The sequence below is a fragment of the Aythya fuligula genome, chromosome 1 (assembly GCF_009819795.1).
Source record: "Aythya fuligula isolate bAytFul2 chromosome 1, bAytFul2.pri, whole genome shotgun sequence".
Lineage (NCBI taxonomy): Eukaryota > Metazoa > Chordata > Aves > Anseriformes > Anatidae > Aythya > Aythya fuligula.
In genome coordinates, this window is record NC_045559.1 from 71234809 (window position 1) to 71378987 (window position 144179).

General features: G+C 44.1%; 4 protein-coding genes across 5 annotated transcripts in view; 2 read left to right on the forward strand and 2 right to left on the reverse strand.

The window, feature by feature from the left end:
- ETV6 (ETS variant transcription factor 6) overlaps positions 1–10612 on the reverse strand; it is a 140141-nt gene extending 129529 nt beyond the window's left edge. The window contains exon 1 of the mRNA XM_032203526.1: positions 10501–10612. Within this exon, the coding sequence (XP_032059417.1) occupies positions 10501–10533 (33 nt within the window). The 5' untranslated portion in view covers positions 10534–10612. The remainder of the gene's footprint in view (positions 1–10500) is intronic.
- A 36363-nt stretch (positions 10613–46975) lies between these two features.
- LOC116501262 (zinc finger CCCH-type antiviral protein 1-like) lies at positions 46976–72488 on the forward strand. 2 transcript variants are annotated; one of them, XM_032206785.1, is made up of 14 exons: positions 46976–47305; positions 49582–49714; positions 52272–52524; positions 52604–52756; positions 53102–53170; positions 53741–53842; positions 56088–56211; positions 57350–57515; positions 60113–60233; positions 60761–60857; positions 61265–61346; positions 65031–65161; positions 69625–69776; positions 70442–72488. In XM_032206785.1, exons 1-14 carry the CDS (start codon positions 47016–47018, stop codon positions 70723–70725), a joined length of 2157 nt encoding a protein of 718 aa, XP_032062676.1. In that variant the 5' UTR covers positions 46976–47015; the 3' UTR covers positions 70726–72488. The 2 variants fall into 2 exon arrangements, with proteins under 2 accessions (XP_032062676.1, XP_032062682.1); XM_032206791.1 differs by lacking the exons at positions 65031–65161; positions 69625–69776; positions 70442–72488 and adding an exon at positions 62683–63568.
- Positions 72489–76767: 4279 nt separating this feature from the next.
- On the reverse strand, positions 76768–96439 carry TTC38 (tetratricopeptide repeat domain 38). Its single transcript, XM_032185470.1, is given in 16 exon segments — positions 76768–77177; positions 77987–78064; positions 78360–78387; positions 78390–78499; positions 82758–82923; positions 84489–84521; positions 84524–84569; positions 85434–85472; positions 86592–86651; positions 89277–89396; positions 90489–90564; positions 92882–93055; positions 94050–94221; positions 94582–94663; positions 95276–95353; positions 96365–96439. Coding segments are annotated over 16 exon segments (1380 nt in total). The 5' UTR covers positions 96389–96439; the 3' UTR covers positions 76768–77083.
- A 5936-nt stretch (positions 96440–102375) lies between these two features.
- PKDREJ (polycystin family receptor for egg jelly) lies at positions 102376–109258 on the forward strand. Its single transcript, XM_032185603.1, is given in 6 exon segments — positions 102376–103236; positions 103238–103462; positions 103464–103899; positions 103902–104987; positions 104990–107022; positions 107025–109258. Coding segments are annotated over 6 exon segments (6858 nt in total). The 3' UTR covers positions 109242–109258.
- Positions 109259–144179: the final 34921 nt, after the last annotated feature.

Here is a 144179-nt window from a genome sequence, read left to right on the forward strand (position 1 = left end):
ACGTCCGCTGATCTTCTACTGCTTCAGACCTACATTGCTCATGATTGGTCTTACCACTAAAGCATTAGATGAAAAATCACAATAGAAGATAATTTACAGAGGCCAGAAGGACCTTCTGACTAATGCTGTTTTCAAAATCCACCAAGGCATTATGGCTAAACACATATAATTTTTCTAAGGCCCTTCATTTATACGTGAAACTAAAGAAGTCTATTGAGACCCAGTCACAACTGTAATAAAGAAAATAACTTCAAAGTAAATCTGAAGTACGGATCTATCCCAAAGAACAGAAGTCACGCCACTTGAACTAGTGGGACCCATTGCCATCCACCTAGAGCCTAGGCCTGCCAAAGAGACAAGCTACCTTTTAGCAACGGGTACAGAGAAAATATTTCCTTCTTTCAATTTAGTCAATTATTTCATCCCAATGACTGGTTCACCCAAACCCGGAAAATGCAGAAATTGAAAGCTTGCTTTCTTCCTCCAGTCAACAAATAAACATGAAGGGTGAGGGAGCAAAATCTACTAATATTCAATCAGCATGACAAAAAACAATCAGTGTAATTAAAAAAAAAAAAAAAGACGATATTTCATTTGCTTAATAAGAAAATCTTGTTTTTTAATCAATTAGATATATTACCTCAAAATGTACCAGATAATTATACATGAAAAGGAAGTAGCAATTTATTTATTTTATTTTTTAAAATATTTACTTTTAACGCCCAGGGGTGTTTAGGGGAAGGTTGCACTTGTAACTACATTTCACTGCAAAGCCATGTGCAGTCTATCATATCTAGCATTTTAAAAAATAAAAATTGATCGTTCATCAAATAAAGTCATTCATTATTTTCCAAAATCAAAACATTTAATAAAAAGGTAAGTCTTAGTTAAGTCTGTATAAGGCTATCTAATTACTTAAACAGATGCTTATGGACACCATATAGATTAGCAGAAAGGAGAACAAAATTTAGGTTACAGGCCATTTTTAGCTGCACATCAATACATTTTAATGGCTCTTCACAAACGTGGATCAGCTTCTCTTTAGGAAAAAGAACTAAGAAGTACACATGTAAAATGGATCAAAATCAAAAATTATGTTGGAAATTAATTTTTCTCCTTGCAGCACAAGCCTGATGCAAGGACTGTACATATGACAGCACTTTGCAAATGAGACAGTTCAGCCACTGCTCACAACATTTGGTCAGGTAGTGAAAGCAGCTACTCTTATGCCAATCCCTGCAGGCTGCAGTGGGGACACCATTTGATTTGTCACATACATGGAAAAGAGTTAATGCTTCAGGAACACATTTCACATGGGTGATAATGGGAACTGGGAGACCTTTGGAAAAGTACAGTTCAACCCACATTTGGCTCCTAGAAGTAAACAGTATCCCTCCCTCAAAAACAGAAAACTTCCATTTTTAATGCTGATCTGTAATTCCCCTTCCATGTATTCCCTGAAGGTTTTCCCCTCCTTCATTTGAATAATTAAAGCAACAAAACCAATCTCTTGCTACTCCTAGCAATCTAGACTTCACAAACCCTTCAAAGTCACAGACAAAATCTTCCTCAGCTCTCTTCCCAAATCAGAAGTGCTCTTGAAATGAAGAGCTGGGGGCTGAGATGGAGACTTTGGAAACAATTCAGAGGAGACAAATAACTACTTGAGACCAGTCTTACAGCAAACTAAATTTTACATCGGAGCATCTACGTGCCTATGTACCATCAGAGTACATCTATCTCGCCTGGGATCTCGTCTCTAAGAGACACAAAGTCTGTTTCAGAAAGGCTTAACAGACTGAAAAAAAAATCGATCTTTCTCCAGTGTAGTGACAGGTATTTTTGTTCCCCTTAGAGGCTGTCAGACTTGGTATCTTTCTCATGTGTGTTCATCTACCCTGCTTTTCAAATCCAGTTATACTTTTAGCCTCCACAGCATCCCGCAGCAGTGAGTTCCATAATTTACACAGAGGGAAAAAGGACTCGTTTCAAACTTGCTGGCTGGTAATTTCATTACCTACTCTAGTTGTGTACTATCAGAAGTAATTGTTCCCCATACACTACTACTGTGTGATTTTATAGACCTCTGTTATACCTCCCTCAGCAGTCTCCTTCCCAAACTGAGTTGTTTGGCAAGTCGTACGCAATGTAGCTTTGCCCACTATGGAAGGTTTCCCTGGGCTTTCCTGCAACTTCACTACTCATTCCTGTTTTTTTTTTGGTGCCACTACAAGCCCTCTTAATAACCAAGAAACACAATGCTGTACAAGAACTGATACGCAGCATGGATTTAAAAACGTAATAGCAGGATCGTTTCTATTGCTCTCAGTTCTTTTCCTACTACAGTTTAATTGAGTGTTGGCCCCCAGTTGAAAACCTGAGCTATTTTCCTCTCCTCGCTTGTCCACAAAACTGTTTTCCTAAAATCAGGTTCCAGGTGCAAGACCAGTTTCTGGAAGGCTTATCAGAAGACAGTCCTAAACTAAAACTACCAAGAGGAAAAGGAAATAAACAGGAATACTTCCCTCTGTCCACTTCTCTGACCCTGCAGAACCCAGCTACTGCCCATCAGCATGGTTCAGCTGGCTGTGTGTGCTATTAGTTCACTCTCTTCTTGCTTTGAGGTTTAAGGGAAGTTGTAATTTGTCCCAGTTAGGAGGTAATAACAGCCAGCACATGGTCAGTCATGGACTGCTCTGATGACTCAGCTGGTGCGTAAGATGACCCCAGCTTACTAAAGCACTACCTCCGTGGTGCCTGAGCCCACTGTTTACTGTGCAACTTGAAACACACATATCTCAGGCGACATGCCATGAAATATTTTACAGCCCATAACCTTCTTCCCCTGGAAGCTGCTCCCACACTCTTCCCCAAATTCTCTTCCAGAGATCGCATTTGCTTGAGTCATTTCACAGTGACACAACCACTTGGACTGTCAACTGAGAAAAATGTTTTACATCTACCAGTGCTCCTGCTCCTATAAACTGGTGCCCTTCCTCGCACCCAAGGACTTGACAAGATCCTTGTCCCTCAGTGAAAACAGTTCAGCCCTTCATTTCCTCAGCTCCCCAGCCCCAGCTGCACCCCTCAACCTGGCACCCACACATGCCTAAGCCAGGCTGTCCGACCAAGCACGGCAGTGCTCCAACCTGGAGGGTGCTGGTCCTCTGGGGCTGGGGTGAGGCTGCTGGGATCAGAGCCTCCGCGGTGAGAAGGCAGTGAAACAGATGATGATGACCTGCCAGTGCTACCCTAGTGGCTCTGCGGGTTTCAAGCGGCACCTCAGTGGTGCCCACTGGAAACACCCAAGGCCATTCCTCACTGGCACAGCAAGGAGAGAGGACCCACCTTGCCAGTGGCCTCCACTGAGAACGGGAGCCTCACCACGGAGCCTCTGGTTGCTCACATTCCGAACACACCTGTAACCTCAGGCCCAGACGGCTGGAGGAGGCTTGTTTCTGCATGTGCTTTTAATTTTAAGAGCACAGGATAGCTATGAAGGTAGAACACACCATTCAAGGGGCAATGTACAGTGAAAAAAGTTGTCCTGGTCTACGCCACCAGAAGAAAGCAGAATTATATCAGTCATAGGGAGGAATCCCAACACAGACTCAGATGAATTCCTAGATTGCAGGAGGAGCTCCATTCACAGTGCTGTAATATGGGTTTGCTCCATTTGACCTCCAAGCCATCAGTAGTTTCACTGTGCCCCACCAACAATGGAAACTTCCTTTTACTGGAAGTCCCTTTAGGTGGGGGAAAAAAAGGAGTAAAATAAAAGAAAAGGTGGTTTGCAGATGCTGAATGCCTCACTGTGGCCCTACAAGTGGATAAATATGTCTCTGAATTCTAGCAGTACTATCTCTGGCGTTTCTATTAAACATTTCATTTATCTGGTAGAACTCCAAGCCCCTGGATTTCCACAAGATCGCATACAATTTAGAAAACACTCCTGCTTTCCTGTTAATAGATGTTTGGAGGAACCCACTGAAAGCATATGGAAAAACTCACTTCATCCATAGTGTGTTGAATACAAAACTATATAAATAATCCCACTCTCTACTACATCCCATCAGTTTTTAAGGATACTCCTTACTGGTGCCAGTTGGCTTCTTCCAGGCTTAAACTCTCAAGAATTTTACAAAATAAATATTTCCAAGCTTGATCAGATCCTACCCGGGCTAGCTGGGGAAAAAAAGAAATCCACACAGCAAGAAAACACTCATAGCACCTATTTATAAGAGCATTTATTATAGAATTAAAAATCCAAACTCTGGATTTAATATTAGCCAGACTGTTAATATTTTATACATGTAAAGCATGGTTGTCACATTCGAAGTATTTTTGCGGGGGTTGTACTAACATTTAACTCTCTCGGTCACGCCCAGTGTTACTCTTGGCATTATACACATTCATAAAACGTTTACAATGCCATTTATTTCCATGTGCAAACATTCCACAGAACACCAACATAAATACCCACTGTGAGTGTCCGCTCTCTTTCACACCCATCCTCTCTCCAGACCGTCTTTAATGGTAACACTATTAGCAACACTATACAAGGACAACATTGAAGCAAAGAAAACTGCATGCAGTTTAACAAGGAATAACCTTTGGAAAATCTTTAGATGAAGAATCATTTATAGCTTTCCTAATTGCTAAGCCCAGTTCACTTTGGAGCTCAGTGCTATTACAGTGGAGAAGCAATACCATCTATCAGTGAAAAGCTTAACTCCATTCAAAATCCTTTATTTACTGCAGTTCCAAGTATTCCATAAACAAGTTCAACTTCAGCTAAAGTTTTCTACATTTATTTTCTAGCCAGCAGCGGAATTTTTGAAGTGGAAAAAAAAAAAAAAAAAGAAACACAACGGTATAACCTAGTTTTGAGTTCCATATGCTACTAAAGAAATAGGTAAAACAAATAGCTGTCCTCTGTGCTCCAATAAAGCACTGCCTAAAGACAGCTCAGCAACACCAGAACCACCATCACCTACATTTGGCTGGTGTTGTAGACCTAAAAAACAACCCAATAGTAGAATCAATTGCCATAACTCTGCTGTCAGAAGCACAAGAAGCTTTGGTAGCCTGCTTGGTTTCTGTTTCAGGCCGAACCTCAGCACACCCTGAGATCAACAAGCACCACTTTACAGCTTCACAGCCATGTGCAGAAGTGCAGTCCTAGGACAGCAAACCCTATGGTCCCCAACTTCTTCAAGAGCAGCATCTGCACATGAGCTGCTGCTGAATTTAACAGAGAGCTACATCCTTCTTCCTCCAGGAAAAACATCACCTGGGACAGCCATGTGCACAGCCCACTTTGCATGTGACTTTAGGGAGTCCTGGGAGAGATGGTGGAAGGTAGCAGAGATGCTCTGGCTGCGGTAGGATGCCTGTGCCCGCTCTGTGCTGCCAGCTCTCCCCAAGCAATGCCTGAGGTGCCTACAGATGCGACTGAGCTGCAATGCTGTGCCCCCACTGCTCAGCGGTAGTGGGGGGACCCAGCCAGAAGAACCAACAGCCAGAAAACAACCACCGCTGCTGCCCCCCAAAACCCACCATTGCTCCCTGCACACTGTGCAACCTAAAAAGCCAGGAGCAAATGGGATCTGCCCACCACTGGCGTCTGTGATGAACACCATTTGTTTCCCAACGTTCAGCCTCACCCTGTGGAGGTGAGCTCATTACTATTTTATGCCTGTTTCACAGATAGGGAAAGCAAAGGCCAAAGCAAACAGTTTCAGAAGCACTTGCGTATGATTTGCTGTCGCTCTGGGGATTCCCAGCTGATGGAACTGAATCACTAAAACTCCAAAGCAAACGCATACAATTAAAAGAAAAAAAAAAAAAAAAAGAAAAAAAAAAAAAGCAGTCAATTTTTGGAGCATAGGTCAGAACCATACTGCTGTCCAAAACCACAGGTTGACCTTGCTCTCCCTTCTCACAGATTACATGGAAGCCTTTTGTCAGAAGACCTCAGGATGCAAGCTGCCATTGGGAAGCGCTCGAGGACCCAGATAACTCTTCTAAAAGGCAGAACAATTACTTCTGTGTAACCGTATGAGGCTTCACCTCCTGATTATCACCATTTCTATCAGCAGAGCGTTGCTTAGCCACCTCCCTTCAAAAGGCACTTTGAGATGCAAGGTGTAATATACATGTAAATTATCATTAAAGTATCCTCTGTTTAATTGGGGCATTTCAGATTGGGGCTGCTGCTTTAATGGGTTGCCTCCCAGGAAACTGACTTTGCCTATAATGACACAGTGAATAGTAATGACCAGTGTTTAATTGGGACTGTGTTAGTAAAATTTGGCTTCAGAGGGATTAAATTTAACCGGTGCCAAGGAGTTAAGTGATTAATCAGACGTTAAATACGTACGTACTTCTAAACTGGTCTTCTCCCATTCAGTCCTACACCCTCTGAAATTAATGGGAGTTTTGTCATTGACACTAACACAAGAAGGATCAGCCTCCTGGTACACACGTTCACTAATAAACATTAAGAAGCGTACTCCCTGCTAACAGATACTCATCCATGGTTAAGGGTAACAGGATTCTGTCTGCCTGGTGCTCAAAAGTCCCTGCTTAGCATGGGAAGCTTTCGGTGGGAGAGAATTATCCACAAAAACATCATGGTATTAATGAAATATTAGGAAACATAAAGCACTACTTAAAATTAAAAAAAAAAAAAAAAAATCTGGGGAAGCCAGTTAAGGTTGAAAGCTCAACCACCGTGCTGATTCTTTGCCCTTCGGCTTACATGAGCAGTCTTTTTTTCCCCCTATTCCTTTTTTTTTTTTTTTTTTTAAACAATTACAAAGTACATCCTTGAATCTGAAATGAGCACTGGTGAGACGAATCCTCAAGCTACAGGGTTGTGCCAACTCCTGCAGGGTCTGTGCAATCACAGGGGCTCACTGCAAGGGAGAGCGCTCACATCCACCAGCACACAGCTTCACAAAGGCAACGCGACACGGGAGCCAGTTGTGAAACCTGACTCACAGGAAAGCTCCACACATTCAGTGCTGCCCACAGAAAGCACACAGCTCAAACGTCTGCTAGACACATGCAGGGGAGTTTGGGCTTGGAGAAGCCCTGGTCTCTGGGATCTGAAGCAGCCAATCCCCTGCATATTCCTGGTTTTAGTTCTCCCACAACTCCGCGCTTGTGCCAACACACTTGTTTGTATGGTCACATGGTAAATCAGGCTAAGGAAATGAAAGTGCCAGGTTTATTTTATAGATATAGTAACTATGTGTCTTTATACATATATTATGGGACATTTCTATTGGCTTTCAGGACCCTTCTATTTGCCTGCTGAGTTCTGAGCCCCCATATGATAGCACAGTGATATTCTTAAGGTATTACTATTTCAATGGAAGAAAAAAAAAAAAAAAAAAAAAAAAAAAAAAAAAAAAAAAAAAAGAGAGACCCTTACAATCAGAAAGCTCCAGGTAGGGTTTTAGACAGACCTCATTACCACGTGGATCCTAACTGATCACAAAAATCACCATCAGTGTCCAGGCACCAAGCTTGTAGCCCTAGCTCCTGTGTGCCTTTGCTCTGGTGTAATAAGCCTTTGTCAAGATGTTTGTGCTCTCCCCATGCCTCGTTTCTCTTGGCTGGAGGACAAGAGGCAAAGCCGTAAGGGTCACTTGCTCATATGGTAGGGAGAGCTGGGGGAACATAGTGACAGTATATATGATAATGTATCTGTTAACTACTAAGGCTCAGGAGCAGAGAACAGGTTTGCTACCGGTGTAACATCCCAACAGCAGGGTCAAAAAAGGCATCCAATAATGACAACCAGACTACATTTCCCTTCTCAGCCCACTTTGGAGTCACAGCCCTTGGGCTGTCCCAGGCTGGAGTATGCCACAAGCCCAAAGCCTACCAGTTCCCAGCAGCGAGCTTGCCAGTGCCTGAAGTTGTAGCCAACACCAAGGGCTCTGCCTCCACGCCAATCTCTGAGCCCCAAAATGCTATTTCCAGAATGCCAGCAGAGACTGCTCCCTCAGCTGCACACCCTTCACGAAGACACTCTGCTGCCTGCCACACCAGGCCAGCAGGGCTCCCAGGGCTGCCTGCCATCAGGAAGGCACACACACACCAAAGCGCTGGCAAGAGTGGGATGTCAGCCCTGTGCTTCTCCTGGAGAAAGAGCTAGTGCAAGTAAACACACACACTTGCCGCAAAGCAAACACGTATCAATATACAATTGCACATACACACTGATAAGTACTTGACATGAACCGAGATATTACTGCAAGTTTATACTGATTGCAAGCAGCTAAATACATACCAAAATTTCACCTCCTCAAACTTTTCCTAAATCTTATTAGAGTGCCTCTCTAATAAGGTAGATAGGGAGACCACGCATGGAGCATCCCGGCATAAACGGAGCTCTAGCCTTTACTCCCTTCGTCGAAGCTTTCCATGGTTCATCACCCCAGCTGCTGTGGAATCTACTGCACACAGTCTTGCCCCATGTCAGGGGAGGGGAAAAAGAAAAGAAAAAAAAAACAAAACAAAACACAAAATACATCCACCAGCACCACCGCTTCCAGTGCTCGGGCTCCTAACGAAGCACTGCAACACTCTCCCAGCACACTTGGCTACTCCTCAGGGCAGCACGGCCACACCACAGCATGGCTCCTGCTCACTCCTCCGCCTCTGCCCCGCGCTGCGCAATCTGGACTGGCGCGCTGGGAAATAACACATCCTACTTGTACAGTCACACCGTGGCTTCAACAACTCCCCTCCAGTCCAGCTGCTGATCGCAACCAGCTTCCGCATGGGCTGGCTGAAACAAGCGCCCCAAAAAACAGGGGTGAGTGAAAAACTGAAGGGAAAGTTATCCAGAACAGCTCGGTAAAGAAATGTTACCATCTGAAATACGCATTTCTGTCCGAAAGCTTGTACTTCCCATATTTGAAACTATTAAAATCATCACCAGGAAAGAAGCCAAAGAAAACTTCTCCCCGCTTTCTCCTCTGTCCCCCTTTCAACTTTTTCCTCCATTCCAATTACTCTCCTTTTCCTGGCCCTCAGGACACCCTCTGAAGTACTTCACCTGGACGGTAGTTCCTGTCTCTCTACACAGACAGCTGCAAGAGTCAGCACATAAAGAAAACGCACGCTACAAAGTAAGTTCAGACTGCACTAAGTTCAGCACAACACTTGAAATAGGCAGCAGGACATGTAAACATGAAGTCACGGAAGGTTTGAGGTTGGAGGGGACCTCTGGAGATCACCTGGTCCAACCCCTGGCAAGCACGGTCACCTACAGCATATTGCACAGGGTCGCATCCAGGTGGGTTTGGAGAACCTCCAGAGAAAAGCCTAATTAAACGTTAAGAAAAATTGGCATATAAACGTTTCAGGGCTCCAAAAGATGTATTTGTCCTGCTAGGTAGCTAATCACCTTTGATAAGACTCTATTATGTACCTTAGGGTTAGGGAAGGAGCAGCGTTACTAGTAAGAGCAGAAGTAAGCCTCCTATTTTCAAAACGCCCCATTTCTAAAATAAGGAAACACAACTCATCTGCCGCTACTTTTTTTGTGTGTGACATTCGCTTTCTCGTGCCTACAAATCCATGTTCCCACAGGATCCACCAAGGAGAAAGAAAATTAAAAATAAACAAGCAACCAAGCAGCTACGTTTCACTTTGTATTTACCGGGATTTGCTTAGCCTGTGGGACACAGAGGGTGCTCCACGGCCCCACGCCGCCCCAAACCTGGGTGCCTCTCTAGTGCAAGCTGCCGCCACCCGCCGTGACCCCCAAAATAGAGCCAGGCACGCAAGCACCGTGCAGCGAAGCCGGCCGGGTGCTCGCCCCCCGCTGGAGGCTCTGGCGGCCACGGGCAGGACGGGGAGCGCACGGCCGGGGGAAGGAGAGGGGAAAGGGCTGCCACCAGCGGGCTCCTGGGCACACATGGAAAAGAAAAGGAAAAAAAAAAAAAAAAAAAAGGCAGCCGGGTTTTGTTCCCATTGTCTCCGCTCCTGACACCGGGAACCGCAGCCAGAGCTGGGCACAGCCACCGGCAGGGAATAAAGCGAGGGGAAAGAGGGGGAGGAAGCAGGGGGAAAGGGAAAAATATTTTTAAATGAAATAAAATAGAAGCCCCAGCCCCCCCGCGGCAGCGCCGCCGAGCGCATCCCATCCCCGTCCCCGGGCAGCAAAACTTTGCGCGAAGTTGGCGGCGGGGGGAAAGGAGCACGCAGGGCGCCCGCTGCCGCCTCCCGCCGCCGCGGGGGGAAAAACAGCAGAAAAGGGGAAAATATTGTTATTATTATTATTAAGAATAATGATAATGAAAGGAACACGCGCGGGGCAGGGCCCTCCGTGCGTAAACACAGCGGGGGGGGGTAGCACGGGGGGAGCCCCCCACTGACCGCAAATAATAAAAATGATTTAAATAAAGAAAAAAAATAAAAATAATAATAAAAAAAAAAAAAAAAAACAGAAGGTTTGTTTTTTATTATTATTTTTACCTTGATGCAACACTGGGCAGCGGCCTCAGACATCTTTCAGCCGGAGTGCGGCGCAGCGCGGCGTAGGGGGAAGTTCTCTCGGTTCTTTTTTTGTGTGTGTGTGTGTGTTTTTTTTGCCTTCCCCCCCCCCCCCAAATTTCCGCTTCTCCGCCGGCCCCTCAGCGGGAAGTTGCTGCCGCCGCCGCCACCATCGCCCGGCGGCGGGCGCGGCCCGGGGGTGGCGCCGCCACCGGAGCCCCGGCCCCGTCCCTCGTCGGGGGGCGCCCGATCGCTGCCCGCCCCCTGCCCGCTGCCCCCGGGCTCTGCGTGCGTGTGCGGGCCCGGGCGGGGAGGGCGGGGCCGGGCGGCGAGGGGGCGGGGCCGGGCGGGACGCCCGGCCCCGCCCCCTCGCCGCCCGGCCCCGCCCCCCTCACCGCCCCCTCGCCGCTGCCCTGTTCCGCATCCCCGCAATCGACGTCGGTTCCCGGCAGCCGGCCCCGCCCCTTAAAGGGGCCCGGCGGCGCGCGGCGCGCGGTGGACAACAACAGCCTTTGTTCTGCCGCCGCCGACAAGGCCCCTTTAAGGGCCCGCATCAGGAAGTGCGGCGGCGGGCACGGGAAGGGCGGGGCGGGGCGGGGCGCGGCGCAGGCCCGGGCCCCCCCCCCGGTTCGGGGACGCCGCGGTGCCTGCCCCGTGCCGGGCGCGCCGCCCCCTCCCCGCGGGGCTTCCCCTCTTCCGCCTTTTCCCCTTTCACTGCTTTTTTTTTCCCCCTTTTCCCACTTGTTTCCCGGTGTCCCCTTTTTCCCCCGTTTCCCCCCCGCGGGCGCTGAGTCACCCGTTACCGTGCGTCTCCTGTAGAGAGCAAGTAATCGTAACAAATAAGCATAAAGGCTGGGAAGGGCCCCCGAGATCATCTGGTCCGGCCATCACCCACCCTTCAACCAATGTCACCCACTAAATCGTGTCCCTAAGCACCACGTCCAGCCTCTCCTCGCACGCCCGCACGGAGCTCAATCCTCATGTCAATGCTCACTTACAGACCCGAGCGGCAACCTCAAAGTATTCATCAGAATGGAACGTGCAATTCGAATGCAACACAGATCAGCGGGAGATGTTTATAGCCCTTGCACTCCTTTCCCCATTGCTCTGCTGAAGGTGAGCGCGATGGCTGGGGGGGCAAACGTCTGGAGGAAGCACAGGCCACGCCGCCCGCTGGTCCTGCAGAAGCAGCTATGCCTCAACCATTCTAGCCAGACACTCGCTACAATGACTCAAGAACATCCTTGACTCCTTTGAATGAGGAGGGCCAAAATCCTTCTCAGCCTGGTTCTACCCGTTTTCCTGACCCAATTTCCTGCAGTTCCTTCCATTAGTTACATCTCTTGAGACCTCAGACTACATGGTCCTGGATGGTACGCCGTAGGGAGATGGAAGATGCTGCAAAGGCTCCTGGTGAGCAGGATGGCTTGTGGTTGCAGAACAGTTGCTCTGGAAATGTGAGGAGAAAGCTGCTTCTGCTGTCAGCTCCCCTTTAGATTCGTTCATGTGGACATTGCACAGCACAGAAAGGAAGTGCATTAGCTTATATTAAACCTCCAACAGGCTCCTAGCTAGTTTCCTTCCCTCTCACCAAGAGGCTACTGCTTAGCTTATCTCCAGGGAGGATCCTTTAGCAGGATTTATGATCCCACAGAGACACCTTTCATACACGCCCTAGCCAGAAATTCCCTAACTTTTTGCTTGCGTTGATGGCAGCAATACTAATTCAGGCAAAAGGTAACCACATTCTGGCCTGTAAGATGACACAAGTTCCTGCCTTTCTCAGAGCTCTCCCAGGAAAGGGAGATGGATGAGGTGTTGTGGGGCAGAGCAAGAAGAGAAAACCATAAAACAAAGTATGTTCTTCCTCCTCATAGTGGCCTGGAAATCTGGGTTTGGGAGCTCATACTTTCCAGTCTAGAGTTTGTCCCTGAAAATAGAGCAAGCCCTGCAGAAAAGAAAGCAAAACAACCTTTCTGTGGGACTTGTAATTTTCAGTCCACAGCATTGTATCTGCAGACCAGCTTCCACCTGATTCTGTCACCTGGGCCTCTTTTACAGCCCTGAGACTCCAAATGTCATCCTACATCCACTTTCTCATCAGCTGGGCTAATTCTCTCAAATGTCCTCTCAATGATGTTGGAACCTGTTTCCCAAAGGAGGACTAGACACTTGGGAACCTACATCCAGCTGAAAGCCAAGGTTTTCATTTCTCCTTTTGTGTACTGTTTTTTCCAGTTTCAGCAGCGTAGAACAGTACCTCAGACATATGCACAATCACTGATTTCACCTCATTTCTTAATAAGGGAACATTGTTCACTTTTTTTTTCCTCTTTATATTTGCAAAGGCACCCATTAGTTGCTGGTGCCCGTAGTTATCATTAACTTATTGTACTGTGTCTCTGCTGTTATCTTTTTCTTGCTTTTATCTTTGTCCAGTGAACCTTAACTGACTCACTTATTTGGTGGTTGCTTCTTTGCTCCTGTTTTATTAGCAGTTTTATTTTCACCTTCCAAAGACTGAGCATACACAAAGAGCCACTTGATGTTTTTTTCTCATTTAAGTTATCTTGGATGGAAAAAAGTGTGCTGTGCCTTCAGTACTCCCTCTGCTAAGGCCTTGCCCATATTCAGGTTTCCTTCTGCCACTCACCTCTGCAGATCCTGACCTTGCAGCTGGGTCTGCTGACGTTTATGTGACTCAACAGAGATTACTCTTAGAGGTTTAGGCACAGGATCAGGCTCTTAAGGAACAAAACACAGTTAGAGACGGTAGTAAATTCCAAGAATGTGAAATCAATTGAGGCATACATTGATGTTAGCGTGCAACAGAGTTTTTGATCCTCAGGAAAAAACAGGAAATCCATGAGAGTTGGTGCACAGATGTGCTCTGGTAAGGGATCGCCGTTGCACATTTAGCACTAAGATTCTTTTGTCCTTCCCAAATTGGTTTCTGAAACTGAATTGCATTTTATGACCCTAGTGTGCATCAGTCACACTGCTTCTCATCATTTGCAGTAAGATTAGCTTTTGCTTCGTATTCCCAGGCAAGTCCTTTTTCCAAGATTCAGCTAGGCTAATGTTTCCTGTGGTAGAAGTCTCTAATCCTTGGCTTTTTAGGAATATACATGAAATTCAGTCTGAGGTGTTAGAGTGAGAAACGCTGTATCCATCAGAGGTATTCATATAGCTTTCCCATTTGGAAACCCATGACAGTTAAAATTGAAATACAAAAATCCTGGTGTGACACCTATTCGTCCATCAACCAATACATGTAAAAAATAACCCTAAACATGCTTGATGCTCTAAGGCATGCCATCCTCACACATTGTCACATACTGGATTATTTTGAATCACCCAGTATGTTGTGCCTGTAAATAAGAGAAACAGTTTTCTGCTGCTGTGAAAATGAACATTCTGGTACAAAAAAAAGGGGAAAAGGGACTGCAGATTGTACTCATTTAACTCCTCTTCAATATTCAAACCAGTGCAACTTCTTCTGAGAGACGAGCTTATGGTTACATTTGGGGAACAGATTTCTTTGCACAAGTCACAGCGTAGACTCATGTTGACAGTGCTGCCTCTGGAATGTACTTGGATGTTGCAGCACTTATGACACTGACAGGCAGTGAGTGGCCCTGACAGAGCTCCCAAGACAACTCAACTCCAGTAACAACAGCCCAGCAATAGCTAACCTGAAATATCAGATTGGGTTAAACTGAGTGCAACCACGGGACCATCTCACTGTGGAGCAAGGCTGTGGCACCACTAGGTGGTTATAAGCCAAGCCCTCAGCTACCTCTTCTGGGGTACTGGTGAGAGCATAATGCCACAAAACAAAGCTTGCAGGACTAGCACCCCATAGCAGTGCCTCATCCCATGCTGCAGGTCGTAGCACACCCTCCTTTGGCCACACCATCAATTCCCTTTAGCAGTGTGAGAAGGTGCAAGGAATATATCATATGTGTGTGTGTCTGTGTGCCTGTCTGTCCTTGTATGCATGCATGAGTGTGTTTACACCTAGCTCAGTTCCCCGAACTGCTCACTGTGGTGCAAGCAGGTGGGGACTGGCAGGGGTACTGTGAACTTGTGGCCTTGCTGGGTTGTTCACACAAACCCAAGGGCAAAGGGAAGTCCTTTGCCAAGAACGGCTGGCATGTAGACCATCAGGGCCTCCTCTTCTCCTTCCCAAGCCACAGGAGGAGGGGAAGCCATAAAGAAGGATCAGCCAGCCCAGCAGAGCCTGATCCTTTCTGGGAGCTGGAGGAGGGAGCCTGGGAATCAGACAGCTAAAAGCCCCTGAGCTGTGGCTGCCACTGCAGTGTCAGGACAAGAAGGGGAAGCAGCTGAGAGGAACCGGGGAAAGACTGCAGAGGGAAAATCAGTAGCACGCAGCAGCAGAGGAACCAGGGTAGGTGAAAACCTCCCTGTTTGAACCTACTTTGGCAGGGGTGGTTATTTAAATGGAATTTAAATCTCTGCAGATATGTGGATATCTGCAGATATGTGCAGATATGTGGATATATGCAGATACGTGCAGATATATGATCTGACATCACCTGAAGATGTGCAGTGGTAGGACTACACAGGTCACATACCCACACGTGCACAGACAAAACCATGTCCAAGGCCCTCAATGCCACAGAAAGATTTCCACATGTACAGGCTCATTTCTTGAGCAGACAAGGCTCCACAGGGGACATAAAAACACTGGTAAATGAGGTAAAGCACAAAGGGGTACCAAAAACAGGAAGACAGTTTTGCAGTGCACTAGGTCTCCAGCTAAAAAATTTCAGACATAAACTGTACCTGCTTTGTTTTCACGTAGTCTGAACCTGTGAAGTGTATGTCAGTATTGCCAACTTCAGGAATTTGAAATAAGTTAGTTGCCTCCCACCTCAATATCACAAGATTTTGAAGGGAAAGATTGTTTTGAAAAAATTGTAAATTGTATATGTCTTCATTTTCTTATCTCACATCTGGATTTTGTCTCGTAAAGTGCATTTTCAAACTTATTCCCCAAATTTTGAATGCTAGAAAACTTTTTGGTCTTTCTTCTCTTCTCTTCTCTTCTCTTCTCTTCTCTTCTCTTCTCTTCTCTTCTCTTCTCTTCTCTTCTCTTCTCTTCTCTTCTCTTCTCTTCCTCCTCTTTCTCTTCTCTTCTCTTCTCTTTCTCTCTTCTCTTCTCTTCTCCTCTCTTTCTCTTCTCTTCTCTTCTCTTCTCTTCTCTCTCTTCTCTTTCTCTTCTCTCTCTTCTCTTCTCTTCTCTTCTCTTCTCTTCTCTTCTCTTCTCTTCTCTTCTCTTCTTTTCTCTTCTCTTCTCTTCTCCTCTCTTCTCCTCTCTTCTCCTCTCTTCTCCTTCTCTTCTCTTCTCTTCTCTTCTTCTCTCTTCTCTTCTCTTCTCTTCTCTTCTCTTCTCTCTCTTCTCTTTCTCTTCTCTTTCTCTTCTCTTCTCTTCTCTTCTCTTCTCTTCTCTTCTCTTTCTCTTCCTCTTCTCTTCTCTTCTCTTCTCTTCTCCTTTCTTCCCTCTTCTCCTTTCTCCCCTTTTCTCTTCCTTCCTCCTTTCCTCTTACTTATTCTTCCCTCACTCTCTTCTTCTCTGCCTGACCCTTTCACATGTAATTACATGAATCATACCAGGAGAATTCAGGACAATAAAATAGATGACAAAACTCAAGGTTAAAGTAGAAAAGCCATCAAGCTGTATGCTGTTACTGCAAAGCATTCTAAAAATAAATAAATATATATATATATATAAAATAAAAAACAAAAAGAAGAAGCTGAAGGTATAGAGTTCATTCTGTGTCAGATAAGCCCAAACTGATTTACATTTTACAGGTACTGTGGCTGATTTTTCTTTCTCCAGTTCACTTAGCTCAGCTGAAGAGGTGAACAAAACTCTTCAAAGCCTAATCCCCCCTATTAGTAATATTTTCACAGGCTGGTTCCCCTCCTCCTGCCCTTTTTCTACATCTTTTTCTCCACAGGGTGTCAGGATTACAGTGCTCGTACCCATTCTGAATTGTGGTGTATACTCTGTAATCCATGTCATTGTAACTCTATATCTTGCTAGCAGTAGAAGTAAAGTAAAACATAAATTGTTTTGCTGCCAGATTAACATTGTCTAGTAGATTTTATGCTCATAATCTAATGTGAGGAATAACATTATATTAGCAAGTCAATCTACTTACAACAATCGCTCAGCTTTGCTGAAAAATAAATAAATAAATAAATTATCCCTGTGTTTTCATCTATGTGGAAACAGAGCCGAGCCCAGCCCTGCACCCTCTGAGGCAGTGGAGCTCAGTGAGCTCAGGAGAAGGTGAAGGAGAAGGAGAAGGGAAAGGAGAAGGGGAAGGAGAAGGGGAAGGAGAAGGAGAAGGAGAAGGAGAAGGAGAAGGAGAAGGAGAAGGAGAAGGAGAAGGAGAAGGAGAAGGAGAAGGAAAAGGAAAAGGAAAAGGAAAAGGAAAAGGAAAAGGAAAAAGGAAAAAAGGAAAAGGAAAAGGAAAAGGAAATTCAAGGTTGATAAAGAGTAGTGTGTGTGTTCAGCAAAGTAGAGAAAGAAACCATGGCAAATGGAAAAAACAAAACAAACAAAAAAAAAAACAACAAAACAAACAACAACAACAAAAAACACAGAGTGAGTACAGCTTGTTGCACTGAATTGTGATTTATCTGCTTTTATTTTCAGTAGTTCCAGTGGCATCATAATGTAGGATTTTATAGCCTATTAAATCATGTCTGACATACATGTATATAGTTTAGAGTGCATGCATTATGGATAGGCAGTAGCTTCTCCATAGCTGCACAGCAAACAGTTTCCACCCGGAGATCTTTTTCCATCTTCATGCTCATTTATAACTTTAGCTTGGAAACTGCCAAATATACACCAAAGATAAAGACTTTGGCCAAGAATACAAAAAAATAAACCCTTTTGAATTCCCTTTGAACTGCAGGTCATTCAGATTGCCCTGATCAGAGGTGGCCTTAATTTACATAGTTGTCTTCCATTTCTAAAAGCAAATCTTCATCCAGAAGGGTTAACTGTAACCCTAACAGGGTCTCTGCATGTTCTTCAATCTCCATCAGAGCAAATAGGTCACCCTTTTACGGGAAAGAGGTGGTAATCAGCTTAAGCCACTCACCAATTTTCTTTGGTATGTGTAGGGAGTGGCATAATTAAGACCGGAAATTTGAGCTGACCCCAATATTAGGTTGGGAGATGACTGAGAAGAGGCACAGAGGTGGGTGAAACTGAGTGCCAAGGTCATGTCCTTATCAGGCCCAACACATAAGATGTGCACACATCTCTGGTGTCTATGGAGGGCCCCAGCCCTTTTCTCTTGATGTTGGCCTGGACGTTGCTCTTGGAAACATCCATCTCTGCAGCATTGCCCTTTTTGTGTGCCATTTACTTGCATGGAAAGAAGCCTTGGTCCTACTGTCATGGGGAGCACTGCTGGAAGGTAGCAGTGCATGTTTGGCTACTGGTGCGGGAGGACCAGTCACTGTCTGCACAGACCACAGGGGCTCTGTATGAATGTGTGAGAGGACAGAGGCCTCAGACACTGGGCTTGTTGCCCCCACACAACCCACAGTTCATCAGGGGTGGCAGCAGCACCAGCACGTGACCTGCACTTGGTCCACTTGCCCCTTCCTGTACCTCATGGGCAGGCAGGCCCTTGCTGGACAGCCCCATCCTGTGTGGCAACTGCCTCAAGAAAGCTGAAGCCAAGTCTTGAGTTGTGCTGGTTGAGACAGGCTGAGAGGACAATCAGGAAGTACTGCAACAGGGAGCGTGGCATGGACAAGCCCTGCAAGTGGCAGCAAAAGCAAAAGGGAAGAGGGAGGACAATGGATGAGGATAGGAAAGGTCGTGGAGAGGAGATGAGGGCCAGGGTCCTAGCTAGGAGATGCTGGACCAGATGGAAAGAGAGATGGAAAGAGTAAGTGAAGGAGCAATTGGAGTGGTAACCTTGACCAGAGAGACCTTCAGCCTACCTGTGTGGCATCCAGGAGGGAATGGGCTGGAGCAAAGGGAACTTGTCCTTGTCAGAGGTGCAGGGACTTTTGTAACCAGAAGCAGGGGAGGCTTCAGCTACACAGGGAAATGAATTTTATATGCCAGAGCCTGAACTAAGTGCAGATTTCAGTGGTCACAATTACTGTGTGAGAGATAAAGACATATTTCACTCTTAGATAGCATCTTACAAGTGGTAATTAAATTTTACAACACCCATGTGAGGTAACTGAATAATTATCACTCCTATTTTAAAGCTATGAAAGGAGAGAGGTTAAGTGGCTTGCCAAGGGCTATGCGATGAGTCAGTGGCAGTGCCTCCATCAGAAGTCAGGAGCTCCTGGTTCTGAGGCTGGTCTGCAACCCACAGCAGTGTTGCAGCCTCCCCGCCGAGAGATGAAGCAAGCTGATTTCCCAAGCACTTTGATGAGAGAAGGAAAGTTAGAAATAGCCCGCGGCTGTTTCTAGAGAAAGTGTCACGATGGAGAGGGAATTTTCTAAGGAGGGGAGTGGAAAAGTGCCAGGCTCAGGAAAGGGAACGGTGATAAAGTAACTATAGATATGGGTGGTTATGAAAGGAATGGAGCTGACAAACCAGAACCAAACGATGGGGAAGAAAAATAGGTCAGGTGGTGAAGGTAGATTTCTCAGAGAGTTTTATGACATTTGAGAGGCCTGAGGGGAGAAGGTGGGAAGGAACGAGAGTGGAAAAAAGATGGGAAGGGGAGAAATTCTGTGAGAATGTGTACAGCGGCATTTAAAAGCTGCAGCACTAGGAGACGGGGGAAGAAAAGCCACGAAGTGTGGATCCTTGCAGTGCCTGCCCAATTATACTCATGTGATGGTCCTTCTCTTGCACAGCAGCTGCAGATCTGAGTGCTCTGCTGAGTGAGGTAACTGTCAGCACCGTCACTTCGCTTATGGGAGAACCAGGGCTCAGAGCAGTGACAAATTTGCCTATGATCACCCAGCAAGGCCAACAAATTATTCTGGTGTAAACTATTACAATAAATGCAATGTGAAATAGAGGACAGGCAGGGACACGCAGTTATTACAGAATAAGAGAGTAAAAGAAAAAAAGACAACCAAAGTCAACAGCCCAAATCTCTTTTTCATAGCTCTAGAATACATAATGCCAAGTAAGTTGACAGGTAGAGGCTGTGAGATTTGGATTATTTGTGCTGCAAACTACAGGCTAAGGAATACCAACAGGCAGATGTTCCAATATAAGCACACACACACAAATGCGTGTGTACACAACACAATTGCCCTGACACTGGCTTTGGTGTGGTATATGCTCTTAAGCAAGTTATTTCTGCAGTTCCTCATCTTTCCTCCTTTCAGCAAAATTATGGTAACAATTTTTACCTACAAAATGGAGACACACCTACAGCCCAGAAGACTTTTAAAATGCAAAGTGTGCTTAGGTTCCCCAAGTTCTCTGTGATCCTTAGCTGAAAGCTGCAGTTGACCACTGTCCCAGTGGGATCGTTTGTTTGTGGTCATTTTGTGCCACAGAGTACATCCACATGTCTGACAGCTTGTGGCTGCCACACCAGGAGAAGGGTCATCTGAAAACATGGAACTCCAGAAAATAGCTGCCAGCATTGCTGGGTGACTCCACCATCTGAAGTAACACGGTGTTTTCAGGGCCTGAGAAAGTGAGATGCTTCAGAACAACAGTTCCCCTTAGTTTCAAAAGCCACCCTTCCTCACCTCTGCTTCCTCCTTTTCCTCACAAGAAATGAAAGAAGCCACAGATATTTTGTCTTAATTTGAAAAGGGCAAAGAAGTATTTTCCAGTATAAAGTAAGAGAGAGAAAGAAACCCATTCAGCATCTGTTGAAAGAATCAGGAAAGAGCAGTATAAGAGAGAAAGCCTTTTATTAGTAACCCTCATTTGGTATTGAAGCTTCCACCATTTATTCCAACTTCATTACCTCTTCTTCCTCAGCTTTACAGGAGAATCAAGAGGCTTCCTCACCCCACCTCTCCCTCCTCCTGGTGTAGAGGGCCGTGGTATTTCGGCTGTGCAGTGCTACCACCATCTGGCCACCTTCAAAAACACAGCCCTCCGTCTGCGGGAGTGCCCTGAACTCGATCACCTGCCTCGTACATCTCCGTGAAACGAATGCTGCTTTTCAGTATACTCAGTGAGATAGAGAGAGAGGTGGTGATTTAAGCCTTCTGATGTGGCTCTACACAACGCCTGTTTTGGTTGCTTCTTTTTATAGAGGAATTGCATCTGGCTGTAGGATGCAAAGGTTGACATAACTGAATGTGTTCTTCCTCTGCCGGGGCAACACGTGGCAGGGGGCGCCTTCTAAGAAGACACCATACACATTAGAGTTGCAGCTGATTCCTGCTTGAAGGATGTTTTCTGGGGAATGAGATGCTCCTGGGTCATTTTGAGATCGAAATAGCATTTCTCCTGGTACCTTGACCAAGAGATTTTATCCTTCAGCACCTCAGCCACACAGCTGTAAAACAGAGATCATACACCTTACCTCTTACATATGGTATTGCCAGCATGAGCTTATTAATGGTTTTGATTGCACGGATTTGAAATTATAAAAATGGCAAGTTACGCAGCAGTCCAGCCAGGTCACTCTGTACTGATACTACCAACACTGAGACTGCTGCAGATATATTTGTCAGTGGGGGGAGCTTCTGCCCATCTGAAATTGCACTGAGACCACTAGCTCATTTCCCAAAGCACAGCAAGAAGTTATGGGGTGGGAAGAACTGGAGAAGTAAAAAAAGAATTTGTGAGCAAAGCCCAAAGTACTTGGAATCTGAGAGCCATTTCACATACTGGTGCTGAGTCAGAACATTGAGCTTATTTTGCCAAAAAATTCCCAACTTTTCATATTTTATGCGAGAAAGAATGCAATGAAAGCAAGCATAGAGATAAAAACAGGCTCAAAAGCAAAAAGGTTGCTTCAAAGTTCAAAGAGCATGTTCTAGCATGATGTTCTTTTGTGGCAAGCAAATGATTTTTTCAGCCTTTATGGGACAAGGAAGTGTGAAGAACATAGGTAACAAAGTGTTTTCTTGCAGAATCTTGCTAGCTTTGTAAGTGTTCAGGAGTGATGGAGGATCATTCTGTCCACGTTGTGTTTCAAGTAGTGAAAATATCCATTGTTCTTTATTATTTCCTTGTCACAGCCTCTCCTTACAGGTGACAGGTTGGCACACCCTTTCCTAGAAGTGTTATGGGTAAAGAGGGCTTAAACTGTGTAGCACTCACTGGTACTTCACTCAAATTCCTCACCTGATCTCCAAAATCTGTTTGAAGATGCTATTAGGTTTGTGATGGAAGCATATAGGAGGGAGCCAAGAGACAGCATGCTGACATGTCCCTGTGACCCCATAAGGAACCTGGTTCGATAAGATGTCAGAAATGGCCATTTCAATCAGGTAAGAATTTAGCTGCCCCAATAAGCCATTCACATCTGTATGTAGAACTTTCTATTGGTAGAGCAATTCATGCTGGAAGTGTTTTTTGTTTTGAGTGTTTTTAATTGTTTGTTTGTAGTTTATTGGGTTTTATTTGTTTGGGGAAGGGAAGGGAAGGGGAAGGGGAAAGGGGAAGGCGAAGGGGAAAGGGGAAGGGAAAGGGGGAAAGGGGAAGGGGAAGGCAAAGGCAAAGGGGAAGGGGAAGGCAAAGGGGAAGGGGAAGGTGAAAGGAAAGGGGAAGGGGAAGAGAGAATCCAGTGACATCTCTACATTTCTCAAAAAGAAACCACTCCTTTTACTCTCTTCCACCTTTCTGCCATAACCAAGTGAGCCAAGTGCTCATTTTCTTTAAAGAACAAAAACAGAAGACAAAGAAACAAAACCTATAAACTCGGGTGGGGAGGAACACATCTACTGGGCCCTTCTTTTTGCTATGGAAATGTGCTTCACAAAATTAAAAACAAACAACTTTCAAAGCTGCAGCTTTTGACACATCAGAACTCATTTTTCCCTTTTTCATGTCCACCCACAAAAGAGATCCTGGCTACCTGCCTAGAAGAAGACAAAGCCATGGCAAAATGAGACATCTTGCATCGTGCCTTTCCATGCTCAAAACTGGCTTGTGGCAGGCTGTGAAAAGGAATACATTTCAAAGGTGAAGGAACATTTTATATAGACTGTGCTTTACCTTTCATTCCTCTCTGGGGACCAACAGAAAATCTGTCTTCCGTTGATGATATTTGAGGCAATTAAAGGTATTGTCTCTTTACACTATAGCTTGACTTTGGGAAGACTGGTTCTTAAGCCATTTTCTAATGTTGGTAATATGATGTCCTAAATAAATAATAATAATAAATTATTAATAAATCACAACTTAACCATCCAGTGAAGAAGATTAAGTTTATCAGTAAAACTTCTGATAAAAGGGAAATTTTCCATGCTGTGATTATTTTCTCAGCTGATGTGGATACCTTCTGAGAGACAGATGTTAGGCTACAGTTGTTATATTTGGTGGAAATTACACCACCTAGTTATAACCAAGATAAGGGATAGGATTCTCTTGCTCTATGACTCTAAATCTCACATTAGCTGAGTGGGTAAAACCATGTACAAGGCTGAACAACACAGCCTTCTGCTTCACAGATGGATGTCTCTTCCATTATAACCTACTCAGACACCAGGAGTGAAGAGGGCATGTCCTAGATGTCCCTCCTTGATATGCCTTCCCACAGATGAAGGCATATATCCCACAGACATAGAGAATCCTTTCCCAAGTTTCCTTACAAGCTGGAAAGCTTCCAGCAACTGTCTTTGCAATAGAAATAACACTTTTTTTCCCCCAGCAGCTTGTGTGGTTTCTATGACATTTTTGTCTCGAAAGATCCCAAATCAATAGGCTAGCTCCTAAACGGTTTATTAGGCCCCAAATTCTTCTAGCTGCCCACCAGCCAGCAAGTCTGACCAACACCACATAGGGGAAAGAGTGGGAAAAACTGTTATGCTTTGCAGTTTGAAGACACCAAATCCATAATGTGGAAAGTGAGGAAATTCACAAGTCCAGGCTTCCTCCCTGGAAACACTTGTCACCAGCTGGTTCTATTTCAAATGTCTTCTTTGATGCCAAATGTCATATTATGATACAGAAATAAAATAAAATAAAATAAAATAAAATAAAATAAAATAAAATAAAATAAAATAAAATAAAATAAAATAAAATAAAATAAAAATGCTGATTGAAAGGTTGCTTCGTAGTTTGTGAGAGACAGAACTCAAATCATCTAGAACTATGACGGTCAATGCCATGAGTGTTTGACAAGTGACAAGATATTCAGTTTGCTTCAGAAATGCTATTTTGAAGGATGTGTGTATGCTCAAGTGGGAATTAAAAAAAAAAAAGTTTCACTCCGATTGAAAATAAAAATTAGAGGCTGGCTTTTGTGAGATGTTCACCTCTTTTCCCTGTCAAAAAAGATGAAAGGAAAGAAGTAGGTGGAAAAATCCCTATACTTAAAAATACTTATTGATTTCATTTTAATTAAAAACATTTAATGATCTAAATTGGTTGTGAAGAATTTTGAAAAAAAAAAAAAAAAAGAACATCAAAAGAATATTTAGCTGCCATTTTTTAATATATTTTTTTTTTTAATGAAAAAATGCTTCTTCTTCTTCCAGAGGCTAAATGGCTGGCACCAAGACCAGCAAAGTCCTATTGTATTCCTACGGTGAAATACTGTTTAACTACGCATACAGGTTGGTGCAGCAATGAATCTCTTTGGCAATATAGCAATACAGAACAAGCTTGTTTCATAATTTAGCATTTTAAAATCCAGACTGTCTATAAATCCTCAGTTTATAGATGCTTCAGTGATAGCAAATGGAAAAGGTTACCTCAAGCTGTTTGTAAAAGAGTAGGTTACATGGATTTGTGAAGACTCTCTCAAGGTGTACAAGAGGTGATTTTTCTGAGCACTAGGACTAATATGAATTAAATTCATCTTTGGGAACAAGATAACAAGATACAAGGGAAAATGCCATAATCTTATGTCATTTTTCTAGAGGAGGACAATTGAAACAGCTGATCTAGTCAAGGTATTTTAATCTATTTTGTGCAGGAGAAGATCTAATTCAATGGACCTCTGTTAATAAATTTAATGTTATTAATCAGTCATTTAAATCACAGGCCTGTCTACCTACACTCCCTCCTCCCTCCCCCATGGATGTGATATTGGTTTTGCTGAGGCAAAGGTAAGGAGACAAATGGGAATAAATGTACAAGCAAGTCATGGGTATGCTGGCCCCAGAGGTGGGCCATCCGATCTCTTGAGCCTGTGATTACCCAGGCCATGCTCCTAGCCACCTGACAGGACAAGAGCCAAATCCCTCCACAGTAGGTTACTTTGGAGGGGAAGAGGTGTCAAGGAAGGTTTCTCATTTTCCTGCCCCCTGTGGGCTGCTGCAACTGCCTTGCACAGACTCCAGAGCCCACAGACCTTGCATGGCTAGTCAGCAGGTCTGCAGTTGCTAGCTCACAGCTGAAAAAAATAAATAAATAAATAAAATAAAAAAAGCAGAAAAGTGGCAGCCCTTGCACCTCAAAGGCTGCAAGAGAGGCTGATAAAACAGGAGCATGATTTTCTCTCTCACCTTATGAGATTTGACAGGTCTCTTGTCCTTGAACCTGGTCAGAGCTTTAGATTAATTGTTATTGTTGTCCCAGCAGTAACTTTGCTGTTTACTGAGGCCCTAACTGGATTACAACATGATGGATGTACCCGTACCCTGATTCTGTAGATAAAGTAATTAAGAGATTGATAAGGCACGTGCATATTTCATGTTCCAGCAATGCTTATGCTGAAACATTCCTATCTGTGGGGGAGGACCTTGTTGGCCTCTTTGCACCATGTGGAAAGCACAAGTCTTTGATCTGAGCTCCAGGAGCTGAAGCAATTTGGATGCCTGTGTAGAATATGCACTTATGTGGCACAGTGAAGGTTGACAGTTACCTGAGGTCTGAAAAATCGATTGTTTTTTTTTTTTTTTTTTAAGTCATTATTATATGGATGCAGTGAGCCACAGTGGGTAAAATGCCCAGTTGGGCAATTGTCCTCCAAATGGTGCTGGTTGATTGATTACAAAAAAGATGTTAATGGCTCCTCAGTATTTTTAACTAGGTGCCTGGTTTCAAATCACAGTTGCCATTTCGTCCATTGCTGATCATAAATTTGTTCAATGTGCGTGGAGGTGTTGGTCAATGCTGGAGATGGTCAGACCGTACAGCTGAGAATTACCACATTGTTATCAGCAGTGTGCTGAGAACTACTGTGTGAGAATTACCACGTTGTTAACAGCAGTGTGCCTTCCTTACTTCCAGAGTCTCAGAGAACACAAAATCTTGGGGTATGATACCTTGCTGGGAGATTTTGCACATGTGAGTTCACCTCTCTGTAACAGCTATTAGAGTTAAACCTAAATGAGAATAACAGCAAAGCAGCTGAGCACATACTGTGGAAAAAACAAACAAACAAACAAACAAAAAAAAAAAAAAAAAAAAAAAAAAAAAAACAGCACGTGAGCTGGGTATTATCGTTGCCTTGGAGAAAAGGTTTATATTGTCACTTAATTTACCACCCTCAGAGACACAAATTCAGAACCTACATAAGCTATAATGCAACCAGGTCATGTGATTTGAAAGGTGAATGTGTTTATATGGATCTGACAGGTGTTAATGATGGTTTTCTATAGAAAAAAGAAATCCTGGAAGATAAATTGCTCGTTAAACAAGTCCAACAGCATTAATGTTTTCTAACAGCATTGGTTTCTGGATCCAGGTGTTGCAAAATAAAGCGTCCTGCTACTTTTATTTAGGAGAAGATCCTTATGAATGTGATTATCTTTTAAGGTCCAATTGTATCATGTAATGTGTTTCAATTCATGTTTCCTATGTAAGGTCCATAATGAGATTAGTGGGGTGTAAATCTTAATACAATTTAAATAAATAGTCTCTTGAGTGTCTGGCATTAGAAATATATTGTTCTGTATTTCCCTACGGGCACTGATGTTGCATCCTGTAATTGTGAAGTATTTATCTGTGTCATATTACAAGGTATTTGATTTAATTTTAAATGAGAGTTTCATCTCTTCTTTCTCTTGACCGTCACGTAATTTGGTTAATTAAAATTTGTTGGATATTTCTTTCCACTTGCCACAAAAAGGCCAAAGTGTGTCATTTGGTGTTTCCAAAGTAGCCACATGGAGTGTCATTGGGTCAGTGCAAGGAACAGCCCAGTACAGATATCATTGCTGTAATATAAAATTTACCCCATTGATCTCATCCTTCTAGATTTTTATTTATATAATTTTAAATTCACACAAACTAAATGGTTGATTCCCTTATTAATATTCTTAAGTGTTTGTTCTGATACCTGGATGATTCCTAAACCTATAGACACATCTAGTATTGATCAGTTCTTCATTACGGCCAAACATAATTCAACCTACATAAAAAACATACCAAATTCAGATGTCCCATCCTTCCTCAAACTGGGTTTAATTCTGCTGTCAATTTTACTGATGAACACCCAGAAAATAAAAATAAAATAATAATTTTAAAAAAAGATAAATAAATAAAAAATCATTGCAATCAATAGAGCTGGCAGGTGCAAATCTGTTGTTCCCCTATGATTTTGTGGCATTGAGAGGGAAGATCTTGCATTAGCAACTGGAAGTTCATCTCATCCTACCGCAGACAGCTGAAACAGGTCAGGGGAATAGGTGAAGTTCCTTTTTCTCTCCACTTACTACAGAAGGAGTTTAAACAGTTAGTCAATGTCATGCAGACTCATATTCCAAGCTGTCCTATTTGTGTTCACAGTGTATTTGCCTTTGTTCTACATTGCTGTGGCAGATGAGATGGACCACACTCTTCCAAGACTAAAAATATATCCAGCAGGAGAAGCAGTGCTGTCTGGCTCCCCCTGAGGTGTGAACAGTTACAGGACCACGACATCTGTTGCAATAAGGCCAGTGGCTTAGCATAGAAGGATTTATATCAGCATAAAACTACAGTAAACTCCAATGACTTCATCATCTCCTACCTCTGTTGTGATCATCTCATACACCCTCATGCATTTCACAGGATGTAAGGATTTCATTTAATTCCGGCACCAAGCTCCAATAGTTTGAGGCTCAAAAGGACCAAATTCTTCAGAAAATTAATATCCTTTCTTGGTTCAAACCCCACCCCACAACATGAGTTAGCTCATCTACATCCTCAGTGGGAGTTTCCTATAGCTCATTGCCCCTGCATTAGAAACCATAACAGTATCATATTTGTTCCCAGTAATATTCTGCTGGGGAAAGAGTTTTTCTAGAATTTGTTGTTAATTTTGTAATTATTCCAAGGAAACAAAAGCTGCAAGGGCATTGTCTCACAATACAGGACATAGTTTTTTCTAAGGCACTGTCATGGTCGGTTCAACAGTGTTAACAATCCCTGTGATTATCAATCACAATAACGGCTGATCAACGATAAAGCCTTTGCTCCCCATGTAGATGCTTGCTTAAAAACAGCCAGCTCTACAGCACCACCAGCAAGATTTACTTCATAGCATTGCTTTGCCAAATGAGGGATCTGCAATTAACCCACCATTCCCTGTCTCCCGTTCCCCTCTGCAAGTGTTCATAATTCACTGGTTCATAACTTACTGCCTGTGCAGGAGCCAGGAGAAGCAATGGACCTAAGCCCATGGCCATGGGAGAGGGGAGGAGGAAGGGACCTTCCTCCCTGGGTGGCTCAGCCTCCAGTGTATGGCCCAGTGGAGGGGACAGTGCTTCCCCTCCTCCTCACGTCACCAGGTCTGCCATGGGTCCTCACCGCATGGATCGGTACTGAGGTGTTCCTCCTCGGGTGACCTGGTGCAGGGACATGCCACCCAGGATGTGGCCCAGTTAGCCATTATTCATCCTTCTCCATACCCATTCAATTAATCTGCCTCCTCTTCTACCCTCCCCCTCTTTTTTTTTTTCCCCATTAATTTTCTTGTTTTGCGTGTTAGAATATTTCCAGGTCTCTATCCACTCTATCCACAGCTGTTATTTTTAATTATTTTAATTTATTTTAAAACAAAAGCTGTGTTTCTCGAGTAATTACCAGGCTCTAGGACCCAAGAAAAGAAGAAAAAGAAAAAGGCTTTAAGAAAAAATAAATAACCATGGCCACTGATTGACAACAGATCCACAGCTTCTTTTACATCATTAGAGAAATGTAACTAAAGTCTTAGAGGATTTATTTTTTGTTTATTTGTTTTCTGACTCCTCATCTAAATTTATTTCACATTCTCTGAATCAATGCCATGAAGGGGCTGAGCAAGCAAGCATAGTTCCCCTGTGAAAACACTTAGGGCTGTACGCCTGGGAGGAACAGCTGGGGCTGGCACAAGTGGCAATGGAGGACGTGTGCCCAAACACAAGCAGATAGCCAGGGCTGGAAAGCTTCTCTGCAGGCAGCTCCTCCTCAGCTGGAAAAGGCAGATGCTAAGGAGACTTTGCTAATTTCCCCTGCCTGGAAACCTGTAATGAGCTCAGAGCAGGAGAACAGCAAAAGGGCACATCTGTTAGTTTCTCCTAAGCTGGAAAGGGCTGAAAGCCAAGAGAGATGTCTAGGGGCTAATTTGCTGGCCTGTCTATGGCACAGGAAAAAGTTTCAGCCCAGGAGAAAGCCTAGTGTGTTCTGCCTGAGAGCAGGGAAAGCTGGCAAGTGTCACAGGGAGCTCAGGGGCAGTACAGTTCATGGGATGGGAGAAAGGTTTATTCTCTTCCTTTGTGTTCACTCAGGACTCCAGACATTCATATTATACATATCCAGCGGATTCTACCTGGTCTCTCCTAGTAAGGTTAATTAGCTAGTGCATCTAAATTTTACCTGGTACTCTCAGGTAACACGTATACCAGTAAATTTAGTGTCCCTGAGACAGATCTTTTGTCCCATTATAAATGACATGGGGCAGCCAACAGTCCCATGCCTGTCCAAGTGATGACCAGATCTGAAGGAAAATTGTGGGAAAGATAAAAAATAAAAATAAGAAAAAAATAAAAATTAAACATTGATTCCTACTTCATGCCACAACCTTATCTGCCCTAGACTGCATTGGCTTTCCCATATGCCTGAAAAACATCAATGCTTTTTTAATCCAGAGTGAATGTTACCCTAATCTATTTTTTTCCTCCTTCCTTTCAGCATTTTGCCTGTTTTAACACACATTCCTACACAAGTTTGTCGTCACCCTAATGTAGACACATCATGGCTGACCAGCTGAATCACCGTCTGGGGTCCTGCAGCTATATCATCAAGAACTGTACCTGCTATGGAGACCAGGGAGCATGGCCACCCTGCACACTTCTTCTGACTCAGTCCTGTGTGCAGAGCTTTGTCACTGGACCTACTCCGGTCAGACAGAGCTTTACAATGTGTAAGAGGCCTGTGTCAGCTAGTATTGTGGATTTTGACTCATATCACAACCAAAGGCTGAAAAATAAAAACACTTTTGTTGTTGTTGTTGGAATCACCAGAACTAAACCATCCCACCCCTGTTTCTTGCATCTTGCTTCTGATGCCAACACTCATCATCTTTTCACTTGGTGGGGGTTCAGAGCCAGAGCTAGTAGCATCTTGATGCTGGTGAGATCCCACAGTTGCAGTATGTAACCCCCACGAAATTTCCAATTCCTTCCCAAGCCTAAGAGGACAGACCATGTGAAGAAACACATGCTAACACACCTCATTTTTAAATCTGTTGTTGTTTGTTAAACTATTATTTGGAAATGTAGTATCAGTTAGCTGCTCTTTCCTAAAGACAGAACAATTTCAGAATAATTGGGATGGGATTAAAGTAAATGTAAAGACTTAATCACTTGTGAATGTTGCACAGCAGTAACAGGCTTTCTTAATAGGGACTTGTGTCCTCCAACAAACAGATGCCTGCAGATCACAGAAAATAATCAAGCCCAAAGTCTAGGAAAACTGGCTCCAGCAATGACCACAGGGATTTTATAATTAAGCACAAGCTGTGAATGCATGTCAGTAGTCTCAGTCTGGAAGATAGTATTTCTGTGGTCACTCTAAAACACAGTTTTATGACTGTGAAGAAAGAGCTGAATGAGCATTTATTATTTACTCTCTTAGGAAGATCAGAAATTAGTTGATAAAATGTTACTTGTTGTTTTAAAGCTATGTCACTTTTTATCAGATTAATAAAATGTACCATTACTCCTTACAGCCACAGTCTCTTTTAGATGTTGAGACTTTTAGACATTAGACTATTACAACAACCCTACTATTTTTCACAATTCATTTGCTCTCTTCATTTCATTTACGTCCTTATTTCCAAGAATACTGCAGAAAGTGTCTGAGACAAACTGCTTTTTTTTTTTTTTTTTTTTTTTTTTTTTCCAAAAGCTGGAGCATGGAGTTGTCCATTTGTTAGCATTTGTGAAACTGGGGGTGAACAGCACAGACTAAAGCCAGAAAATTCAGAATTCATGTGCAGAACAAGCTTCTATACAACAAATAAATACTAATACCACCCTTCACCCCCCCCCCAAAAAAAAAAAAAAAAAAATTGTTAAACCTATTCTCAATCTGAGCACCTCATTTGACTGTTTTCCTCTAATTGCTATCACTGCAAAGCACAAGTTTTGTGTATTGCTTTAAAAACGTTACACCGGTGGGAAGAAATGCCAACACTGGGAAATGCAATGGTCTTAGATTGGTCTGTTAATCAGGATTGGCTTTCTGGTGGCATGGCACTCATCCTGTTTCTTTTTCCATACCTTTTTTTTTTTTTTTTTTTTTCTTTTTGCGTGTTTGTGTGTGTGAATGGTACTAATTCACCCTTGTAATGTTTTATTTCAAATTTTACTGTCCCAGCTGAACCCCTCCAAAGGAAATGTCACTGGCTTCAGCTTAGGTTCTATAAGCTATTCATGTTAAGCGCACAATCTGATTTTGGAAGTCTGAAAGACTAAACAGTCTAAAAACTTTAAAATTACAATTTATGACTGTTCCATTATTAATCCACATATTTCATTTAAGCTGTCTAACTTCACTGCTTTCCCTGCATGCACTCTGCAGTTGGTTATATGTACTTGTTAAGATGGTTGGCTTTTATTTCTCTAAAGGACAATATACCAGAAGGATCACCAATCTCCTACAGCAGACTTTCCTGCTCTATTCTCAGTGTTTCATTGAATTTCACCAATTTCTTGGCATGTCTTTTGTTTGTATATGCAAATTGTTTTGTTTGTTTGTTTTAAATCTTCTGCTCAATACCTCATAAACATTTCTCAGATTAGTCAGTGGTTATACCCATTTTTTTATTTGGAAGGTAAAGTTGAAAAATATTTTGGGACACTCCAGCTCCCATGTGTTTTGAGAAAACAAATATCTCCATATTGTTCTGTGTTACATGGCTGCTATTAGTATAGTCACAATATCACCCCGATGCAGTTAATGAAAAAATAATCTTTATTGTCTTTTGTAGGCTGCTAATTCATCTGGAGCAATACATTCAGTTCATACCTAACTCAACTGATGAAAGAATAGACAGCAATATATCACTCTGTATTCAGTGAGAAAACACAGCATTTAATGATCAAACATTGCTTAGAATATGCATTTATTTTTAAAAGTTGCCTAAGCAAGTTTTAAATAGCAATTTTTAATAGCAAGACTTTTACATTCCTTCCATCTTTCCTTTAAAACCATGACCGATAGCTTTTTACTGAACTAGGCTTTCTTCCAGGTATGTACGCCTATACGAAATCCCAGCTAGGTTCGTACAAGCCACATACAATGATGTTCTGGCTGAGTCCTTGAGGACCACAGTCTGAGATGAGCAAGCTGATCTTCCAAGAGCTGGCCAGTGGGAAAGCAAGCACATGAAAAGAGAAGCCCTGTGATGAGGCTTCTGAGGATCTGGTTCAACTCCAGGCTAGACTTTGAATATGATGTTAAGAAAGACGCCTCGCCTACTTTAGGCATATTCTTGGCTGCTATAACTCACAACATCAATGGTGCTGTGTCAGCTTTACACCAGATCTACTCTTTTCCCTTTATGTTCCCTTATGTAAAATGATGGCTTGTTTGCTTTTAGGAGGGCATTGCTTGCTTTCTTTGTCCCCAGGCACATTTTGTCTATGAAGACTGTAATCTGCTTAAGGGAAGGAATTCCTCTTACTCTGCATTTGTACAAGATATGGTACAACAGAGACCTGATCTTACCTGGGGCCTCTCTAATACTGGTTGTTATTTAATAACAATTAAACTGTATCTGCCTTTTAAAAATGAGAGGTAACTCTTATTTAGCTTGTTTATATGGGGGGCTGTAGGGAAGTAAGCCTGGAGTCTCGTCTTCCTCCTGCCCAGAAACCTAGAGGATGGCAGAACACAGGATTTGTGGCCGAGTAGCAGTTTCTAGACAACCACAGTTCTGTCTGCCACTGCAGATGAGCAGGATGTACCCTTCCCAAGGATATTAAATCATCTCAGGAATAACACACTTGACACCCAGCACACTTTGACACAGAGGGTTTCAAAATTCACTTTAGCGGTGGTGGAACCAAGCCACAGGCATGTTAAATGACTTACCCCAAAATTGTGCTGGTGTCCTCCTTCATAGAGGATATGCACCCCAGAGCTCTTTGTCAAATCACTGGCGTTTTTAGTGTCATGCATTAGGAACCAGTCACATTCCCACAGTTTGCACATAGAATATTCAGCATCCCTGCTCAGCGGCGCGAATGAATTATTGACCCGCATTTGGGCGCTCTCTTTGTGTCTGCACGAGCCCTGTGCTACTGAGCACAGGTGTTGACACACAGCTACCGGAGCCACAGCGTTACCTAAAATTAGGACTAACTGCCTGCTGCTGGTGAGCGAGTCGGTGAAAAGAGTTCGGGTCCCACCTAGTGGTCAAAAGCTCACCAGCAGACGTGCCTCTGGGATGGATTGCTTTTACTGCATCCTCTCCCTCTCACCCTCTCTCCCTCTCTCCCACAAACAGTGAGGAAGGTGTGACACAACAATTTTATTACTGTGTCACCACCACAGAGTCGGTCCCTAATTTAGTTTCTGACCCGTCTTTGACCCCCTCCTTTTCTGGCACGTTACGCCCTTCAGATTTTCTCCTACCAGCCACTGCTTTGGTTTTGTTCCTTTCTCGGGGCTCAGGGCCAGGAAGCACCTACTGAGGAGAGGCGCTGCAGCCTGGTACCACAGCTATGTGAGATGCCAACCCTACAGCTGGAAGTAGAGATTAGGAAGACTTAAGTGACAACCTTGTATGCTTTGCACTGTCAGCATGAGTGTTATAAATCAGACCACACAATTTACTGGTCTATTGAAATTATTTTATTAATCAAGTAAGCAGACACAAGCAAAACAGCGCTGGGCGGCTGGGGAGTCTCTGCTCCACCACGGCACGCAACTTCCCCTTTCCAGTGTCGCTGTTTTATAGCATTGAAGTTCCGGCTTGTCGAGACTTGTCGAGACCTGTCGACTTGTCGACTTGTCGAGACCTGTCCTGAGATTGCGCAGTCTGTTGTTGGGGGTCGTTGTTCTTCCTCCGGTGATCATGCGTTGTGCTTGTGTTCAGGTGGGGGCAAAACAGGATGTCTTGCTTTGTCCCCATGCTACAATGCCGTGAGTTGTGAAACCTTATCTCCTCAGTAGATTCTTTAAATTCTCAAGGACAATGAACAAACCCCTACTAATTTATCACAATGAGATTTAGTGGTCTGTTACAAACAATCTAGCCTGTGAATTGCCCTCTTACTCCTAATAGTTTTTTTCTTCACTCAGTTTTCAGCCTTTGTGACTGGTATTTCTATGGATTTAATAAAAAACAAAACAAAACAAAACAAAAAAAACAACCACTCAACACTTGTTTAGGGTTGGAGCTTAGTTTCATTTTCATTAGCTTAGTTTTTTTTTCCCCTTCTCTTTAAATTCTTGTTGTTTTCATCTATTATTAGCTTACTCCACAGGCCCTAAATCATGATAATATTTCATCTAGCCGAAAGTGCTGCAAGAAGCTCCTGCAAATTTTTAGCATCCCACTATCTCGCAGCAAGGGGGATTGCTGAAGAGAGGCTGAGGTGCTCAGGAAGCTCTCCATGCTGCCGTTGCTCTACGATTAACTTTTGTGAATTCAGGCTTATGCTAACAACTGGTAACTATTAGCTAGTGTTTGTAGAGATTGACAGTACAGAAAGTGAACAACTGTGAAAAATGACTATAGCAGAGCATGCTGGGCACTGTAACAAACATCTTTAGCTGATGGCTGGAAGGTCTTGACCTGTGCAGAACTAGGGAGGAAATTGTAGTCTAGGATAATGCAAATATAAGGGACCTGGCTGATGAGAATATTGGAATACAGAGGCCAGTCTGTCTGTCCTTCAGAATCTTAAAGATAGATAGATACATACATACATAGATAAGAAGAGCAGTAGACAAGGTGGGTTGTCCTCTTTCAAGAAAGCAAGACACCCTGGAAGCCCCCCCCCAAAAAGGGTATCTGCAAAAAGGCAGATCATAGAAAGCTACAAAGAGGCTGGAGACAATGCAGCACAGTGGGGCCCAGATGTCAATGTGTCATTAGAGAGAGCAATAGTTGTCACTAGAAGCATTAGTCCTTCTCCCAAAGCACGGAACATGATACTACAGATGAGAACAGCATGTTCTTTCTCATTGTCCTGTTCTGTATGCACCTGTATTCCTGTGACTGAAAGGTTGGAGTCTTTAGTAGATGTTCTGGTTTCAGTTAGGAAAGAGTTAGTTTTCCTTTTCATAGATTGTAGGGTGTTATGTTTTGGCTTAGGATGAGAAGAGTGCTGATAACACCCTGATGTTTTAATTGTTGCAGAGCAGTGCTTACACCAAGCCAAGGACGTTTTAGCTTCTCACTCTGTCCTGCCAGCATGCAGGCTGGGGGTGCAGCAGGAGCTGGGAGGGGACAGACCCAGGACAGCTGACCCAAACTAGCCAAAGGGATATTCCATACCATCTGATGTCATGCTAAACAATATATCGGGGTGACTAGCCAGGGTGGGGGGGCCGGACTGCTTGGGGTTAGGCTGGGCATCAGTCAGTGGGTGGTGAGCAATTGCATTGTGCATCACTTGTTTGTACACATTATTATTAGTACTATTATCATCATTATTGTTATTATTATTTTCCTGTCTTAATAAACTGTCTCTATCTCAACTCACAGGCTCCACTTTCCCATTTCTCTCCCCCATCCCAGAGAGGGAGGTGGGAGGGTGAGTGAACGGCTGTGTGGTGTTTAGCTGCCGGCTGGGTTAAACCACAACAGTAGACTAGCTGAGGTTTCAAGCTGAAATTTCCACTATAGAGTGGCAGCTGTTATCATTTCTCTTCCCCTTATTAGAGAATCGCAGAATATTTCAGGTTGGAGGAGACCTCTAGAGGACTGTTCAGCCAACCTCCTGGTCACAGCAGAGCTATCTTTGAGGTTAGATGGATTTTGTTCAGGAACTTGCCTAATCAATCTCTGAATGACTACAAAATGGAGATCCAACAGCCTCTCTGGGCATCTGTCCTAGTGTGTTACCACCCTCACTGGATGAGGGTGTTTTTTTTCTCATATCTAATTAGAATCTCTCTTGTTTGTGATCTGTTGCCTCTTGTCCTTTCCCTGTGCATCGTAAGAATCTAGCTCCTTCTGTGTAACCATTTATCTCAACACTTCTGATAGAATACACAGTAAGGTCTCATTTGACCTGTCTTCTCCAGGTTGGACAGACCCAGCTCTCTCAGCCTTTTCTAGTATGTCATGCACTAGAGCCTCACACAGCTTTTGGTGGTCTCCCATTACTTTCATGCCAATGTGTCAATATCCTTCTTGTACTGGCAAGCCTAAAAGTGGACACAGAACTCCAAATGTAGTAACATATGTGCCAAGTAGAGGGGCAGGATCACTTCCTTGGGTTTGTGTCATTGAATAAGCCCCAAGGAGAGGAATGTGACTCACTGAATAAACCTCTACAATGGAAGAAGATTTGATGGAGATGAGCAAGGGCGATGCATGCATGAAGGCCACATATGTTCTCAATAGAGAATGCAGGGCGTGACTGACCATGGCTGTTGCAAGGAACCTAACTTTAAACACAAAGGGGACTGGAATGTGGCCTGTGTTTTAGATAAAAATCAACCAACAGTTGAGTGGTTTGCCTGGTGACATAAATGTTTCTCCCTGAGTTCATCAAAAGAGTGTGGTTGGCTCCCTGAGTTTGCCAGGAGAGTGAATATGTGGCTCAGACTAACATGGAGTGTAAAAACTAAATAACCAGCAACTGCCTTTCTGAGTGGCAGGCCTACTTTTTAGCATTGCAAGTGCTCCTCCTGGAGTCTGTGAGCTTGGTAAGGGCATGCTTTTTCCCATCAACCAGGTAATTAACAAAGAAGTTAACCAACATGTTAAATGAATTTCCAGGAGTGTCTGTGCTATACTCTTCTCGGAGACTGGAGGTTATTTCCACATGCATGGTCTTTTAACATTCCTTCATTTAAAGGCTTTCCCTGGCATCTCTTTGCTCAGAAGGGTTGAGAAAAATGTTATCCAGAGCTGAAAAATTTCCCTCTTTTCTCACTACCACCAACCATGAGAATCCTACCTGAATTGGAAAAAGATGCTTTTTGTTTTAACTCTACTAGCACAGTCTCCTTTGGCTGATGTAATAAATGGCTCAGTCTTCAAAATAAGACTATAATCAAAGTTAACAATTTATTAAAGGAATAGAGGTAAGCAAACAGTGCTGGGTGCACCAGGAGTCTCTGCTCCACCAAGATGCACCCCAGTTACATCAAGCAGCTGATTTTTATGCTCCTAGGCTAATACATATTCATTACTACTTCTAAAAAAAACAGGGTTATTATAATTAGTTTCCGGAATCCAAACCCTCCTACTGGAGCATGCGTATCAGTCTCCAGTGGTCCCCCTGGGGGTCTCTGGGGGTCTCTCGTGCTGAAGGCTCATAGTCTTCCTCACTCTTGTCCTTCTCCTTTGTCAAACTTGGCTGTATGTCAGAGACTTGTGCAGCGTCCCCTGCAAGCTTTGTCTTTTAGTTGTTCTTCAGCTCTCCCCATCTCCTTAATCTCCTGGCCAGGTATCAGAGACTTGCATAGTGTCCCATGCAATAGTCATAATAGTTAGCAGTTATTCTGAAACCCCCCAGATATCAGAGACTTCAAGGAAAAGCCTACAAACACATTTCCCTTCAAGCTCTCTATTGACACAAATTGCTAAAATATTCCTTTGCAAGAACTATATATATTAACCACTCCGTTTTTCTTGGACTTGTGATTATACAAGGGTATGTAAGACAGAAGGTCACATTCATCATACCATGTGGCCCTAGCATTGTCCCATACTGACACGAATCAGATGAACATATTTCACAGCTGACATAAGCTTACCTGGAGGATTTGCAGTTGTAAAGTTCACATCAAGATTCTTTTGGGGTGCTCATGGCCCAGCCTTGTCAAATAACCTGAAGAAGCTCACCTGTAAGAATAAAAATATGAATTTATATCATGCATATGATCAAATACAAAAATTATCTGGAGAGCAGGTGCCCAGAATCGCTTATGCTAAAGAGGAACATGACCATCACCCAGATTAAACAGTAATCTGGGAATTTCAAGGAGGTTCTAGAAACAAAGAAAAAGCATTTAAAGAAGAGAAGTATGAAAATTTGTAACAGGAGGGGACAGACCTTGGACCACAAACATCAACAGTCAAAAGCTGGTTAGGCACTGACAGAAGTCACCCTGCTGGCACCTTGACTCCTGCTTAGGCCAGACAGAGCAGCCTTCCTGTTGGATGCTGAGGAGCCTGCAGCCAGCCAGCAGAGCCACAGCATGGGTCCAGCCAGAGGGACCCACACCTGGAAGTTTATGGGAGCTTGTGGGGTGTTTTCTCCCCACTGTGTGACCAGTGGGTTGTAGGATATGGTGCGGGTACCCAAGAGGTCGGAGCAATACATGTGCAAACAGGGGAACCTTCCCAGAAAGGTGGAAGGAGAATTGTTTTTCCTGTGAGGGGAGGATTTTTACATATACATGTATCTGCATGACTGTGTGTATGTGTGCATGTGCACATACAATTAGACCACCTTAAAATTAGTACGAGAAGGATATTTAGAAATAAGTTGGTAGTTACTGAGATTTTATGAGTATCTAGTACTGTTTCTTACCTGTTGTTTCATCATTATTAACCCTGAATGTATAGTTCACTGATTGGTGGCTAAATGTGTGCCATTAATGAATGCATAAACCCCTTTGACCCTGACTTTGATTTATATTATTTGAACTGAGCACTTCTTCCCTGAGACAACCCTCACAGCACAGATTAGCTCAGATGCATTGACCTTCTAGCAATGATCCCAGCCTTCTCTGATAGAAAGCACCCAGAGCTGTCAGGCCATGAATGTTAGTGTGTGGTTTATAAATGTGGCTATGCCCATTGCTGCTGGCCTTCTGTGGTTTCTCTGTCTTGAATGAAAGAGGAAAGTGAAAACCCCAAAACAATAACAGTAGAATAAAAATACAGTCAAGCAGTGATGGCAGAGGCTGGAGAGATGAGGAGGAAACTTCATCCAACAGCTCATTTGACACCAATCAATATATTTCATTTGCCTACATTAACATAAATTGATGTTTCAGTCAGCTCTCTCAGGCTCCTTGTGTAGTCCCTAGAGTGTCCATCTGAATCACAGACTAAGAAAGATGCTTTACATCAGATGGCATGAATGTATCCTTCAGTATCTGCTTGTTTGAAGAACTGATGGTTCTACCAACTGTTGGTAGCTCTGCCTATATCTGGCTTTCCTGTGACGAGGATTGGAATAGTACACAGCTGACAAGAATCACAGAATCACAGAATTTCTAGGTTGGAAGAGACCTCAAGATCATCAAGTCCAACCTCTGACCTAACGCTAGCAGTACCCACTAAACCATATCCCTAAACTCTACATCTAAACGTCTTTTGAAGACTTCCAGGGATGGTGACTCTACCACTTCCCTGGGCAGCCTGTTCCAATGCCTCACGACCCTTTCAGTAAAGAAGATCTTCCTAACATCTAACCTAAAACTCCCCTGGCTCAACTTAAGCCCATTCCCCCTCGTCCTGTCACCAGGCACGTGGGAGAACAGACCAACCCCCACCTCGCTACAGCCTCCCTTGAGGTACCTATAGAGAGCGATAAGGTCGCCCCTCAGCCTTCTCTTCTCCAGGCTGAACAAGCCCAGCTCCCTCAGCCGCTCCTCATAGGACTTGTTCTCCAGGCCCCTCACCAGCTTCGTCACCCTTCTCTGCACCCGCTCAAGCACCTCGATGTCCTTCTTGTAGCGAGGGGCCCAAAACTGAACACAGTACTCGAGGTGCGGCCTCACCAGAGCTGAGTACAGGGGGACGATCACCTCCCTAGCCCTGCTGGCCACACTGTTCCTCATACAAGCCAGGATGCCGTTGGCCTTCTTGGCCACCTGAGCACGCTGCTGGCTCATATTCAGCTGACTATCCACCATCACTCCCAGGTCCTTCTCTGCCTGGCAGCTCTCCAACCTCTCCCAGCCTGTAGCTCTGCTTGGGGTTATTGCGCCCCAGGTGCAGGACCCGGCACTTGGCCTTGTTGAACTTCATGCAGTTGACCTCAGCCCATCGGTCCAGCCTATCCAGATCCTCCTGCAGAGCCTTCCTACCCTCAAGCAGATCGACACACGCACCTAACTTGGTGTCATCTGCGAACTTACTGAGGGTGCACTCGATGCCCTCATCCAGATCATCGATGAAGATATTAAAGAGGACCGCCCCAGCACTGAGCCCTGGGGGACGCCACTAGTGACTGGCCTCCAACTGGACTTGGCTCCATTCACCACGACTCTTTGGGCCCGGCTATCCAGCCAGTTTCTAACCCAACGAAGCGTGCGAAGGACTACTGTTTATAAGCTGTGGCATTGTCTGTCATTTCCTTTCAAATCTGTGGGCAGAACTCCAGTTAAATATGTAGAAAGTCACTTGCCTGCATAACTAATACATCCCCTGGACACCATGAGTACCTCCTGAAAATCTTCTCCAATACATGTATTCCCCAAAGTGGGAGCAATAGAGAAAAGAGTTCTCATCATCAGTGATTGCAAATGAATTCAGATTTTATAAATGGCAATAATCAGGGGAAAAAAAAAAAAAAAAACAAAAAACAAACAAAAAAAAAAAAAAAAACAAAAAAAAACAACAACAACAACAAAAACTTTCTGAAGTAGGAAAACTTGTAGAGATCTGCTAGTCCAGAGAGGCTGATGAATGAAAGGACTGGTTGGCATACAAAGTACAACATAAAGGCAGCTATTAAAATTCTCTTCCACCACGAAGCCAACAAAAACAGTGACTGGAAATAGTTCAAAAGCAAGTCAAAGATTTCTGAGCAGACTTCCCCATGTATAGTAGGCTTAAGTTTGCACAGTGTTTGCTGACGCAGCAGAGTTTCAGCTACAGTGACTCTGGATTCTGCATAGGTTGTAGGAATGGTCCTCAAGGCAAAGGGGCAGGCTCTTACAACTAATTCTGAGTGAGCGTAACTCCCCAGACACTAGGGAAAGGCTGGGTGGTTTACTGCCAGGCTTGGCTGGCCTGGTTTCTAATCTGGGACTTCCTGCTAGTACAACCACAGGGTGGCTGAAAACTATGTCAAATGTGTTTGTGGTGCTTGCTGCTCTGCTAACCTTTCTAAAAAGTTCATGGTTTGCATGACATTATGCTGACTTCTGTGGAAAGCTTAGATTGCTGAAAACAAAGTCCTCTCTTTTATTAACAACAACAAAAAGTACTAAAAAATAAAAGCAGTTATGACTGCCACAGCATCTGAGAAGCCTGTTACTTCGGGGCCATATGGTTAAACTTTCCTCTTTTGGTGGATTTTTCATCTGGACTTTATTTTGCATGTTATACCATTCCTTTTGTTCTCACTAGGGAAGCACTGAACAGCCACAGTTGAAATGATGGCTCCTAGCCCTAGGAGCCTGGCACAGGTACAGTGATGCAGTAGTGGCAGGGCTCTGTCAGTAACAGGAGATGTCCCAAGGCATGGGAGAGAGGGGGGTAGGAAGCTTTTTAGAGAATAATTGGGATCACTCACTGCTCTGCTCTATCACACTCTGCTCCCAGCTCCCTGCTCCTTGCAGAGCAGCCACCCTGACACCTCAGTGCAGTGCAGCAGAGGGAGCCCCATCACCAGCAACTCCTGCACCCCACTTGGTGGCTACCACCCCATGAGCTGTGAGGGCTGGCTGCTCTGCTTGGGGAGGGGAGCCAGGCACAGCACATAGTCCCCAAGGACTCAGACAAGGCACAGCAGGTCTGACAACAGCAGCCAGGCACAGCCAAGAGTCCCAGACTGCCAGGCAGGGCCATGGTGACAAGATGGGTCCAAAGTCAAGCTCAGAAGTCTGCCTGTGGATCGGGGCAGGGTGTGGGTAAGTGGCCAGGCAAAGGCAGGGCTGTGCTGCAGCTGCAGCCTAGCTCCAGCAAGGGCTGAGGACATGGCTTTCAGCTTAAACACAGTTCCCAGGAGAAGTGGGGGCAGCCCCGGTGAGACATCTGCTAGCTTTGTCTCAGAGAGCTCTGTTAAAGGGCAGGCAGGAGCTTATCAGTGTTGGTCCAGAGTCCAGGCAGCCCAGTTTCATGGGGTGGAGGTGAGGGCCCTGACAGTTACTTTAAACCCTGCAGGAAGAACACTGTGTAATGGAGGGTGTGATTAGATTGCTTAGTCTAGGGAAGGCATGAAGATACTTTTGCTTATACCCTGCCTTTTCTCAGTAATGGCTGTGCAAACAGAAACTGGTGATGTTTTAGAGGATGAGCTGAAAGTTCTGCAGAGGTCAGAGTCAATAGTTAAAGATGTCAAGCTACAGTTAAAGATGTCACACTGAACTGAGAGTAAAGTATATGGTGGTTTAATGTAAGAGGGGCTATATGGTCCCTACTAACAGATCAATGAGAGCAGTTAACCTTCAGGTTTGTACAATAGGTTCTGGAGATGTTTTCACATCAAGTGCTCTTCAGAGGCAAGAGCACAATAAGAGTGTATTTTCAAAGGTATCTAAATGTTTGATCTTTGACAACACCATGCCTCTAGTGATACAATATTGAAGTGCAATGCTCCTAAGTCACGGTATTCCCACAGAAAAAAAAAGTACAAGTCTATTGAGAAGGAACTACCCATTAGATTTTGTTTACAAATGCACATGCGTAAAAATGCTTACAGAGAATCTCCTTTCCCCAGGAAAAAGCTCCAACATACATCCTGTCTCTTATATTTACCAGGTCTGATAGAGTGGTTAGATCTGCTAAGGGTTTGGTTTTGCAAGGAAGCTTTCATAATGATCAGAAATTGTGTTAAGCTGATTAGCCTTCCTTTGTTACCAGTGTCTCTAAAGAAACGCTTCCCAATGCTCTTCACCTCTCTTACTGGTTCCAGCTCCATCTGAGCCTTGGCATGCATATCCACGTTCCTACATGCTTGTATTACTCCCAGATAGCCTGTCCCTGCTTCCACATTCCGTGTATTTCCTTTTTGTGTCTCAGCTTAGCCTGGAGATCAGTTTTTATCCACGCTGGCCTTCTGTTATGACTGTTCCACTTTCTGCACACTGTAACAAGCCATTCATGGGCTCTGAGGAAGTTGTGCTTCATGATTAGTTCTCTGGGGCTCCTTCTCCCTGCAGAGCAGTTTCATATATGATCCTGCCAAGCAAGAACCTGAGCAGACCAAAATCTGCTTTTCTGAAGCCCCTGCAGTCACCAGAGCTGTGCTACAACACATTTTAGTGGTTGGATTTGTGTTTGCACAGTCCATCTGCACTGCTCGTTTACTAACCTGGTAAGTGTATGGGTCTGTGCTTGTATCAGTGTTGGTATCTACACCTGAATGTCAAGGGCTACATGTGGAACTGGGTGCCGCATTGAGAGGTGTGGGTTTTTGACTGAAAGGGTGCAGAACCCCTTTGCTGCATACCAAGGAATATGGTTTGGAGGAGGGAAAGGAGGGGAATGACAGCCCTGCAATCCATCACCAGAGCTTTCGCACATCATTGTACTATTAAGTGGCATACACAAGGGCACTGTGTTTGTTGTGATGGGAATGTTAATGATATGATGATGATATCTGCCCACCTGGAAAGTCCTGGCCACCTGTTTACATGATCATCTGTACCAGCAGTTGGAGTAGGGCTGTGACCTTGGCACATCATAAGCCCAGGTGCCAACAGCTGGGAAGACTGAAATTGAGGGGCAGCTATGTAGCAGACCAGGTGTCTGGGATCAGCTGCTGGAGGGACCCACCTTGTACATATGCATGTTCCCACTGGTGGACTTCCATTCTGCTCACCAGAGAGGGGAGCAGGTGAAGGCCTATGGTGCTGTTTATATTCATGTGAGTGCTTTGAAAGTCTGTCTGTGAACTGTGTGGCCACCCCTGTATATATATATGCTTACACATACATATATATATGTTACATATATATATGCTTACATCTGTATATATATATATATCTGTATATATATATATATACAGATGTGGTGTAAGCATGTGCTCTGCATGCACATGCTTGCTGGGAATACATTTTCAGCTTCACTGCTGGCTGGACCTGGGGACATGGATCTGCAGCAGCCTCACCTCTTAGGTTGTTCCTTCCTTGAAATCTCTGCTGGGGAAATGACTTTCCTTAAAAGCAGATTGCATTCTGACTTTTTATTTCATAACAGGAACGTATTCCTAGCAGATTTTTAATTTTCGGAGACTTTTTTTTTCTCTACAGAAGTAAAAGAAACTCTATGCATAAGGCTGGCTGTGACTCTATGTTAAAGTTGTACAAGCATACAGATTTTAAACAGAAATATGCATACTGATATGAATGCAGCATGAATGGAAATGTGTGTGTGAAGGCACCAGAAGAAACAGCAGAACAAGTGTTAAAAGAATGGCCTGTATTGACAGTGAATACCAATGATCCCAGGACACTGCTCCCTTTACTGTTCTTCGACAGACAATCCTGTTCAGTTTAACTCTACAGAGTGTGGGCCCCTTGCAAGCCTCTGCTCTTCTTCTCATTCATTAGAATGAAAAGGGCCTTTCCTGAAACCCAAATCCTCTTTCCTCCTCCGTTCACAGCTCCCCTCTGCTGTCTCCCCTTAACTATGGCAAAGGGATCAATGGCTACAAAGATTAGGAATTAATCTAGGACAGTAGCCAGAAAGAAAATGGAAGGCAAATCCAAATCCCAAGTTAGCAGGACCAAGCAATTACTATGGCATCACCCTTTTGCTTCACAGTCTGGCTACATCTGCCTCCATACACTTCAGGCAACTCTCTTGATCATTTTCTATTTCTTTATTTTGAGTTCCCAAGGCTATATTCTGCCTTCCTGCTGTAGTGACAGGAAAATAAATGGTATGTGATGTGCTGTACAGGCTGTAGAGTCTTCTGCAGGCAAGTTGTCTATGCTACAGAGCATGGGTCTTTGTGGCTTGAGAGAAATAAGTTACTTCTCAGTTTTACTGCCTTGCACTATATCTCTGGTTATCAACACAGGCTGTTGTTTCAACTGTTCTGATGCTTGGACACATCCATTTCCACTCATACTTCCCTCATACCAGCCAATTTTCCTGTTGCAGGTCTCTGAAAGCTGACTCAATTTACTGAGGAGTCAGAGGAATACCAGAGTCAGAGCAAACAAGGAGGCATTTTGGCTGGAAGTAGAGGACCACAGAGAGAAAGAGGTACGGGGGTACATTTTCAGCAGAAGCAAGAGGTTACATCTGCTCAGCCATTTTTTCAATAGTTTCTAACTTTCAGCAAATGTCTTTGTATTTATAGCTAGAAACACTCGCTGCCCTGAGAGAAGACTGCTGTTCCTGGACACCTCGATAAAGCAATTCCTGCCGTCTCACCCAGCTGTGCTACTTTACATAAACAGGTTCTGTCTGAAGAAGTTGGTGAGGAAGTCAACTACTCTGGGCATTTGTGTTTGCAAAATATTATTCCAACAAGCAGAATACACCCAGTAAAGTTTCTTTGCTTTTACTGAGGACTGACCACAGACCCTCCTGAAGTGTATTTCAGAGCAATAGAACATGCTTGCCAGGGCTGTATTTGCAGCTTCTTTCTGCTTGCAGTCCTTCGCTTTCATTTCCCCGTTTCGTGCTGTTACACTGTTCCAAAGCTGTAACCAGGAAACTCCTCTGCTCACATAGTTCACATTTCTAAGTGGATTAATGTGCAAATGCATCTTTTCATGAATTGGCTGAAAAACAGAAGACAAATAAACATAAGCAAATGACTGAAAGGTTTGCCATTTTCATTATTATTTTCTACTGCGTGGCATTGGCAATAGATTGCTGACTCACTGCTTATTTTCTATTTTATCAGTCAGATTTAAACCTACATTAAGTATGGATCCGAGTTATATTATCTCTGACAACCTGTTGACAACCTGGGAACGCACGTATATATGCATGTCTGGGACACAAGCCAGCCCAGAACCACCAATGCACATTTCTGAAACTAGAGTTGATAAGGTACACTCCTCTTTCTACCCCTCCTTTTCTATTCTTTTATTTAAATAACTTATTTTATTTTGATATCAGAGCAAGAGGGTGAGTATGGGGAAACATGCCTGATAGAAAGATCCTTCCACAACTTTCCAAAACCACAGAGGGTACATCTCGGTCCTGATCTTTGGGGAGGTTCTGTGACATGACCAGCAATCGCTCACACGGTGGCCATGTATACCAGGCAACACAAGCTGGCATCCGTTTCTCTGTCAGGGGTAATTAACTTCCTGAGGTGGGGGGGGGGGGGGGGGGGGGGGGGGGGGGGGGGGGGGGGGGGGGGGGGGGGGGGGGGGGGGGGGGGGGGGGGGGGGGGGGGGGGGTGGGGGGGGGGGGGGGGGGGGGGGGGGGGGGGGTGGGGGGGGGGGGGGGGGGGGGGGAGGGAGGTGATCCTGCCTGCTTCTTCGGCTTGCATTGCCAGAGAGTTTGAAGGTTAAAGCTGAACTCTGGTGGATCTGGTGCTCAGCCCCCTCCCATCTTTCTGATTCAGTTGTGTCTCCTTTTTCGCATTCCTACTCCAACATTTTATCAGGAACCGCTTCTTGGCTCCGCACTCTCTGCCAGGATGCAACAGTGGCACTTGCAAGCAGCTCCCTGCCAACACAGAAGACAGAAAACCAACAGCAGCACGACATGAACACTAGAATTACATCAAGCTGCGAAGTTTCTCTTTTATTAAAGTTAAAAAAACAAAACAAACAAAACAAAACACACAACAATATGCAAAGAGAAGGCGGGCCCTCTGGCGCTCCGCCCCACGCCTTCAGTTTCGATTCCTGAAGGCAAGAGGCTGCCTCGTCGCCTGCCTCCTTGTCTCCCGAGGCAGAGAGGCAACGATGAGCGACCCGGTGGTGTGCAGCTTCCTCACCAAGACCCTGTGTGCCCAGGGCGGCCGGCTGGGGCTCACAGAGCTCCGGGAGCACATCGACCTGTCGGAGCAGCAGCTGATGGAGACGCTGCGGGCAGCGGGGCCCCGGCGGTTCCTGCTAACTGGAGATGACGGCCTCCCCACCGAGGTGCTGGCCGTGTCGGACGTGCGGGTCTGTGTCCTCAAGGAGTGCCCGGGCTGCGACCGCCTGCACCTCTGCAAGCTGCACCTCGGGGGCAAGTGCAACCTGGGTCCCAGGTGGGCACCCCTGGCTGGGGGGCGGCTGGGGGGCAGGGGGGCACCTCCGTCTGCTCTGTGGGTGTGTGGGTGTGTGGATGGGTGAAACGTTGTGCCAGGGGTGAGGCGCAAAACGGCCCTGAAAGATAGGTGCTGCTGGGGATGGGGCTTCATTTCCTGCCCTCAGCACCCCCTTTTCTGCCCTTCTTGGGGGATGCAAAGGGCAGGCCAAGCAGCCTTTCAGGGGATTTGTTTTCATTCTTTTTCCTTCCCCAAGGCTAACCAAATCTGGTAGCTAAGTAAATAAACAAACAAAAAAGTCAGGAAAACGAAACACAAATGCAGAAATGAAAATGGAAAGCGGTACAATGAGAATGAACTTGAAAGAAGAATTTCCTGTTGGAGACTTCTGTTGCAGCTCTTGGTCCTGGGGTGTTATCACACTGGACTTCTGCCTCCACAAAGCAGTTCCTCACATGCTCAGATGGGAAGGAGATGGAGGGGAAAGGCCTAGTGTGTATCCAAATGGTACAAGTGAAATACTAGGATGCTAAAACTCTGTTACTCTTTGTTGCTTTGATGACTTGGAAAGATAAGGCTACGTAGGATTTGCAGTTAGAAATATCTTCAGGTGCACAGAGGCACCCCCACTGGAAGAACAGAAATATGAAATGATTTAAGGAAATCATGTCATGCTGGAGTGCTCCTGGGCAGCCTCCTGCCCTCTCAGTAGTGCTAAGAGTTTAAAATTGCCTTTGTGTGTATTAATAACTAATACAAGTAAGGATACACCTTTCAGGTGTATTTAGGGGATGAAGGATGTTGATTAAAATGAGGAGACAGAAAGAGGCTACATGGCCCACATGGATCAAGACAGGTTAATTTTTAATTCATGGGATAGAATTAAGGCTTGCTTCTAGATCTTGCATCCTTTGTTGTTGGAAAGGAAAACATCTGTGCAAGTTACTGGGGTCTTCCTGTTCAGTGAAATTACAACTTTTAGTCAGACTAAGTTAGTTTTTAACTTGTGTCTGACCAGTATCTTTTCATTGTTTTTTTTTTTTTTTTTTTTTTTTTTTTTTTTTCTAAATGTATTGCTAAACCACAGTTGATGACTCATCATAGCATTTCTGGATTATTTCAACCTTTGACTTAGAAATGAATACTCAAATGATATAGATTGTTGTGTGGCTGTTGGTGGCATCAAGTGGCTGCAGAACTTGGTATCCTTATAAGAGTGTTTTTCAGGACAGTGGCATATTCCCGCCCTTCAGACCCTGCATTCTTATTTATTTGGTTACAAAGCAATGTGTCCTACAGTTGGGTGGTGAAATGTCTACATAAAATTGTGTAATGTAATTCAGCATGCCAGGTAAAATGTTATCACAATCTTCAGTAGTTAACTAGTGGCTAAAAGGAAGAAACAGAACAGAGGTTTGAGTCTGACAGGGTAACAGGTACTTATTGGTTGAATATGTATGGCCTTAAAGCTATATCAAATTATGTTTTTGAAGGGCAAGCTTTCATGAAACTATTTTACTGCATTAAATTATTGCGTAGATATGCCTTATTTCTCTTCGTACCATTGATTTTGAAATATCTTTACAAATAAATGCAAAAAAATAGAATCTCCCTTTCTTTGTAATTCATACTCACTAAACATGTTTATCTTGAGTTAGTAAGTAGTACCAGCATTTCATTAGTGTCCTTTAAGCATTCCTTTATCCAAAACTCCAAGTTCATGAACTTCCATGGATGTTGTGGTTTGTTGTTGTTATTTTAAAACTTCCCACCCAGCAGAGATAATATCGTGTTGTGTTCAGCTTCATTATCTCTTTGTTTTGGGCTCTCAGACTGTTGCATCTTTCCTTACATGCTGTCCCTAGGACAACATTTTACATGCATGAAATCGAGCTCATTGCAACTTCTATCACTGCTGATGTATATCCTCTAAAATTAGCATTCCCTCCAGCTGTTCAGGTTGTGTGACTTGACTTGCCTTTTACTGGAGAGGAAGAAAGTGTGGGGCAGACAGACTTGGCTTTGTGTCTGTGCTTTCTTACAAGCAGTCTGGCCACATTTATGTTAAAAATGGAGATAATAACAGTACTGTATTTCAGAGTGATTATTCTGCTTGCTTCATACTCTTGCTAATTTATTATCTGCATGTTCACAGAGGCTTTTGCCAAAGTTCCTTTATTTCCATGTTTTTTATCAAATTGTATGTTATCTAAGGCTCTTTAAACCAATTTGACTGAAAAAGTGTACACATGATATTTCTGTCTATTTTCTTGCAGAGCTTGTAGGTACTCTCATGACATCAGCAGCACCGAGAACAAAAAAGTCCTAAAGACCCATGAGTTGTCTGGCCTCAGTGAGGATGAGCTGCGAGTCCTGCTTCTCCAAAATGACCCTTTCTTCCTTCCTGATGTGAGTTGTTCTGATTTCTTAAGCTTTTGTTTATTAGGAATAGGAAAGGGTAAGAAAGAAGGTGGGGGTCTGATCTCAATTTCAGGCTCTTAAGTTATATAGTACCAGAAATATTAGGATTAGTCTGAATGAACTATGAATGGGAATGGCTGTCTGTGAAAGCACCTGAAGAGCAAGGGTTGTAGAAATGCCATGTGCTGATAACTAAAAAAAAAAATGACAGCAATAAAACTGGTAAACACAGAGGAGCATCTTGTTTGCTTAAATAGCAGAAGGCCTGCACTTGGTTTAGGTCCTGTCACATATAACTTGTCAGCAGAAGAGCTACCCTCTGACAGCAGGAAACGTACAGCAAGCTTCCATCTGGCCTGTTCTGCGTGCCATTCCTCTTCCTGTTAGCCCAACAGGATGCCTATAAAGTTACTCAAAACAAGCAAACAAAACATGTCAGCAACTTCATCAGAGATTTACAGATGGTGAAGTAAGATGGAGGTGAAAGATCACAGTTACCATACATGCATACAGGGTATAAAGGCCTAGCAAAAAAAACCACTTTTGCTGGCTCTTAGCCAAGAGATAATGGAAACTGGGAAGCAAGCACCCCTTTCCTTGTCCAGCCTACATACGCCTGCATGTTTTGATGTTCATGGGCATAGAAGAGTGAGAAACATCTGTGAGAAAATGACCAACTGGCTGCAGTCAGTTTCATGTAAAATCTGTCCCTTCCAAAGTGCACTGAGGCTTATGTATATTACTTTCCCACAAAGCAGCATGTGTTCAGTTTGTATGTAAGTAATTGCTTTTGTTAAGTTTGGCCAAACAATGCAATCTCTGGTTTTGTGTGCATGTGCATATGGGTAGTGCAATTTTCAGTTTTCAAAGTACTGTTTCAAAGCCAGGAGTATCCTATTCTGGCTACAGCTGTTCCTGATTAAGAAATTACTGGAGTGCTGCCTGCTGCTCTTGTCTTTTGGAAGTTATAGTCTCCGCAGATCTGTTGGCATAACAGTTCTATTGTTTTCTTATTCCCTGCTGTGACAGTGATGGACTTTGACAAAATAGAACATTTTTTTGGTGTTTTAAAATATGTCGTGCTGGCAGATTCAAGGAGCATCATGGTGATGAGCAAGAAGGATTAATAATCTTCATCCAGCTCGGCTGCATCTACAACCTAAATGTTTCTTGTTTAGTTACTCCCAGTAATGAGCAGATAGTATCAGCCATCATTGATTGGTATTACTCTTACACTCTTATCTGTAGATCTGTCCAGTCCCCACTTCTGGAGGGCATCATTAATTACCCCTAGTAGAGCACTGTAACTCCTGTTACTGAGTAAAATAGCTCAATCAGTGGAAAACATTGACTTAGGCTATTCTGAAACCTGAGAGCTGAGGCAGGGGTATGAAAGCCTGCTTCACTTTTTTTGCTTAGAAATGCTAACTGCATGTGTGCCTGCTGACAAATGAAAACCCTCAAGCAAAATGAATCTTTTGTCTTCTGTGGACTGAACTTGGGAGCAGGGTAAGAAAAAGCAACAGTACCCCAGAATCAGGATTTTCTTATACTTTCCTTCGCCTTCTCTCTGACTCTCATTTTTCTTTTTGCTGGCAAATGCAAGGAACAGTGTGTTTTCTTACTGCAGCTAAGTAGTGTGTTCTCAGTTTAATTGAGGCAGAGCTTTGTTCTGGTTTTGTGGTTTATTACGATGATTGTTACAAAAAGACATCTTATGAGTCTGTTCTGATGCTGTGGGAACACGTGACAATACAGCATCAGACAGACACCTATGGTGGGGCCATGGCATGCTGTGCAGAATCCCCATCCATGGTGAGGTTCAACACCCTTGCTGTTCTTCACACCTTTATAGTATTTAAAAACAAACAAACAAAAAAAAAAAAAAAACCACTATTGGTCTTTTATCCATACAGAACTGAATGTTTTGTATAGTACACCAAGGTTCACCGAGCACATTATGCATTTATGCATCTCCATAGGAGCATGCTCTTATAAACAGTACATACAGGTTGTGTTGTTGAAGGCAGTCCATGTTAATGTTCACAGTATGCTCTCCTGTTGCTTGGCTGTCACTAGTGGTAACCTATGAGCCTCTTCAGCCAAGGCCTACAGATCTAAGCCAGTGAAGGAACTGGAGCATCTTTCCCCTGAGGAGAGGCTGAGGGAGCTAGGACTGTTCAGCCTAGAGGCTCAGGGGAGTCTGAGCAATGTGTACAAATGTCTATAAATATCTGAAGGGAGAGTGCAAAGAGGACAGAGCCAGGCCCTTCTCAGTGGTGCCCAGTGCCAGGGGACAAGAGGCAGTGCGTACAAACTGGCAGACAGGAGGTTCCCCCTGAACATCAGGAAACCTGTGCTGTGCAGGAGACCCCACAACCTCTGTGGGCAACCTATGCCAGTGAACATCACCCACACAGTATAGAAGTGCTTCTTATCAGTTTTTCTGCCATAGAAGCTGAATGCCTGTAGATAACAAAGAAAAAAATCACTGAATCTACTGTGCGTCTCCATTTTGTGTCATATCTGTTCTCCCTGTTTATAGGTCTGCCAATTTTACAACAGAAAGGGTGGTGTCTGCAACCAGAAAAACAATTGCAGCAGGCTTCATATTTGCCGACACTATCTCAAAGGAAAATGTAAATTTTTTGCATGCAAGAGATCCCATAAGCTCTTGGATGAACACTCACTGAGAGTGTTGGAAACTGCAGGCATTGATGCAAAGATAGTTGCAAACTTCCAAATTATATATGATCACAAGCATGTGGAGTTCAACAAGGAACAGAACAAGGAGAAAAGTAAGTTATAAGAAAAAATGGGTTTAAATAAGATTTTGAGATTGACAGTTGTAGAAGCTGTTATTTCCTTACCTCACAGCTAAACCCCATCATCACTTCCGTGTTTACTCCTGTAAGCCAGTAGAAACTTCGATGAAAAAACAGGCAGATACAATGAGTGAAGAACAGAAGCTACCTTTAGAAACAACAGTGGGCTCCGGGGTGCATGTACCACCTTCAAAAGCTTCAAAAGGTAAATCTAAATAAATACCAATGTTTTTTTCCTATTTCCCCTCTTACAACATGGGCCTTTTTTTTTTTTTTTCCCTTCTGCCGTTGATCTGCATTTGGGAATGGATTCATGGCTAAGTCATGTAGGAGGGATAGCTGCCTTCCTATTGTGTGTGATATTGCTATCGAGTGGCTGCTGATAGTTGTGACTAGCTGGAATTTTTAACTGTCACTGCTGATCTGTCAGCAGTGGAGTGCCCTGTAAAATGATCTGTGCTGAATGTAATCCTCAACACACAAATTGGGATGTTGCCAGCTAGCTGAGGTTCTGTTACAGCACTGCTATTCATTCAGTCTTCTCATGCAGATCCCAGTAGCAACGAACCTACTCAGAGCCAACTCCAGCTGCCAGCAGGTGCCAGAGGTAAAGATGAAGGTATGGATTTTTTCTACTCTCCAGTCCTGAGATCAGGGGTTCTCACCGGGATTTGGTTTCATACAGTCCTACAGCTCCCTGTGGTAGTGGGAGAGCAGCTTATGAGTTTACCCTACCATATGCAGAAAGTGTCAGACAGCCTGCAGAGGAGTGTTGAGATTTCTGTCTGAGCACTGTGCAGCATAGCCATGTGTGTGTCCGGTCTGGGGAGCAATCGGGAACAGCTCTGCACCCATTGCTTCCTTCCTGGGAGGTAGAGAGAGTTGTGTGTCTGTGATCTTTTCCTTGTCCCCAAGGAATGGATACAGCTTTAGCAGTAGAGCGGTCATATTGATACACGCTCTAGTGTGTGAATAGGAACTCTTGCATCTCCTGCCCTCCTGGGCAGAAGGGCCTTGGCTTCAAAGGCCTAATTCAGAATACAGGGATAGTCAGATCCTGAAGTGCTTGGCTTGGCTATTACAGTCAACTCCTTGTTATATGTGGGATGAAATGCCAAATGCAGTATCTTTCTTGTGGGGTTGTGTTTTCACAGGGTAAATAAAGGACTGATGTTTACCTTCTTGTTAGGTAAAAAAGACGATTCCTCTGCGAACATTTTGAAGGACAAGAAGGAAGATAACACTGAAGAGATCTGCTTGTTCTATGTCTGGAAGTACTGCAAACATAATGGTAAGCCTTACTAGAAGTAATAGTATTTTGGAGAGCAGTGTCTGAAGAGGTACTGTCCACTTGATGGCTCTGACTAGTGGAGGCACATGGCATGTCAGCACCTCAGCATTGTCCATGGCCAGTTATACATTCTCACTGTTTCACTTTGTTTCCAAGTCAGTAATGAACTCTGTCAGAACTGCAAACATAATTAGAGGAAATTCAAGTGGATACACATAAACCCTCCCTCCTTTTGATGACATGTTTGCGGTCTGTTTCAGTTATGTTGATGAGGTCAGGCCTTGGGCATGATTTTGTAAAACCCTTTAACTGTTAAATGTTATACTTTCTGTAGCTATTAGATAAAATTAACGACTGGCCTTATGCTTTCCTCACTGACGGTTGATAATATGTCATCCTATATTCCTGTTGTGTCTTACATACGTCTGATAATAGGCATATTCTTGCACCATTAAGTCCTTTAAAAAGTGATCTGTTACAATGACTTAAGAAAATACAGTACTTGTACTATGTAAGCTAAATGTGATTCTTGCTGTGGCCAATAATAGGGATCATAATAGGGATCTGGGGAAAATATAATAATTGTATTCAGAGAAAGTCCCAGAACAGTCTCCTAAGCCCTAAGTGATTTAGGCTTCCTTGGATAAGAGGGATGTAGCATTACATTTGTCTTCTGGTCAACTTGTCACTTTCTAAATTTCTACTCCCTTTCTGACTTCCTTGTCTCAGCAAAAGAGCATTTAGCTAGGTCAGACTGTGTTCACTTTTTGCTTAGGAAGTGTGTAGTTAGTTGCTTGAAGATACTTTGGTCTCAGATGTTTGTGTGTGTTTAACATCTCTGTAGTGGGTTTGTGTTCTTGTAAAGATGTTCTCCTCTCAGAAGCTCCTTTTCTGACTCAAATGAGTAAAATACTCTTTCCCACTTTAGGGTTTGATAATGCCTCTTCTTCACCATTACTTGGAAGAGAGGCAGTGCTTTAAAAATAAATGATACCTTTTATGGGTACTTTATGAACCATAGAAATGAAATCTAGCCCAGAGAGACTAAGTGTGTTTTTTTTTTTTTTTTTGTTTGTTTTCTACAGCATTTCAAGTTAATTTAAAGATGGTGCTTTCAAGACAGGGTATGTTCCACCCCTATAAACAGAAAGAAGTAAAAAAAAAAGAAAAAAGAAGTGACTTATTCTGTTTTCGTAACCAGGGCTAGTTGTCATATGTTCTGTGGTCAGAAAAGTCAAGGGAAAGGAATGATAAAACTTTTTGGCCCTGTCTCTGCAGCAGATACCCCAGCCTGGTATCATGTTTCTCAGACTCTCTCTGCTTCTTTAAGACCAGGCTTGAGGGTGAAGGTTATGAGCTTTTTGACTTGCATGATGTGAATGGTGTGCCCAGGCTCAAAGCAACTATACTGTGACCACCAAACAGCTAAACCCAACCACTGGAGAGTTAGTGTGTTTAGCCATACGATGTTTGGTTCAAAAGTTGTGAATAAGAGGTTTGGTCCGTACTCGGATGTGGAGTGCACATCAGCTACCCTAACAGGGAGGCATGGAGGTCGGACTGTGCCTGTATAGAGCAGCATGCATTCATGCAGAGACATTAAAGTCTGAACTCAAATGCACAGACCTAAAAAGTCTTCCCATTTCTGTGTAACGCAGGTCCCACATACAAGGCAGCTGAAGTTGTTGCTTCCCATGTTCTGAGAAGCAAAGTAGCAATTCCGACAGTGTCTAACAGTCTTGTTAGTAGGCCTGTGTGCTGCATGTTCCAGGATGAATGTAGAGTCTCTTGCAGCATATTCTGTGGAGTATTGCAGTCCTTTATGCTGCTTCATTCGTTGGACTGGGCCTAAAGAAAACACTTTAACAGTCAATCTTGTTAACCAGGTCAGAAGCTCTAAGGGATTGAGGGGAAGAGAAGTAACTGTTTTGGAGTGCCTGTAAACTTGCCCCTTTAGAGCTGAGAAACATGGTGATGTGATACATAAACACTTTTTTTTTTTTTTTTAATACATTTGGCAGGATGAGAGCTTGTGTTGCTTTCCTAGATAATACTAAATAAACACACACCACTATTGTTTCAACACATTTCTAATTTCAGTGGTCTGTCTTTATTGCTCATACCAAAGCCCAGGAGGTAAAGCCAAAGAATGCAAACAGTGTTTGTTCCTTTTTTTTTTTTTTCTCTTATCTTGTTTTACTTTCTGTGATTGCAGAGCTCTTGACTAAATCTGATCTCATTACAGACAAATGCAGATCGATTCATTACCATTTGCCATATCGATGGCAAGTATTTAATGGGTTCACCTGGAATGACCTTTCCATGATGGAGGAAATTGAAAAGGCCTATTGTGACCCAAAAATGAACAGGTATACTGATAGCTGGACTCGTTGCTTAAAGTGCTGTGCTTGAGCCTATGAGGGAAAGCTCTTGATTTCTTCTTAGGGATGTCTGACTTCTATAACTTCTGATTAATGAGCTTCTCAGAGTCTGGGAGGAATGTACAAAGATGAGGGCTTTTTTTGTTTTTGTTTTTTTTCCTTACTAAAAAGAAAAGTAAAAGTGACTGCATGTAAATATCACCCCATTTTCATCTTCTAAAGTATAACATGTCAGTATCTTGCATTTAAAACTCTCTGCAGAGTAATAAGTGTAAGCTGGAATTCAGTGCTTAGAGCGTTAGTATTTCAGGTAATAAATCAGAACTTAGTTAGTAAAAATAAGTTAGGTCTCTTAACAGTAGTTCAGAGCTGGTCTATATTATGAAATGCCCTTTCACTTTCCCAATGTATGCTAGGGTCATTAATTATTCCTTTAACTCCTTTCTGAATTCTACACTGTAAGTCAGCTGGATTGGTAGGGGACCCCAAGTTTGCCCTTGATAAATTGACATTGTCATTTTGGCTCTTGCCTTTTAAGCCAGAAAATTATTTTGGTTTGCTGCTTGACTAGGCTGCTGGGTGGTGCAAATCACAAGCAAGATTCCCAAGATGAGGCTGCCTCAAATTAATTTTTCAAGACTGCAAAGAGTAAAATTCCACGTAGCTCCAGGGAGTGGGATTTCTAAAACTCACAGTTGTGATTGTGTTCTTTGTAACCACAGAAAAAGAACAAAGCTGATAAGCTGCAGGTATTTTTGGCCAAGTTAGTAAAGTGCTTACCAGCTTTCATTTTTCTACCAAGAAAAATGTTCTGTGTGCGTTTATTTACTGCAAAAATCTTTGCCTGTTGTGTGTGTAGCCCCAGACTGTCTGTAAAGCTGGCAGCATGTAATGTGGCTAGTGACTGAGATGATATTCGCTCTCTCGCAGGCCATAGCTCACTTCTGAATGCTGGAAGCAGTTTTCAGAGCTGCTATGCATGCTGTGGAAAATACTCTTATTTCAGGCCTAATTAAGTTCAGACTATCACATTATATTAAAGAAGATTGCAGCAGATTAAACATGGGATTAGATTATTAAAATACGTACTGTTTACTATAATAAATCTCTGAATTTGTCCTTACAGTATAGCAGATAAGAACATTAATTTCCAGACAATGACCTGCTCCTCTTCATTGCTTCGACGTCTCTCTACACCATCATCTGTCACACAACCCATGTTTGTATTGACTACAAAGTGGATTTGGTATTGGCAGAATGACCAAGGCCAGTGGGTTGAATATGGAGAACAGGCAAGTCAATATCCTGTACATCTTCCTCATCCTGTGCTTTGAATCACTCCTGAAGGTATGTGTGGAGCTTCTTCCCTCCACTTCCCTTTACACAAGCAAGGTTCATTGAGTAAATACTTGTGCTTGAATTTCAGTGTCAAATAAGATAGGGAAGCTACAGATGTTCCTAACAGGTGTAGTAAAATGGTAACAGGCTGGAGGGGAAGGAACATGCCTCTTCTTAGTGTGAGATTCAGTACAAGCAATTGTCTTTCCTTGTACCTGGATGATTTGTCAAATCTGCTTTCTTGACAAAGATCTTGATGGTGAATGCAAGAAGACAAAATAGTCTTTTTTTTTTTTTTTTTCAGCTTATGTTGACTGTTTTTAATGATGCTTGTTGGTTTCTGCCATCAGATTCCGTTTTGGAGTTGTCCATGTGTTCTACATACTATCCCTGAGATACGTACCTTTTAAAATTATTCAGGAAGTAGTCTTGCCTGTTTTAAGCATTGCTCTTTTGCCTCAGAAATGTAAGGATTGCTGTCTCAGGTCAAACATCACTTTTTTCCTTGTGTGGCCAAATCCTCTTTAATAGGAGAGTGATCTATCTGAAAAATTGCCATCTGATGCTATGGGGACAGATGGTTCTTTAGGGATCCTGGGCAGAATGAAGATGCTACTAAATTGTAGTTATAATTGAAGATTTATTATTCCACAGAATTTTGTAATTAATGTAGCACCAGGTTTTATGATCAGCATAGCACAGTATTTTATAATCAGCATATCTTATGGTTAATTAGTGTTTGTTCTAAGCATCTGAACCCCCTGCAGGCTGGGTCTGTCACAAATTAATTTGGACAAGCTAGAACTTAACAGGAATTAGGTTTTATTAACACTTTATGGTAGACCACAGAACTAGTTTGTGTGATATTAAGGGATTTAGTTAAAGATTTGAGAATGGCAAGGTTCACATGAGACTTACTGCAAGGTATAGGGGTTTCTTAAACTTAGTTGCATGCTTTAAGGACATTTTCCCTTTTGGTGCATTACTTACCCTTTTGTTTCATCGGCATATTCAGCAGATGATCTTTGACTCTCAACAATCTGGCCTTTGGTGAATTACTCACTTACCTCTTTTTTCAGCATATGCAGCAGAATATCTTAGAATCTAGAGGAGCCTGCCCTGAGAGGCATGCCAGCTCAGGGGGAGTTTTGGTTCATAGCCCACTGCGATCCTGAAGAGCTCAAGGGGCTCTTTGCTTATGACCAGTATTTATAGGATCACAAGATGATTGACTCTTAGTACTTTTACATCCTGGCTATGAGATAGACAAGGTAAATCTGGTATTTTCCACCAACCGTGCCATTCTGTTATCTTCCAGAATGTCCATTTCTGGTACTTCATAGACTCAGCTATGATCCAGGCCATAAGGATTTGGAACATAATCAAAGAGTTTTGTACTCACCTGTTTGTACTCACCTGTTACACCTGTTGCCCATTGACAATAGAAGAATGATGTAACATTAGTTAATCTTGAACCACAGCTGAGTTTGGAGGAAGAACTACTCCACAAAAGCGTCAAATCCTAACACTTGGCATGTGATATAACAGTCACAATCTACACTTGGAATACTTGGATTATGAGTCACTCAGTCCTTGAAGGAAGCACAGTGGTGGAGGCAGCCCTGGCTGCTGGGGGATCACGGGTTTTGGCATCCAGCAGCAGCTCCAGTCCACGTCCCACTTAGGACCTGTAGCTGCTTGACTTTACAGGCAGTCCTTAGTGTGTTCTTACACTTCCCTGGGCTGTAGCAGGGTCACCACGTCCTGTTTGGCCAAGTGCCTGGGACCTTGGAGACTGACGGGGAGGGAAATAGTTGGCCTGATGCCCAGAGTCTTCAAGACCAGAAGGGAGGGAAGAAGTCAGCTTGGCACCCCAGGGCCTTCAAGGCTAGTGAGGAGGGAGAAAGGGGGGGGCTGATATATGACCATCTCACTTACAAATAATGGCTGCTTACTCTACAAAATGGCATTAGTTATGATAACCATATTACCAAGGATCAGGAGTAGGGGGCACTGGTCAGAGAAATACAGGAAAAGAAATAAGTAAGGCACCTCTCCTTCTTCTCAGGAAGATCAGTTTTCCCTACCTGGTTCACAGTGTAGCTGCACAAACGGTTTTCTTGGCTGAATGCAGAGTTGATCCAGGGACAGGGAAAGGTAGGCAGGGGAATATGATATATATAGTGGCTGTGGTAAAGCTGGGCCTTGATCTCAATCAGCAGCTTAGATAGAAAGCATCTCCATCAGCATACTCTGATGTTTTACATTGGTTTGTACACTAGAGAACTATATTTCTTATAGAGATTTACATGGGATACTTGTATGTCCAGTATTATGTATCTCCACATATTTAGGAGTGTTTGGTACTCACAATAGGCCACGACAGTTCTGGCTGGATCCCTGTTCATCCTTCTCATTGCTTCCTCTTTCCTTCTACCCAAACTAGATATCTAAGGTTTAGTCTTGACTATGTTTAATCATTACTCTTCTCTCTCTCTTGTTGTTTTTGTTTGTTTGTTTGTTTGTTCGTTTGTTCGTTTTTTTCCTAAAGGGAGAAGGTGATGTTGTGAACTCGCCATCTTCTGACATACTTGAGAATTTGTATCTGGCAGATCCAGATGCCACCATACCTTTCCAGGCTGGCTTGTATGGTTACCAGCTCAATTTTAAAGGTACTCATTTTAAAGGTTCTCATTTACAGCTATGCAGGGTTTTACAGAAGTTAATTTGCAAACTATCCCAGCTTTTCAAGGCTATGCCTTACTTTACTTATGTTACCAGATTTGCTCACTGGAAATGAGGTGGTGACAGAAGTGATTCCTTACAGAAGTACCCTTCCCCCTTACTCCTTGATGCTCTTTAGACTCACATAGGAACAGAAATCAAAAGATCAAAGTCTTCACATAAAGTCACGGTAAAACTGAAGTAAAGTGAGATAATCTCCCTTTCTGTGCTGCTGGAACAACTTTTGAAGAGCACGAATGACGTATAGGAGCCAGTAAGATAGGTACAGGCTGAATAAGAGTTACAGGGAAGGGCAAGAAGCTTACATAAGCTTTGTGCAACTATTCTTCAGCAGATAACATTGACAATGAATATGCCATTTTTCATTAATGAATGATTATCATTAATTAATGACCCTATCAGCTATACTTATTCGTTACATTTTTTTCCTTTTCCTCTCTCTTTTTCCCTCTAGAAATGACCCAGACAAACATTTATTCTAAAACTCAAAGACAGGTCTGCAGGCGACCAAAGTTTGTGTCTTATGAAGAAGTGCAGAAGATAAAGCAAAGGTAAATGATGATCTCAAGTTGTTTCATATTTGAAAAGTATTTATAAGGCAAAATTGCTGCCAGTGTTGATAGTAATTGTGCAGAGAATTCAGCTGTTGCTAGAAGAAAACATATCCACTTGCTAAATGATGAGCTGCCTGCTCAGTGCATTGCCTCGTTTCTGGGATACGTTACTCCAGGTACCACGTCCACAGGATTGGTGATGGACAATCATGTCTTAAATTGGTACATGAAAGAGGGCTGTGACAACTGATGGCAGCTTACAAAATGAGTGATTCCCAATTTCTCTGTGGTTTATTTTGTTTATTTTTAAATGTAGGAATTGCCCAAACGGGATGCTGCCAAATTGAATAGTCAGAGCAGGACTACAAATGATAACACTTTCGCACTTTCTTTCCCTTTGCTAGCAGTCAGAGGGATTCTTCTATTCCAAATCAAGCCTGTCCTCCCCACTGGGATCCATTTGACTTGGCTGACTTAAAATACAAGGTATCTTTTTTTTTTTTTTTTTTTTAACTACTCATTCTAATGATATTAAAAAGTAGTCTTTCTGGAAGAGAAACACAGACTATTGAAGTCCTACAGCATGCTAAAAAAAATGCTTCTTGGTGTTACATTTGTCCTTTCATATACTGTTTCTGACCCTGATTAAGGAACAGTGCATCGTGTTGAGCACAAGAGGTTTTACTCAATGACTGTTACAAAATCTTGTGTGATATTGTTCAAATTGTATTGGCACAGACATACTGATAGCTAAGGGAAGGACAGAAGTAATATATTTTCAGACTAATAATTTCTTCTGGTTATTTTCAATTGACATAGAGCTCCATTGCTATTTTCACTCCTTGTACTTGATTTTCCCTAGTGCTAATACATTGGGAAAGGCATGAGAACCAGAATTATCATGCCTCTTAGCTTCCATGGTCTGGTTTCTGTTACTCTGCTTTGTCCTGAATGTTTAATTTTACACTGACTGCCTTCTGTTGGATTGTGCCTTACTGAATGTAGTACTAGTATCTGTCTGTGTGTGTGTATAGCAAATTCATCTAAACACAGTTCTGCTAAAAAAAAATAGGTAAAGTTTAAGTCAATTGCTTGGTACATTAGCTCCCTTCATATAGTTGTTTTTCACAATTTGTAGAAAAACAAACAGGCAAACGACAACAAAACCACTAACTTTTTCAGACTGTAAAAGTTTCAGGTGTCTAGCACCTGATGGTTGAACTAGTAAGAGTTTGTGTGGGAACCTAGCAGCCAGACCTTTTGAAGATTTGGACCTGTGATACTCTGAGCTCTGTCACAATAACAAAGACAGCTCATTGGCTCTTCCCTTGGCTTTTTAGCAACTTATCTGAGTAAGACTTGATTTTTAATGTAGGCTTGATTTTTTTCAAAAGAATGACATGAAGACAGGTAGCTCAGTTCCTTATAGGTCTATGAGTTGTATGCACTTAGTGCTTCCCTTATTTATTCTGAAAATTTCAGTCTGAATTTTAGTTGAGTCCATTCAGTTTGATGTTTCTGGAGTCGCTGAAGTGAGTGTGAGAGGCTTTGGAATGTGACATGCAGATCCGTGGTATCTCTGGTGGAACTTGTGCGGATGAGTGAAATTAAAGATCATTTTGTTTCCTAGAGCTCAGTTTGCTTGCTGAGTTGTGACCTAAGAAAACTGTCTCTTAATTTACAAAATGAATGCCTTTCAAATGAAAGGAAAAGTTAATTCTGTATATAAAAATGACAGAGCCCACAGTACTTTTTGATACTAAAAATGAAAGCCTGGGCTAGATTAAATAATTCTGTGGGGCCCTAAGCATGTTTTTTGCAGTAGGTAATATGGACTGGCTGGGATTCTGCATGCATGTGGTGACCATCGTAACATCTGACAATTACGACCTGATGAATTACCTTCTCTTCAGATACTGATAAATAATCCTGACAAACATTGCAGCACTGGAAGTGACCCGTTACAAAAAGGAACACCTATGAGATAGGGAGAGAGTCTTTCTTGCTTAAAAAGAGCAGCTCTGTTTTGGTAACATTGCTTGTTTTTTTGAGTGTTGCAGTGTCTTAATCTGTAAATCATTTAGTCATAGTGCTATAGAAAGTAGAGTATATGAAAAGCATGTTAGATGTTGGTAACAAACACCACTTGGAAAATTGGTGTGAATCTCTTTGCTGTCTATGTTTAACAGACAAAGTGAAGTTAGTAGCTGATAAACCTTTTAAAGGCGAAAAAGGAATTGATATTTTCTTTTCATATTGGGTTTTAAATTGTATCTTTAATGTAGGACTGAGAAGTGTGTGTGATGAAGGTGGTGTGTTTTTATGTTAGAGGATTAGTCTTCATGTGGCAGCAATGTTTCAGAATCTTGACAATGTGTGCTGAAGACTGGTGTGCTGAAGACTGCTGTGCTGTATCAAGGATGAGAGCTGATGTGTCATAAAGGGTTAGCAAATGGTTCTCCTTGCTAGGATTTTCCTTTTTAAGTTTGAAGATGAAAAGAGCTAAAGAACTTTTGTTATTGCTAAGTACCAACCTGCTACAGCAAGGTGGTGTTACCTTTTGTTAGTAGGGGTTGTGTCTTTGGGGAAATAAAGACTATTGCAAAAGAGAGTTTATGCAAAGTAGAACTGTCTTTGATGTGATTGGAAGCCATCACATCATAAAATAATTGAAGTACCCATCTTACAGCTTTAGGCATTCTGTTGTACCTGACATTCTTTTGTACCTAGAAAGTTTACACTTCCTTAACAAAAGATTGAACATAGCAAATGCATATTTTATAGTCCAAGTAAGAATTGTTTATGTATCAATAAAAGATGTAGTACTAAAATTGACGTAATTGTTGACGTAATTTTCATCTTGTAGGTGACAGTAAGCTGCGGTGTCATAAAGCATGCAGATAATAAATACTAGCTGGTCCAAATTGTTTTGTGTTGCATTGTGAAGAGGCTTTGCAAAATATTCTTGTATTAGGGCGTAGGAAATGTTCTTCAACTGTGTAAAAACTTTTTAATAAATACAAAGAAGTAATTCTTCCTTGTGCAGCTGACTTTATTCTTGATCCTTATAAGACTCTCATAAAATAAACCTCTTCTTCAGTAAGTATTTAATGCATGGGTTAGACATGATGTCTAGAAAAACACTCATTTATTTATATGCACCTGTAAAATTTAATCCCTGTTTTATCTCCTCTACAAACTTACCCTTCTAAAATGTGCATCTTTCAACTGATAGGCTGAAGTATTGATTTCATATTACCTCCCTGAATGACCACAGCTTTCCTTCTTACCTTTGGTAGGTGGGCTGCTGGATCTCTACTGCATGACTGCATGTCTACTGCATGACATCAGTCTGCCAGCATTAGGCATTTTCATCCTAGTTTACAGAATATAAGTGCCCATTCTAGAAGATCAGAGAAAACTGGGAAAATTATTCATGATGTAAGCGGAAGAGCACAAATCGTGTTTAAATTGTTTTACATTAACTTTTCTCTGGGAAAAATGTGCATTTCTTCATGGATTTTTAAACACAAAGTATGGATTAATAGACTTTGTTTTCTTTAGGAAAGGAAGAAATATATTTGTTTACATGAGTATTTAGTGTAACATTCCTATTAGAATCTTAATTGCTCTCATGTTTAGAAATGTGGCTTTTTTTTTCTTGTTTTCCTTAAATCTATATTTAAATGCAACTTTCCAAGTGTTAGCTTTGGAAAGCTAAGGGGGTTTGATGCTTGGAGACCGCATGTGCGTTACAAATAGTAATTGTTATCTAATACTTTTGTTCTTAATCAACTTTGTTCATAAAACAAATATTATCTGAAATTATCAGTCAAGTTTGCTTTTTGAGATTACACTTTCATTGCGATTTATAGCGACCAGTGTCAACGCTTACTTGGAGATGATAAAAATTTAATTGACCTCTTCTTCACCATCAGTGTCCTTCCTGAAGAGAGGTGAGGTGTCCTTGCAGAGCAGGAGTGACATACTGATTTATATATTTATTGTTTGTCCTAATTATTCTCAACAATCTAAATCATTATATCAACTTAATGAGGGCCATTAAGTTAAAAGAGGGCCATTCTGAGTGTTTGTCTGCTGTAATCAGGCTTCTCTGTGTTATGAGCAAACTGAAGCCTCATGCTTTCTGCTTTGGTTTATATTTTATAGGCAGTGGAGATCAGTAATACATCCTCTGAATACAAAGAAATAAAGAAGCAGTTTGAGCAGACTATGAAAACCTACAACATCGTTAGAGTACAAAGGATTCAGAATCCATCACTCTGGAAAGTATTTCAGTGGTTAGTATTTGTTTTGTCATCCTTCAGGGCAGGGGGTCTGCAAGAACTGGTGTCCTAAATCTACTTCCTATGAAGTGAAAGAGGTTGCCACCTGTGCTTTAACTTGACTGGTATTTCCTTCTTAGGGGCAGACTGAGGAGTGAAATTAAGTGATTAAGTCCTATCAGTCTAAGATGGACCAGAGAAAGCCATATTGCCAGGGAGAGCTTTCCTTTGCATGACTCCTTCGAAGGTGAAGGAGGGGGTGACAGAAATACATGAATGACACAAAACTGTGATGAGGATATCAACAGTGGCGTGGAATAGTATATTGTCAGAGGGGTTGAGCAGAAACTGCCTATTGCACAAATGTTTATCCATTATAGTATACAAAGTACTTGTTAAAAACACTTGTTTGTGCCAAAGAGGCAGTGGGAACAAACTGGCAGACAGGAGGTTCCCTCTGAACATCAGGAACCCCTCTGTGGGTGATGCAGCACTGGCACAGCTTGCCCGGGGAAGTAGTGGAGTCTCCTCAGACAAAGAATTATCTAGGTTGGAAGAGACCTCAAGATCATCGAGTCCAACCTCTGACCTAACGCTAACAAGTCCTCCATTAAACCATATCACTAAGCTCTACATCTAAATGCCTTTTAAAGACCTCCAGGGATGGTGACTCCTAATATCCTAATTGACTTCCTAATATCCAACCTAAACCTCTCCTGGCACAATTTTAGCCCGTTCTTCCTTGTCCTGTCACTGGGCATGTTGGAGAATAGACCAACCCCCACCTCTCTACAGCCTCCTTTAAGGTACCTCTAGAGAGCGATAAGGTCACCCCTCAGCCTTCTCTTCTCCAGGCTGAACAAGCCCAGCTCCCTCAGCCGCTCCTCATAGGACTTGTTCTCCAGACCCCTCACCAGCTTTGTCGCCCTTCTCTGGACTTGCTCGAGCACCTCGATGTCCTTCTTGTAGCAAGGGGCCCAAAACTGAACACAGTACTCGAGGTGCGGCCTCACCAGAGCCAAGTACAGGAGGACAATCACTTCCCTAGCCCTGCTGGCCACACTGCTTCTTATACAAGCCAGGATGCTGTTGGCCTTCTTGGCCACCTGAGCACGCTGCTGGCTCATATTCAGCCGACTATCCACCATCACTCCCAGGTCCTTCTCTGCCTGGCAGCTCTCCAACCATTCCTCTCCCAGCCTGTAGCTCTGCTTGGGGTTATTGCACCCCAGATGCAGGACCCGGCACTTGGCCTTGTTGAACTTCATACAGTCGGCCTCAGCCCATCGGTGCAGCCTATCCAGATCCTCCTGCAGAGCCTTCCTACCCTCCAGCAGATCGACACACGCACCTAACTTGGTGTCATCTGTGAACTTACTGCGGGTGCACTCAATGCCCTCATCCAGATCATCAGTAAAGATATTAAAGAGGACCGGCCCCAGTACCAAGCCCTGGGGAACACCACTAGTGACTGGCCTCCAACTGGATTTGACTCCATTCACCACAACTCTTTGGGCCTGGCTACCCAGCCAGTTTTTAACCCAACAAAGTGTATGCCAGTCCAAGCCATGAGCAGCCAGTTTTTTGAGGAGAATGCTGTGGGAAATGGTGTCAAAGGCCTTACTGAAGTCAAGGTAGATCACTTCCACACTTTGGATAAGCACTTTGTCACTTTGAGGAGATCAGGTTCGTCAAGCAGGACCTGCCTTTCATAAACCCATGCTGACTGGGCCTGATCACCTGGTTGCCCTGCAAGTACCGCGTGATGACACTCAAGATAATCTGCTCCATGAGCTTCCCTCACACTGAGGTTAAACTAACCGGCCTATGGTTTCCCGGGTCTATCCTCCAGCCCATCTTGTAGATGGGCGTCACGTTTGCTAGCCGCCAGTTGACTGGGACCTCCCCTGATAGCCAGGACTGCTGATAAAGCATGGGAAGTGGCTTGGCCAGATCCTCTGCCAGTTCTCTCAGTACCCTTGAGTGAATCCCATACAGCCCCATTGACTTACATACGTCTAAGTGCTGTAGCAGGTCGTCAACCATTTCCTCATGGATTGTGAGGGCCACATTCTGCTCCCCTTCCAGCAGCTTGGGGTACTGGGTATCCAGAGAACAACTGGTCTTGCAGCTAAAGACTGAGGCAAAGAAGGCTTTAAGCACCTCAGCCTTTTCCACATCTTTTGTAACTAAGTTTCCCCTCACATCCAGTAAAGGATGGAGTTTCTCCTTAGTCCTCTGTTTTGCGCTGATGTATCTGTAAAAACATTTTTTGTTGTCTTTAACAGCAGTAGCCGGTTTGAGCTCCAGATGAGCTTTGGCCTTTCTAATTTTGACTTTGCACAGCCTTACAACATTTTTATAGTCCTCCTGAGTGGCCCGCCCTCTTTTCCAAAGGTCATAAACACTCTTTTTTTTTTTTTTTTTTTTTTTTTTTTTTTTTTTCTCCATAAGGTTTAGCCACAGCTCTCTGTTCAGCCAGGCCTTCTTCTGTGCCGGCTCATCTTTGGGCACGTGGGGACAGACTGCTCCTGAGACATTAAGATTTCCTTCTTGAGGAGTGCCCAGCCTTCCTGGCTCCTCTGCCCTTCAGAACCACCTCCCAAGGGACTCTGCCAACCAGTGTCCTGAACAGCTCAAAGTCTGCCCTACGGAAATCCAAGACAGCAGTTTTACTGGTCCCCTCCTGACTTCACCAAGAATAGAGAACTCTACCATTTTATGGTCACTCTGCCCAAGATAGCCCCCGATCACCACATCTCCCTCCAGTCCTTCTCTGTTTGTGAAGAGAAGGTCTAGCGGGGCACCTCCCCTGGTAGGCTCACTAACCAGCTGTGTCAGGAAACTATCTTCCAGATCCTCCTTGCAGATCTTCAAAAAAACACCAGGACATGGTCCTGGGCAGCCTGCTCTGGGTGGCCCTGCTGGAGCAGGGGTTGGGCCAGACAGCCTGCAGAGGGCCCTTCCCACCTCAACCCTTCTGTGTGATTCTGTGTGAAAAAAGAAATGGGTAAAGGTAAGGGTGCTTAGGCCCCCTTTTTTTTCCCAGTCAGATTTTTTTTTAAGGCTTCTTCAGGAGTTTCTCTTCTTAATGAAGTCAGTGTTCACTGAGAATGGTGCATCCTTATGCTTTAAGATAATGATCTGTTTTCCAAAGCTCTTTTCTGGTTTTCACCATCTGCATCAGTGATCTCAAACTCTTGGTACTTGTGCCAAGACACATACCTGCAGATTGGAGCTGGCACCAGGGACAGTGACCACGTCAGATTAAGTTGTTGCTTAGAACAGTTGTCTAGTTTAAAACAAAAGCACGGTTACATATTAGAAGTATTCTAGGACCATTTCATTACCATTCTAAATGGTAATGAAGAAGAAAAATATTTCTCAAATAATTACTTTGACCTGTAAAGTAATTGAACCCTGGAAGTTATTGGCTACTAATTCAATAAAACACTTCTATCTTGCAAAACTTAGGCACCTGGAAACATGTAATTTTGTCTACCTTTTATCCTTCCCCAATGAGGTATTTAAACTAACCAGGCAGAGTTTGACACAGTTATGAAGTTTTCTATCAACGAATTGTAGTCCATTGTTCTTATCACTTTACTAAGGCAGTTCCAAAGTTGGAAGTATTCTCCCCTCTACCTTGGTCTGCTAACTTTGTAGCTGATAACTTCCTGAAGAATGTTACTTTGTTGTCCACTTCAGCAGCTTCTGAAAATCTGTGGGAGGTCGTGATGCTGTGCAGTAGTGATGGGAGATACTAGTTAAGTCTCCCATTGTCATTTCCTCTTTTGATACTACTGCTCATAGCTCGCCGTCTGATGTTGGCGTTAAATTAATAAGGTCTTCAGTGGTGAAGGAATGGTCAGTTTATCTCTTCCTGGCTCTTGTCTCCTCAGCAGAATTGCAGGGGCAGGATCTCAGGGTGGTGGAGGGTTATGATGGAAGGTGTGATACAGGGAATGTCAGGTGCATGCAGAAAACTTGTCTCAGCACAGCCCTGTCCTCTTGCAGTGTGATTGGCCCCATGTGCATGGCAGTTTCAGTCTACTGAAGGAGCAAAGAACAAGCCGCCTCTAGGCTTTATGCTGGAGCATGGATTAGTACAACCTCCACCCTGCAGCATTTGTGTGTGTATGTGGGAAGGGACAGGAGACATTGAAGCAGAACTAGTATGACCCTGCACAGGAGCAAAAGCAGTGGGGACTGCAGTAGTGTCAATGCTTGCTTAATTCTGGCTTTTGTCAATGAATTGATCTAGAATTGCTGGGCACTGGTATCTGTAGATCATTCGTCTTGCAGTTTTTCATCATGCTGCTAGTCTGTCTCATCTTCCAAGCTGAGAGGAGAAAGCAGACAGGAAATCTACCCAGCTAATATTTACATATACACCCTGTACTTTTAATTATTTTTTTAAACCCTTTCTCAGTTTTCTTCCATGGCTCATGCTCTCCCATACTACCTTTTTCTGATAGGAAAAAGGAGCAAATGAAGAAGGAAGCTGGAAAGAAGGAAGTAAACGAAAGGCTCCTGTTCCATGGAACCAAGGATGCCCGCCTGGAAGATATCTGCATAAACAACTTTGACTGGAGAACTTGTGGAAGCAATGGAGCCAACTATGGAAAGGGTATGTAGGAAATGACTGAGTGTCAGACCTCAGAACCCCCTGATTTTGAAGTCTTTAAAGATGAAGACACCCCCGCCCCAAAATAAATAAATAAATAAATAAATAATAAATAAATAAATAAACAAAATAAATAAATAAGGTAGGAATTGGTGTTAGCATCTTCCTTCTCTCTGGGGAGGACAAGAACTTGCTTTGTGCAGCGATATGCTTTTTCACAAGGTGTTGAGGGACTTTGAAAAAGCCTCTGTAGCTGGAGGTGGGATCTTCTAAACATTCAAGGTCATGATTTAGACTTGCCAGAGAAATAGCTGCTACTCATGGCAGGGAACAAGAAGGTATGTATTCTCTCAGTATGATCATGGAAGGTCTTTGTGTTTTCTTGTCTATCCCTCTAATAGCAACACACATACCTGTAGTGTTTTTATGCTGTGTTTGGTTTTTCTTTATAATTATTTGTATAATAGCAAATTCCAAATAGAAGTTCTGAGGTGAAACCCTTTCTCTTGTAAAATAAATAAGTAAATGCATCTACAGTATTGTGTAAACTGAGTAAGAAGAGACCTGAAAGTTGGGTCAAATGCCTCCTGAAAAAGGATGTGATGCTCTGTTTTCACCGTCATTTTATACACATCCCTTATAACCATATTTTTTTTACCTTTTTCTAGGAAGTTACTTTTCTAGAGATGCTTCATATTCCCATGAGTACTGTCAGTCTGCAGTGAAACCAAACGTCATGTTCATGGCTCGTGTATTGGTTGGAGATTATGTTCGAGGCAGGGAAGACTACGTTCGCCCCCCACCAAAGTCTGTTGATGGGCTTTGTTTTTATGACAGTTGTGTAGACAACAAGTTAAATCCCTCCATTTTTGTTATCTTTGAAAAAAATCAAATTTACCCAGAGTATCTGATAGAATATAAGGAGGCAGGAAAAAAATGTATTATATCTTAAAGTGATCAGAGCTGTTTGTATCCCTTGTGTTATCTTCAAAATTGCAGGTGTTCTCATATTTCTTTTTAATACAACATTTTTGAATGTTAATCCAAAGAATTTTTGTGTTGAGGAGGGCTGGCAAAACAGATGTTATACCTGTTGAGACTAATTTCCTTGTCTTCTCCCTTTTCTCTCCCAAATGAAGCATAGACATTTGGATAACCATAGCAGAAAAATCAGAATCATGGGACAGGAAACTGAATGCTACAACTTCTGTAGATAAATAATCATAAACACATTTTCTTGGAAATAGAGGATTTCTCTTTATAAACAGGTTTGGTTAAGAGAACAATTAATGGTATGGTAGCTTTTAAGCTCTCTGTTTTTTAACAGTTCTCAAGATTCTAACAGCATTTTGCAATGCTGAAGGCTTTGTAGAGACTTGAAAATTCTTTTCAGTGCAGAAGATGACTGTACTCAATCCTCTTGTCTATCACGAATCTAAACAAGTCAGTGTATATAAGAATGACTTGACTTAGTTTTCGAAGTGCTGTTTATTAATACCAGTACTAGTTTCAAGTTTAAAACGGTAAAACGAAGAATGAAAAGTTCAGTTTAACTTTATGGTGTAAATTCTCAATTGGAGAAGTTTTGTCTGTACAATGGCAGCTGCTGTTTTGATCAGGAAACTGCTCAAATAATTTTTGCAGATTTGTAGTAACTTGCTCTGTGACCTATACAGAAATACATCAGAAATGAAACTATGAAAGTCACAATCTGTGAATAAGCTAAACTAAAATTTGGTGGTTTGGCTGCAGCTAATGGTTGTACATACATAAAGGCTGTGCGACAGTCAGCTAGGCTTTCAAGAGAATGTGGCCATGTACTTTCTCACTGTGAACACTTGCTTAGCAAATGCTGTAGGACCAGAGAAACATCTTAAGAAATGTTGATCTTTTCAGTCCTACTTGTGTAAGTTAATTTTCATTTTTCCCAAAATAAAAAATAACTGGAAAAGACCAGTTATTTTACCTCAATGCCAGTGGTAGAACTACTGGTATTTCGTATATGTGTTTTGTTGCACACAGTGCATTCATTTGAGAATTCACTGTCAAGTGTAGTTCCTCTTACTACTTCAAGCATGGTGATCCTGGATACTGATTAGTTTGGTCCATTTTTTGGTAATTTTCTTTTTCGTATTTGTTAGTGAGGTACAACCATACTAACAGTGGTTAAACCCTTTTAATTAAGTTAGATGTTTTTTCTCATCCCAAAAGGATAATGTCATATAGAGATTCTACTGAATTTTACTAATGAATTCGTAAGTAAATTAAAGACCTTCTGTAGAAAGATATCTTATTCTGGCAGTGCAGCTACTGACAGACAAACTGTTGCTGAGGCTAAAGGAAGACTAACGGTTAATTTAAGATAAGCATTACAGTAAAACAAATAGTTTCCTAGTAATTTGCATCTTGAACACAAGTCTTTCAATCCTGTGTACTACTCAAATTCTCAAAGTTACCCAGAGAATGGGAAAATATATAAAACTAGTATATCTTATTAGAATGACTGTTTTAGAACTAAATGAAAACAAATGCACTAAATGGGAAGGTTTTACCTATATTCAAATTCCCTCACTTTTGGTTTGCCTGTAGAGTTCCTAAATCACTGGGTTTTGGCATGTTTGCAAATAAAATGTGTTTTCAGTCACTTTTCAGCTTGTTAGTGTGCAGTTTGTCTCTATGTGTAAAAGGATGGCAAAACTCAACACATCTAGTAAACTAGCTACTTAATACATATGCTTACTGTCTTCCTTTCATCCATGTTTCTAAACTGGACAACTGTGTGGATGTAGTTTTGCATTTTAGTGTAGATGCTCAGCACCAAGAAGCCACTTGCTCACTCTCCCCAGGTGGGATGGGGGACAGAATTGGAAAGGTAGAAGTTCAAGAACTCATGGGCTGAGATAAGGACAATTTACTAGGTGAAGCAAAAACTGCATGCAAAGCAAAGCAAAATTCTCTACTTCCCACTGGCAAGCAAGAGTTCAGCCACTTCCAGGGAAGCAGGGCTCATCACACAGAGCAGTTCCTTGGGAAGAGAAACACCATCACCCCAAACATCCTCCCCTTCCTCCTTGTCTATCCCAGTTTTAGTTGCTGAGCATGATGCCATATGTTATGGAATATTTTTTGTTCAGACTGGGTCACCTCTCCTGGCTGTGCCCCCTCCCAGCTCCTGGTGCACACCCAGCCTCCTTGCTGGCAGGGCAGCATGAGAAGGTGAAAAGTCATTGGCTCTTTAAAAACAATTAAAAACATCGGTGTGTTATCACCACTATTTTCATTAAAAAAATCCTAAACATAGCATCATGCATCTGCAAAGAAAATTAACTCTATCCTAGCCCAAACCACAATAACTGAGTATATTTATGTAAATTAACTTTGTAGCTAAGATGTCCTTGATATTAAGTACTATGGTGGTTTGGTTAGACTCCATGCAATAAACAGCTGCTATTAGCAGCTGTTTAAAGTAAAAACAAAAACAAACAAACAAACAAAAAACAACCAATAAGGCAAAATAGTAGCAGAACTGATTTTAAAATGTGGGGAAAATGTTCAGGTATTGACTTATTCTAAGGATGTATTGGAATACCTAGATAAGTAACTTTCAAAGAATTGAACACTTGCAAGACACAGTGCTGCACTTCCCTCCCTCTCCCCACGATCCACCATAATCTGCAAGACAGGCAAGCATATGAAGAATGAAGTGAAATGCTGACAAATAAGTCAGTCCAAACTACAAAATCTAGAAGGACAAGGGAAGAAATTGGAACTCCAGTGCTATGCTTCACGTTGTCAAATTGCACTTCCATAGTGTGGCAGTGTTACATGCTGGGTAAAGCCAAAATTCTCTGATGCACAGGATACTGGCTATTTAATCAAGGTCGGGGGCGGGGGCAGGACTGTAGATGGGAGCTGCTCTGAGGAAAGAAGACAAAAACCTTCTGTGTGTGTAACTGAGCTGAAGAGAGAAGAAAGCTACAAGAACAGGCACACAGTAATCCTTTGCCCTTTGAGCTTGTTAAAGACCTAGTGTGGAAGAAGACAGGATAATGCTTCATTAAACATCAAGGTGGCCACAGTGCTGAATTATGTTTCCAGTTGTTGCTGCAACAAGCAAGCTTCAAGGTAAGACTAAATCAAAGTGTATCCATGATAAAGTACATAATTTGGAAACAATTCTTTTCATTACTAGTGACTCTGAACAGAAGCCACGTTTGCTTATTTATGGCAATCCTAGCATTGCCTATTAACCCTGCACTTGTGGGCTGTGTTCTTCATAGCATCCTAGAATGGCTTAGGTTGGAAGGGGCCTTAAAGACCATCCAATTCCAACCCCCTTCCATGGGCAGAGACACCTCCCACCAGATCAGGTTCCCAAAGCCCCATCCAACCTGGCCTCCAGAGATGGGGCATCCACAGCTTCTCTGGGCACCTGTGCCAGTGCCTCACCACCCTCTGAGTAAAGAATGTCCTTCTTGTATCTAATCTAAACCTTCCCTCTTTTAGTTTAAAGCCATTAATCCTTGTCCTATCACTCCACTCCCTCATAAAGAGTCCCTCTCCATGTTTCCTGTAGGCCCCTTTAGGTGCTGAAGGCTCCTATCAGGTCTTTTAGGAGTCAACACAATCCTTAGTAAAGTTCTTCCTCTGGTTCTCCTATTGTTCTCTATGTGTTTTGTCATCTATTTACTATAACGGTAGTTGAAAATGGTTCAGCACAGCATGGTGAAGCAAGACAGATTGAACAGAAAGACTGGTTGGATCATTTCAAATAAAACGGGGATGACAAGGCTGAAAAACAGAAATGCTCACTTATAGCAAGATGTGTAGAACTAGCTGAATGAGAGCTTCTAGTCACATTCATAGAAGGAAAGAGAATGCATCCTACTATAGGTTTACAAATTCGAGTCAACTCATTTAAAAGCTTCATTCATACAGGCAAAGACGTCATATATTTGCTCCACAATGAGGACATCTTTGAATTTATTAATGTAAAGCAGACAGAATTCTAATCACAATATATCAGAATTACTAAAATATCACTCTTAGATTTACGTAGCAATTGCATCACTTATACTACACACTTCATAAGCAGCCAGCAGATTTCTCAGACTTCGGTTTGATAGTAGGATTTGTTACATCTTTTGAGTAAAAATTTATCTGTCTAAAGTCATTGCTTGACATGCAGTGATTAAAAAATTAACAGTAAAAAAAAACACACTAACTTTATCACTGAGTGAGCCAATCACAGTCATGGCTGGACAGACAAGGTAGTGACATACTGAAGAGCAGTGAACTATGACTGTCCACAGCATTCAAAAGGCTGCAAGCAAGGGCTGAAATACCCTTATATGGGTTCACAAATTATCATTTTTTTTAAACTAAACTATTTTTTCCTCCAGTGATGGTTGGGGGAAGAAGGCAAGCAGCAAGACACTTGCATATCTTAAGCCTCTATTATGTAGGAACTCCAGGGCGAGCATAGGGCCAGCTATGCAAGTGCTTTAGGTCAGAAGGATTCTGTGTGAAAAGGGGCTACTGTGGGACATGTGGAAGAGCCCAAGCTAGAGAAGAAGGAGGGGCAGACATGTCCTGGAGTGCTTGTAGATACCAAAGTCAGAGCTTGGGCAATTAAAGGGTGTGGCATTTCTATACAGGAACAAGAACAAAGGCATTAGGTTTTCGTTTGAAATACTATCTTCTCTCCATTAGGGATTTCTGGATTACTCTTGCAAGACAAGCTTTTAACTCTGCTACACTGCAGGAACTGAGAAGCACAAGAACTTCATGGAGCTTTATGTCTTTTATCATGCCTTATTTGCAGCACCAAGGCTCGTCACATCACTCATGCCAGGACAAAGCTTTCTGACAATTCCCATTAGCTCTCTTTCTGGAGGAGTTTCCTTGGCAGTTTTCACCTGCACTGAGATGCTCCAGTGTTCCTATAAAGCTCATGAACATTGGCTTTAAAGCTTACATTGCTAAACAAAGTGTCTCTTGCTGTTGAGATGACAGTAAGGCCTGAGTTATTAGAAACTAAGCACAAAGATTCCCGCCCAAATTACTATTCGAGACAGCACTCTTTTAGCTGAGATCCAGTTTTTTTCATTTTTTTCCTGAAAGATTTAAGGGTGCCAAGCAATCATCCACATTAAAATAGTCCTAACCAGCAGTCAGCATTGTTCTTCTTGTCTGGCTCTTCCACATTGTAATTTCAAGAAGTTCTGGGCCTCTATCTTGAAGTCTAATATTTTGTAAGAGACAAATTTAAAAAAAGCATCTGGAAAAAGATCCTGAATGCAGACAGATCTGTAATGCCAAGGTAACTCATGCCTTAATGGGCTGGAAGGTTGAAATGGAATTCCGTTTATGTCTGTGTTGGCTCTGGCCCTACACTTGCCCATCGACAATGCTGAGGTCTATTTGAATTACCTAAAACGTTCACATCACTATTTAACGTATTAATGAAGTAATAAACCAGGCCAATGAATAACTGAAATCCAGGCACTGTTTCTGTACTGAATATTATCAGGGTCAAGGGAGCTTTCAAGGAAATATACCTATATACATATTTCAAGGAAATATGAGCGGGTACAGAGAAGGGCGACAAAGCTGGTGAGGGGCCTGGAGAACAAGTCCTACGAGGAGCGGCTGAGGGAGCTGGGCTTGTTCAGCCTGGAGAAGAGGAGGCTCAGGGGTGACCTTATCGTTCTTTATAGGTACCTCAAGGGAGGCTGTAGCGAGGTGGGGGTTGGTCTGTTCTCCCACATGCCTGGTGACAGGACGAGAGGGAATGGCTTAAGTTGAGCCAGGGGAGTTTTAGGTTAGTTGTTAGGAAGAACTTCTTTACTGAAAGGGTTGTGAGGCACTGGAACAGGCTGCCCAGGGAAGTGGTGGAGTCACCATCCCTGGAAGTCTTCAAAAGACGTTTAGATGTAGAGCTTAGGGATATGGTTTAGTGGAGGGCTGTTAGCGTTAGGTTGGAGGTTGGACTCGATGACCTTGAGGTCTCTTCCAACCTAGAAAATTCTGTGATTCTGTGATACCAGAAAAGTAGTGCCTCAGGATGCTACTGATAGCTGTGTATTATCAGCAGGTATTCTTATTTCCTTGTAGAATCATCCAAGATATAACATGAAATGCAACAGCTTTAAATCTTTTAAGGAAATTGTCATCAGATCTCTAGCTCCTAGGGTACTCTTAATTGTGATTCTCGAACATGGGCTACAGCACAGAACACTTCCACTCCCCACACCCAGACTTTGATTGCTAAGCATACTGCTATCTCATCTCAAGCACAGAGGACAGATTTAAGCCATTAAATGAACTGCTGCTGCCTTCCTCATAAGTCGCTCTGTCATTGGTGAGTTTGGTCTCATCACATCACGTTCTCTCAGGAGGCATCTGAGAAAGGAAAATAGGTAGCACATAAATGGGATGAAGGTCATGAGTACATCATTTTTCCTGTAAGATCATCTGCAGTGTCCTTGTAAGAGATAGAAAAGAATACCTAAAGACCTGCTCTTGAGGTGCGTATCTCCTTTATTGGAAACATTTAGCCTTGGCATTAAGTTTAGGCAGAAGAGCATGCTTCTTAGCACTGACAAGAGACTGAAAATGAGCAGTCAGGGTGTACAAAAGAATCATTTTGATTTTGGGCCTAATATTTATGTTTCAAAGAGACTGCAGGAGTGGAACAGGCAAAGCTTTACGTTGTCCTGAGGATCCATTCTTTAAGTGCACAGGCAGGCCAGTTGATGACTTTCAACAGAACTCCATACAGGTCAATGAGCAACATCTGTGATTTCTGCCCAGCAAGACACTTGTAATTTGTACTGAGGCAAGCTCACATCAGACTCTGTTAATCATATGTTCCCAGTAAAACTGTTGTTATTATTAGGATGGACTTGACTTTCAGCAGTTTGCTGAAGTTTAGGAGTCCATTAAGTACACAGACCATGAGGCAAGAGGCCACTGTTTAAGACAGAACCCTCTGAAAATCAACTGCCATTAAACAAATATAGATAAATCATCCAGACTGTAAGAATGCACACTTGGAACTGAAAGCAATTGCACTTTTTATCTTGATAAATGTAGCAACATTTAACCATGAATGCTTGTGTGTAATTTCAGCACTAATTCAGTATACTTGCTACTACTCGTTATTTTTGAAAACTACTATTTCCATTAAAAAAATCAGGAAAAAAACTTACTTAGCAAGGTTTTGTTTGGCTTTTGATTTACAATTTAAAGCAGCATGAATCAATAACTGGTTGAAAACATCTCTCTGAAAACAGAAAAAAAAGTTAGCAAAATACAAATTAATATGTAATTTAGACTTACATGAACATCATTACAATGGTTACAATGTCTTGTTTACTAAAAGCCCCCAAGGAAAACATTTTCTCGTTGACATATTTAAATAGCTAACACTGTTAGTAAGTGTTTGTAACAGGATTCAGTCACAAGCACAATTCTTCATTTTATAAGAATGAAGGTATTATTATAAACGTAAGCATCAAAGGGAGGCTACTGGAAGAGGATTAAGTTGTATCAAACATCTTTTATTGACCTCCTTTACCTGAGCAATTACTGCCTCCTAGCTGGATTAGCTGTAACGGATTGGGTACAGCAAATCTACTGCTTTGTCACAATTTCCATTTTCAAACTCCATAAAAAGCCTGCACAGTGGTAACCCCAAACTAGGAGCCCGGGAAAGTTCATGGCTTCACAAGGTGCTCTGTAGAAAGAGAAAGTGGTGAACTTGCATAAGTCAAATGATAAACACGCATATTTCTGTGCCAAGTCTGTCACTGCCTACAGACAGAGTTATTCTTTTTACCCTGCAAAGCTAGATATTTCGGTACCGTACTAGGATAATATTTTTTCTGTGTGGTTATGTTACCTTCACCTCTGTTACTCATTAATCAGTTTTTATTCCTCTGCACATATTTGCAAGTCACAAGCCCAATGCCTCCTGCCTTTGCAATAAATAGTTTAGGCTAAGAAAAAGCCAGAAAATTCTACACTAGTTTCTCTTCTGATCTTCTCACCAGAACATCCTATTGCTAGTTCTTTGACTGTCCTTACCATTGCCAAAACTGGCAATCAGTCTCTTGCAGAGAGCTCCAAATAATAATCTTTCAAAAGAACTTGCCACACAGCACAGTGCCTCACCATCTTTGGAATATACACTGCATTCCCAGTGACAGCTGGGAATGACAGCTCTCAAAGTCTACTCTCTTATTTTCAACACGATAGACTGTTTTTAGATGCAAAAACAGCAAGGGATTTTAGATAGCACTTGTTTTTCTTTATTTTTCTTTCTCTTTTTTTTTTTTCTTTTAAATGCTTGTAACCTAACCCGTCTAAGAGTGAAAGAGACATAGAGCATGACAATAAGCCTGTAGAAGATGTATACATTTTAGTAGACATCCTTCCCAATATTAAAAAATGTAAAAATATAAGTAGCCAAACTGTAGCCGTTTGGTCTATAGGCAATACCTGCAATGGGACAATGTGGAATTGTTTTTCCACTGCTACAAAAGGAGCTGACAGTGATCACACCTTGACAGCTGGAGGCAGTGGCATGTAGGTGCCAAAAGCTTGGTTGGCAGTACCAGAAGGGGAAGAGAGCTATTTGACGCCAGCAATACAAATCCATTCCTGAGAATACGGAGCACAGGTCAATGCTATGAATTCCATTGGTTGCTTAGAATAGATTTCTCTGTAAATTTTCAAATTAAGTCTTTAACATTGAGGAATCAGCCTAGTAACTTTAGTCACTGGTTTCTGTTTAAAGTGCTTGCAACCACAGCTGAAAGCCACAATACTGCTTAAACTTACCAAGCCAAAAATCTGATGATACAAAATGTACACACTGGTGTAAAACAGAAAGCTATGCAACACCTCAGTAAATGCCCCATTGCTACAGTTCACTCTTAGATAGATAGATAGATAAATAAATAAATAAATAAATAAAATGTGTGTATCTGTACGCTTTCTGTATAAACAATCAAAATGTCTTTAACAATCTACTTTTCAAAGCACTAAGCTTTGCCCTAAATATTCCCTTTGACTCACAATCATAAATTTCCCTTATTGTCCTCTAGGTCAACGCTGATTTTTATGTATACAGTGTTGCCCAATGTGTTTATCATTCCTTAACATGCAGCCTCCTCTGGAAAGTTAAAAGTGTATAACAGATGTGTATTTTAAAGAAGTGGTCTGAGATAGCTGAAAATGATGAAACAATCCTTCATTTAAACGATTCTTCCAGCTCTCATAGAAAATGCACAGACATCAAAGACTGGTTTTACTTCCTCTTGCATTGATCTGAAGTATTGATTCATGAAGAACAATATACACCCCTGCATTAACTAACATTTCTATCCATGAAAATAAACATGGGATACCAACCACCAAAGAGCGCCACAGAAGGCGGTGTGGGTTGCCCCCGCCAAAGGAAAAGGCAAACCCAGTTGTGGGATTGTCTTTGCCCAAGGACCAGGTTATACCTGGTGGGTAATGCAGAAAGATGGGGATATCAAGTGTGTGCCTCAAGGAGATTTAACACAGCAGAAGAAGTTTTTGGAGAAAGGGAAGAAAATAATTCAAATTCTCCTGAAAGCTGGCTTTGCCATTAAACAGAATAAGGTCAAGGGACCTGCACAGGAAATCCAGTTCTTGGGGTAAAATGTCAGGATGGACGTCATCACATTCCGACAGATGTGATCAACAAAATAACAGTTATGTCTCCGCCAACTAGCAAAAAAGAAACACAAGCTTTCCTAGGCCTTGTGGGATTTGGAGAATGCATGTGCCAGTCTATAGTCAGCTTGTAATTCTTGTCAACTTTAAAGCCCCAATGAATTTGGTCTGGGTCATTTTTATGACTGCATTTTAAACAAATAAATAAAAAAAGCCACAAGTAAAACACATCTTAGATATCATTTACATGCATGAATACAATATATTCATGATTCACAAATTAATCCCCCTTAAAAAATAAGGGGCGACCTTATCGCTCTCTATAGGTACCTCAAGGGAGGCTGTAGCGAGGTGGGGGTTGGTCTGTTCTCCCACGTGCCTGGTGACAGGACGAGGGGGAATGGGCTTAAGTTGCGTCAGGGGAGTTTTAGGTTAGATGTTAGGAAGAACTTCTTCACTGAAAGGGTTGTGAGGCACTGGAACAGGCTGCCCAGGGAAGTGGTGGAGTCACCATCCCTGGAAGTCTTCAAAAGACGTTTAGATGTAGAGCTTAGGGATATGGTTTAGTGGGGACTGTTAGCGTTAGGTTGGACTCGATGATCTTGAGGTCTCTTCCAACCTAGAAATTCTGTGATTCTGTGATTCTGTAATCCACTAATCCAAACAATTAAAATAATTTCTCCATCTTACAGTCAGTTTTCTGAAATAACAAAATTAACCTTCATAATGTTTCAAATTACATCTAAAAACGTGCAGTTCTATTACTACAAAAGGCTGAACACAGGCAAAAGAAAACAGTAGGTGGAGAGATACGTAGTGTGTTACAGCTTTCCTGAAGTGGTGTGTGCAGTTTTACACATTTACATATACTTACATATCAATATAATTATATGAAAGATATCCACTGTCTCCTACTTCAGTCAAATCAGACATGCTTAGGCTTGATTTGACAGATCCTTGTTTTCGTAACTACTCTTAAATACATTTATTTTTGGTTGAGAAACTTATTGTCAGAAACAAATTGTGAGAATTTCAGATTCTTCTTCCTCCTTCTTTTCTAAGGGAAGGGAAGCAATAGATGCTGAAGCAGGGGAAAAACAAGTTATATGGGGGAAGAACTGAATGAAATTTTAAACTGGCAATGATTGCCATACCAGCAATCATGGGTTTGGAGCAGGATACGCTGAAATTCCTAAGATGTTATGGCCAAAAGCAGGAGGGGAAAGGTGGTACTGTAACTCAAGGCAGTGAAGCCGGGCAAAAAGGGATGTTATTTGACTGCCATTTGTGACTTTACCAGCCTACCAAGCCCATAGGTCAGCTGTGTGTTCTCAGACACAATCTCTACAGATTTCAGCAGCTTTCTGTTCACTTTCAGTTGTTCGGCATTGATACATTGAAAACCATTACTCACACTTATGAGAGAGATTTCATTAAGAGTAACTAGATATAAATTTGTATTGGTTAAGTATTAATCTTTTTTCTCTCCCATGTTTGCTGCAGAGTCTAATCAGGTGGTCTACTGTTTACAACTTTGCAAATTACTAAATTTTGTGCTTAAAACTATACCATTAAACCAGTAACTTGTTTTTAGGATCTATCACCTGCATTTACATACATGTAATCTATAGATCAATCCCTTCAAAAGAATTACTATCATTTACAGTTATTCAATACAAAAGAGAACATAAAGAAAAAACATTGTTTAGTTGAAATACTTCAATATGCAAATTTTGCACATAATTCAAAGCAAAATATTCTCTAGAACTGCTTTAGCAATATTTAAAAATTGCTTTCCTGCAGAGATACTTCACAATGCACCAAATTGTAGCTATTAGAACATTGCTACCAACTAACGATCCATGATTAAAGAATATTTTACAGCAGAGCAGAAATAACCACCACAGAGAGCTAACATATATTGTGCAATGTCCTCATTACTATATGGGTGAAATACTTTACTTATTGTATGTAACACAGCTTAGTATGAATTCATCAAAAGAAAATACAAAGCAAATGTTCACTTAGTGCTCATGAGTTCAAATGTAAGCGATTCTTGCTTAACAAAACAGAAGCCCCTCTAGATAGAACTCAAAAAATAATTACAGGGATCTTCTAATTGCACTTCAGCTGATTCAAACCAGACTTGTCCCACTAACACTCTAAGGCAGAGAAGAATATGTTGTAACACTTCTGCAAGCCAGAGGCATTACCACCCTAAAGTTCAGAGGACAAAATATTTTTTCAGTATAACATTTTAATTCATTTACTTACTTGGCAAGTTCTTGAAGAGTTGTTAAAAGCTCATCAGTAGTTTTGTGGTCTTTGGCTCCAAGGGAAGACATCAAGATGTGTACATCGTTAAACAAAAGAATGTGATCTTTGGTGTGTTTCTTTGTAATCTTGAGAACGTTGTCCCACCTGTCTCCAAGCTTTACACCTATGAGTAAAAGATATTTTTTTCAATAAAAATACCACATGCAAAAGCATCACTTTGTAACCAGCATCACACAGCACAGATAGCACTGCTACTAAACTCAAGAAAACAGACCCTAGAGTGGCAAAATTATATTATAATATTATTATAATATAATAATATAAGTAATGCTTAGTTACAGCCTGTCATATCTGGGCAAAGGGTTTATTGACTGTCAGTAATTTATTGCCAGTATTCTAGACTGCATTAAGCAAGGTTCTGGCTTTAATACAAGATTGCTTGTGTCTTCTTGGAGATGATGTTCATAGTGAATTGCCTATAGCAATCAAATTATACAGACAGATAAGATGGATTGCATAAACAAACCCAATGCACCATTAGTGTTTCAGTAAAATATTATGAAACCCTGCACCCTCCAACACCACCCTTCAGGAACTCCAGTGTGCAAATTCTAGCTTTAAAAAGTTGAGAAGAAATGACACAGAGTTATGAGAGTACACAAAAGCCAGAGGCTAATAGATGTGCACTTGCTATATCAACCAATATCACAATATAAAGTATTTAATTTGAAATTTACGTCAAGAAAGCTCTATAGCATTTTAGAAGCTAATGTACTCAATTATTCAGCCTCAGATCTCCAGGGACAATATAAGTTAAATCTTCCAGAAAAGAAATATGTAACCTCTGCTAGCTTGAGCTGAATGAAATACTGTGCTGGCATGGGAAAAAAAAATATCTTGGAAAGAAGAAAGGTTATGCACATGATGTGGATTAACCCTGGTAGGCAGCGAAGCACCACCCAGCAGCTCGCTCACTTGCCTCCCCCTCAGTTGGATGGGGAGAAGAATCAGAAAGGCAGAAGTGAGAAAACTTGTGGGATGAGAAAGACAGGTTAATAGATAAAACAAACGCTGAGCATACAAGCAAAGCAAAATAAGGAATTAATTCACTACTTCTAATCAGCTGACAGATGTTTACCCATTTCAAGGAAAGCCAGGCCTCGTTATGTTTAACAGTTAATTGGGAAGACAAACACCGTAACTCCAAATGTCCCCTCTTCCTTCTTCTTTCCCGAGCTTTTATTGCTAGGCATAGCACCTTAGGGTATGGGATATTCTTTTGGTCAATCAGGGTCAGCTGTCCTGGCTACGTTCCCTCCCAAATTCTTGTGCAACCCCAAGCCTACTTGCTGGCAGAGCAACATGAGAAACAGAAAAGACCTTCATGCTGTGTAAGCACTGTTCAGTAATAGCTGAAATATCTGTGAGCTATCAACACTGCTTTGATCACAGATCCAAAACATAGGATCGTAAGAGTTACTATAAAGAAAATTAACTCTATCCCAACTAAAGCAGAACAGCAAAATATTATAAAGTTCACATTGAGGCTTTTCTCAAGAACGAAATTTTAAGATTTCTTCTGTAACACTGACCAAGCTTGCTCTGTAAGTATCTCTAAGAACTTCTCCAACATGCCAGTGTGTGTATTGTGGGGTGAGGGTAGGGAGAGGAAGGCAAAAAGAAAACTGTTCCTCTTACAGATTAAGAAAGAACAGTTGGATATCCTACCTTCCAGACGAAGCCTGTACAGCATTGAACAGTATCTACTATATCCAGCATGCTTCCACTTGACAGGCACTGAGGAGCAATCTGTAATCACAGGTATTCATAAGCTGCCCAACTGATGTGCTAGCAGGAACTTACTCAGATAATCAAACTTATATTCAAAGTACAGAATTAATTTTATCTTTTATTCATCCAAAAATACCTGTCTGACAATAGCCCTATTTGCATCTTTTCTGAATGTGGTAATTTGCAGTGACAAACACACATATTGCTTCATTTGTGCTGCTTTACATGTTATGGAGTTAAACTCAGTAAGCATGGAAGGTCATCAAGGTGTTTTTTTGTTTGCTTCCAGTACAGTGCCATAATTAGTATTTCATTTTGCCAGATTTAGTAGACCGGAATCTGCACAGCAGCTTTCTTAATGACAACATTATTTTTACAAACCTTACAAAAATGTTATACTACCGGAATTTGATAGCACTTATTTACTAAGATTGTTTTGAAATCTATGCAGTAAAGCACCATAACATATTAAGTAGAAATAAAAAGACATGTTTTTGTTGACTTAGTAGCTAACATGCAAAAATCACTTCTTTATAAAGGTAACTTGACTTTACAAGAAAATTATTTCACATCCTTTTAAAAAAGTTTCTTTTCAGGGGCATTTAGACCTATACATCATGAAAAAGATACGTGGACACCTGGAAAACAGTACCAACAGTGCCATTACAGCTACTTCAAGCAAAAGTATAAGAAAGGCTTGAATCAGTATTTGAGTATTTGGGGCATTTCAGTAGTTGACAAACAGCTTCCCAAACAACAGATATAAATAATATAATAAAATAATATGGCAATTGCAATAGGTTTCAATTTCATGCAGAAGGAATAAAGTACGTATTGTGGCCTTAAGCATGTTCTCCAGTAAAGATTAAGGCTCCTACTCACATGATTGTCATAAATTGTCAAAGCAGCCTCATATTCCCCCTGTAAAAGCAATCAAGGACCATATCATTAACATTCAGGTAGAGAAAACAAGAGTGATGGGTAGTAACCAAACATATAAATACAATTAATAGGTGCCATATTACTTCACTGCCTCATGACTTGTTTAAAAAAAAAAAAAAAAAAGTCAATGAATTCCTTGAGGCCTGAAAAGAAAGAACAGAGACTAAGATAAAACAGGCTTTACTAGGTAAAATAACCACTACGCTTAGGTTTCATTTAATAATGAGAACTAATCCTGCCATAGGTTACACATGAGGGAGAAAGACAAGGTGTTACCTCTCATTCTAATCTTCCTTTCAGGTTTCTTTGCAGACATTACTGCATCATGAAGTTATGCAAAGAGGTAGGAATAAAACTAATGTTAAGCAGGCTATACAAAAGCTGTATAATAGTGTTAATAGTGCTGAACATCAGCAAGTTATCTTGTTTGCTGACCAACATACAGCACCTTTTCCATGATGACACATTTGTCTCCTGAATGAATTGAGACCCACAACTACAAAGAATTATCAAGTCCAAGGAAATTCTGCATTGCAGCCTGATAGGTTGGGTAAGTTGCAACTTAAAGGGTTTCAATAAATTTGATCTCTCTATAAGAGCAAGAATTAGTATCATTGACTAATAACATTAGCTATCAAATCTAGAGCTGTTGTACTTCCTCTTTTCTAGTGTCAGCAAATTTTGAGTTCAACAACAAAGTACTGAATTTGAAGAGAATTTTATTTTTAGACAAAGTTTTTGTCTAAAAATTAGAGATCCAGGTTCACCTTTCTATACAATAATTGTGCCAAATGTAATTAGTGACCTTATTTTATCTTTGAACATGTAATAATCATGTAATAAAGCAACTTTTCAACATTCCAACGAAGCTACTGGATCTTTGTTCAATGTAATTACAAAAAAATTATTCTCAAAATAATTGTACTAGCGAACTATCCTGTAAAAATGTCATTGTGCCATTTTACAAAAAAAAAAAAACACACAACCCTCTAGACAGCTGAAAAAAAAAAATAAATAAACGCTAGGGCTGCCTTTTAAATAGCATTAGATCAATTATCTGTCTGGACCATAAAACATCTGTATGAAAATGTCTCATACCTTTTCAATGAAGTATAAAGCCCAGTGCCAGTAATTATGACAAGCAAGCATATCACTGTTCTGCAAAATAAAATAAAATAAAATAAAATAAAAATGTTATATACAAAATAACTTTCCATTTAAATGTATCTAGACAGATTTCTGTTTTCTTCTTCATAAAGGAGTACTTCAAGTGACAGAAGAGACAAGAACGTTAAATCAGCTTGTCTACTTTAAATTTCTCATTATGCATATGCTACTTGAAATTCAGGATGAAAACCGAAGTTTATATAACTGAATTTGTTATTATTATATTTATTATATATATTTATTATTATTATTTATTATAACTGAATATCATAAATATTCACTGAACTGTACCAACTTTGCACCCTACTTCTCAACTGGTACCAGAATTTTAAATATTCTTTAATAGTCTACAACACTGTAGTTAAATTTAATCTTCTTACAGGTGGAAAAATCTTCCTTGTAATGATGAAAACTGCTTCACTTTCAGGAAGTACAAAGGTTCCCAGTGAACTTTATGGTGCTAATATAAATCCTCTAGTAATCTTTACTTGTTTAATATTATACTACAAAACCAATATGAGCAACTAAAATAGTTAAGGGGTTGGCATAAACCTGATAATATCACGTTTACTACCATACCACAATACCAAATGCCATATAAACAAGAACATGGGATTACCTCACTGAATAAAACAAACCTTTCTTCTGCTGCTGATTTTGAGTTCTGAATGAGATTAAATTGCTAAGGCAGAAGTGGGCTTGCAGACTGCTAAAATAAATAAAAGCAGACTATGAGAACTCTTTGCAATAGCTCTGGAGAAAAACTTTCCCATTTAATAACCAACAGTACTGGCACAGAGGCCCCCTCTGGTAACATAATCTGCCCCTTTTGATTTTGTGCTGAAACATACATAAAAAAAAGGCATCTTATTTTTTTGTGTGGAGAGGAACAATAAAAAGTAAACTACCATGTAAAAAAACCTTACAAATTCTTTATGACTCTTACTGTAAAGAAAGATGAATTAAAAAACACCAAAAGGAGTCTAGTGGTGCTAGATATAAAGATCCTGGTCATTAAAGAAGTACTAATTGTCAATTCACCAGGCCAAACATAAGCCCTTAGAAAGCCCTGCTTTTTTTTCCACATGATTACATTTTAACTGGGTTCATGATGAAAAGATGGGTTCATGAAGGCTAAGATGAAAAATATTGCATAAAAGAAGTGATTATATACATTATCATTATGACAATGTCAGCAGTTATAAGTCTTAACTGTACTGGAGTGGACATGAGGGTATTCTAGACAATTCCACTTACTGATCTGGCACTTCGTTTTATTTGGATAAAGGGTATAAAGCTCAGAAGAATGGAACTATTTTAAGAAACAGAGTTCAAACAGGTTCCAAAAGTCAGGGGCTGATTTCAGAAATGGTTGTTGGTAGTTTTGAAGGTGTCACCCAAACTGTAAGTTCCATGTATCACTGTTTCATTAACTAATATGTCAAAGGACAGAATCCTTTCTGAGACATCAAAGATATGAACCTGAAGAGAGGATTGACTGCTTGCATATCCAAGCTTGGTACCTCAATGATTTAATTTTAAAAAAAAAAAAAAATCATCCTTCTAGCCTCACTATCCAGCCCTGTTCTTTGGGCAACATGGTACAGTGAGTTGAGATGACTCTAAAACAAACTCTTGTGGGTTCTATCAACTTCAAACTCCACAACCTTATGCTCTGAATATTATTATCTGCTCTTCATTTAATCATTAGGAAAAGACATGCTGTTCAACACAAATAAAAATTAAGCTCCACTTACAGCAAAGGACTACATGACAAATTAACAAAACTGTTCAATATACCACTGAGAGATACTCAAATAAGTTGGATGTATGAAGTAACTTGAGTAGACTAGAAAAGAGACAAAAGCATAATTTATCTTTTCTTTACAGCTCACCTAGCATCCTTTCCTATCAAGAAGTAAACAAAAACAAACAAACAAAAATAATCAAAAAGTTCATTAAATACATGAGCTTTCTGAAATGTTGCTTTGCCTGTGTTATCTCAGAGCTGGTTCCCCTGAGGAAGATCACATAGGTTCCTCAAATGATGCATGTTGTTCAGCCTCAGTCTAAGCAAAAAGTTCATGAAAATAACACTTGTCATTTTACTTCTATAAACATGCAAGTATAAATAAATCAGTTTTCATATCTAATATTTCATCTTCCAGCAATGGCCATGACTTTATGAGATATAAAATATTTAGCCAGTTCCATCTGCTTAAGAAAAAGAAACTATGGTGCGTGTGTGTACAAACTTGTTGAAAAGCAGTATCTTTTTCAATATTTCTAGATAAAACAAGGCAGTGTGAAAAGACAGACTTTTTGTGAAACATGGCCAACCAATGTGTTTGGCATTTGTGTAATCTCAGCAGTCCTAGTTACGATGGCATAAAGTGGTTCAAAGTATGTGTTGTTCATAATATACAATTTTTTTATGCTTCAAAATTGGCACAGATAACAGCACCACAAGTGATTTTTCTCGTAATGTGGGAAATTTGCATTGCTTGTAACATGTATGGAGACAAGAATAAACTAGATGAAGAATCAGAGAACTTGACTAGAGGAGATAAAGAAGACCTAGGATTTTTTTTTCAGAGATGCTATGAGAAAGTTTACCTTCCAGTTGGCTTCTGTCTCCTTCATAAATGCTAACCCTTTCTTCACCTCTGCTTTCATTTCATTTATGTGAGCTATAGTATGAACAGACCACGCATCTGTCTGATCTATAGCCAAAGCCTGTGAGTCAAAAAGGGAAAATGTGATCTTACAAACTTGCAAATAAACATATTTATTATTGCTGATATAGAAGCAAGAGACTTGTATTTATTAGCTGCACGTTAAGTACATCCCTGCACTATTCCTACTAACCATAGCCTGGAAGACTGATTTGGACAGAAAGGAAGAAAATGTTTATTGGCTGACTTCACTTCCTGACTTCTACTGCACAGAGATAAACATGTGCAGAACAGCTTTAGAATGCAGGCTTTAATGAAGATTATCAAATGATGTTTTATTTCAAAGGCATATGTCAATATAAACCATAAAAGAATTGCATACACAGGCATAATATACCCCATAGCACATTCTTGCAGGTAATCATTCCTTTAAGAACATGTCCAGCTCTGACTATTGAGCAATTTACTCTTTCCCACTCCATTTACCAATAAGTTTTAGCTATTTCGTAAAGTTAAGTCTTTCTTGTCACTTTCAGCCATTTGATTTAACAGAACCTTGGCAAAAACACCCATTAAAGATGAATTGTATCTGAGACCCCTGGAGGACTGCAGAAAGTCAGGTGTAACTACTGTCTTCATAAAAAGGGAACACACCAAGTAATTTTGATCCCCAGGAACACTGTAGACTTAATTGCTCAATAATTCATGAATGTGCATCTAGAAAAAAAATGGAGGAGGAACCCAAACAGGGTGGATTGTCAAGAGCAAATTATGTCAAGTCAATCTAACATTCTTTAATAGGAGTCAACAGACAGTTATACATGGGGGAAACAGAAAATTCAATATTCGTGGATTTTAGACAGCTGTTTTGATACCATCTTGCATGGCATGGTTGTAAGGAAATGAAGGCAATACAGTTAAGATGAAATTGCCATGGTATGGCATAGATATATGAATCTTTCTAAGGAATATTAATCAATAGTTCTTTGTGAAATTGTGAGAATTTCCATGCTAAATTTTATCTCTTTGCTACTTCTCTTAACAACTGGGATGACGATGAGTCAGTTTACAGTATCTGCACAAAACATCACTCAGAGATAGGGAGCATGACTAAGAATTCTAAAACATTTTACCATCAATAAAAGGCAATTACCTCAAGGGCAAGCTTCTCAGCACGATCAAAAAGGTTTGTTTCCATGAGTCCAAAAGAATAGTAGCCCTTAACGTAGCTAAGCAAAAGAGAAATGAACAATGCTTCATCATTAAGAACTAGATTTAAGGTAGGATTGAAAAAGATACCAGAACATACAGTTAACTCAAAACAGTCCTTACAATGCACTTTATATTGAAACCATGCAAAGAGCTCAGATCCCATCTATTTTAAATGTGTATCTAACAAAAGACCAACTCTTCCTCATGCCCAACATGTATACTAAAAAACATGCAATCTATTTATTGTGCTAGCCAGAGCATCACATGGAACTGGGAACACTGTGTTTTTGATTCTGAATTGTAGAGTATGTAGACAATATTTAGACTCAACGTCTGCTTTTCTGTAGGTAGTCTAAACCACCACTAGCATTTTTCAAATTCAACACATTCTGAAGCATACTGAATTTTACCAACAGGAAAAAAAAAAAAAAAAAAAAAAAAAAAAAAAAAAAAAAAAAAGCACCCACAAGTGACTTAAGATTTACAGTTAGAAACAGTGAGTGGGTGAGTGGGAATGTGTCAAAACACTTTCTGGTTTGTATAAAGTGGCTATTCTGGCTCCCCCAATACAACAGGCTGGAGATAGAACAAACTCACTGTCAGGCTGCTGCTGGTGGTGGTAAGCCACACTGATAATATTCAAAGGGCTCAAGCTTGCAGAATACAGAACAATAAGCTAGCTCTCATAGGAAATGAGAGGCCAAGAGACACCAGCATGGAAATCAGGAACAAAATGCACATCACCAGTGTTTTGAGAGCTGACATTTACTTCTTTGGATAAACTGGAATTTAGAGTTGCAGAGAAGAATCTAATCTCTATAACATTTATAAAAATGCAGAACTAGATGGTCAGAAGCAAGAAAATACCGCCACCAAAATTATCTGTATATCTCAAATGCAATGCATATGGCTGTAGTCTTCTGCACTTTCTCCAGTGCCCACTAACCTATAGGTAAGTGCCTTTAAGTGATGTGGCTCTTCAAAACTGGTTAACGTCATTCTAAAGTCACAAGGCATCCCCGTTAAGCAATAAAAGTCCAATGTAAAGGAAAATTAGGGAAGTTGTATGCTTCTGTGCATGTACATGATGTGGTCATTTTAAGAAATATTTAACTGCTATTGTATTTGCAGATTTGTAGATTGCAAAACACTACTGGATACATCTCTGTTTCTCAAAGTATCTGCTGGAGTTTTGGTTTTAAACTCAGGAGGCAGAAAAAAAATACTAAAACATGTGGGGTACATTGCATCTGATTTATTTCATGGTTTGAGAGGAATAAAGGTTGATTTTTTATTTTGGTCAAGGTATCGATTCATACGAAACTCTACATGCCTGTCAGATTTCTATACTTCAAGAAATGTTTAATATATGGGTATTTCCTGTTGATTTACATTTAAGTGGACAACGAATGCACTTTTATAACACTGTGTCCAGAAAAAAATTACAAAAATGCAGTCAAAGCTGCTAAGGAGTCTTACTTCCCCAAGAAATGACATCAGCGTACTGTAGTTAAGAAGAACAAAGTATTTTACTTTTTTTTCTAAATTGAGATAACACTGCTGGAAAAATGAGACATTTTGTGGCATGCTTTAGATTCATTATTATGATTGTAGAGAATAAGAATGAGAATATAGACATTCTATAAGAATATAGGCATTCAGTCTATATTCTTTACAGTGCTTGTGGAAGAGAAAAGGAGAAAAGATTGTACCGGATATCAAGATACAGAGCATGGGTCTACATACATGTAAATATTCACAGAACATTTAGAAATTTATGTTTGACTATGGAGGGTCTATTCTAAGTGTTAAATGTATACACTGATGTATAGTTTGATGTAGATTTTTACATAAAGTTAGCAGCTTTCAAGTAATTTAACAGGTCTTAAAAATAATTTAAAGAATTATCCCCACGTAATTGTTTTTGTCAACTAACTGCTTGTCAGTAGATTCAGATTACCCCAAATTAACCTTGGGAAACCAAAACTTTCAGGACTTAACTAAATAAATAAAATGAAATAAAACAAGCAAAGAAAAACTATCCTATGTGCTACACGATGTGCCACATTTGCTAGCAAAAATTACTAACTGACCTAAAGCTCACTTCTAAAACAAACAAAACAGAAAATCACTAACAGTATCAGCAGGGATATAGGAGAGGTGTTCTAGGTGTGGTCACTTATAATTCACTTGACTTCACTTACAAGCTGTGATCTTTTCTACGTGTCTTTATTCAGTAGATCCTATCCTTTAGATGTGTTTGAAGTTAAAAAGACAAAGCATGTATACCTTACACCAGATAAAGACCTATTTTTAAAATGAAGCATGACCTACCTGCTCAGAGGAACATCAGGTGTCCAGAAAGGAAAAACCCTTGCAACAGAGTCTCTCATTTGTATATGATATCCCAGATAGAAATAAGTGTCCTGGGAAAATTTGAGGGCTAGCAAGTCCGTTGGATGGCTCTGCAGAATCTGTTCCCATAGATCACAAGCTTTGGGGAGCTGGCTAGAAATATAGAAATATTTTGAATGCTGAAAGAAGGCACACACACCCAACTCTACTGTTACTTCTAAACTCATGCTATTCTGAAAAAGAGAAAATTCAACATCAAAAACTTTTTTTTTTTCTTGAAAGAATTTAAGTTTGTTTTTTTTTTCTGTAAGAAACAATGACATTATCTTCACTGGGTACTTTCTGGGAAACAATATAAAATAAATATTCTTGTGTTAAAAAAAACAAACTATAAACTGCACAGAAAAAAACAGTAGCTCAACCATAAATCTAAAGATTTTCTTATGGGGTTGAACAGAGACCTGCTGTTATCTGCTTGAGGGTAGGAAGGCTCTGTAGAGTGATCTGGGTAGGCCAAATCAACGTGCTGAGTCCAACTGCATGACATGCAACAAAGCTAAATGCCACGTGCTGTACTTGGGTTGTAAAAACCCCATGCAGTGGGACAGGCTTTCCATTTTTCAGAGGAAATCTATTTTGACATAGGAAGACAACAGAGAGGAGAAGAAAGGTCTGTTCTAGACTTTACTTATGTGGGTCCAAGTGTGTATTATATTATACTGGACATCAGAGTACTTAAATATTAAGTATCTTAGTTCTAAACCATTTACTCCACTGACAGATCTAAGACAGATTTAACACAAGGAGTGCTTTACGTTTTAACATAGAGGCCATACAGCACTTCCCCTCCTACAGTTCTGATGGAAAACTAGTCATGGTGATAGAGCCTGGGTAGATAAATTGCAGCACAGCCACCAACACTGCACATTGATCCTTCACTAGTTGTCTAGCTAGACAGCTAGGCAACACCACTCCCAAGCATCGCCTCTACCTGTGGTAGGTAAAACTCTTCCCAGTCCTTTACATGGGTGGAAAGCGACAACAGAAGAGCAAGTGGGACGTGCTAAGGTGGTACACAGCAACAGCAAGGAGATTCTGAATGACAAGACCAGCTCCTGCCCCCTTCCCCATAGGGCTAGACACTTACCCGTGGGCAAACATGTCCAGCGCTGATACGTGAAGCTTCTCCCGCTCACTGAGAGGCTGGGATTTTGACAGTGTCATCATTGTTCTCATTGCACTGTCCAGCTCTTTGTTGAGCCGCACTGAACTTCCAGTACCAATCAACTCCAAACCATTTGCGATGACCTGTCCCATTGCTAGAGAAACCAGCACATTACAACTTGAGCCATTCGGAACTGTAAGAAACTCATCTCTACAGAAGCATTAACACAGTTTTGTTTTGTTTTAAAATGGGACTGATCTGTAGTGACAGGGGACAGAAAGGCTTATAAGCCTGAAGTTTCCTAGGCCCTTCATGATAAGCATTTAAGAAGACTTGAAATGAAAAGAAAAACACAAAACCAAACACATCATCCCAGCCTGCTCTCGACTATAAAGAATCTTCACAGAGTTCTGCAGCCCACTGCTTCCCACTTGCCTAAACAAAGCACAGTTAACACAAAGAGGCAAGGAATTATGCAACACTTTCCATACTAACCATTAAAGATTATACTTACTAAAATTTGGATCTGCTGCTTTTAGCTTGGAGAGACATCCCTCGATACCTCCAAGACCCTCATCATTGGCCCAGGTTGCATACTATAAAAGAGAGAGACTGTGTCAAGGAATCCCCAGTGACATTGGGCATCTTCTCCTCCTCCCAGCCACGTGAAAGTCAGAAGCAAGAAAAATGATAGCAGAGAACCTTTACATTCAGATACAATTAGTTCAGTAAGAAAACACAGAAGCTGCTTTCTTTAAGGTAGCTTGGCCACCAGCAGAACAGACAGCCTTTGTTCTCTATGCAGCTTATGGGTCCAGGGTCCAGTGGGATGAGCACACTACCTGAAGTTCTTCCTACAGCTACAGTGTCTGGCATCACTCTTTGCTATGAGGGTTTTCTGCTGACTGCTAATAGCTGAATTCAGCCCAATTTGAAGAACATGTGTGAGAACGTAACATTTCTGATACCACAGCTTCCCTGTCAGACTTGACAGCCAGTAGCTAACCAACACACATGCTACTGGAAAGAACCAATGCAGATACATGAACACAAACACACACACTGTGATTGCCTAATCATGCCTTCCTCAAGAAACAAAACTCAGTACAGCTTCTGTCTAATCTTTCAGCTGTAAAGGAATGTAGAAATCAGCTACACCAAAGACTGGTTTATCCAGAAGTCCCTTCAGACCCCATTTTTCATCATACCTGGGTGAGCACTGCATCAAAGAGTTTACAGGCTTCATTGCTAGCAGTGGACAGGCCGAGTCCAGCATCCTGCCAGGCCTGCACAACAAACAGATGAGAAACGAAGGATTTCACACACTGAGATGACGGACAGAGTGGTGACATTCTGATGTTTTTCAAATGTTTAATTTTTTTTTCAAAACAGGAAAAAGCTGTGAGAACAATGTTAGCATATGCAGACACTTTTTGTGCACCTGTCCATACATCTCAATTTGTTGGGTTAGCAGTGGGGATAAAGAACCAAAAATTATAAATTGTAGAATTTGAAAGGCTGTATACCTTACAAGGTGAGGACCACACTTCACTCCCTGCACATAAATTTGAGCTGGTGCCTCTGCTGAAGATACACCTCATATGAAACAGTGACACGGGAAAGGAACACTCCAGGTTTCTATATACAGAAGCAATACTGCCTTTTCCTAAACCGGATGGCCACACAACCACCACATTTGTCATCTCACTACCTCAGGGGCTTTCCTTCCTAACTTACCTAACTAATGCCATCGTCGTCAAAACTTTTAGGGAGCCTAAACACACATGCTGGTTCTGCTGCTCCTTGCGCTCATTTCCCCTCATCCTTCTCCCTAAACCCAGAACAGACTGCCCGCTGCCAGGCTTCCTGGAGGAGAGTGCCATTGCCTCCACTCCTTTTCCTGCTTTGCCTTTTCTCTTGGACCAGACCAAAGCCTCGCCCTTGCTGCTGCTTTGCTGCTGACTCTTCCCTTCTAGCGGTGTCCCTGCTGCCATGCCAGCCGGCTGTGAGCGATCCCTCCTCTTTACTCCTCTGGTTCCGCGCGGCCGTTTCGCAGCGCTCTGCAGAACCTGCAGCACCCAGAGGAGCTTTTTGTTTTTCTCCCCCAGCCCCAGCCCCAGCCCCAGCCCCAGCCCCAGCCCCAGCCCCAGCCCCAGCCCCAGCCCCAGCCCCAGCCCCAGCCCCAGCCCCGACCCCGACCCCGAGGGCTGCCGGCACCCCCGGGCTCCCCGGCCCGGCCCGGCCCGGCCCTCCCCTGGTCGCGCCGCGCCGCTCCGCTCCCCTCCGCCCCGCCGGACCTTGCAGTCCCTCAGCGGCGCCATGGCTCCACCGCTGCTCCTCCGACCCTGCCCCGCGGCTCGGGAGCTCCCGGCCCTCAAGAGGAGGGGCCGCGGCAGGGGCGGGCGGGGCCGCCGGCGGCGGGGCCGGGCCGGGGCCGCTCATCCCGCCGGCCGCGCTCGCTGCCGAGCCCCCGGGGCCGCCGCCGGGGCCCGCTGCTGCTGCTGCTGCTGCCGCCGCCGCCGGCCACGCGGGGCCCGGCCGCCCCGGGGCGCCTCGGCAGCCCGGCGGCTTCCCGCCACTGACCTGGTCTGCCCTGCCTGGTGTCTAGGAGAAAAAGAGAGTTTATGTCCGGTGGAAGAAGGGACAGGCAACTTGAGAAAAGCACAAGGAAGTTGCCAGCATATGCAGGGAAAAAAATCAGGATGGCTAAAGCCAAAACCAGTCACCATGTACTGTATAGACAGCCTGAGAGGAGATGTCAACATAAATTTAGGCCACAAGACCAGAAAAATCAATACTTTTAGGTTAATAGAATAGTGAATTTTAAAATGTGTATGAAATAGTGAATTTTACTATAGAATAAAAATAATAGTGAAGCCAATCCAAGCTCAGATAATGTTTTCTTGGAAAAAAATAGCAATTTCCAGTTCTATTATCCAAACTGTAATACACAATAAATGTTTGTTCATTGTCTTTTGTATTATAAAAACAAGGAGTTCCGTTTGAGGAGCGGGAGTTGCAAAAGCTCCCTGCTGAAGTAAGGAGCTGTATAATGCTTGGCTAGACACTATGAAAATTCTTTTGCTTAATGTAACAAAAAAGAGAACCCCCTCCCCTTCTCTCCTTCTGCATCTCAGTTGCCTCTTTTGTTCAAAGACACTGCTGCAAAGCTCATGTAACCATCTCCTGATAAGTTGCTAAACTAGTGTATCAACATCCTGCATTCCTGTCTCACGCTGGGCCAACATGACCAAATAAAAAAAAGAAGTTGAACCACAATGCTGAGGAAGACTACGGCCTTCATCTTCACGACCACCAGAGGGACAGAGACAACCCCCTAGCAACAGTGTGCGCAGTCGCAGAATATACCAGGATGTTCTGCGTAATCCCGGAATTACCAAGATATAAAAAGGGACCCTGGCGGGGGTGAGGTGCGCACCGTTGGCGGAGCTGAGACTCCCCGGCCACCCAGCGCTGTTTTGCTTGCTGTTGCTTACTCAGTAAATTCCTTTCTATTATTAATGCAATGCTCTCTGAAAATTAATTAAGGGGGCAACTTATAACACAAACGTATTTCAGGCTTCTATTTAGATTGAAAACCTGAGGGGCTTACTTTAAAATAACACTGAAATTACTACCTACTTGTGGAACATTCTCAAGATTACTCTTTCCATACTGTATATGAACTATTGGAACACTATCCCTTTATATTCCAGGATTGGAATATGAATTTATATCCCCTTCTTACATTGCTCATGGTTACACAGTCATGGTGATAGAGCCTGGGTAGATAAATTGCAGCACAGCCACCAACACTGCACATTGATCCTTCACTAGTTGTCTAGCTAGACAGCTAGGCAACACCACTCCCAAGCATCGCCTCTACCTGTGGTAGGTAAAACTCTTCCCAGTCCTTTACATGGGTGGAAAGCGACAACAGAAGAGCAAGTGGGACGTGCTAAGGTGGTACACAGCAACAGCAAGGAGATTCTGAATGACAAGACCAGCTCCTGCCCCCTTCCCCATAGGGCTAGACACTTACCCGTGGGCAAACATGTCCAGCGCTGATACGTGAAGCTTCTCCCGCTCACTGAGAGGCTGGGATTTTGACAGTGTCATCATTGTTCTCATTGCACTGTCCAGCTCTTTGTTGAGCCGCACTGAACTTCCAGTACCAATCAACTCCAAACCATTTGCGATGACCTGTCCCATTGCTAGAGAAACCAGAGCATTACAACTTGACCCATGCAGTTCTGCAGGTAATTCATATCTACAGAAGCATGAAGAGAGTTTTTGTTTTGTTTGCTTTGAAGCGGGACTGATTTGGAGCCACAGGTGCAAGAACGGCTCATAAGCCTGAATTTTCTAGGCGTTTCATCATGGACAGTCAACACCAAACACGTCATCCCAGCCTGCTCTTGACTATAAAGAATCTTTACAGAGTTCTGCAACCCACTGCTTCCCACTTGCCTAAATGAACCATGGTGATCACAAAGAGGCAAGGAATTATCCATCACTTTCCATGCTCGCCATTAAAGGTTATACTTACTAAAATTTGGATCTGCTGCTTCAGTGTCTCTGAGACCCTCATCACTGACCCAGGTTGCACACTGCAAAAGAGAGAGACAGTGCCAGGGAATCCCCAGTGACATTGGGCATCAGACAGCTTCCTGACACAGGTGGTTAGTGAGCCTTCCTGAGGGGATTCCCCACTAGACCTAATGTCCACAAACAGGGAAGGACTGGTGGGAGATGTTGTGGTCTGGAGCTGTCTTGGGCAGAGTGACCATGAAACGGTAGAGCTCTCTAGTCTTGGTGAAGTCAAGAGAGGCGTTAGTAGTACTGCTACCTTGGACTTCAGGAGGGCAGACTTTGATTTGTTCAAGGCACTGGTAGGGAAGGTCCCTTGGAAGTCAGTCCTGAAGGGTAGAGGGGTTCAGGAAGTCTGAACACTCCTCAAGAATGGAATTTTAAAGGCGCAGGAGCAGGTTGTCCCCGTGTGCTGTAAGATGAGCCGTCGGGGAAGAAGATTGTTGTGGCTGAACAGGGATCTCTTGCCTGGTGTCTAGGAGAAAAAGAGTTTATGTCCGGTGGAAGAAGGGACAGGCAACTTGAGAAGAGTAAAAGGAAGTTGCCAGCATATGCAGGGAAAAAAATCAGGATGGCTAAAGCCCAGCATGAGCTCAAGCTGGCCACTGCGGTTAAGAATAACAATGTTTTAATAAATATATTAACAGCAAGAGGAGGGCCAAGGGGAATGTCCACCCTTTAGTGGACGCAGGGGGGAACATGACTGCTGAGGATAAGGAAAAGGCTGAGGTTCTTAATGCCTTCTTTACGCCTGTCTTTACTAGCTTATCCTCGGGGTACTCAGTCTCCTGACCTGGAAGTCTGGGACGATAAGCAGAAGAAGCCCCCCCCCCCCAGTTCAGGGGAAAACAATTAGAGGACCTGCTGCTCCACCCAGACTTCACAAGTCCATAGGGCCAGATGGGATCCACCCCAGAATGCTGAGGGAGTTGTTGGATGGGATTGCTGGACCGCTTTCCATCATCTGTCAACGGTAAGGGTCATCTGGAGAGGTCCTGGATGACTGGAGACTTGCTAACGTGACACCCATTTGTAAGAAGTGTCATAAGGAGGACCCAGGGAACTACAAGCCTGTCAGCCTAACCTCGGTGCCAGGAAAGGTAATGGAAGAGGCCATCTTGAATGCAATCAGGCCGCAGATGTGGGACAACCAGGGGATCAGGCCCAGTCAGCATGGGTTCATGAAAGGCAAGTCCTGCCTGAGCAACCTCATCTCCTTCTACGACAGGGCGATTCACCTGGTGGATGAGGGAAAGGCTGTTGACGTAGTCTCCCTAGACTTCAGCAAGGCCTTTGACACAGTCTCCCGTAGTATTCTCCTATTTTCCTGGAGAAGCTGTCAGCCCACGGCTTGGACAGGTACACTCACTCTTTGCTGGGTTAAAACTGGCTGGCCACAGAGTGGTGAATGGAGTAAAATGCAGCTGGTGACACATCACAAGTGGTGTTCCCCAGGACTATCCTGTCTTGTATCAGAAATAGTGTAGCTCTTGCTGCTGCTTTCCTGCTGACTCTTCCCTTCTAGCAGTGTCCCTGCTGCCATGACACCCCCTGCAGCTCCTCGCACTAGGACCCACTTGCTGCTGCGGGACTGGGCCCAGGCACGGTGGCCACAGCATGGTAGGGGCCAGGCAGGCCAGCTCTGAGAGCAGAGCTGCAGGGCTGAGGGCCAAGGGGAGTCAGGAAAGCCCAAGACTCACCCCCGTCATCTGGAGACTCCATGCTGACAGCATGGCTGCTCACCTTGCCCCTTGCTGCTCCCAGCCTGGCCTTCTTTCTGCGCTGTCTGTTCTGCAACAGCAATGAGCAGTCCGCTCCAAAGGCTTTGTGTGGGGCTCAGGCTGGGCAGACATGCCTGCAGGTGCACTGTGAGAAGTCATGCTCAAACATATTAGGGGATATTCTGGGTGGTGGGGAAGGACAGACAGAGTGAGAGTGAAGAAAAACCATCTGGCTGCTGAGGAGGAGATGGGAACTCCAGCTCACGGGGAATGGCAGCCACGTCTGCTGGCGGGCAGCTGTCCTGCCTGCCCCAGCACACCAGGGCCAAGGCAGCCCAGGACTGGGCAGCTGCCGCCCAAGGGACAATGATGGCACCTGCACCAGGCCCCCACACCAGGCCCCCTTGCCAGCTGTGCCGGGGAGGAGGGGTTAGGTCCTGGTCTCCATGGAGCACATTCTGATCTCCAAGGGCACCCACTAACAGTTGGGACTCCTCAGCTGGCTCCCACTTGCAGGTAGCACTGTAATGCCAGAGCTCCCTCAGGACCTTCTGGTCATTGCTGACATGCCTCCGTGCCCTCTTCTCCTCCTTCCGCTGCTCGGCTTGTTCCACCAAGCCCTGCGAGCTTCCTCTCTCCACCTGCAGCCACCACCCCTGCTGCTCACCTTCCTGGACACTCTTGGAAATGTCTCCCAACAGCACAACACCCAGGGCTGCGTCACGTGCCGGGGGAGCAGCACCAGGGTGATGCACTACCACCTGGGTCCAGGAGCAAGACCAGAGGCTGAGAGGAAAGAGATGCAGCCACCAGCTGCACCACGCTGCACCTGGTACCTGAACTCGGCCTGGGTGAGGAGCACCTCTCGCTGGGTAGGGCAGGGCATGCTGCAGACAGGCCTCTCACCAACAAGTACTCCTCTGCCCCAGAGAAACTAGTCTGGTGGCAAATATCGCCAGAGACATCTGCAGGCTTGGCTCTGCGAGAGACTGGCAAAGGGAACAGTGCATCTGCAAAATGACGGAGAGTTGTGGAAGCCCATCAGTCCATGTGGCCTCAAATAAATCCACATTCAACATCTGGTTCCTGGCAGCCAAAGTAATAGTTACCCCCAACATGGTGGACCTGGAGAAAATGCTCATAGCAGACATCCCTAAAAACCCTGTGACACTTTTAACGGTGCTCTTCATTCTTGCAGCCTACTTGCCATTGTCCCTCTGGGCCATGCAAAAAGACAGGGCTGGACAGGGGAAGAGGAGGCTCAGGGGAGACCTCATTGCTGTCTACAGCTACCTGAAAGGAAGGTGTGGAGAGCTGGGGGTCAGCCTCTTCTCACAGATAACCAGTGATAGGACCAGAGGGAATGGCCTCAGGTTGTGCCAGGGAAGGTTCATATTGGAAACGAGGAGACATTTCTACTCAGAAAGAGCAGTCAGGCACTGGGACGGGTTGCCCAGGGAGGTGGTGGCGTCACTGTCCTGGGGGTGTTCAAGGAAAGGCTGGACGTGGTGCTTGGGGACATGGTTTAGTGGGTGACAGTGGTGGTAGGGGGATGGTCGGACCAGAAAAAACTTGGAGGTCTTTTCCAGCCCTACTGATTCTCCGATTCTACCTTCAAGAAGCTCATAAAGGAAGAGGGGCCGCGGCAGGGGCGGGCGGGGCCGCCGGCGGCGGGGCCGGGCCGGGGCCGCTCATCCCGCCGGCCGCGCTCGCTGCCGAGCCCCCGGGGCCGCCGCCGGGGCCCGCTGCTGCTGCTGCCGCCGGCCACGCGGGGCCCGGCCCGCCCCGGGGCGCCTCGGCAGCCCGGCGGCTCCCTGGCCCTGCCCGGCCCTGCCCGGCCCTGCCCTGCCGCCGGGGCCGGGGGCGGGGGCCGGGCTCCGCGGGGCGGGTTCCGAGCCGTGGCCGTTAGTCCCCGCCGGCGGTTGGGGCCCCCCGGCCGGCTGCCGCCCTGCCGTCCGCAGCGCCGGTGCTGCCCGGGGCCCTCGGGCGCCGCCGCCATGCCCCTGCGCCCCGCGCTCCTCCTCCCGCTGCTCGGCTCGTTCCTCCGAGCCCTGCCGGCCCCTGCTCCCCGCCTGCAGCCGCCGCCGCTGCTGCTCAGCTGCCCGGGCCCCCACGGCCGCGTCTCCCGAGGGCACGACGCCCGGGGCTGCGTCGCGTGCCCGGAGACCGGCACCGTGACGCTGCGCTACCAGCCGGCCCCAGGAGCGGGGCCCGAGGCCGAGAAGGGAGGGACGCGGCCGCCAGCCCCGCCTCGCTGCCTCTGGTACCTCAACTCGGCCCGGGCGAGGAGCACCTCGGGCTGGGCAGGGCAGGTGACGCTGCACACAGGCCTCCCGCGGCCCGGGCACGCTCCTCTGCCCGCAGCCTCTGGCCTCATCACGGTGCAGTGCTCGTCCAGCCTGTGCGCGGCACCCAGGTGTCTGCACCGCAACATCAGCGTCGTGATGCTGCCCAGACGTGCTGTCCTCAACAGCACGGACATGTGCGGCGATCACGGAGGAGGTGCGCCACGGCTGGCTCGTCGTGCTGCGCCAGCCTTCCACCCCGAAGAAGAGGCAGGGCTTGTGGCAGAAGGGAGCGGCGCCCCGAGGGGGCTCGTGCCAGGTCTCCTGAGGCTCGCGGTCAGTAACAGCACCCCGGGAACAGTGGAAATGGCAGTGCTTCGGCAGGCAGCAGCCTGTAAGCTAAACTCGGTCGTAATTCAAAAGCCTCTTCACACGTCTGTCATCCATCAGAAAAGGGGCATGACTTTCTACCTGTATGCCAGAGTGCTGGTGGACTGCAGCCTCAGCTTGTCTATAAAGCCGGAGTGGATATTCTATGCTGTTCCGGACATGAAAACGAATCCGGACTGGGAGAAAACCTTTAAACGTGTCCTTCCTGCACGGCGTGGACACGGTGCAGCTAACTGTCCCCGGCTGTACTCTGAATTACGGCATGTATCAGGTGTATTTTACTGCTCGAGTGGATGTTATTGGGGCTAAAAGACACTTCAGTCGCACGGACAGAGTTTTCCTTCAGATTGAGAGAAGTGATCTGGTGGCGAATATCGCCGGAGGCACGTACCGGACGGTGGGTTTTCTCGGATCGCTGGACTCTTGATGGCTCCGCGTCCTACGACCCTGATTCGCAGGAGCCGCTTGAGGGAATCGCGTTTACTTGGTACTGCACTAAAAAGGTGTCGGACTATGAGACCATGCAAGTCAGTGCAGGACAGAAATGTCATCGCTCCCAGAGGGACTTGAAATGGCCAACACCTACGGGTTCTGTTCAGGCAGTGCCACCAGAATTCCTCCCAGGAAACGCTGCATACCACTTCCGTCTGGTCATCCAGAAGGACAGTAGAAAGAGCTATGCCAAGCAGACCGTAGACGTGAGGCCTGGCTCCCCTCCTCTTCTGGCCGTGGCGTGCCTGGAGAACTGTGGCGGCGCTGTCATTCCGACGGAGAGGTTTACGTTGTCGGGAAAATGCCTGAACTGTCCGACAAAGAGCCAGCCGGTCTACCTCTGGTCCCTTTGTTTGGAAACTCTACCGAAATCCGCTTTGACTGGTCTTCCAGAACTTCAACGGGCAGGTCTGGTCCTTTCCTCTCTATACATGCTCTGACTTTTACAAATGCTGCGCATCAGTCATACACGCTGCTCTTAAAAGTGACCACTCGGGGCGGTGGGTCATCACTCTACAGATATGTGTTCAGAGTGAATTCTCCTCCCAGGGCCGGGACGTGCAGCATCAGCCCACACCGGGGTACAGCCTTTCAGACTAAATTTGTTGTCCAGTGCAATGGATTTTCTGACAGCAACTTACCTCTGACATACAAAGTAATAGTAGCTTCCGATGTATCCCAGACCGCCCAAATAAGCTCGGTGGAGGAAAACACTTTTGGCATCATTCTGTACGTTGGCTATCAGCCTAGAACTCCTCCGTCTTTCCTGCCAGTTGGCGTGCCCTCTCGGAAGTCTACTTTGACCCTGTATGTTCAGGTCAGTGATTCTCTCGGGGCATTTACCCAGGTGAGCTTATATATCCGAGTGGAGAACCCTGTGAAGAGTCGACCACTAGCTGTCGTCTTCCATGAAATGCTTGCCTCAGTGAGCGGTTTAAGCGCGCCCATGACAGCTTATCTGCAGACCGGAGACTATTTTAATGCTGGTTACTTGGCTTATCTTGCAGCCTCGGTCCTCAACTATATTAAAGCTGCACCAACAATCCAGATACCCAAGGCTCAGTTTCGGGAAAGCCTGATTAAAACAGCTGTAAATATTTCGGTAGAGAGCATGATGGAAATCAACCAAGTAGTTGCCTCCCTTTTTCAAGTCACAGAGGAACCAGAGGAAGTGAACATTCGTTCACAGGAGATTGCCATTACAAAACTGACCGAAGTAACGAGAGTGCTGAAAGTACAGAGGAATGAGAGCCACTGGTCTGAACAAATAGAAATTCAGACCAGCGGAATACTAAGGTGCTTGTCCAACATCATGAGGGCTGCTCTTCTGCCTCGCAGGAATGTCAATGTTGGTGGAGTCACGCAAGTCTTCTCCATCGTGGAAAACTTAACAGAGATAGTTTTCCAGGGCAAAGTCCCCGGAGAGACAGACACTGTCATGGAAACAAAAACTGGAACATCACTTTGAAGAAGGATGAAAACTGGAATGTCACCAATGCGTTCTCAGCCACAGAAACCTGCAGGAATTGTTTCTATCCAACACTGCAGAAAGGACAGAATTCAAGTCTGCCCCGCAACGCTGTCATTTCCACTGCGGTTTTTGAGTTTGATGAGAATCCTTTCCCATGGCTAGGTTACACATCGGAAATCGCAACAACTGTCTTGGGCTTCAAGATGGCAGAGACCAAGGCTAACGGGGATCTGCAAGGGATCCTGCCTGAAGAAGCGGACATTCTTATCGCAAGGAAGGATACTGAATCAGCAACTTTTCGATTAGCAGTGGGACCCGATAGAACAGAAACCTACACTACTGGAGGATTTAGTCTTGAAGTGAACAGAAATACCAAGATCATCTACATCCAGATCCTGACGAAATTAAAAGTGACCTTCCAGGTGGTAGTGTTTACGGGCACAAACGTCACTCAGGCTTTTCCCATAGCCTCTTTTGATGCTTTTCCTGATATGCCGACAGTTGCAAGCAAAACCAAGACGGCTAATGCGGACTGTAACATCAAGGCTCCTTACGTTATCTGTCTCCCAGAGTCACTGCTGAAAGCCGCAGCTCAAGGAAGTGGTGCCGACAGTCAGAACATCTCCATTGTCTTGCTGACGCCCTACCTTACAAGGTATCCAACCACGGGGCTGGTGAGCATCAACATTTTCAGTGACCAGTGCTTGTTTCTGGGTGGAGTTCGAAGTCACTGGAGGGAAGACCTGTGCAGGCTTGGCCCCTTGACTGACTGGCAGAGGGTACACTGCATCTGCAAGATGAAGCAGAGTCAAAGAAGCCTGTCAGTCCGTGTGGCCTCAAATACATCCACATTTGACATCAGGTTCTTGGCAGCCAAAGTAATAGTTACCCCCAACACGGTGGACCTGGAGAAAACGCTCATAGCAGACATCCCTAAAAACCCTGTGACACTTTTAACGGTGCTCTTCATTTTTGCAGTCTACTTGCTCTTGTCCCTCTGGGCCATACAAAAAGACAGGGCTGACAGGGCCAGCAAAGACAAGATTATAGTTCTGCCTGACAACGACCCCTTGGACAAAGAGAGCTTTTTGGTCACCTTGTACACAGGCAGTCGCTGGGGAGCTGGAACCAAAGCTGACGTTTTTCTCCAGCTCATTGGTCAGAACGGCACAAGCGATGTCCACTGCTTACGGCACCCCCAGGTTCCTTCTTTCCGTCAAGGAAGCACTGACTGCTTTCTCTTGACAACTAGGGAGGACTTAGGAGACATCTGCGCCTTCAGGGTCTGGCACAATAACAGGGGCCCATCTCCTGGATGGTTCTTAAGCAGAGCCAAAGTTGAAAACACGTCCACTCGGAAGACCTGGCTATTTATGTGCAGGAAGTGGCTTTCTCTCGACAAGGGAGATGGCTTACTGGAAAGGACATTCTTTGTCACAAACCCCAAAGATCCCCTACCCAGAAAGGACTACTTTTTGATCCATCTCTCCAATGGTCTGACAGAGGGCCATCTGTGGCTCTCGATTTTTGCTCGCTTTCCCACTGGCACTTTCACCAGGCTCCAAAGGTTATCTTCATGTTTAACGATCTTATTATTAAACCTGCTCGTTAACATTATGTTCTTTAATGCTGACAAGGAAGAGCAATCTCCAATACACTTGAGGTACTTGAGATCAATAATAATAGGGATTGAATGTGCTTTGGTTACGATACCTGTGGAGATGCTTATCATTGCCTTATTTAAGTATTCCCAGAAGGACCCAACCGGCAGTCCACCCCTCCTTTCTGGAAGGCTTAAGAACGGGAAGGAACCTTTGCAAAAACGGTACCTCTCAGAAACTTCATCACAATCCGGGAATAATAATCCCCTGGAGAACTTTCCTGGCTCCAGCAATGCACAGGGCCCACTGCCTCACCGAAGGATGAGCAATCGAGGAGCTCCCCAGAACTGGAGCCACTCCCCCATTTCTGAAAGAGATGCCGATGCAACTGGAGCTGAGGAGCAGACTGCCAAAAGAATTCCCCTCCAAAGGCTCAGGCCTTGCAGAGAGGGCTACCACCCAATTCCAGTTTCAATAAAAACTCTGCAGAAGAAGGTGGCAACTTTCTGAAAGAAAGCAAGCCGCTAAGTGTCACCTCCAGGCCTTTTCGCAAGACGCCACAGGTGGTTTTTTGTTGGTGGTGCGTCTATCTCTCGTGGGCATTGGTTATAGCTGTAACTGGTGTATCATCATTTTTCATTGTACTGTATGGTTTGTCTTACGGCTACCAGACTTCCATGGAGTGGCTTTTAGCATCGGCAGCCTCCTTTATTCAGAATGTGTTTTTCCTTTCTGTCCTAAAAATCGTTTGTTACTCAGCTTTGAATACAGTTCGTCCTAAATACTGTGCAAACATTCCGTGGTTAACTCAGGAAAATTATTCTGAGATAAAGCTGGACAAGGAAACACTGAGTGAAGATGAGATGAGGGAGAAGCACTTGAAACTTGCCCAAATCAGAGGCACCAAGCAGTATAAGCCTTTAGAAGCTGATGAAATTGCAAAGATGCTGAAAAGGGCAAAAATTAAAGCCAAGGCTTTTGTTTTCATACGAGATTTCATTAGCCACCTTGTTTTTTTAGCTCTGGTATTACATTTTGCCTATTCCAGTGAGAACAACAACATTTTTCACAACAACCAATTTATTCAGAACCAGTTCTCTCCCAGACTCTCCCCTGTGGACAAGATAGAAGATATTTACATGTGGATGAATGATGTCTTCTTGCCCTTGATCCACAACAACATTCAGCCTTCCTTCCTTCCTGAGAGCTGGTCCAAAATCATTGGTTTGCCTAGGATGAGGCAAATACGGGCTAAACAGACTGAGAAAAAATGTTTCCAACCTCATAGCTTTGTAAATAAACTTGTGATCAGTGAAAGCCACTGTCTTCACAAATACGGCAGGGACACTGAAGAGAAAGGTGACTACGCTGGCAGTTGGTCAAAGATTTCCAACCAGTCTGTTTCCAAGGATGCCAGCAGTTGGCTTGGGTTTACTTACCAGCCAAACAAAACTCCGTGGAGTTATTACTCATCTGGCAATTTGCACACATACGGATCCGGAGGTTACACCTTTTACTTTTTCCCCAAAGAAGGAAGACGTAATTCCACAGCAAGGCTGGATTTGCTGCAAAAGAGCCGTTGGATCGATGAAAATACATGGGCTCTGATCATTGAATTAACTACATTTAACTCCGATGTGCAGCTTTTCTGCAGTATCTCAATCATATTTGAACTTTCTCAACTGGGGACCATAAAGCCAAGTTTGTCAATACACTCTTTTGCACTCCCTATTTTTCATCAGCAAACAAAAGGTCAACAATTACTCTTTGTTGTTTTTGTTGCCTTTCTGTTCATTTACATCGCAGATGGCCTTTACATCATTGTGCAAAGGAAAAAATATACAAACAGCCCTTCCAACTTAATTAAATTTGGCTTAAAATCAGCATTTTTCCTTTTTGTTCCTTTAAAGGTCCTAAAGTTCAAGATGGGAGCTGATATAGTGAAGTTCTACTTACTTCACCCAAATGATTTCATTCCTTTTCATGCAGTTTCTCATGTAGATCAGATTTTAAGGATTACTACGGGCTTCTTGGCATTTCTTGTAGTTTTGAGAACTCTAAAATATTCTCAATTCTTTTATGATGTGCGTCTGGCACAGCGATCAATCATGGCAGCTCTTCCCGGAATATTTTCTATGGCTCTTGTGGTGGTGGTGTACTTCTTTGTATTTATGGCTTTCGGCTACCTTGCGTTTGGCCAGCATGAAGAGAATTACAATAGCATGATTCGCTCAGCTCAGACTATATTCTCTTACAGTGTTTTAGCTTTCAGAGACACTGACTTTCATTCCAACAGGTTCCTGGGTGGTCTCTTCCTAGCCTCTTTCATGTTTGTGATGATCTGTCTTTTGATCAATCTCTTCCAAGCTGTTATTATGTCTGCCTACAGAGATATGAAACAACCCGTGTATGAAGAACCATCTGATGAAGCCCAAGCAGTTGATTTTTTATTACAAAGGCTTAGAAAGATACTGTGTTACCTGATCTGTAGAACAGCCAAAACAGGTGAACCCAATCTTTTTCACAGCATGCTCTATGGCCAGCCTCAGAAGAGACGTCAGCAGCATTTAGGCCTCAAGAACAGAAAAATAAATGGAAAAAAAATGGTTTATCTTGTCATATGAACAATGCAAGATTTCATATTCCAGGTCAACTGTACTCTGTAATACTTACCTTTCCTGTAATACTTAAATTTCCAATAAATGTTCATAAATACTTTTATTTTGATAATAAAATATTGTTTTCATAATAATTTATTATTATTATTATTATTATTTTGTATATTTTAACATTCAACCCATTGCTACTGATTGTGCTTAGAGTTTCTCAGCTGAGAGAAATTGTATGGTATGACCTGACAACTAAAATTAGTTCACAACACTGCATTTGTATTTGCAGGCTGATGGCTTTGTTAACATCTAACTTCTAGTCATTAACATTTGACTGCAGAATACCATTTTATAGAGCCTCAGACTTTTTTTTATTTTAGTAGAATTTTGTACTTTAAAACTCTATCCCCATACCAGTCGGTATATTACAATCTGTAGGTGAAGACTAACCAAGGTAATCTGTTACAGGCAAGACTGAGAACTTGCTCTGCTCTCATGAAAAACAAAGCACACAAGAAAGGAATGGAAAATTACCGGTCAGATGCTCTTTATATCCACAGAAGTATACTTTACAAAACACAACCACAATGACACACTTCACCCTCTGCTGGTGATACAGGTGATCCTTGTGGGACCACCTCTAACAATGACTCACTTCCTCCTTACTATATATTATTATTTATTTATTAATGCTGTTATCTAAATGTAGGCCTGCATTTTGTTAGAAAAAGTGGGCTTATCATCAAAAGCACTGACAAAACTACCTACTTGTGCAGCTTCCTCAGTACTACCCTTTGGGTTTTTACAAACTATTGGTACATTATTTAACTGAGAAAACAAAACAAAACATCACAACAATAACAAAAAAGAATTATTTTGAAAATGGATCTTGCCATATGCAGGCAGGAAAAAAAAAAAAAAAAAAAAAAAGAACCTTGCTGGTACACCTAGAAAAAAAATCTTATTCATAAGAGGTGGGAATTTTCCACACAGTTTACTTTGAATAGAGAAGGATCACAGCATAGATAGCCAGGCCTGTTCTATGGCCAGCGATGCACCACCTTGACTTCTTCAAGGAGGCAGCTGACAGTGTGAGAGAAATCACAAAGTCTGTGAACGCACCTTCCTGATTGGGGAGAGCAGCCAGACTTGTCAGCATCACTGACAAGCACCAGCCTTAGGCAAAGGGGAGTTTTGCAGCTTGTTCTTGTTTATCTCTTTCACAAACTTGCTGGATGGAGGTCCGCAAGCTTGGTAGGAGAGGCTGCTGAAGGAGGGAGCCTTGTGTTGGCAGGATGGCCCTGTTTTGGAGAACAAGTCTTACGAGGAGCGGCTGAGGGAGCTGGAATTGTTCTGCCTGGAGAAGAGGAGGCTCAGGGGTGACCTTATTGCTCTCTAGAGGTACCTTAAAGGAGGCTGTAGCAAGGTGGGGGCTGGTCTATTCTCCCACGTGCCTTGTGACAGGACGAGGGGGAACGGGATAAAGTTGCGCCAGGGGAGGTTTAGGTTGGATACTAGGAAGAACTTCTTTACCGAAAGGGTTGTTAGGCATTGGAATGGGCTGCCCAGGGAAGTGGTGGAGTCACCATCCCTGGAGGTCTTTAGAAGATGTTTAGATGTAGAGCTTAGTGATATGGTTTAGTGGAGGACTTGTTAGTGTTAGGTCAGAGGTTGGACTCGATCTTGAGGTCTCTTCCAACCCAGAAATTCTGTGATTCTGTGGTGGCAGAACAGTCATATCCATGTATTTCATGTAAAACCAGACCTTAATGAAAAGGAGGACAGCGTGAGTCGTGTCGCAAAAGAGAATAGAGACCTTATGGGTTGAAAAGAAGGGAGTCTTCTGTTGGCTAGACAACCCCTTTTTGGTGGCAGAACAGAATCTTGAGGGCCACGGTGTCTGAGATAAACCTTTTGCTTCTTTATATGTAAAACAGACTTTAAAGTTAATACCACTTAAGAGGATAATGAGCTTACTGGTGTTCATGCTAAACATACATGTATATGGCTCTAGCACTCAAATCTTCACTCAATCACTGAGCTGTGAGCACGGCTGCAGAGCTGAGGACCAAGGGGAGTCAGCAAAGCCAAGGGGTCGAACCCTGGCATCTGGGGACACCGCATCGACAGTATGGCTGCTCACCTTGCCTCTTGTTGCTCCCAGCCTGGCCTTCTTTCTGTTCTGTCTGTTCAGCAACAGCAATGAGCAATCAGCGCCAAGGAGTTGGTGTGGGGTTCAGGCTGGGCAGACATCTGCACATGCAATTTAAGAAGTCATGCTCAAAAATATTAGGGGATATTCGTAGTGGGGGAAAAGGACAGATAGAGTGAGAATGAAAAAAAAAAAAAAACATCTGGCTGCTGAGGAGGAGATGGGAACTCCATCTCCCAGGGAATGGCGGCCACGTCTGCTGGCGGGCAGCTTTCCTGCCTGCCCCAGAACACCAGGGTCAAGGCAGGCCAGGACTGGGCAGCTGCTGCCCAAGGGACACGGATGGCACCTGCACTGGGCCCCCTTGCCAGCTGTGCCAGGGTGTTGTGGTTTAACCTGGCTGGCAGCTAAACACCACACAGCCATTCACTCACCCTCCCCCCTCTCTCTCTGGGATGGGGGAGAGAAACGGGAAAGTGAAGCCTGTGAGTTGAGATAGAGACAGTTTATTAAGACAGGAAAATAATAATAACAATAATAATAATAGCAATAATGATAATAGTACTACTACTAATAATGTGTACAAACAAGTGATGCACAATGCAATTGCTCACCACCCACTGGCCGACGCCCAGCCTAACCCCGAGCAGTCCGGCCCTCCTCCCCCCGGCTAGCCACCCTTAGATATATATTAGATATATATATGTATATATTGTTTAGCATGACGCCAGATGGTATGGAATACCCCTTTGGCTGGTTTGGGTCAGCTGTCGTGGGTCTGTCCCCTCCTGCTGCACCCCCAGCCTGCTCGTTGGCAGGACAGAGTGAGAAGCTGAAACGTCCTTGGCTTGGTGTAAACACTGCTCTGCAACCATTAAAACATCAGGGTGTTATCTACACTCTTCTCATCCTAATCCGAAACATAGCACCCTACCAGCTACTAGGGAGAAAATTAACTCTGTCCTAACTGAAACCAGGACCTATATCCACCCCTTATTCCATACCATTTATGTCATGCTAAGGTTACACTCTTTCCCATACATTCTAATTAATCATCATTTTCATCTAGGGTATATAGTAATCATGGTAGATATGACGTACGGTATTATATAATAATTAACATGATACAATTCAACTCATGGGCTATTCTCACCCAGTATTAAATCCTCTTGAGGAATACACTGGACCTCTCTGTTTTTTGCATTACCTGCCAAGTGCATCCATGTCCCTGAGCAAAAGCAATTCCACGAATGGGTTTGCCTTTTCCTGAGGCAGGAGTATCCCAGACTGTCTTACCCAGCATGTTTCTTATGTGCACTACAGGAACTTTATCCCCTTCTACAGTATGTAATTGGGCAGGTCCAGCTTGGTTGGCAGATCCCCTAGCATTGACTGACCAGGTGGCCTTTGCCAAATGTGTATCCCAATGTTTGAACGTTCCAGCACCCATTGCTTTCAGTGTAGTCTTTAACAGTCCATTGTATTGCTCAACTTTCCCAGAGGCTGGTGCATGATAGGAGATGTGATACACCCACTCCATACCATGCTCTTTGGCCCAAGTGTCTATAAGGTTGTTTCGGAAATGAGTCCCATTGTCTGACTCTATTCTTTCTGGGCTGCCATGTCGCGATAGGACTTGCTTTTCAAGGCCCAGGATAGTGTTCCGGGCGGTGGCATGAGGCACAGGATATGTTTCCAGCCATCCGGTGGTTGCTTCCACCATTGTAAGTACATAGCGCTTGCCATTGCGGGGCTGAGGGAGTGTGATGTAATCAATCTGCCAGGCCTCTCCATATTTATATTTCAGCCATCGTCCTCCATACCAAAGAGGCTTTGACCGTTTGGCTTGCTTGATTGCAGCACACGTTTCACAATCATGAATAACCTGTGCTATAGTGTCCATGGTCAGGTCCACCCCTCAAGCACGAGCCCACCTGTATGTTGCATCTCTACCTTGATGGCCCAAGGTGTCATGGGCCCATTGGGCTATAAATACTCCACGTTTATGTTGCCAGTCCAGGTCCACCTGAGCCACTTCAATCTTAGCAGCCTGATCCACCTGCTGGTTGTTCTGATGTTATATTCTTCGGCAGTCTGAGTCTTGGGCACATAAGCATCTACGTGGCGTACCTTTACAGCCAGGTTCTCTATCTGGGCAGCAATATCTTGCCACAATGCAGCAGCCCAGATGGGTTTGCCCCTGCACTGCCAGTTTTTTTGCTTCCATTGCTGTAACCACTCCCACAGGGCATTTGCTACCATCCATGAATCAGTGTAGAGATAGAGAACTGGCCACTTTACTCGTTCAGCAATATCTAAAGCCAGCTGAATGGCCTTTACTTCTGCAAACTGACTCAATTCACCTTCTCCCTCAGCAGCTTCTGCAACTCGTCGTGTAGGACTCCATACAGCAGCCTTCCATCTCCGATGCTTTCCCACAATACGACAGGACTCATCAGTGAACAGGGCATATTTCTTCTCATTTTCTGGTAGCTTGTTGTACAGTGGGGCTTCTTCAGCATGGACCACCTCCTCCTCTCATGATATCCCAAAGTATTTGCCTTCTGGCCAGTCCATAATCACTTCCAAGATTCCTGGGCGACTGGGGTTTCCTATTCGAGCCTGCTGAGTAATCAGTGCAACCCACTTGCTCCATGTAGCATCAGTTGCATGATGTGTAGAGGGGACCCTTCCTTTGAACATTCAGCCTAGTACCAGCAGTCAGGGTGCCAGGAGGAGCTGCGCTCCAGTACCGACCACTTCCGAAGCAGATTGAACTCCTTCATATGCTGCCAATATCTCCTTTTTGGTTGGAGTGTAGCAGGCCTCAGATCCTCTGTATCCCCGATTCCAAAACCCCAGGGGTCAACCTCGAGTTTCCCCAGGCTCTATCTGCCAGAGGCTCCAGGTGGGGCCGTTCTCCCCTGCTGTGGTGTAGAGCACATTCTTTACAACTGGTCCTGTTCGGACTGGTCCAACGGCTACTGTATGAACTATTTCCTACGTAATTTGTTCAAAGGCTTGTCATTGCTCAGGGCCCCATTCAAAATCATTCTTCTTATGGGTTACTTGGTAGAGCGGGTTTACAATCAGACTGTAATTTGGGATGTGCATTCTCCAAAACCCCACAACACCTAGGAAAGTTTGTGGGTTTTTTTTGCTATTTGGTGAAGACATAGCTGTTACTTTGCTGATCACATCCATTGGGATTTGATGGCATCCATCTTGCCATTTTATTCCTAAAAACTGGATCTCTCGTGCAGGTCCTTGACATTATTTTGTTTAATGGCAAAACCAGCTTTCAGAAGGATTTGGACTACTTCCTTTCCTTTCTCAAAAACTTCCTCTGCTGTGTCACCCCACACAATAATGTCATCAATGTACTGCAGGTGTTCAGGAGCTTCCCCTTGTTCCAGTGCAGACTGAATCAGTCCTTGGCAAATGGTAGGGCTGTGTTTCCACCCCTGGGGCAGCCGATTCCAGGTGTATTGGATGCCCCTCCAAGTGAAAGCAAACTGTGGCCTGCACTCCGCTGCTAGAGGGATGGAGAAAAATGCATTAGCGATATCAATTGTGGCATAACACTTGGTTGCCTTCAATTCCAGTTTGTACTGGAGTTCCAGCATGTCTGGCGCTGCAGCACTCAGTGGTGGCGTGACTTCGTTCAGGCCACGATAGTCCACCGTTAGTCTCCACTCACCATTAGACTTTCGCACTGGCCATATGGGACTATTGAAAGGTGAATGAGTCTTGCTGATCACTCCTTGGCTCTCCAGCTGACGAAGTAGCTTATGGATGGGAATCGGGGAGTCTTTGTTGGTGTGATATTGCCATCGGTGCACAGTTGTGATAGCGATTGGCACCTGCTGTTCTTTGACCCTCAGCAGCCCCACAACAGAAGGGTCCTCTGAGAGACTGGGCAAGGTAGACAATTGTTTAATGTCCTCTGTCTCTAAGACAGCTATGCCAAAAGCCCACTGGAATCCTTTTGGGTCCTTGAAATATCCTCTTCTGAGACTGTCTATGCTAAGGACGCACGAAATTTTCTCATCCTAAGCCATTAATTTTCTCATCCTAAGCCAAAACATCCTAAGCACCCTACCAGCTACTACGGAGAAAATTAACTCTGTCCTAACTGAAACCAGGACACAGGGAGAGAGGGACAGGTCCTGGTCTCCATGGAGCATGTTCTGTTCTCCAAGGGCACCCACTAACAGCTGGGACTTCTTCGCTGGTTCCCACTTGCAGGCAGCACTTCAATGCCAGAGCTCCCTCGTGACCCTCAGGTCATTATTGACATGCCTCTGTGCACTTTTCTGCTTCTTCCGCTGCTCGGCTTGTTCCGCCAAGCCCTGTGAGCCTCCTCTCCCCACCTGCAGCCATCACCCTTACTTCTCACCTGCCTGGGCTCTCACAGACACATCTGTGAATGGCGCAACACCCACGACTGTGTCTCATGCCTGGGGAGCAGCACTGTGATGCTGCACTACCAACCAGAGAAGAAAGAGATGCAGAAACCAACCACACCACGCAGCCTCTGGTACCTGAACTCAGCCTGGGTGAGGAGAACCTCTTGCTGGGTAGGGCAGGCCATGCTGCAGACAGGCCCCCAACACCAAGTGGTCCTCTTCCCTGGAGAACTGATCTACAGAGAAATATCACCAAAGGCATATCCTGGACTAACTGGACTATCCTGGACTACTGTGAGACTGTGGCATCAAGGCTTCTTACATTATCTGTCTCCCAGAGTCACTGCTGAAAGCCGCAGCTCAAGGAAGTAGTGCCAACAGTCAGAACATCTCCATTGCCTTGCTGATGCCCTACCTTACAAGGTATCCAACCACGGGGTTGGTGAGCATCAACATCAGTGATCAGTGCTTGTTTCTGGGTGGAGTTCGAAGTCAGTGGAAGGAAGACCTGTGCAGGCTTGGCCCCTTGACTGACTGGCAGAGGGTACACTGCATCTGCAAGATGCCCTACAAGCAAGCCAGTAGGTCTCACCTCCAGGCTCTTTCACAAGAGACTGCACATAGATCTTAGTTGGTGGTACGTCTACCTCTCGTGGGCATTAGTTCTAGCCGTAATTGGGGTATCATCATTTTTCATTGTCCTATACAGTTTGTCTTATGGCTACCAGACTTGAGTTGAGTGGCTGTTTGAATCGGCATCCTCCTTTACTCTGAGAGAGTTCTTCTTCCCAATCCTAAAAATCCTTTTTGTCTTAGCTATGACAGCTATTCTCCCAAAATATTGTGCAAACATTCCATGGTTAACTCAGGAAAAGTATTCCGAGATTAAGCTGGTATTTTTATGAGATTAAGCTAGGTGAGGAAATGCTGAATGAAGATGAGATGAGGCAGAAGCACTTTAAACTTGCCAAAATCAGGGAGCACAAAGAGCGTAAGCCTTGAGAAGCTGGTGAAATTGCAAAGATGCTGGGAAGGGCAAAAATGAAAGTCAGGGCTTTTATTTTCAAAAGAAATTTCATCAGCCACCTTGTCTTTTTAGCTCTGCTATTAATCTTTGCCTGTTCCATTGAGAACACCAACAGTTTTCACTACAACCCACGTATTCTAAACCAGTTCGCTCCCAGACTTTCCCCTCTGGACAAGCTAAAACATCCTCACCCGTGGGCAAATCTCATCTTCTTGCCTTTCATCCACAAAGCCATTAAGCCAGCCTTTCTTACCAAGAGCTGCACCAAAATCACTGGTTTGTCTAGGACGAGTTGGCAAGAACAGCTTGAAGGCACAGAGAAAATATCTTTCCATCCTCACAGCTTTGTAAATAATTCTGTGGCCAGTAAAAGCTGCTAGCTTCTCAAGTACAGCAGCGGCATCCAAGCTACTATCCTACCTGCCTATAGAAACTTCTGTTAGTGAAGAACCGTCTCAACAGTAGAAAAATACTTCTATTTTGATAGAATAAGGAATTTTAAAATGTTATTTCCCTTCTGGTTAACATGTTCCTTTCAGTAAGTGAAACCAATCCTAGGTCAAATAAATAATGTTTTATTGGGAAAATATTGGTACGCTTCTCTTTCTGTCCACACAATCCATTTTCTTTATAAAATGCATCTACAATGAAGCACTTCACTCGTTGGATAGTGACACACACGATACTTGCCGATACATTTTACTCCTACTATACAAAAAATGTTCTGGTCACCCAGCACCAGAAGCATGTAGACTTCTTAGAGCGGGTTCAGAGGAGGGCCACAAGGATGCACAGAGGGCTGGAGCACCTCTCCTATGAAGAAAGGCTGAGAGAGCTGCGGATGGTCAGCCTAAAAAGAAGAGGCTCCAGGGAGATTTCCTTATGGCTTTTCAGTACTTTAAAGGGGGCTTGTAAAAAGATGGAGAGCAATTTTTTACTTGGGCAGATAATAACAGGACAAGGGGGAATAGTTTTAAACTAAAAGAAGGGAGAGTTAGATGTTAGGAGGGAATTCTTCACTCAGAGGGTGCTGAGGCACAGACAACAGGTTGCCCAGAGGGGTTGTGGATGCCCCATCCTGGAAGGTGTTCAAGACCAAGACTGGATGAGGCTGGGCAACCTCAGCTACTGGGTGGCATTCCTGCTCATGGCAGGGGGTTGGAACCACATGATCTTTAAGGTCCATTCCAAGCCAAGCCGTTCTTTAATTCTATGATTAACAGATGAGCACATCTAAAAGATAGAAAAGACTTGCCCAAACCTCGTCCGTTGCTGCCAATGAAGAACCTAAGAGCCCACTGGGGACACGTGAGAGCACCCATTGTCCCCTGGGTCATAAACAAGTGATCCTGCCCAGACTGCTGGGGACACTGTACAGGCTCTGGATGGGATGCTAACTTTCCCTGCAGCAGCCCATACAGTGCTGTGCTCTGCACTTGTAGCTAGAATAGCAGCTTCAGCCACCAAGAATCAGTATTTTCCTGCTCAAGAGAGAGAGTACCCAAGACGCACACCACGTGGCACCTTGTGGTTTTATCTGCGTGACCACGGGGAAGATATGAGGAAATGGGATGGTGTACCTAATTCAACCGTAGCTGCTCAGGTACATGAACTGAAAGGAAATACAGCAGCAAGAAGAGGGGCTCCTAAGAAAAATGCTGCTCCAGTTTCTGTTGGGCACTTCCTCAGAGGCAGTAGAAAAGCTGCTGTTATTCTTGATCCTGAGGAAGGGACCTCTGTTTCTCATTTGCAAGAATTAAGTGGCAGACACTCCAACCAGGACTAGAGGGGCCCTGCCTCTGGCCAGGTAGAGGAGAGGGATAACTGGATTTATTGGACTGTGTGGATCTGATGGCCTGGCACATTGGAACCACAAGAATACAAAGCTCTAGTGAACACTGGTGCATAATGTACCTTAATGCTGTTATAAATGGCTCAGGATTCAAATTAGGATTAAATAAAAAAATAGGATTTATTGAAAGAATATAAAGGAATAGAGGTAAGCAAACAGCACTGGGTGCACCGGGAGTCTCCGCTCCACCAGGACACACACCAGTTACATCAAGCAGCTGATTTTTATGCTCCTAGACTAATACATATTCATTACTACTTCTAAAAAAATAGATTATTATAATTAGCTTCTGGGGTCCAGTCCCTCCTACTGGAGCATGCGCAGTCTCCTCTGGGGGTCTCTTCTGGGGGTCTCTAGGGGTCTTTCATGCTGAAGGCTCATAGTCTTCCTCTCTCCCTTTGTACTTACTTGGCACCATGCCAAGTTTATAGAACATTCTCTGCAGGTCTTGTCTCCCAGCCGTCCTTCAGCTTCTTTTTCCTTCCTCTTAATCTCTCAGCCCCCCTAACCAGATACCAAAGATCCGCGTAGTATCCCATAACAGTCACTAGTTGTTATCAGTTGTTCTGAAACTCCCAGACATCAAACACAAACAGCTTTCTTATTTGACGCTTCACGAGTAATTAAAACATTCTTCCCCAGCCATTCACAGACACATCTATAGCAGTGTTAAGTTAATCTCGAAGAAGACAGGAAAAAAAAGGCTGTAACTGTTAGAAATAGAAGTCTGGAATAACAAAAGCAAACAGGTTCATAAATTTAAGGAGTACTTTCTGAAGACTTCATAAATTGACTAGAATGAGGGGGAGACTGGGACACACTGCATCTGTGGTTCAAGAATTAAATTGCCAGTGCAGGGCCCAGAGGCAGACAGGATTCAAACAGAATTGTTCTTTATGGACACGAATTGTTAAAACATTCCTCACAATGCCTTCAGGCTACCAAGGGACAGAACTCATCTGTATCTCTGGAGGGACAGGGGGATCCCAACAACTAACTGTATTAGAAGCTGAAGTGAGTCTAACTGGGAATGAGTGGCAAAAGCATCCCATTGTGACTGGCCTAGAGGCTCCATATATCCTTGGCATAGACTACCTCAAGAGAGGGTACTTCAAGGATTCAAAAGGGTACTGGTGGGCTTTTGGCATAGCTGCTTTGAGCACAGAGAAGATTAGGCAGCTGTCTACCCTGCCTACCCTTTCAGAAGACCCTTTTGTTGTAGGATTGCTGAAGGTTGGAGAACAGCAAGCACCAATCACTACCACAATGGTGCACTGACGGCAATATCGCACCAACCAAGACTCTCTGATTCCCATCCATGAGTTAGTTCACCAGCTGGAGAGTCAAGGAGCAATCAGCAAGACTCGCTCACCGTTTAATAGTCCCATATGGCCAGTGCGAAAGTCTAATGGCGAGTGGAGGCTAACGGTGGACTATCGTGGCCTGAATGAAGACACGCCACCACTGAATGCTGCAGTGCCAGACATGCTGGAACTCCAGTACAAACTGGAATTGAAGACAGCCAAGTGGTACGCCACAATTGATATCACTAATGCATTTTTCTCCATCCCTCTAGCAGCGGAGTGCAGGTCACAATTTGCTTTCACTTGGAGGGGCATCCAATACACCTGGAATCGGCTGCCCCAGGGGTGGAAACACAGCCCTACCATTTGCCAAGGACTGATTCAGTCTGCACTGGAACAAGGGGAAGCTCCTGAACACCTGCAGTACATTGATGACATTATTGTGTGGGGTGACACAGCAGAGGAAGTTTTTGAGAAAGGAAAGGAAATAGTCCAAATCCTTCTGAAAGCTGGTTTTGCCATTAAACAGAGTAAGGTCAAGGAACCTGCACAAGAAATCCAGTTCTTGGGGATAAAATGGCAGGATGGACATTGCCATATTCCGATGGATGTGATCAACAAAATATCGGCTACGTCTCTGCCAACTAGCAAAAAAGAAATGCAAGCTTTCCTAGGCCTTGTGGGATTCTGGAGAATGCATGTGCCAGGCTATAGTCAGCTTGTGAGTCCTCTATATCGAGTGACTCGAAAGAGAAACTATTTCAAGTGGAGCCCTGAGCAACAACAGGCCTTTGAACAAATCAAACAAGAAATCACTCATGCAGTAGCCCTTGGGCCTGTCTGTACCGGACCAGCTGTGCAAAAATATTTTATACTGCAGCTGGGGAGCATGGCCTCACCTGGAGACTCTGGCAGAAAACCTCAGAAGAAACTCGGGATCAACCTCTGGGTATCTGGAGCAGGGGCTATCAAGTACACCCCAACTGAAAAAGAGATTCTAACAGCATATGAGGGTGTTTGAGCTGCTTCAGAAGTTGTGGGTACAGAAGCAGAGTTCTTCTTGGCACCACGGCTACCTGTGTTACATTGGATGTTCAAAGGGAAAATCCCCACTACACTGACTCATGGATGGTGGCAAATGTACTCTGGGGGTGTCTGCAGCAATGGAAACAGACCAACTGGCAGCACAGAGGTAAACCTATCTGGGCTGCTACCCTTTGGCAAGATATTGCTGCCTGGGTAGAAAACCTGGATGTGAAAGTACGTCGTGTAGATGCCCACATGCCCAAGAGTCGCACTACTGAAGAACATCAGAACAACGAAGAAGTAGATCGAGCTTCAAAAATTGAAGTGTCTCAGGTGGACCTGGACTGAGGACGTAAGGGTGAGCTGTTTGTAGCTCGATGGGCCCATGAAACATCAGGATATCTGGGGAGGAATGCCACATACAGATGGGCTCGTGATCAAGGGGTGGACCTGACCATTGAGGCCATTACACAGGTTACCCATTAGTGTGAGACCTGTGCTGCAATCAAGAGAGCCATGAAGGTAAAATCTCCCTGGAACGGGGGAAGGTGGCTAGGGTTTCAATATGGTGAGGCCTGGCAAATTGACTATATTGGACCACTCCCACAAACCTGCCAAGGCAAACGGTACATACTCACCATGGTAGAAGCAACTACTGGGTGGCTGGAAACATACCCTGTAAACCATGCCACAGCCTGAAGCACTATCTCGGGCCTAGAAAGGCAAGTGCTGTGGTGTCTTGGTACACCAGAGAGAATTGAGTCTGGCAATGGGAGTCATTTCCAAAACAATCTTGTCACCTCCTGGGCCAAGAGGCATGGTATTGAGTGAGTGTATCACATCCCTTATCACCCACAAGCCTCTGGGAAGGCTGAGAGGTACAATGGACTGTTAAAGACTATGCTGCGAGCACTGGGTGCTGGGACATGGAAACAATGGGACATAAATCTACCAGAAGCCACTTGGCTAGTTAACAACAGTGGGTCTGACAGCCATGCTGGTCCTGCTGAAACAAAACTCCTACACATGGTGAAAGGAGCTAAAGTCCCCGCAGTGCATGTAGGAAAGTGGATGGGGAAGGTGGTGTGGGTTGCTCCTGCCTCGGGAAAAGGCAAACCCACTCATGGGATTGTCTTCGCCCAAGGACTGGGGTATACCTGGTGGGTATTGCAAAAGAATGGGGATATCAAGTGCGTGCCTTGAAGAGATTTAACCTTGAGAGAAAACTAATCTATAATCTAAGTTATATGTTGTAGGAAGATGCTGCAGGATCAACAACAGGTCAACTTTGCAAGGAACTGGACAAGTGCAACAAACTTTGGCAGATGAAGACTAAATCGTCAACAGTTCTTATGAACATTTTCCGAGAAAGACCTATAGAATGAAAAGATATACCTACCTATCAATCTGTTAAAGAACAAGGAACAATGATGGTGAGAATACCTATATGCTAAAGTATGGGGGACCTGAGAGTGACACAAATGTTATGGAATAAGGGGTGGAGGTTGTACTGGCTCTGGCTGGGATGTTAACTTTCCCTGCAGCAGCCCATACAGTGCTGTGTATGCTCTGCACTTGTAGCTAAAATAGAAGTGTTATCACACAAGTGTTGTGTCTGCTGCTGAGCAGTGCTGGCACAGCATCAAGACTCTCTCTAACCCTCCTAGGGGGTGGGCAAAAAAGCGAGAAAGAAACATCACCAGGGCAGCTGACCTAAACCAACCAAAGGGATATTCCATACCATGTGGTGTCACACTCAGCAATAAAAGGTGGAAACAGGAAGAAGAGGGGAGGGCTGGGTTCTCATTGCGAAAACATCTGTCCTCCCAAACACCGGCTACATGCGTTGAGGCCCTGCTTCAAGGACGTGGTCAAGCATTGCTCATTTGTGGGAAGTAGAGAGTAATTTCTTTCCTCTGCACTTCCACATAGCCTTTATTTGTTTTATTTTTCCTTTCCCCCTCCCTTTCCCCTTTCCTTTTTTTCCCTTTAGTTAAATTGTTTGATTCATAATAATCTTTCCTTAATAATTATTACTATTTTTTCCTTAAATTAAATTATCCTTACCTCAACTCGTGAGTTGTTCTTTCCTTTACTTCTTCCCCTCCTCATCTAAGGAGGGGGAGTGTGAGCGTGGTTGTGGTGTTCAGCTGCCTAGCGTGGTAAAACCACCACAGACATCCAGGTCTTGGTGCTTGTGTGCACTGGCATATGAATCTGTGACTGAAGGAAGCCCAGGAGAGCCGAGAAGGTACAAGGCAGACGAAGAGCTTGTAAAGCAGCCATCACCTTCCCTTTTCACACATGTTGGCTCTGCTGCTCCTTGCGCTCATTTCCCTTCATTCTTCTCCCTAAACCCAGAACAGACTGCCCGCTGCCAGGCTTCCTGGAGGAGAGTGCCATTGCCTCCACTTCTTTTCCTGCTTTGCCTTTTCTCTTTTGGGCCAGACCAAAGCCTTGCCCTTGCTGCTGCTTTCCTGCTGACTCTTCCCTTCTAGCAGTGTCCCTGCTGCCATGACACCCCCTGCAGCTCCTCGCACTAGGACCCACTTGCTGCTGCGGGACTGGGCCCAGGCACGGTGGCCACAGCATGGTAGGGGCCAGGCAGGCCAGCTCTGAGAGCAGAGCTGCAGGGCTGAGGGCCAAGGGGAGTCAGGAAAGCCCAAGACTCACCCCCGTCATCTGGAGACTCCACGCTGACAGCATGGCTGCTCACCTTGCCCCTTGCTGCTCCCAGCCTGGCCTTCTTTCTGCGCTGTCTGTTCTGCAACAGCAATGAGCAGGACACATCAGTCAAAAGTGCAACACCCACGACTGCGTCTCATTCCTGGGGAGCAGCACTGTGACGCTGCGCTACCAGCCAGAGAAGAAAGATGCAGCCACCAACCCCACCACACTGCCTCTGGTACCTGAATTCAGCCTGGGTGAGGAGCACCTCTTGCCGGGAGGGGGCGCTGCCGGCTCCACCTATACACGTCAGCCTCCCTCGAGAGGGCTGCCGGGCCCTGGCGGCTCTCTGGAGTGGCCTCAATGTTGGAAAAAAAGCCCTGCTTGTCCCGATCCCCTGCTCCGCTGCAGAACGCGTCTGCCCTGGGGCCGATCGCCTCAGCAAGTGGTGATCAGCAATTGACTCACTGTGATCAGAGAGGTTCATACAGCACATTCCCTCAAATTCCTCACACCCGTGTTACCCACAGATTTTGTCATGGTTCGGTCTTGGCCAGAAGCGCAATCCCTGCTGCCAGCATTAGAATCACCATCAGCAACTTCCCTGTCCCTTGAGACATCTTGGGCAGCCTCCACAATTCGTCTTGGCACCCAAACTGGTCCTGCTCAGCATACTGCAAGCCTGATACAATATTGTGTCCCGCATCTCTCCGCGTCCCATGTCTCTGTTCCGCATCTCTCCACGTCCTGCATCTCTCTGCATCTCTGTTCCATGTCTCTCCGCATCCCGCATCTCTCTGTGTCTCTCCGCATCTCTCCACGTCTCTGTTCTGAGTCTCACTGCATCCAGTGTCTCACCGTGTCTGTCCATGTCTCACCGCGTCCCACGTCTCTCCGCGTTTCTCCGCGTCGCACCGCGTCTCTGTTCCACGTCTCTCCGCGTCCCGTGTCTCTCCGCGTCCTGCATCTCTGTGTGTCTCTGTTCCGCTTCTCACCGCATCTCTCCACATCTCAGCGCGTCCCGTATCTTACTGCATCTCTGCTCTGCATCTCTCTGCGTCCTGCCTCTCTGTTCTGTGTCTCTCTGCATCCCTCTCTTTTTTTTTTTTTTTTTTCTTCTTACATATTAATATAGTTTGAGCCCAGGAAAAAAAAGTAAAATGCATGCCACTTGTTGAAATAAACAGTAATGCCACAGGAGACCTGCCCGGATTGTACAAGGATTATTCAGAACTGATACAACATCAAAAGAAGTAGAAATGAAATTCAGTCTCTAATATGCAGGCAGAGTAACAACAGTAGAGAAGTTTCAGTGAAGTCTTACAGGCCTGCCTCAAACAATATCCAAGTAAATTTTAAGCATAATCTTTGGCTTCTATCAACAAAAATCAAACTGAAGTTTTTCTTTTCTTTTCTTTTCTTTTCTTTTCTTTTCTTTTCTTTTCTTTTCTTTTCTTTTCTTTTCTTTTCTTTTCTTTTCTTTTCTTTTCTTTTCTTTTCTTTTCTTTTCTTTTCTTTTCTTTTCTTTTCTTTTCTTTTCTTTTCTTTTCTCTTTTTTTTTTTCTTTTTTTTTTTTTTTTTTTTTTTTCCATTATAATTGGCATCAATTATCCATGGCAAAACAAACAATCCGGTCAAAGTTGCACTTGATTGTCCTAACAGCAATACACTACAGTCATTCCCACACCACTTGCTACAGTCAGGTAGAAGATTCCTAGAAATACTAATGAAATTCCAACGTGGAATGAAACCCTTACAGCACCACAGTCTTTGAAAACTTTGTTCAGCTGCTGGGATTTATTGAGTTTCTTGTTTTCACTGCTGAGATCTGTGGCTGCCTTTTCAGAAGATCCACCCACATCCTTGGCCGAGCTGCCGGAGGCGGCCCACAGCGCCAGCAGCAGGGCTGGTGGGCTGAGGGGGGACCGACCCGAGGGTGGGGGGTAGCGGCGGCTTGCAGGGGCCCAGGGTGCGGCAGGCCCGGGTGCAGCAGCAGGTGGAACATGATGCAGCCCAATGTGTCTGTGCGGGCGCTCAAACTGGAGAAATGCAGCAGCTGGCGGCAGGGCTGGCAGCACTTTGCAGCAGGCGATCTATCAGTCCCAGGCAGTGTAGGATAACCCGACCAAAAGCCCCGGGACAAACGGACACAACGACCAGCATTCTGTGCCGTAAGCCAATTTATTACTGCGTGACATTATCTTACATAGTGTCAAAACGTCCCACCCAGGAACCCAGGACACCTCCCACTGTGCTCGCAGGCACCCCAGACCCCTCCTTTCGTGCACACAGGCACAACCCAGAATAATCCCACACCTCCCCCCTCTTTATGCAGTAATGTACCCCATTTAACCCGTTACACTAAGCGTGATTTAATCATAATTACTTAGGGACGAGTATCCGTCCCAGGAGCAAGCGGTGGCAATGGGAGCCCTTCATGATTTTTGGTGAGAATGGTCAGCATGCTGCGATTCATTATACTGCTTCTATCTATTTTTGCTTTAATACATGCATATACTAGCCCTATCACAATGAATATTATTACCAGTAGCAATATTGTTTGTAAGAGCGATTTAAGCCATCCTTCTAGCTGAAAGCCTAACCCCTCGAGAGTTGCCCCCAGCCAATTCTGTTCTGCGTTACGCTGCTCTTCTTTTATTTTGTCTTCTACCTGGGCTATTTGGGATATGTCACGTTCTACATCGGCAGTTACATTCGGAATGTGTATACAACAATGGTCAACCTTATCTTTAAGGTATCCACAGACGCCGTGTTCCTTTAACAGAAGCATATCCAGGGCCAATCTATTCTGCAGGGTCATAGAATCATAGAATCATAGAATATCCTGAGTTGGAAGGGACCCTTAAGGATCATCAAGTCCAACTCTCGACACCGCACAGGTCTACCCAAAAGTTCAGACCATGTGCCTAAGTTCACAGTCCAATCTCTTCTTAAATTCAGACAGGCTCGGTGCAGTGACCACTTCCCTGGGGAGCCTGTTCCAGTGTGCAACCACCCTCTCTGTGAAGAACCCCCTCCTGACGTCCAGCCTAAATTTCCCCTGCCTCAGCTTAACCCCGTTCCCGCGGGTCCTGTCACTAGTGTTAATGGAGAAAAGGTCTCCTGCCTCTTGACAACCCCTTACGAGGAAGTTGTAGACTGCGATGAGGTCTCCCCTCAGCCTCCTCTTCTCCAGGCTGAACAGGCCCAGTGACCTCAGCCGTTCCTCGTACGTCTTCCCCTCAAGGCCTTTCACCATCTTCGTAGCCCTCCTCTGGACACTTTCCAACAGTTTCATGTCCTTTTTATACTGTGGTGCCCAGAACTGCACACAGTACTCGAGGTGAGGCCGCACCAGCGCAGAGTAGAGCGGGACAATCACCTCCCTTGACCTACTAGCGATGCCGTTCTTGATGCACCCCAGGATACGATTGGCCCTCCTGGCTGCCAGGGCACACTGCTGGCTCATATTCAACTTGCTGTCTACCACGACCCCCAGATCCCTCTCTTCTAGGCTGCTCTCCAGCGTCTCATCGCCCAGTCTGTACGTGCAGCCAGGGTTTCCCCGTCCCAGGTGCAGGACCCGGCACTTGCTCTTATTGAACTTCATGCGGTTGGTGATCGCCCAGCTCTCCAACCTGTCCAGATCCCTCTGCAAGGCCTTTACGCCCTCATTTGAGTCCACAACTCCTCCAAGTTTGGTGTCATCAGCAAACTTGCTCAAAATACCCTCTATTCCTACATCCAGATCATTTATAAAAATATTGAAAAGTACCGGCCCTAAAATGGAGCCTTGAGGGACCCCACTGGTGACCGCCCGCCAGCCTGACGCAGCTCCATTTACCATAACCCTTTGGGCCCTGCCCGTTAGCCAATTGCTCACCCATCGTATGATGTTTTTATTTAGCTGTATGGTGGACATTTTGTCCAGTAGGATCCTATGGGAAACCGTGTCAAAAGCCTTGCTGAAGTCCAAAAAAATCACATCAGCTGGTTTCCCTTGGTCCACCATACGGGTGATCTTATCATAAAAGGAAATCAGGTTAGTTAGGCAGGACCTACCCTTCACAAACCCATGCTGGCTGGGACCAATGACTGCTTTGTCCCCCAGGTGCGCCTCAATGAGTCCGAGAACCAACTTCTCCATGATTTTACCAGGCACTGACGTGAGACTGACAGGCCTGTAATTGCTAGGGTCTTCTTTCTGACCCTTCTTGAAAATTGGCACAACATTTGCCAGCTTCCAGTCTACCGGGACCACTCCAAATTCCCAGGATCGTTGAAAAATAATTGATAGAGGTTCCGCGATGACATCCGCCAGCTCTTTCAGCACCCGGGGATGAATCCCATCCGGACCCATGGACTTGTAGGGATCCAGGTGGAGTAGCAAATCCCGCACACGTTCAGGGTCAGTTGGGAGTTTGTCATCCCCACCGTCCCGGTCCTCCAGCTCAGGGCACCCTGGGTCCCGAAGCCCATCATCGGCATTGAAGACAGAGGCAAAGAAGGCGTTAAGCGTCTCTGCTTTGCCTACGTCATCGTCTGTGAGGAGACCTTCCCTATCAAGGAGCGGCCCTATGTTTTCTTTAGTTCTCCTTTTTCCATTTACATATCTAAAAAAACCCTTTTTATTTTCTCTCACAGACACAGCCAGCTTCAACTCTAGCTGTGCTTTGGCCACTCGAACTTTCTCCCTACAAACACGAACAGCATCCCTGTATTCTTTCCATGACGCCTGGCCCTCCTTCCAGTAGCGAAACACTCTCTGTTTCCGCCTAATCTCCATTAGAATGTTCCTGGTCAGCCACGCCGGCCTCCTGCCCCGCCTGCCTGACTTGCGATATTTTGGAATTGCCTTATCTTGTGCTTCTAGGAGGCATCGCTTAAAGAGTGACCAGCACTGGTGGACATCGAGGCCTTCAAGAGCAGTTTCCCAGGGGACCTTACTGACTAGTTCCCTGAGCAGCCTGAAGTCCGCTTTCCCCATATCTAGGGATGAGGTTTTGGTGGCACTTTTCCTTCTGTCACCATAAATTTTGAACTCAACCACTTCATGATCGCTATGACCGAGGCGGCCACCAATCACCACATCTCCCACCAGACCCTCTCTGTTTTCTAGCAACAGGTCTAGGAGGGCACCTTTCCTAGTTGGCTCCGTTAGCACCTGTACCAAGAAGTTATCATCTAGGTGCTTCATGAACCTCCTGGACTTGCTCGTGTCAGCCGTGTGGCACTCCCAGTTAACGTCCGGCAAGTTGAAGTCCCCCATAAGGACAAGGGGAGTTAATCTCGAGGCCTCTCTTAGTTCTGTAAAGAATAATTTATCGGCGCTATCGTCCTGGCCAGGCGGTCTGTAATAGACTCCCACAACGACATCCCCTTTATTCGTTCGTCCCTTGATCCTTACCCAGAGGCTCTCAACTTTGCCATCGCCGACCTGAAGTTCCACACAGTCCAGCCCCTGCTTCACATACATCGCCACCCCACCACCTCGCCTACCCTGCCTGTCCCTCCTGAAGAGCCTGTAACCATCTATCGCAACACCCCAGTCACAGGACTCATCCCACCAGGTTTCGCTTATGCCGATGATGTCATAGTTGCGGGACTGGGCCAGGACTTCTAGCTCATCTATTTTATTCCTCATACTGCGTGCGTTTGTGTAAAAGCACTTCAGGTGCGTCTCCTTACACTCAGCACCTTGTGGATCTGACCAAAGGACCCCACTGGCACACAGCCCCTCTGATTCTAGCATACCATCCCTTAGGTCCTCACCGGCTCGCCTGGTTTTAGCCCCTTCCCCCTTCGACTCTAGTTTAAAGCCCTATCTATCAGCCCTGCCAACTCCTGACCTAAGATCCTTACCCCTCTCCGAGAGAGGCGCATCCCATCCGGTGCCATCAGGCCCGGTGTAGCATAGACCTTCCCATGATCAAAGAAACCGAAATTCTGCCGGTCACACCAGTCTCGAAGCCACGAGTTTATGCGAACAGTACGTCTTTCAGCTTCGATCCCCCCTATCGGAAGGACAGAGGCAAACACCACCTGCGCCCCTGATCCTCTAAGTAGTCGCCCCAAATCCCTAAAGTCTCTTTTGATCGCCTTCGGACTTCTCGTTGCTACTTCATCGCTACCAGCCTGAAAGACCAGTAGCGGGTAGTAGTCAGTGGGCCGTACCAGGCGCTTGACTTTCTTGGCAAAGTCTCTCACCCGAGCCCCAGGGAGGCAACAGACTTCTCTGCGGGTTGGGTCCGGTCGGCATATCGGTCCCTCTGTCCCTTTCAGGAGGGAGCCCCCCATAACAATAGCCCTTCTTTCTTTTTTGAAGGATGATGTGGCAATGCGACGTGTAGGTCGCATTGTCTTAGGCGCCCCCTCCAACTGGGACGGGTGTTTGTCTACTTTGTCATTTAGATTGTCGTGCTCTAGTCCTTCATATCGATTATTTAAGGGTAGATGAGAAGGTGAGGTGGGCAGAGAGAGGGCTCGCCTACCACCCCGAATAGGCACCTGCCTCCATTCCCCCCCTTGATCTAGGTCTCCTCCCGCTGCCTGGCTGGAGGAGTGAACCTCCGTCTTCTGCGTAACAGGAGACGCCTGTGCCGTGGCAGTCTCGTGAACCTGCCTCAGAGAGGGTAGAGCGCACCTCCACCAGTCAATTTCCCTCTCTGATTCCCTGATGCTCCTGAGCCTGTTCACCTCCTCCCGGAGCTCCGCTACCTGGCCGAGCAGTTCTTCAACCTGGGCACATCTCCCACAGGCATACCCACCACTGCTGTCAGAGACCGACAGAAGGCTGGGGCACACTCTGCAGCCCAGGACCTGGACGGCTGCGTGTTTCCCCGAGCCCTCCGTCTGAGTAGCCACACTGGTGACCGTGGCTGGAGATGCCTCACGAGATGTGGAGGCCACGGTTTTCTGCCTGGTCGATACCATGGTCAGGTTCTACGCAAGCAGGTTACAAGCACCGAAGGGAGAGGCAGCTGCAAAAGAGCGACGATGAGCCCCCCGCTCGCCCTGCCCGCGCGAACTGCCGCGCAAACTGCCACGCCCTTCGACGTGCCACGCCCTGTTTGCCCGTCCTGTTTGCCGCGCTCCTGGTCGCTCGCGCTCCCTAGGGGCAGCTTTTAACAGCCTGGGAGGGGGCGCTGCTGGCTCCGCCCTCGCCTCGTCAGCCTCCCTCGCGAGGACAGCCGGGTTCCGGCGGCTCCCCCGAGTGGCCTCGATGCCGGACAAAAAGCCCTGCCCGCCTCGGTCCCCTGCTCCGCTGCAGAACACGTCTGCCCCGGAGCCGATCGCCTCAGCAAATGGCTCTAAAACGGTGGCAACGCCTGGGTCATTCTTGTTGTGGCTTGTAACTGTGTATTTAATTCCTTAAACCCCCTTTTGGTTATGTTGGCCAGTCTATGTACTTGCCCCATCAAATTGTGTATCAGCTCCCTGTTGTGGTAGGAGGCTATCGGGGCAAACAACGATTCTACCACCCATCCTATCTTTATCCCAGTGGACGGTTCCTGCCACTCATCGTCTTCTTCACTTACTTTTCTTTTTGTCCTTCTCTCTATGAGAGGAGATTTTTTCTAAAGTGGGCAAAGGGTGGGCAATCCTAAAGTTATTTCTTTTACTGGGCCATCCAAACTTAAGTGATTCGTCCAAGTTCCATCACTGGCGGCCCACACAAAATGTCCCATGCTTCGTGTAGTTGAAGATTTACAATTCACTAAGGTCTTTTCCCTACCAGTCTGGCTGGCTATATTCTGATTGGTTATACTCATGTTAACTTGACCTCTGCATGCACATCCGGTGGCTAAGGCTATCTTTACCGGGAGCAGAGATATTGTTTCTAAAGCAGTGTCACAATTGAATATTTGTGTACAATTCCACCACGGGACTGCCTTTACCCTCTCCCGACTACTAGGTTCCCTCTGAGCCGTCTCATATAGTTAACTCTGGTCATTATTCGTCCTTCCTACCCACTGCAAACACCAAGGAGTATTCCCCCCATATTGGTATTTCTGCAGTATATTTAATGCCCATGCTGACTCCCAACCCTCTAATCCTCCTATCTCGTTACCTTCTTTACACTTCCATATAACCTTTTTCTTTTGTCGTGTGCGTGATGCATCATACTCACACATTCCTAGTCGTCCATCCTCATTGTCTAGGTCCGTAAATATGTAATTTCTTTCCTTTTGACACCCAGAATAAAGGCGAATCTGACACTCTCTATAAAACCCTTCCAGCCTTCCTGTCTCTATGACTGTCTCCGATTCACATTGGATTGTTTTGTTTTTCTCAATCTGGGGTATCAGTGATGTGATTATACCCCAGGGTATAGGATCACCTGCGGATTTAGGTATAGGTAAACAAGCGGTCACTTGACTCACATTCTGCATTTTTGCAAAATCTTTAATTAACCCTATCATTAAATTTTCCTCTTGATTGCTCCTTGCTTGCTGTGTGTACTGAACTGACCTTTTATCTCTCATTTTTAACAACACTGGAATTTTGCAGACTCCTCGCGTTGCTCGAGGGCTGCGAGCAGTGCAATGCGGCCACAATAGCAGACCCATAGAGCACAAATCAAGTGTCGTGTTAGCTGGAATCACCTTCCAAGCATGTTCCTGAGAACAGAGCAACCAATAGGGGTTAGGTAAACGCCAATGAGCAGAGTTCGAAACATGTGCAACGCGGACCGATTGGTAAGGGGCCGTCGCATGGCTATTTACAGTCCAAACATCCCCAGGGAAAAAGTCCACCAGTGCAGGAGCTTGGCCCGGTGGCTGCACCCACAACCAGGCCACCGACTGATTGCGCACCGTGGTCTTAACTGTCCACAGCAGAACGGTCACATCCGCTATTTTCCCATTGTCCCAAATGTCAATGGAGCCGCACAATTGCGCCACCGGCAGAACGGTTTCTTTTCCGTCCTCCATCACATGTGTGGTGCTGTCCGATGACAAGTGTGTTTCATGTGTCAGATTGTTACCTGCCTGCATGGTGGCATTGATACAGATGGTAGTCAGCTTTCTTCCCCGGCAAGCAACAGGCGGAACAGCCCACGAAGTGTCCTGTTGAGTACTGGCTCAGCAGACCGTAGGTTGTAAGCGTATGGCGTTGGAAACAGCGGAGCACTCCGGTAGCCCACAGCATACTCCTGCTAACACTAATGCATCACGACCTAACAGAGATATCGGAGTGGCTAGAACGTAGGGTCTGAGAGGCCCCACCTCCCGCCGGACACCAGCGTCATCCCAGCGAATCAATACTGGATGACAGCTGCGATGACCTTCCACCAAACCACCCACCCCACTGACCGCTCGGGGCAGCGGATCTAGTGGCCACTGTTGAGGCCAGTGTGCGGCGGAAATGGAGGTGACATCTGCACCGGAGTCCACTAAAAAGGTTATAGTGGCTACCGGTGGAAATGGATCCTTCACACCTTGAATAGCTACTCAGGCAGGCAAAGTTGGCCGAGAACCCATGTCAAAGCTAACTTGTATCAGGGGATAATTCATGCTAGAGAGTCCATCATCACTTTCGGTTACCAGAGGGAACACAGTGGACTCAGCTGTGGCAGTCTGCAGCTGCACAGGAATCTCCACTCCTTACTCCACTGCCCGTGCACCTGCAAGCCAAGCTTCTGTATTTACCAATCGTTTTCCGGCCCGAGACTGGATGGCGGACTTGTCCACCCCTGCTCGATGGGGGTTGGGACCCACGCTTGCGGCCGAGATGGTGGGTCCCTTTTCGTCCCGGTGCTGGCGTTTCCCGACAGCCCCCCCCTCTTTTCCTCTTTTACCTCCCCTTTTCGTTGTGAACACTCGCGAGCGCGGTGGCCAGATCGTTCACACACGCAACAACGGACACGGCTGTTTTCGATCACAGATTCCCTTTTCTTGGAACAATCACGAGCTACGTGACCACACTGTCCGCAACGAAAACAACCTCCAGGATGAATCTGGAGAGCAAACGCCTGGAGGGCAGATGTGACCACAACCATCTGCTCACTGAGAGCAGCAGCAAGAGGTTGCATCTCCTGAGCCTTGCCAAACGCACATACGCGAGCAATCAGCTCGCCCGCACTTGCAGAAGCTGGAAGCGCTGCAAGAGCGGCCTTGAATTCAGGTAGAGCTCCCGTTCTTAAGCATTCTCTCAAAACAACATCTTGCGCTTCCGGTGGTAAATTACTGCTCGCCACAGCTGTCTGCACTCTATCTGCAAAGCGCCCAAAGTGTTCCTCAGGTTTTTGCCGAATATGGAGATAACTGGGAGTCGGGCTGACTACAGCATTCATCCACTCTAATGCTCTACAGCCCAAATCAGCAGCGGCAATCAGCACGGGCTGCGGCAGCAACAGCTGTTCCTGTGGAGTATTCCACCTCCCCCATCCCAACAACGCTTCCCCAGTCATACCATGTAAAGGATCCTGGGGATTCACCCATGCACGTGCCATTAACGCTTCACCTTCCTCTTCTAGCAAAGACTCAAACATGAGTACCTGCGCTGCCGTCAGGCAGGCTCGCGCAACCTGCCGCCAGTCAAACATCAGGGGCCCTTGCAAGGCCACCGCATCCAACAAAACCTGTGTCTGTGGGCTAGAGAATCCCCCCTCCTGTACAGCCTTTTTTAACTGTAGCAGCATTTTATAATCCACCGGCTGCCACTGATGTCCTTGAGACCCCGCAAAAAAAGGATAGCACCCTATCCGCACAGGACTTGGCGTTATTTCACAACCCGAGAGAAGACATTCTCGCGTGCTAATAGTCCATTTTTCTCTTGCCTTTTGCACTTCCTTGTGGATGTGCATCGGCTGCCGCAGGGTAGCCTGCCTAGGATCCCGAGACTCCTCATCTGTTGAACTCTCACTATCTACTCGTTCTCTCTCGCGGGACGCAGCACCCGACGGAACAGGAACGCGACGCACAGACGATGGTAGGGGCTTCTCCGAAAAAAGCTCCACCCGCGCTTCTCCCCCATCCCGCCCTCCAGGGTCAAACACAGGGGGGGGGCTGCATACAGCGGCGGCCAGAGGGAGCCTGAAAATGCCGGCGCCTGCCCAGATGCCACCCCTGCCCCTTCAGGACCCCCGGCAGGGAACAGAATAAGGGAGCCCTTCTTATTTACCCCCCAAAAGGACCCGCACGATGAAGTATGTACTGTGCTCCCTTCCGCCGGAGGAGCACTAGGTGTTGCTATTCTTTCACGATCCAACCGAACTCGCAGGGGGGCCACAAAAGGTTTCCCACCCTCTTCTTTCTCCTGCTCCACATTATTTTCATCCCCCGATCAAGCCTCCTCCTTCTCCTGCCCCGACCCTTCCTTTAGATTGTTTTTTATCGGCAGCTCCATAGGAGCCTGCTTATTCTCACTGTCCCCATCGGACAAAAGCATGCGGTGCACAGTAGCCCACAGGCATGCCTCGTTGGCTACCTTTTCCAAAACCGCTCCCACCGACCCGTAGGTCGGTAATAAAGTCTGCGCCTCTTTGTTCCCAATGCAAGTGCTGTCACATAAATCCCGTCCCACTGCTTCTAAAGTAGCCTGTCTCAGGCAATGGACAGGAGACCCCGCCAGATTCCGGCGTGTCGCCCAAAACAAGAGGGACCGAATGTCTTTCTTTCGTAAAGTTATTCCTACTTCCTTGGCCAAGGATTTTAAAGTACTCACCACCTCATCGACTCCAGGCCCCATGGCCACCCACGTACTTAGCACGTATGCACCGCGCCTAACTCGCGCTGCGCCTAACTCACGCCAACCGGTTGCACGTCAGGGTTCGTATCACATCGGGGTCACCATATGTAGGATAACCCGACCGAAACCCCGGGACAAACGGACACAACGACCAGCGTTCTGTGCCATAAGCCAATTTATTACTGCGTGACATTATGTTATATAGTGTCAAAACATCCCACCCAGGAACCCAGGACCCCTCCCACTGTGCTCGCAGGCACCCCAGACCCCTCCTTTCGTGCACGCAGGCACAACCCAGAATAATCCCACAAGGCAGGACTGTGAGAGCTTGTGCAACTGCCATCACCTCCTGCTGCTTGGCTTTCATACCGCACAGCGCATCAATTGCTGTCCACCACATCCCACTTACTTCTTTATCCAGCTTTCCATTTGAGATGGCTTTATCTCATAAGCAATCTCCATCTCCTACCTCCCACCATTCTTCTGAGCTCACAGCTCTGCTCGTCCCCCATCTTCACCAACTCCTCCGCTCTTCCGTAGAAGTTTTGAGGTCTGGTTCGATCACTGATGTCCCGGGTCCCTGTTCGGGCACCATTTGTTGCAGGGAGAACGGCCGAAGACATGACATAAACATATATGGTCAGATCATGCTCTCTTTTTATTTCCCAAATAGCCTGACTTTTATAGCAAATTTAGTAGGGGCAGATGTCTCACACAAGATTATTGGTTGAAAGCACTCAGACGAAACAACTGCAAGAAAACAACCCCACCTGCAAGAAAACAACCCCTTTGTGATTAGCAGTCACGTAGATCTTGTCCTTGAAGCCAGCTGCTGACAACAATACTTTTAATTCCTCAACTGGACGATAAGGGAACATCATTATGGCAACTCCTCATAGTCATCCTGGTAGCTTGGTTTGCTCAGCTGCAGCAAGTGATGGCCTCCTGCCTCCTTGCTGTTTCAAAAATCCCTCAACAGGAGATGCTCTAGGCATTTTTGTATCATCTTTGTATCTCCTGTATCATCTTTGTGGCCCTCCGCTGGACTCTTTCCAGGAGATCCCTGTCTTTTTTGTATTCCAATCCTGGAATAGAAAGAGATACTGTTCTAGTTTGTTTAAGGTATGGGAAGAGTCATCTTGGGAATGTTCCACAAGTAGGTAGTGATGCCAGTGTTATTTTACAGCAAGCCTCTCCCTTTTTCTAAAAAACTAGAAGCCTGAGTTTTTAGTAGGAGTAGAATGTATGCGCAAGCATCACGTGTGTTAATAGAACTTAAAAGAACCCAGAGTTTTTGCAAGAAAACATGTATCTGAGCTTGGATTGGCTTCACTTGTCAGAAGGAACATGATAACCGTTAGGGAAAAAACATTTTAAATTTCACTATTCTATTAACCTAAAAGTATTGATTTTTCTGGTCTTGTGGCCTAAACATTGATGACATCTCCTCTCAGGCTGTCTATACAGTACATGGTGACTGGTTTTGGCTGTATTGCAGATGAGGAAAGAATTGTTTCTGAATCTTGGAGACTGAGAAGGTCTCCATGGGCTGCAGCCTCCTCCAGGCAACATAAACCGGGGGCTCCTCCACGGGCTGCAGCGTGGAGATCTGCTCCATGTGGGACCCATGGGCTGCAGGGGGACAGCCTGCTCCATCAGGGGCCTCTCCACAGGCCGCAGGGGAACTGCTGCTGCCTGCCTGGAGCACCTCCTGCCCTCCTGCTGCACTGACCTTGGGGTCTGCAGGGCTGATTCTCACTCCTCTCTCCCAGCTGCTGTTTTGCAGCAGTTGTTTCCCTTTAATAAATCTGCTCCCACAGATGCACAACCAACATCCCTCACTGGATCAGCTCTGGCCAGGGGTGGGTCCCTTTGGAGCTGTGTGCAACTGGCTCTGATCTGACATGGGGCAGCAGCTGGGCTTTGCTCATGGAGGCCACTCCTCTACCCACCTGTGCTCCCAAGCCCTTGCCATGTAAACCCAATACAGTTGCACGAGTATGTAGGGGTGTTAGTGTTATTTTATAGTAAGCCCCTCACTTTTTCAATTAAAAGAGAAGCCTGACATTTTTGGGGTAGTAGGAGTAGAATGTACCCTGAAGGATCACGTGCGTCACTGTCCAGTGCGTGAAGTGCTTCATCATAGATGCATTTTGTATATGCATCTATGTAGGTATGTATACATGTCTATTTTACCTATAAAGAAGTAAAGGGTTTATCTCAGACACGATGGCCTTCAAGCCACCAAAAAGAGGTTGTCTAGCCAACAGAAGACTCCCTTCTTTAGCAACCCATAAGGTCTCTATTCTCTTTTGTGACATGACTCATGCTGTCCTCCTGTTCATTAAGATCTTGTTTTACATTAAATATATGGATACAGCAAGTATTGTAGGCCAAGTTCAAGTATCTGCACATGCCATTTTCAAGGAACAAGAACAAATCTGGTCAGATGTCAAGGAGCTAGATGTTGAAGCAATCTCAGTTCTTTTATTAATAATTCCAATCCATCCTTGTGCTGTTTAGTCCGGTCCCATGATTTCCCCTTTCTAAGGAAAAAGATTATTTTTTTTTTTCTAAACCATATCTTTAACATCTAGAACTGCCATCCATGGGTGTGATGCTCCCTGAATCTGGGTAATCGAGTCTGCAGTATTTGGCACAGTGGCAGCTAAAGGTGTGGTATTGGCATTTGATCAGCTATAATCAATTGCAAGACCCGCTGTCCATTTGGCTTTCCTATTGGCCAAACAGGAGAATTGTAAGGGGAATGTGTGTGAATGATAACAGCTCTCTTTTTTCCAAGGCTGATAGCACCCCGTGAATGCCTGAATGTGCAGCTGCTAGCAGAGAGTACTCCCTTATCACAACCCTCTTGTACATCACTTGTATGCAGGCTGCTTTTTGCACAAATGCGAAAAGATCCACTTCCTTTCGAGGGAGGCTCACCACACATATTCTGTCTCAGATTCCTCCAGGCACCTAGAATACTTTTCAGCATTGCTAATTCAACCAGAGAGCATGGGATGGTTTGTACTGGAGTACAAACATCGTCATCTCCATTATTTTCAAGTTTAGTGTTAATCAATGGTTGTAAGGTGCAGGCTCTGGGGTAAGATCATAATCCAAATCTCCCACCAGTTCATAATTATCATTACTATACCAGATGTCTCCATCCCATGTCTTAGGATTTGTATTGTGTATTAATTTGTGGATTTGTTTAGCAGAGACGGAGGATGGCATCTGATTTAGTAAGAGATGTAATTTTTCCTGTAGTTGTTTTTCTTACCTTTCAGCTGAGGCCAATAGCATTTTAAATTCTCCAATTTCTTTTCCTAATTTCTCTTGACTTTTCTTTTTGAAGGTCTGTGATGCTTTTAGCACTCTGTTTTCTGATTTTAATGCAGCATATTCTACCCCTGTAGTTCTTTCAGTGTGTGGGGGGGGTTACTTATTTCCTTTTTTTGCGCAAGACAAGCAAACGCCCAGTAGTGCAAAGGCAATTCATTTGCATTTATGTTTCCAAAATTTTTGCTCACTCCTACATTGTTCTATCCACCCTATTACTTTCCCCTTGGCTTTCCAAGATCTTGGGGCCCATTCTATTCCTGCTTTGGATGGTGCACGCTTATAGTTTTGCATCTGTTTATCCATGGCAATCCTGCTGACTACACCAATTTTACTGTTGTGTTAAAGGGGGGACACATCAGAGTCTGATCAGAGTCTGACATTTGCCTGTTTCAGAGCCCTGCTAAGGGCTTTCACTGAGACAGATTCACCAAACTGAATGTATGTAATAAGGTAACAGACATACCAAATGTGGAGTTGCCATTGGTAAATACACTTACTGCAACAGCACTAAGATATGATACCAGTGCTAGCAAAATGCTCTTCTGGGTATTCCTCATCAATGGGTGAAAGCACAGAGCTTGCCAAGGCGGCGTCCCTGTCTAGGCAGAGGAGAAGAAGCATAGCCTCTTCCAGGTTTCCAATTTCTTCTTTCTCCCCTGCCTAGCCCTACTGATTTCCTCACACTATTTTTTTCCTAACACTATTTTTTTTTTACACTAACTCCTATCACTCTTTTATATCCTAACCTTATTTGTTCCTTCCCTGGGGGTATGTTTACTATGATTTGGGTGAAGAGTTGAGTGTGAGAGTCATATCTGTTTTGCATGTACTTCATAAAGCTCATTATCCTACTCATGGGTATTAACTTTAATATTAATTTTACACATAAAGAAGCAAAAGGTTTCACTCTGGCCCAGTGGACCTCAAGACTCTGTTCTGCCACCAAAACAGGGCTGTCCTGCCAACACAAGGCTCCCTCCTTCAGCTGCCTCTCCTACCAAACTTGTGGACCTCCATCCAGCAAGTTTGTGAAAGAGATAGACAAGAACAAGCTGCAAAACTCCCCTTTGCCTAAGGCTGGTGCTTGTCAGTGATGCTGACAAGTCTGGCTGCTGTCCACAATCATGAAGGTGCGTTCACAGATCTTGTGATTTCTCTCATGTGGTCACCTGCCTCCGTGAAGAAGTCAAGGTGGTGCTTCACTGGCCATAGAACAAGCCTGGCTATCTATGCTGTGATCCTTCTGTATTCAAAGTAAGCTGTGTAGTGATTCAAAGATCGAAGTCGAAATTCCTTTAAGTGGTATATTCTTTATTGCAGCGCTGGACGCACGGGGGATCTCTCCACCTATCGTGCATACCTAAAGCGGAAAGCAGTCTTGAATTTATACAATCAATCTATCAATATTCTACAAGCACCTATACATATGCATTACCTATCCCCGCCTTCCCTCGCTTCTCATGCTAATTAGCCTTTTGGCACCTTGCGCCTGCGTAGAGCCTTCCAAGAATTGTGGGCAGGGGTCTTTGGGACGTGGGCAGGGGTCTTTGGGAGGAAGACCCCGAGTCTTCCTCACAGTGTACTTTTCACCTTTGGTCAGGAATCTGCTGAATTGGCATGTTTCTTAATTGCGAGAGCTGGTTGTTGCCAATTCTTCCGTTTGTTGTATCTTTATAATGAATTCCAATGTCTAGTTTCGAGATTTATAGTCCTTACGTTTGTTTCTCTGTCCGCCTGCCGCTTCCTTATCATGAGTTTCAGTGTCTTGTTTCGAGATATACAGTCCATGTCTGGGGATTGTCCTTGCCTCCCCAATGCCTCCCCAATACCTCCTTAATCAATCCCCCCTTTTCTTTTCCCATGCAAATTCTTTTGCATCAGATACTTTCATTATTTACAGTAACACAACAAAGCAGGCATCTAAACAACATGCACACAAATATTCCTAACACTACTAATGCGATTAGAGCAATGAACACTTGTTTCAACCATTGAAAATTGGGCAACCAGGAGGTTAACTTATTCCATATTTCACTAAAACTCCACGAAAGATCATCTTTACTGATCTCATGTAGGACCCTTGTCTGCTTCCATATTTCTTCCAGGTCGGGAGAGATCCTTCCACTCTGATCTACATACACACAACAACTTGTGTTTATTACTGTACAGACTCCCCCTTGAGCGGCCAGTAACAAGTCTAGGGCCATCCGATTTCGTAATACTACCTGTGATAAACTAGATATCTCTTCTTGTTGAGCCTTTATAGCATCCAGAGTTTTGTTTTCTAACTTCTCTATAATTGCAGAAATATTAACTATTGCCTTTTCCAATTCACTCACTCCTAACCATGGGATAAACCATCAAACAAAACTATGAAAAGCGGTGTGTCTCTCTATCAATGGATTGTTAATTTTTCGTCTGATTCTCCGCATATGATTTCTCAAGTAGGCTCGAGGCACTACATCGTGTACTGTCATATTGGGGACTACCGCTCCAAGAGTGCAAGTTCCCTTCCAATTCTCGGGCAAGACCTTACAGGCTGTATCATTGCATAGCCAATACCACCCTTTTCCTTCTGGTACTGGCCAGCTGGTTGAATTTGCCCAACTGCTAGTTGTACTAATATCAATTTTTCGATTACAAGATGTCTGATTCCCCACATAAGTAGTACCTGTATTTATACAATCCTGTTTTCCCATACCCTTAGGCGGGTTACACCTTTGTACACATACACAGTAAGATTCCAACGGCACGAAGCTACTAACTTCTAGTTCCAAAACTTCTTCATATTTTCGACCCCAAGATGTGTTTTCCCACAAATTAGTCCAAGATAAGTTTGCAGGCAACGGAATCCCGATTAACGATACACCCTTATTCCCATGCTGTGGCAGATGGGTGCATACCCAACAGTTCGTCTTATTAGTTACTTGAGAAATTGTTTGTATTAAGGTCAGGTGTAAGTTCTCATCCCAAGTTGCCCACCCCGAATCCGAGAACCGCACCCCTGCAATCATTAGGATCTGGAAAACCGTAATTTTGTTGGTCCAATTGGAGTGGTGGTCTATATCCTCGCCGGGACCTTCTTCACCCTTGAATTGTGGATCCAAGCTGCTTGCTTCTTAATCTTAATGGCGGTGTGTGTTGTCAGTAATACTTGGTATGGTCCCATCCACTTTCCTTCCATTTTTCCTGTAGGGGTTGTCCTGAAAAAGTCTTTATATATATATATAATTCCCGAGCTTAAAGGGGTGGATTGGTTGATCCAACCCTCTAGCCCTGGTCCCTAAAACAAATGTATGTACTTTATTTAATTGTTTCTGAAGTTCAGTTATATAAGCATATAAATATTCTGATCCTAACTGCATTAGGTCCTCTCCACTAAATAGAAATTGCTATGGCCTTCCATATAAGATTTTGAAGGGACTCAAATTCCCTTTTATTCTAGGTTTAACTCTAATTCCAAGTAATGCTAAAGGGAGGGATTGAGTCCATGACAAATTAGCTTCTTATCCAATTTTAGCTATTTATTGTTCAATTAAATGGTTCATTTTTCTACCTGTCCACTTGCCTGTGGTCTATAAGGAGTATGCAGTTGCCAATCTATCTTTAGAATCTTACTTATCTGTTCTACCACTTGTGCACAAAATGTGAAAACTCTATCAGAACACATTGCTACTAGAATCCAAAGCATCTGAAAACGTGTCAGTCAGAACCAGTAAATAATGATACCCCCCTTTTCTAGGGAGTTCTGAAAAATCAATTTGCCACTGTTGCCCCGAATAATTTCCTTTACCGATTATTCCAAATTTTATTCTATTCTTGGTATTGGGGTTATTGTGTAAGCAAATGCTACATTGTTGAGTTACTTGTTTTATCATATCATCCCACTAATGTCTGACTCAGGCTCTTATGCAGTGTGCCAGCTCCCCAATGCGTTTTATTGTGTTCTGTAAGAACTATGGGCCATGTCAAACTAGAGGGTATTACTATGTGTTTATCTTTTAAATATACTCATCCATCTGGTTTCATTTTACCTTTCAAATCTTCAATTAATTTTAAGTCTTCTTTTGTATAATTTGGATATAGTTTGGATTTTACCGTCTGGTATCAAAGACAATGCCTTCACCTCAGTTATTTCAGCTGCCTGCTTAGCCTCTGCCAATCGATTTCCAATTTCAAAATCGGTGTTCCCCTTTTGGTGTCCCTGACAATGCATGATAGCTACCTTTTCTGGTTGTTTTACAGCCTCTAACAATTTTAAAATTTCTTCAGCATACTTTGTGTTTTCACTGAGTGGTCAGCAATCCATGTTCTTTCCAAATTGCTCCATGAGCATGTACCACGCCGAATGTATATTTAGAATCTGTCCAAATATTTACCCTTTTTCCCGCTGCCAGTTCCAATGCTCTCGTGAGAGCAACTATCTCTGCCTTTTGAGCTGATGTTCCAGGGGGTAAAGGCTTAGACTCGATTACCTGCTGAGTAGTTGTTATAGCATATCCAGCTTTACGTTGTCTTTGCATAACAAAACTGCTCCCATCCGTGAACCAAGTTTCTTCCGCATCTTCCATGGGCTCCTCCTTAAGGTCTGGTCGGCTGGAATACACAGTCTCTATAGTTTCTAAACAATCGTGAATCACAGGTTGTGCCGGAGCATCACTAAGAAAAGAGGCTAGATTCACAATATTAGTTATCACAATTTCCACGTTGTCCTGTTCTACCAATATTGCTTGATATTTCAAATCATCAATTCTTGTTTAAGTTGTTTAAAGACTTTTTGTGCTTCTCCAGTCCAGACTAACTTTGACTGGTTAATCTTTATCAATTCACATAGAGGCTTTACCAATAGTCCATAATTATAAATCCAAAGGCGACACCAACCTGTCATTCCTAAAAAGGTTTGTAGCTCCTTTACCATTTGAGGTTCTGGAGTCTGGCAAATGACTTCCTTATGTTCAGTTCCTAGTTCTCGTTGTCCTTCCGAAATTTCAAATCCCAGATAGGTCACACTTTGTTGAGCCAGCTGGACTTTCTGTCAAGAGACTTGATATCCATTTAAACCCAGAAAATTAAGACGACTTATAGTCCGTTGAATACAACTCCCTTTAGTCTCAGTAGCTATTAAGAGATCATGTACATATTGTAACAAAGCACCTTCAGTGTCCGGAGGCATCCATGTTTCGAGTTTCCTTGCTAATTGGTTTCCAAAAATAGTGGGGCTATTCTTGAATCCTTGAGGTAGTAATGTCTACGTAAACTGCATCTTTCTGCCTGAATCGGGATTTTCCCATTCAAAGGCGAATAGGTTTTGGCTTTCTGTGGCTAAGCCTAGGCAGAAGAAGGCGTCTTTTAAATCCAGTACGGTAAACCAGACTTGACTATTCTTTAATTTAGTCAGCAAAGTATAAGGGTTTGCCACTACTGGATATATTTCCTCAGTGATTTTATTTATGGCCCTCAAATCCTGAACTAGCCTA

What these genes read in the sequence shown, in the direction of transcription:
- LOC116501262 (XM_032206785.1), top strand. Translation starts at nt 47,016, where the DNA reads ATGAGCGACCCGGTGGTGTGCAGCTTCCTCACCAAGACCCTGTGTGCC. An exon ending in ACCTTCAAAAGCTTCAAAAG is followed by an intron (nt 52,757 to 53,101) that starts GTAAATCTAAAT and finishes CTTCTCATGCAG; the next exon opens with ATCCCAGTAGCAACGAACCT. An exon ending in TGCCAGAGGTAAAGATGAAG is followed by an intron (nt 53,171 to 53,740) that starts GTATGGATTTTT and finishes CCTTCTTGTTAG; the next exon opens with GTAAAAAAGACGATTCCTCT.